The sequence below is a fragment of the Pteronotus mesoamericanus genome, unplaced genomic scaffold, assembly GCF_021234165.1.
Source record: "Pteronotus mesoamericanus isolate MK-2021 breed Mesoamerican mustached bat unplaced genomic scaffold, CSHL_Meso_final contig_702, whole genome shotgun sequence".
Classification (NCBI taxonomy): Eukaryota; Metazoa; Chordata; class Mammalia; order Chiroptera; family Mormoopidae; genus Pteronotus; species Pteronotus mesoamericanus.
The window spans coordinates 7,014,001-7,150,438 of record NW_026555239.1 but is presented as its reverse complement, the minus strand read 5'-3'; the positions used below and the strand labels follow the sequence as shown (position 1 = coordinate 7,150,438).

At 58.5% G+C, this 136,438-nt stretch overlaps 4 protein-coding genes, 1 long non-coding RNA gene and 1 pseudogene across 8 annotated transcripts; 4 read left to right on the top strand and 2 right to left on the bottom strand.

Annotated features, from left to right (window-relative positions):
• Positions 1-13,921: 13,921 nt before the first annotated feature.
• On the bottom strand, positions 13,922-21,346 carry CRELD2 (cysteine rich with EGF like domains 2). Its single transcript, XM_054582603.1, has 10 exons — positions 21,096-21,346; positions 20,829-20,911; positions 20,240-20,350; positions 19,813-19,904; positions 18,954-19,130; positions 17,743-17,838; positions 16,740-16,823; positions 15,803-15,898; positions 15,202-15,348; positions 13,922-14,133 (listed from the first exon to the last, which is right to left on the bottom strand). The coding sequence occupies exons 1-10, from the start codon at positions 21,228-21,230 to the stop codon at positions 14,084-14,086; spliced, it is 1,071 nt and encodes a 356-aa protein (XP_054438578.1). The 5' UTR covers positions 21,231-21,346; the 3' UTR covers positions 13,922-14,083.
• Positions 21,347-21,685: 339 nt separating this feature from the next.
• ALG12 (ALG12 alpha-1,6-mannosyltransferase) lies at positions 21,686-30,294 on the top strand. 3 transcript variants are annotated; one of them, XM_054582509.1, is made up of 10 exons: positions 21,686-21,758; positions 23,956-24,290; positions 24,363-24,495; positions 25,301-25,474; positions 26,127-26,321; positions 26,744-26,847; positions 27,466-27,689; positions 29,122-29,291; positions 29,377-29,452; positions 29,588-30,294. In XM_054582509.1, exons 2-10 carry the CDS (start codon positions 24,123-24,125, stop codon positions 29,817-29,819), a joined length of 1,476 nt encoding a protein of 491 aa, XP_054438484.1. In that variant the 5' UTR covers positions 21,686-21,758; positions 23,956-24,122; the 3' UTR covers positions 29,820-30,294. The 3 variants fall into 3 exon arrangements, with proteins under 3 accessions (XP_054438484.1, XP_054438487.1, XP_054438486.1); XM_054582511.1 differs by lacking the exon at positions 21,686-21,758 and adding an exon at positions 22,715-22,860; XM_054582512.1 differs by lacking the exon at positions 26,127-26,321.
• An 8,938-nt stretch (positions 30,295-39,232) lies between these two features.
• On the top strand, positions 39,233-40,365 carry LOC129077977 (uncharacterized). The gene is made up of 3 exons (XR_008529913.1): positions 39,233-39,305; positions 39,650-39,698; positions 40,210-40,365. It is a non-coding gene; the product is annotated as an uncharacterized LOC129077977 (long non-coding RNA).
• A 6,663-nt stretch (positions 40,366-47,028) lies between these two features.
• ZBED4 (zinc finger BED-type containing 4) lies at positions 47,029-61,621 on the bottom strand. 2 transcript variants are annotated; one of them, XM_054582507.1, is made up of 2 exons: positions 61,485-61,621; positions 47,029-51,917 (listed from the first exon to the last, which is right to left on the bottom strand). In XM_054582507.1, exon 2 carries the CDS (start codon positions 51,582-51,584, stop codon positions 48,057-48,059), a length of 3,528 nt encoding a protein of 1,175 aa, XP_054438482.1. In that variant the 5' UTR covers positions 51,585-51,917; positions 61,485-61,621; the 3' UTR covers positions 47,029-48,056. The 2 variants fall into 2 exon arrangements, with proteins under 2 accessions (XP_054438482.1, XP_054438483.1); XM_054582508.1 differs by lacking the exon at positions 61,485-61,621 and adding an exon at positions 61,062-61,086.
• A 9,701-nt stretch (positions 61,622-71,322) lies between these two features.
• On the top strand, positions 71,323-71,470 carry LOC129077979 (uncharacterized; annotated as a pseudogene).
• Positions 71,471-77,879: 6,409 nt separating this feature from the next.
• Positions 77,880-122,373, top strand: BRD1 (bromodomain containing 1). The gene is made up of 13 exons (XM_054582506.1): positions 77,880-78,168; positions 81,443-82,823; positions 94,838-94,994; positions 100,439-100,570; positions 100,973-101,101; positions 101,799-102,111; positions 103,592-103,852; positions 109,618-110,115; positions 118,924-119,059; positions 119,364-119,491; positions 120,486-120,595; positions 120,793-120,947; positions 121,760-122,373. Exons 2-13 carry the CDS (start codon positions 81,457-81,459, stop codon positions 121,941-121,943), a joined length of 3,570 nt encoding a protein of 1,189 aa, XP_054438481.1. The 5' UTR covers positions 77,880-78,168; positions 81,443-81,456; the 3' UTR covers positions 121,944-122,373.
• Positions 122,374-136,438: the final 14,065 nt, after the last annotated feature.

Genomic DNA, 136,438 nt, shown 5'->3' with positions numbered 1-136,438 from the left:
ACTGGTCGCTTATTTGCTCTTTCATGTCGTTCTAGGCAAAGAAACATTAAATGTTAAGACCACGGTCACGCACGTCACCGTGTGCCCCTACAGTGAGCAAGGCCAGTTTATTGTTTTTTTAACTGTATTTTATTGATGATGCTATTACAGTCGTCCTGAATTTCTCCCCTTTGCCCCTCCTCCACCCAGCAACCCCCCGCCATTGTTCCTGTCCACGGGTCATGCGTGTAAGTGCTCTGGCTGCTCCGCTTCCTCTCCTGCACTCCTGTCCTCACGGCGGTTCTGTGCCCACCTGTCTGTACTCACCCCCGTCCCCCGTCCTCCCCCGCCCCCTCCCGCTGGCAGCCGTCCAGACGCTCTCCGTATCCATGGCCCTGTCTGTCCTTGTTTGCTTAGTTTGTTTTATAGATTCATTGTTGATAGATACGCATTTATTGCCATTTTATTGCTCATAGTTTTGATCATCTTTTTCTTAGTAAGTCCCTTTAACATTTCATATAATAAGGGCTTGGACATGATTTAGTGTTTTCTTGTCTGGGAAGCTCTTTATCTGCCCTTTGCGTCTAAACGAGAGCTTTGCTGGACAGAGTCATCTAGGCTGTAGGTCCCTGCTTTTCATGACTGTGAATACTTCTTGCCCATCCCTTCTGACCAGCAAAGTATCTTTTGAGAAATCAGCTGATGGTCTTACGGGAACTCCCTGTAGTTAATGGCTTTTCTCTGGCTGCTTTTAAGATTCTCTATCTTTAACCTTTGGCATTTTCATGATGATGTGTCTCGGAGTGGCCTCTTCGCATCCCTCTTGTTTGGGACTCTCTGTGCTTCCTGGGCTTGCACACCTATTTCCTTCACCAAATTCGGGAAGTGTTCTTTCACTACTTTTTCAAACAGACTTACAAGTTCTTGCTCTTTCTCTTCTGGCAGATGCGAATGTTGGAACACTTGAAATTGTCCCAGAGGCTGTTTACACTATCCTCATTTTTTTGGATTCCCTTTTCTTCTTGTTCTGATTGGTTGTTTTTTGCTTCCTTATGTTCTAAATCATTGATTTGATTCTCCGCTTCATCCACTCTACTGCTGTTTCCCTGTAAATTGTTCTTTATGTCAATCAGTATGTTCTTCGTTTCTGACTGGATCTTTTTTATGCTGCTGAGGTCCTCACTGAGTTCCTTGAGCGTCCTTATAACGTGTTTTGAACTCCGCATCTGATAGATTGCTTATCTCCTTTTTGTTTAGTTCTTTTTCTGGAGTTTTGATCTGTTCTTTCGTTTGGGCCATATTTCTTTATCTCCTTGTTTTGGCGGCCTCCCTGTTTGTTTCTCTGTAGTAGGTAGAGCTGCTTTGACTCCGTGTCTTGGTAGTGTGGCCTAATGTAGTCGGGGTCCCGTGGGGTCCATGGCACAGCCTCCCCATCACCCAAGCTGCTACTCGAGGTGCACCCTCCGTGTGGGCTGAGCACACCCTCTTCTTGTAGGTGAGCCTTGGTTGCTGTTGGCAGGTCAATGGGGGGGATTTGCCCAGGCCAGTCAGCTGCAAGGACTGGCTGTGACCACTGACCACCAGCCTCTGCCCTCCGTGGAGGATCAGCTGTGCAGGGGCAGGGTGGGGGTGCTCCTGCGTGGTCTGTGCCTGCCCACTGGGTGCGCTGGCCCTGGGGCTTCCCCGGTGGTGCAGGCCACGGTCAGCCCCCGACCTGTGTTTTGCCCAGGCCACCCTGCCTGAGGTATAAAGCCATCTGAGACGGCTGCTGCTTGTGCTGGGCTGGAAGATTCCCAGGTGAGGCCAAGCTGGGAACCTGGGCTGCTGCTGCTGGGGCCGGGCCTGCGGCTCCCTGAGGCCGGCTGCTGCTCGTGTGGGAGGATTCAGGAGGCTGGGAAGCCTGAGCCAAGTCAGCCTGCCAGAGGGAAGAGTCACTGTCGACAGGCCGGGTGTCACTGTGAGCTGAATGGGACGGAGTCTCAGGGAACCGCCAGGGCAGGGCAAGCAGTGGGAGCCGGGTGAGGAGTCTCAGGTGTGGCGCCAGCTTGTTGACTCTGGCAGGGGAGGGTTAGAAAAGGGACGCTGGCCTAGGCCCGCCTTTTGTCTGGGAGGAAGTCCCCCAGCTCTTGCCTTGATACCAGACGCTTCAGTTCCTCCCTGTTGCCACGGGTGCCGTTCAAGCTGCTACCCTGGTGCTGGAGCTCAGAGGGCGTGAGTCTGAGTAGGTGAGTCCATGTGTGGGGCTCCTCAGTTCTTCCACCGCTGGTTTTTGCCACCAGACGTTATGGGGACTTACCTTCCTGGCACTGGAACCCTGGGCTGGGGGGCCTGGTGCGGGGCTGGGACTCCTCGCTCCCGAGACAGCCCTCCCAAATTTTTATTCACCACACGTGGATGTGGGCTCAGACTGTTCCGCGTCTGCACCCCTCCTACCAGACGGGATGGGTGTGGTTTCTTTAATTCCGTAGTTGTCAGACTTCCATTCAGCTCGATTCCTGACGGGTCTGAGTGATGGTGGTCCTATATTTTAATTGTAATTTCGATGTGGTCGTGGGAGGAGGCAGCCGTGTTCGCCTACGACGCCATCTTGACCGGAAGTCGCCCGCCTCGCACGGCCAGCTCGACGCAGACGCTGAAACCGCACAGCCGTGGCGTGTGGCTTGCGGGCTGTGCGTGTGGTGGTTGCCAGAACAGTGGAGCGCGCCGCCAGACGGACTCAGCTGTTTGTATTTCTCGTTGTGGTAGAAGGCATGTAACACAGAATTTGCCGTTTCTACATTTTTAAGGGCGCAGTCCAGCAGCGCTAACTCTACTCACATTATTGTGCCACCCTCACCACCCTCATCCCCGGAACTTTCCACCTTCCGCACTGAAACTCTGTCCCCACTACACACTCTCTCCACCCCTCCCCCAGGCCCGGGCCCCCCCCCCCCCCCCCGCCCCCCGCCTACCCTCTGTCTCTGTGAACGTGGCTGCTCCAGGGTCTGTCCTTCGATGTCCGGCTTCTGTCACCGAGCACAGTGTCCTCAAGGCTCACCTATGTGTGCCAGGCGTCAGGACTGCCTTACTCTCTAAGGCCGAACCGTATTCCATTGTGTGGACAGACCGTGTTTGCTTCACACACTCATCCGTCCGTGGACCCTCGGTCCGTGTCCACCGTGTGTGAGCACGGTGTGCAAACGCCCGTCCGAGTCCCTGCGTTCAGCCCTGGGACGCGTGCCCAGGAGAGGACGCCCGGGTCGGTGGCCTCTCCATGCCGAGCATCCGGGACCCCTGCACGGTTCTCCGCCGTGGCTGCGCCCTGTTAGGCCCGTCAGCCACGTGCAGGGAGCAGTTCCGCCGCATCCTCGCCAGCGCTTGGGGTCTTCCGTTTCGGGGTAGGAGCCATCCTGGTCCTGGCGGTTGTGAAGGTAGGGTCTCAGGGTGGCCTTGACTTGCGGCCCCCCGGGCTCTCCCTGCCTGGCACCCGATCCCTGGCCACCAGGGACCGGCCCTTCCCTCTCAGTCCCTCTGGTGGCAGCCTCTCCTGACTTGAGGCAGCTGGACGTGGTGGGAGAAACGCCTGCCCAGCTGCCCGTTCCTTCGGCTCCACCCTCCCTCCCCAAACCCCAGCTCCCGCTCCCCGTTCTCTGCCCTGTGGCAGCGGCCCCTCCCTGGTGCCCACACGCTCATCCGGACGCTCGAAGGCTCCTCCTCCCTCCTCACCAGTACCCCCCCCACCGTCCCACAGACGCGTTGGGGCCGACAGCGCTCCTCCCACCGCGCCCTCCCTCGTGCCCCGCGTGGCGTGGGAGATCCCTGCCGTAACAAATGACCCCAAATGGCCCACTTCCGTGGCTTCAAACCACCCAGGCGCAGCGTCCCCACCAGGCAGGGCTCGCGCCTCTGCTCCGAGCCGCCGGGTGGGCTTCTGTCTCACCCGCGGGGTCGGCCAGGGCTCTCGTGCAAGCTCACCAAGGGCGGGCGGGTCCGGGTGCTGGCCGGCGGGCAGCCTCGCCCCGCGGCCCCCGGCGCTGCCTGCAGCCGTGAGGAGGTGCGCGCAGGGCGCTGGGAGGCCGGCTCCCCGCACGGGGCCTCTGAGGGCTGGGGCCGGGCCGGGCTCACGGGGCAGCGGCCAGCGGTGGGGCGGGGCAGCCAGTTCCCCGGTGCTCGTTCGCGCGCCCACCCCTCCCTCCCACCCTCAGCCACCGTCGTTCCGCTGCGCCCCGGGAGCCCCCTGTGCCGGGCCACGGTCGGGCTACAGGGAGCGGGGGCCGTGGCCGGACGCACAGGGGGCTTTATCAGTTATTCACCGTGGAAAGGAGCGGGCGCCTCTCTCGAGTCTGTGAGCCCGCAGCGCTCCAGACGGCTGGACAGCTGGACGGATGGACAGACAGACACATAGATGTCTGGCTTGGGGCTCTGGCTGAGGTGTCCCTGAAGCCGTCACCCGATCCTGGCCCTTGGGTGCCATCTTCCTTGCTTGGACCCACGCAGCACCCAGCTGGCTGAGGTGGCCCCGCCAGGGAGACCTCAGCAGGCTGCGGCCCTAGGGCCTGCCGAGCGCCCCGTGCGCCTGGCTTCCTGTCTCCCCACCCCACCCCATCCCACCCCACCCCACCCCATCCCTGTCCCTGCCCCCCTTTCTAGGCCATCCAGGGCCCACCATGCACGCACCCCAAGGGACGGAGGTCACGAGGACCCCCGGGAGCCACAGAGAGCACCAGCAGGTCGGAGAAGCCCCGGGCAGGGCAGGGGCGGGAATGTCCCCGTGCCGCTGTGCGGACCCAGCTGCGCCCGGTGCCAGGCACCCCATGGCGCCTCTTCCCAGCTGCGCCGGGCGGGGTGGCCCATGCAGGCCAGCTCTGGGCCGGTGCCCGAGGCAGGGGCAGTGGGTGAGCCAAGGGGGCCTCCTCCGCCTGCCCGGCAGATGGGGTGGGGGAGGGGGAGGGAGGCGCAGCTGCGGCCACCGTGCGGTGGGCCCAGGGGACTGTGTGTGTGACTGCACACACGTGTATGTGGGACCGTGTGCGAGTGTGCGTGAGACACAGCTGCCCACACGTGCCCACACTGTGGCATGTATGCTGGTGAGCAGCGTGTGAGCCTCAGGCCCAGGGAGCAGCGACGTGCTGTCCGCTGACGCCCAGACCTACCGGGCCCTCAGGTGGGGAGGGGAGCACGAGTGGCCTCCCTGCGGAGCCCAGCGCCCCCTCCCCGTGGCCCCTTCCCTGCGTGGCCGGCACCGCCCTTCTCTGTGCTCCTTGGGCCTTGGGGTCGAGGCGGGACCCACGCACCAGCTTCCTGGCTGTGGTCAGCCCGCAGCGGGTGGCTCGTCTCTCGGTGGGTCCCCGAGGGGACGGGGCCCCCGGGAGACGTGTGCAGGGGGCCTGGCTGGGCCTGCTCGAAGCCCGGGGCCCAGCAGGTGCTTCCCGGTACCTGTCCCTGCGAGGCCAGGAGCCCGCGCAGGACAGAGTGGCCTCCATCCTGGGGCTGAGCGCCGAAAGCAGCTTTGCCCCAAAGCTGGCAGCCTGGGCCTCGTGGTCGGAGGGACAGACAGACAAGCGGGCAGACAGGCCGGCAGCTGGTGGCCGGCAGAAGCTGCTGAGAATCGGCGGAAGCTGGGGCGGGCGGCCCGGCGGGTCCTGGAAATCCTCGCTTCCTGTTTTCCCAACAAAGGGCCTCTGTCCCCCCGGGAAGGCCACTGGCCAGCAGCCGCGGACGCGCCTTTTCCGCCTTTTCCATAAACAGGGTTGTTTTCCTTTTTTGCCCCTGGCACAACAGCGGCGCTTGCGGAGCCCCCAGCCTGGCCCAGGGCGCCGTCTGCCGCCAGGTCCCGCAGGGCAGGCTCCCCCGGGGGAGGCCTCAGGGTAGCAGGGGACAGGAACTCTGCAGCCCGCCCGCGGGGGCCGCTGCGGCCACAGAGTCCGGTGGGCTGTGCTGGGCTTGTGCCCCCGCGGGGCCTGGCAGGGCCCCCGGCTCCCAGGGTCTGCCCGGCAGCACCGGAGCAGAGCCAGGGCCGAGTCCACATGGGTCGCTGGGGCCTCCCTGGGGGCGACCCCCCGGAGAGATACGCCGGGGCCGCTCCACAGAGAGCAGGTCTCCCTGGGCCAAAGCCACAGGAGGTGACCAAGTGCCTGCACCCGGGGAAGGGAGCCCGGGCCCAACTCAGCAGGGCCGAGAGGAAGGGCCAGCGTCCCTGCTGCAGGCCTCTCAGCCGTGTGGCCTGAGGAGCGACCAACGAGGGGACAGAAACAGCTGCCTGCTTCACAGCCCGGCTCCGGGAGCGCCCGCCCGCCCGCCCACCGGCCCGTGAGGGCCGCAGGCCCGGCTCAGCGGCAGGGGCCGGGCAGGAGCGCAGCCCTCCGTGCCTGGCCGCGGCGCTGAGTGGGCCGGTGCGCGGGCGTGTGTGGGCGGCCGTGTGCCCAGGCTGCAGGCGCCTGCGGGCCTGTGTGAGGGGCTGGGGCCTATTTATAGCGGCTCCGCTGACGGGAGGCGCTATTAATAGCGAGGGAGGAGAGTGAATGGACAATGCGCCCCTGGGTGGGGCACAGGGCCACTCTCTGCCCGAGACGCCCGGGGCTGGCACCCGGGCCCGCGCCCCGCAGCCGGACAGAGGCCACTGTTCTCTGGTCAGCAGCTGAGGGAGGGTCTGGGATTCACCTAGGGCAGCAGGCGGGGGGGGCGTCCCAAGCTGCTGTCCCCCCTATTCCCGTCCAGCCTTCACTGTAAGGCAAGGCCAGCAAGTGGGACCCAGGAAGGAGGGGGCGCCGAGATCAGCCTCCCGCCCTGGCTCTCGGGGGCAGCACAAGGCAGGTGGGGGCACGGGGACCTCGAGCCCTCACCCCCAACCCGGGCGCTCTTTGGGGAGCACCTCGTTTCCAGTCCGAGATCCGACGTGACCTTGACACAGGGTCCTGGCAGCCAGGACAGCCGGGCGCCCCAGCAGTGAATGGGTGCTCAGCGGGGCTTTTGGGCCACACCAGGGGCAGCTGTGGGGGGGCCGGGCCAGCCTCCCCAGGTCCAGGCTGCTGGGTCTGCCCTGCTGACCTGAGGCTTGGCCCGGCACCAGCGGGGGCCACCAGACAGGCCGCACCTCGAGGGCGTAGGGAACGCAGGAGACACCCCTCCAGGCCTCCACTCCCTCCTGCTCCCAGGTCCACAAGGATGGGTGCTTCCCTCCTCACCCCCTAGTCCGAGGTCCCCGAGGCGCCCTCCAGAAGGGGGCTGTGTCCAGAGACGCCCCCCAGCACGGCCGCCTCCCTGGGAAGGATAGGAAGCTGTGGGGGCTCAGGCCCTGCTGCAACCAGCCCAGCGCTGCTCCCCTCCCCCAATACCCAGACCCCGGAGGCCAGGCCTGAGGCCCTGGGGTGGGGGCAGGGTAAGAAGGGGAGTGAGCCTCGGCGCCTGGAGGGGTGCCCGGGGCTGGACTGGCAAGGGCGCGCCCCTGCCCAGGCGGTGAGACACTGGGACACGTTCATCCAAGCCCCAGAGAGCACGTGGGTGCCCCCCTCACAGGTCAGTTTGGAGTGCTGGGGTCCCACACCCCTTCAGCCAGCCAGTAAGAGGCCCCCCACGGCCAGACCTTGGGGGGACCACGTGGTGCGGATTTGGGGGGCGGCCTCCCATGCTCCCTAACTTCGAATTTGCATCTCATTCACCCCCTCCTTCCACCAGGCTCGGTGCCTTCGGGACACCCGCCCCCTGCCTCCCACTATAATGTCACTGTCACGAGGTGTGTGAGCATCCCGCCCGCGGCCACCTGTCGCCAAGTGCTTTCCAAAAAGGTCGTGGCCGAGCGCGCACGCGCCGCGCCTACGTCGGAAACCTCGGGTTTTACCATCAGCGTCATCACTTCCCCCTCGTCCCCCCGCCCCGCGTTACTACTGCTCCGGGAAAGTGGGGAACTTGGGGGAGGGGTTCCCGGTGCCCAGGCGCGCCGGCGCAGGGAGGGGAGCGCAGGCGGAGCAGGGGCACGGGCGGCCCAGACTCCCACCCAACCCCCACCACGGACGCGACCCTCAGGACCAGAGCTGCCCGCGCCCCTCCCCCCAGAGCGGGGACGGCCGGGCCTCTGCTTCCGGCGCCGCCCCCTTCCCGTCAAGGCAGCGCCCCGTTCCCGCCCGCCAGCCGAGCCCCTTCCCCGTGCAGCCCGGAACCTGCTCAGCGCAGGGGCGGGGAGGGGGGTTGGGGGGCGGGGAAGAGGGGTGGTGCCGACCTCCCTCGGCTGCGCGGGGCGGCCCCGGGAAAGGGTCCTGGGGGCGGAGTGTGCGGCCGGCCGAGAGGAGGGTGGCCCAGCGCGGGGGCTGGGGTAGGGGGACAGTGAGAAGGGGCGCCTCTGAGGGGCTCCGGGTCCCCCCCCCCACTCGGGGGGGACGGCGGCCGCGCGCCCGGGGCCGCTGGCGACCCTAGAAGGGCAGCGCGGAGGCGGCCGGCAGGCCTGGGGGCGCTGCCCGGACCCGAGGGGAGACCCTGGGCCTTTGGCGCAGAGTAAGGAGCGCGGTCAGATGTCCGCTCGGAGGCGCTGGGCGCAGAAGGACCCGGGCCTTGGCGCCGCCTGGTGGCTGCGGGCCGCGGGCGGCCAGGCTGCAGGGAGAGCGGCCGGTCCCAGCCTGGGGCCCCGCCTGGCGGCGTCGCCCAGGAACTTCCTCCGGCAGGAGCCCCCGGGACTGGGAGGTGGGGTCTCTGAGAAGGTGGACACCGCTCCTTCCACGGAGCCCAGCCAGGGCAGGCCGGGCCCCTGCCACTCACGGCTGTGGAGCCAGCCAGCCTGGCGTCTGGGGCGATGCCAGCCACAAGGAGGGCTTTGAGGGGCCCCCGGAGCAGGAGGGGGCAGGTGGCCTGAATGGCAGCCTGTCCCCCCGGAGGCGGGTCCCACTCAACCGCAGTTCACAGCCTCTGCCCTGTTACCGCCTGCAGGGCCACGGGCTCCTGTGCCACCCGCCCCATGGCGCCCTCCGCAGAGTCCCCGAGGGCTCCCCCAGGGCCGGAGTGAAAGCGGCCAGTGCAGCCGGGCCAGCCCCCGCTCAGCCTCTCACGGCCATCCTGTCCAGGGCTGGGCGGGAGCCCCACCCGCAGGCCGGCCCCCTTCCCGACCCCAGCCCCCAGGGCCAGCAAGGAGTAGACCGAGCGGAGGCGGGAACGGCCCTGGGGGGCTCAGGGAGGCGGGTGGGGGAGCCGGTGTGAGCTGAGGGCGGCCCGGGGGCCCACTCTGCGGGGCCTGGCAGTGGGGAGCGAGGGCCCAGGGAGGGGGTCACCCGCAGAGGGTGCTCCTGGGCCCAGGGGTGGGGGAGCCGGTAGGGTGGGGTGGGGCAGGGGAGGCGCAGGCTCTGGCTGAGGGCTGCTGGGGGGCAGGAGTTGGGGGGCAGGCGGCCTGGACGTGGGGCGTCCGGACAGTCTCCAGCTGCTGGGAGCCCCCTCCCGCTCCCCAGGGGGGCAGCTGAGGGCCCCCTGCCTGTCTGGGAGCCCACCAGACAGTGGGAGTCAGGCCCGGCCTGCCCGCCGGGCCGTTCAGTCGTCTCGGCTGTCCCTGTGGGGAGTGGGCGCGGCCGCACTGGCTGAGCAGGCCCCACGGCTGGGAGTCAGGGCGATGAGGTCCTGGGGGCTGCTTTTGTCCCCTGCTGCTCCAGGAGGGGGTGGCGAGTCGGGGCAGAGGCCGGAGAACTGTTAATCAGAGGGGCCAGCTCCCAAGAGGGGGGGCCCCCAGCCCAGTGGCTGCCGTGTCCTGGGAAGGGGCTTGCAGGGGTGGCCAGACCCTAACGCCGTGGCCTCAGGCCCACAGCGACCCAGCCCCCGTCGAAGACGGGAGGGCTCCCCCCTCAGGGCTCGCCCCACCCCCCCGGCCCCGGGTCAAGCGCGGACGTGTCCTGCAGGGACACGCTGGCCCAGGGCAGAAGGGGCTCCGTCCCCACAGGCACCTCGGGACCCAGCAGCACATCAGAACAGGTAAGGGGCCTGTCGGCAGGGGGGCCTTTGCTGAGGTCACAGCGTTAGGAGGCCCCTAGGCGCACAGAGGCGGGGACGAAGGCCGACTGTCACAACCACCGCGGCAGGTGCAGGTGCGGAGTGGGGACTGGAGGCCAGGCCCGGCCGGGCCGGCGAGGCGGCCCCGAGGACCAAGGCCGCACCACAAGGCCCCGCCTCAGGAGCGAGCTGGGAGTCGGCGGGGGCTCCGCGGCCCGGTGACGGGGACAGGCCGCCGCGGAGCTGAGGGGGGCGGGCCAGGTGGACACGGCTCTCAGGGGCCGCAAGGCCGGACCAGGGGACCCCGGGCGAAAGCTGTGAGGCCTGCACCCAGGTTCCAGGCCCAGGGCCCGCTGAGCCCGCACCGCCAGCCCAGTCCGCGCCGAGACCCTGAACCGCGTGCTGGGGGGCGCCAAGCGCTGGGGACTGCCGGGCCGGGGTCACCGGAGTTCCCCGGGGGCCTGCGGTGTCCTTGTGGCTCCCTGGGGCGTGGGGGGCGGGGCGGGGCTGCTCCCAGGGGCCAGGGAACGGGCGCTCTGGCTGGCCGGACCCCCGACCAGAGTCGCTTCCCCAGGCCTGAACCGGCCGTGGAGCCGACTCCCTCGCCGTGGGCCTCACATCCTCGGCCGCCCTCATGGGCGAGTCCTGGGAGCCTCTGCACCTGCCCCCAACCGAGAGGAAGTCCACCCTGGGGCAGTCCGTGACCAGGGACAGGCCTGGGGGTGGGAGGTGGCGGTCCAGGCCCGTCTGTTTGCTCCACCAGTCGGGCCGCTACAGGCAGGCAGCGGGTCCCGAGTCGGGGGGGACGCAGCAGCCCCCAGGTCGCAGCCGGACGCGGTGCCCTAGGCACCCCCCGACAGGGCGCCCCTTCTCCAGCCCCACGGGGAAGGCAGGCCACCAACCTTGGACAGCACCGTCTGCTCAGTCCCTCCCAGGCGCGCGCCCCCGCCCGCCGTCCCCCTCACTGCGCTGATGCATGGGGGCAGCCGTGTCCTGGGCCCTGGGGGTCAGGGGGCAGCGTCCCTGGCCTCTCCTCACGTGAGCCAGTAGCACCCGCTCACCCAGTCATGACACGTGTCCCCAGACACCGGCCGGTGTCCCCTGGGTCACCTGTTGAGAGTGCTGTATCCCACGTCAGGAGGACGCGTCAGGCCAAGGGTCCGCTTTACAGAAAAGTGCACAGCGGCCGGGGGCACGCACACTTCCAGGCGCCTCCCTCCTGGCCTGGCACACAATGGCCAGCGCAAGACCGGGCGGAGGCACCACCCCGGGTCCAGGCGCTGCCGGCGGGTGGAAGCAGCCCGGGCGCTCGACCTCCAGGCTCCGCAGCGTGGGGGCCTGGCCCCCCGACAACATGGCACAGAGCCCCAGCCTGGGCCCCAATACCTGGGGAGCGGAGTGGAGCCCAGTGGTGAGCAGAAGTGCCCCTCGAGCAAGGGGGGTCTTCGGCCTGATGCTGACGAGGGAGGGGGGCTCGCGGATGCTGCAAGGGTCGCGTCCTCTGCCTCGACCTCAAGTGAAGGGGGCCCGCGGAGGGCGTCCGGCCTCGCCGCCCCGTAGCCCCTCCCAGGCGCATGCCGGGGGGCAGAGGGGGAGGCACTGCGCCTGGCTGAGACTCTGTCACCCAAGGTTGTCAGGTCCGGGCTCCGAGGTGGCGGTCGCCCGGCTGTGCCCCACCCCTGGTGCCTGCCTGCCTGTCCCTTCCGCGGCCGTGGTCCCGGGGGTGGGACACCCGTGTCCAGCCTCCGCGCGCCCTGCTCTGGGGCCTGGGTCTTCCGGAACCGGGGGTCACCCTGTAGCACCCTGCCTTCCCCCGGCCTGAGACCCCGGCCCGGACGCACGGTTCAGGCCGAGGGGCCGCCCGTGTGGTCCAGCAGCGCTGCCTGCTGGCCGCACCCATCCCTCTGGCCCAGGCCTGGCCGGTGCCGCGGTCCCCACTGTGCTCCCCACTGCCAGCCACCTCCCACCCCGGCCCGGGGTGGAGAGGAGGTCACAGGCCAGCGGGGGCCTCTGCCGGAGGGGAGTGTCCCCCCGTGTGGCCGCCCTCACAGGTCGGACGGGACCCCAGGCCCGAGCCCCGCCTGGCCAGGTCCTGCTGGGGCCAGGCCCGCCCCGACCCTCACCGGAGGCGGCTGCGGTCCTTCAGCGGGAAGGCCCTTCCAGCCCAGATGGGAAAGTGGAGGCTGCAGTCTCCCCAGGGTGCGGCGCCCCTGCCGGGGCGAGACTGGAGCACGCGTGGGGGTGGCTTGGGGAGGGGTGAGGGCAGTGGGGGGCAGCTGAGCAGAGGCCCCGGTGGAGGGAGGGAGGGGCCACACTGGGACGTCCCCAGTGGGAGACATGGCGGAAGGGTCTGGCGTGGGGCCACCCTTAGGAGTGGCAGGAGCTGGTTCGGCCTGACGCCTGCGCTGCTCTGGTGCGGGGAGCAGTGACGGGGCCGGAGGGGCACAGCCAGGGGGGCCACCAGGCCTCGTCCCTCCGCGCGCCTCGCGGTGCCCGAGATGGTCTAGCGTGCGCTGCGGCTCAGCTGGAGGGCAGCGAGGTGCCTGGGGGGCCGGGATGCCAGTGGCTGGGCGCGGGGACGGCACCAGCTGCAGGGACACAGGCCTCTCTCCACTGCCCGGTGACCGCCCAGACACTCAGGACACCCTCGAACGGCACTCGGGGGCGCGCCTGTGCCCGCAGAGCCGGCGGCCCGGCCTTGCGCGGGGAGGCAGCGCCACCTGGTGGCCGCACGCCGGCCTGTGGTTTCCGCAGAACTGGGAGCCTGCAGGCTCTGCCCCTGGGCCGCAGGGCCGCAGGGCCGCAGGGCCGCGGGGGTGGGGGGCTTTACACCCTGGGCCTGGGGCTGGGCCTGGGCCTGAGTGCCGGGCTGAGCGGATCGCCGGGAGCCTGCCTTGGCCTGGACCGGCCCCAGGCCGCCACCTGCCGCCCCTCCTACCTGTCCTAGTGGCGGACACAGGTGTGGCCCTTCTTTCCCGTTCCTGGGAGTCCCCTGCACCAACCCTCCTTCCCGAGGGAACCCTGGCCAGGGGCCTCCCTTCCACCCACCGGGCAGCACCAGGCTCCGCCACACCCACCTGACACCCCGCGGCTGCCCCTGGGGCGCGGGCTTGCCCTCCCCAAACCTCCCCAACCCTCCCCTGGCTCTGCAAGGACCCGCGGCCCTGCACACCCACCGCTGACACTGCCCTGGCGGCAAGCCCGCCCCCCACCGCCCCCGCAGGCCCGCCGGCCTGCGCCATGGCGCCGCGTCCCAGGCCAGGCTGTGTGTCGGCCTGATGCCTGTCACGGTCCCCGGGGTGGGCTCCGGGGGCATCCCCGCCACACAGCGGCGGCCACGGCCTGCGCTGCAAGGCGTCCTCGCCATGCCAGCTGGACCCCACATCCCTCCAGGGCCCGGGGACGCTGCCCTGGGATGGGGAGCTCCTCCGCCCACCCCACCATGGACACAAAGCCGAGAGGCAAGACCGCTGGGTGTGGGGCGGCGGCCAGCACGTGCGGCGCAGGCCGGCCTCGCCTGGGGCGGCCCTGGGCACCCAGGGCCCGAGCGGAGGCCGTGGTCGGACGGCTGCATGGAGCCCTGGGGACACCGGGTCCTGTCTGCGGGTCTCCCCCTGGAGGCACCGCCTCTCACCCCCCCCCATCTGCCCTCGTCTCGAAACCCTCCCTCCCTGGCTGAAGAGCGGGCCCTGGGGTTCACGGCTGATGTTTTCCTGCAGCTCAACCCCCAAAGACGCCCGCCCGCCCACGGGCCCCCTGCTGTGTGGGTCCCTCCACAGCTCGCTCTGGGGGGGCCCCCTCGAGACAGCAGGGCTGCCCCGCCTCGCTGTGCCCCCCAGAGCTCGGCGGCCAGCCCTCTCCGCCCTGGCAGGGCAGGCTGAGCCGCGGGAGGCCGACGCCACCGCACAGCACCCCGCTGCCTGCCCGCGACAAAGCCGCGCCTCTTCGGGGCCTGCCTTCCCGCGTGAGTTTTATTATAAAGAATGGTATCAAAATATACAAATTTGTTGAAGAGAACCAAAAATGCAGCTTTTTAAAGGGTCGAATGAGCATCAGCCATGTTGAAGGCAGCTTCTCCTGCCACCCTGTAGGTGCGGGCCGGGCTTCCAGGTCGTCAGTCTAAATAACTTAAAGGGCAGGTCTGGCTCCCGACTCCCGATGCGCCTCACAAGTCTTCATGGGGGGGCAGCTGTGTGGGGCGGTCCTCTGTGGCTGCTGTCAGAGAACACGCACAGGACGCTCCGTGAACCACCAGCAGGGACGGCTCTGAGGGCGTGTCCACAAGGTCGCCACCCACAGCCCCAGGGGACCGGCCAGCCCCAGGGGACCGGCCAGCCCCCTGCGGACACAGCAGCCAAGGGCGGGGCTCGTCCAGGCAGGACCCATGGCCCGGAGGCCCCCCAGAGCCAGGGGTGGGCGGCAGCGGCTGGGAGCGGGGGAGGCGCCCCTGAGGCAGCCCGGACAGGACAGGACCCCGAGCAAAGGTGGGGGCCGAGCAGCCGGTGCCGACGGGGACGTGCAGGCCGGGAGCAGCCAGCGACGGGCGGGGCCGTCCTCTGCCGGTCGCCAGTTCCGCTGCGCGAGGGGCCCTGCGCCCCGGGCGCCCCGCCACATGCCTGCACGTGGATGCGCTTTCGGGTCCTGCTCGGGACGTGGGCAGCTTCTGGGGTCTGAGCCCCAGCTCACCCTCTCTGGGAAAGTCCTAGCCAGGTCTCTGTGACTCTTTCCACGTGCTGAGGACTTCTCAGGGAGAACCGTGTCCCCAAAAGACGCTGGCGTCCCACCCCCGAGAGGAAGGGACCAGCCGAGGACCAGCAGCCACCAGGAGCAGGGACAGCCAGGAGCAGGGACAGCCAGGAGCAGGGACAGCCAGGAGCAGGGACAGCCGGGAAGGACCCAGCCCTGCAGGCTTCAGAGGGAGCGCCAGGCCCCTGGGTCCTGGGTCCTGGGTCCTGGGTCCTGGGTCCTGGGTCCTGGGTCCTGGGTCCGGCACCGGCACCGGCACAGCGGCCTGCGTGCCCGGGAGGCTCTGCGGAGACGGCACTGTGTGCGCGATGCCGCCTGTGTGCGCGAGCCTTCCGCCCCTGCTCCGTCACCCCCCGCCGCGTGGGTCCTTCTGGGCAGGGTGGGGAGACTTTGACGCTTCAGTGACCTCACTTTGCATGTCCCTCCGCCCATCTGCGCAGGGAGCTCCTCCTGCGCCTTGTCCCCACAGAGGAGCCTCGCGCTGGTCTTCCAGGAACCTCGAGGTCACCGCCCAGACCAGCGCCCCACCCCACTCACCGTCCCCCGCTGGCTGTGCCGGCACACAGGCGTCCTCCGTCTCCTCGAAGCCTTCGGGACACACGCAGACGTAGCTCCCGGGCGTGTTGTAGCAGTTCTCGTTTTCCCGCACGCACGCCTTTTCTGGCAGTGAGCACTCGTCTATGTCTGAAACAGAACGTCCCCAGAGTGAGTCGCCGCATTCAGCGGACGCAGCACGGACAGCGAGGCCCCTCACACACAGGAGCAGAGCTTGGAAGCGCCAACGGGAGACAGGAACGGGGGAGGACTGAGCCCACACCTCAAAAATCGGGACTCTTGGGGAGAAAAGCAGACAGGAGGCAGCCCGGGTGGACGGGCAGGCAGGCGGGCCCGGGCCGCGACCCCGGCCGCGCCAGCCAAGCGGACAGGCACCGAGGGTGCAGGGCTGGCGGTCGGCGGCAGCAGTGTGTGCGCCCGGGGCAGCCGAGGCGGCCCTGCACCCGACCTCTGCTTCTGCGTCCTGTGAGACCCCCCAGGGATTGGAGAAGCGTGAGGAGCGGGGCCTGCAGGGAGGGCCTGGGCCTCGAGCCCCGCGGCCCCTTGGGAGGCCCCCCCGAGCCAGCCCAGACGGCGCCCTGACCTGCACACTGGCCGCTCTCCCTGCTGTGGCCGGGGATGCACTCTTTACACTGGCCTGGGCCCTTCCCCGTGCAGCCCACACAGGTGGCATCGCATTCTAGGAACAGGAGAAAGAACTGTGACAACAGCAGACCAGCCTCAGGCAGCAACGCGGGGTCAGACCACAGCACGAGGCCCTGGCGCCCAAGAGCCGGTGTCCCCTCGCCCGTCCCGAGGGCGCTGACGGAGCGCCTCCAGCTCCTGGTGAAGGACACGCCCCCAGGAGCCCAGGCACAGACAGGGGACAGCGGGGAGCTCCCCAGCACTGCCCGTCTCTGAACCTCCGGGGAACCTGCGGGGCTGCGTCCCTCCCAACCCCCACCCCGGAAGCTGCTGAGGTTGCTCAACTTGCCGGCTGGGGGGTCAGCAGCAACAGCGGACCGCGTCGTCACTGCCACATGCCGGGCGCCCCGCGCTGTCCCCGACCCGGGGGACAGGCAGCCCTTGCACTGGCACAGCCGTGCCGGGTGCCCTGTGGCCCTCAAACCCACACCCTTCGAACGTGAAAACTCCCTCCGCGAGGACCCACAGCCCGGAGCTGTGGGGAACCACATCCGACGCGCGGCGTCACGGACCGCTGAGGGCGCTGGGGCGTGGTGGCGCGCTCCGAAACCCTGAGCTCGACACAGAAAACGACGGCGACGCGTGGGCGGCCGCCACCGAGGCCCCGTGTGCAGCCCGTGGGGCCTGTGGGCAGGGGCGGGGAGCGCGCTCCGCACGCGCAGGCCCCGCCCCTTGGCATCGGTGGTCTTTCCTATCATCCTCTTTTCAACCTGTTCCGATGTTCCGACTCGGCCACAGCAAACATCTCTCGCTTGCACGGCTCCCTTAGAGAGTGTGCACAGCTGCGCTGAGACGCCACGCGTGGGGAAGAGGGGGCAGACGGCGCCACCCCGCACCTTCGCAGCTGAAGGAGCCGCCGACGTTCTCGCAGTACTGCTGTGGGCTGCAGGGCGGCGTCTCCGCCGCGCACTCGTCCACGTCTGCAACACAGGGCGCAGCTGTGAGCGGCCGGCCCCGCCCCGTCCGGACCACGCACCTGGTCACCTAATACACCCCACGGCCAGGGACGGAAGTGACCACTGTGTGCAGGACGAGCCTTCATGGTCATGTGGCCTCTTACGTGCAGGGGTGGGGACAAGGGACCCTTGGTGCCACGAGGCAGGGGTTGCTGGGAGCACCCTCCTGCCCCACGGCCTGCACACGTTGGGCCTGCGTCCTGTGGTGGTGGGGGGCGGGGGGCACGTGGTCCGGCTGGCCCAGGGCTCAGCAGCCCCAACGGGGGCCGTCACCGATGCCGCCGGCACTGTGTGCGCGGAGGGCGGCTGCCTCCCCCTGCCGCCCCTCCGGCCTTCCTGTCGGCCATGGCGTGGGGCTCTGAGATGCTGCAAGGCCACCAGGCTGGGCGGGCGGGGTGACGTGCCCGGGGTAGCGGCAGGTCAGGAGCACGGTGACCGCTGGGCTCACAAGGGCGGCTCCCCAGCCCGGGGACTCGGGGCATCTGAGACCAGCAAGACCCGCCTGTGCCACTGTGCTGAGTGCCCACCGGTCAGGCCGCGTGCCACCCCAGCCTCCGCCGGCCTCATCTGTCTCTCGCGAGGCCAGGGCCTGGGCCCTGACAGCATGGACAACGGGCCGAGGGGCCGCCCTCCCAGCCCCGCGGGGGCTGCAGCGGGCGGAAGGCGGCCATGGGGCTCCTTCCTCAAAGTGGCAGGTCCGCCTGCAGCCAGCCGCGGGCGAGCCACGCGTGTCCCGGGGCCGTGAAAACGTGACGCAGGGGACCAGGGTCACCTTCTCCGCGGGTCCCCCCCGGGGCTGAGGGTCCAAGGTAGCCCGCCCGGGAAGGATGGCGCAGAGCCCGTGGGGCAGTGGGGGGCGGGGGCGGGGGCGGGGGCGGCTCACCCACGCAGGCGCCGTCCTCCGCGGCCCAGCCCGCCGTGCACTCCGCGCAGTCCCTGTTGGTCGGGCCCGTGCACGTCTTGCAGGACTCGTCACAGGCTGGAAGGCAGAGCAGGACAGTCAACACGCCGCAGAGGGCGTTTCAGAAGTGAGGGGTTCGCGTCCAGCGGGGTGAAGGCAAAAACCGAAAACGAGCAAAAAACTCCCAGGAAAGCAAGGTTCCTTTAAGGACAGAAAACCGCGCTCCTCTGGTTCATAACAGCGCATGGGGCTTCGCCGCTCACACATGGCGTCTCTCCAGCAACAGGACCGGGAGGGGACATCCCACAGCCCGGCTGGGCTGGCCCCCGTGCACTGGCGTCCGGCCGGGGGGCATCGGAGAACGGTCGCCCACACCGACTGCGTGGGACAGCCGGGGCGGCTGCAGAGCACGTCAGAGGGCACCCACGGGAAAGTGCTGCCAAGGCCGCCACTCTGGCCGCCGCTGCGTCTTCATAACCCACCCGAGCGAGCCGGTCAGCGAGCCACCCTGAGCGCTCACTCGCCCTGGGCTGGTGCGTCAGCGGAAGGCAGCCCGGGCCACCCAACGGCCAGAGGCCGATCCAGCCCACAGGGCCTGCCTGTGCCAAATTCCACGGGGGGCAAGGTGAGGGGCTGACCCCCCTTACCCCACACAGGGGCAGCCACGCTGGCGTGCTCTCCAGAAGGGACCCAAGGCCAGGGGGTCACGCCTCGTGGCCTCTGGGTGTCCAGCTCTCACCTGTGCCGCCTGCCCACCCGTCTCGTTGGGGGGGGCGGGCCGGGCTCGGCACCGTCTCCACGCCCTCCGGCGCTCAGCCTGAGGGGCAGCGGGCTGCGCCGGCCCCCGCAGCCGCGTGGCTCCCAGGGACGCCCAGCAGGGCGCCCACGGCCGGCGGCCCGGTGGGAGGGCCGCAGGGGGGCGCATCAGAGCCGGGTCGCGAGTGTAAGGTGGGGAGGGGGGTCACAGAGCTGCCGTCCCCCGGGTCCTCTCCACAAGGCCGTCGGGAGAGCAGCGACACTCGTCTCCTCTGGGGGTTGTTGAGGGACAGGAAGTGGGGCCACCGCAGGGTGCTCGTCTCGTCCTTTCCCCTGGTCCTGAACGTCCAGCGTAGGAGATGCGCAGGCCCTGCCCTGACCGCGGCCGGGCCTCTGGGAGGGACCGCCCCCCCGCGGACAGGGCGCTGCCGTGTTACCTGTGCACACGCTGTGCGTCTCGTTCCTCAGCGAGCTGAAGTAGCCATCCACGCAGTCGGCGCACAGAGCCCCGCGGTACCCGGGGTGGCACTGGCAGGACCCGTCCCCTTGCCGGCTGCCGTCTCCGCTGCAGCGGCCGTTCCCGCTGCAGGGCCGCTCAGACCCGCCCTGGCACGCTGTGGGGGCCCAGCCGCCGTCAGTGCGGGCAGGGCGGGGAGGGGGCCGCGCGCGGGGCGAGGGCTCTGGCTCGGGGGTGGGGGGGCGCTCCTTCACTTGCTTGATGCGTGGCTGAAATAAGGCTTCGGGTCTCAGGCTAAAACCCAGACCCTAGGCCGCCCCTAAAGCTAGCACGGCTCTGAGGACACGGGGACCCAGGAGCCTGACGAGGGTGTCCGGGCGGCCTCCCCTGAAACCTGGGACGAGGGTGCTCACCCCCGGGGTGCGGGGAGCTGCACGGACAGCAAGACCGTCCCACCGCGGACACCTGTCCGTGCGACCGCAGGAAAGGCAGGCGGGGGTGGCTGTGGCCGGTAAGAGGGTCTCACCTCAAACACGGTGCTGCATGACCCAGCTGACCACAGGGGTGACTTTGGTGATGCCCCAAAGCAAGGTGTGGCTGAGCCCTGACTTACCCGCGGACACCCCTGGCCCTGGCCTCCCACACCCGGGCCTCTGATGGGAGCGGAGCTGTGTGGGGGCCGCAGGAGCCGCCGCCCCGCACTCCTGGGGACACCAGGGAAGTGGCTTGGGAAGGGTGCCCAGCTGGGCGCAGAGGCGGCGGCGCCCCGGCCCCCTCCCGTGCTTCTGCCCACTGGGAATCGGACGGGGGACACCAGGGTCTCCCCGAGAAACACCTACCAAGGCATTCTGGCCCGTAAGTTCCCGGAGAGCAGCAAACTTTCAGCGTTTTCACACAAAACCATTCAAATAAGTCAGGGTGCTCCTTCTTCCTAAGGGTTTAAAAAGCTTCGTTAACTCCCACAGGACTGATTTCTTCGAGGCAAAAACGCAGCTCCCTGCAACGGGGGCGCCAGGTGTCGCGACACCTGGGGAGGGACAGCCAGGTGCGAACACTCTTCAGGAACTTCCTCATTTTCAATGCACACTAAGGGCGTAAAGGAGGTAACAGGAGTGAGACGGAAAACAGGTGTGTGGACACTCTGTGCTGTGTTTGTAACTTTCCTGAGGCTGAAATTCTCTCAGAAGGACGCGTTCAAAACAAAGGGGTGGTTTTGGCACCCCCCCCCCCGCCCCTGGGAGGACGGGGTGGGGGGGCCGCACTCACAGACGCAGCCACCAGGCTTCCAGCAGCTCCTCGTGCTCCTCCACCAGGCGGTTGCACTCGAAGTCGCTGCTCCCACACAGGCCCTCCACGATCTCCAGGAGGCGGACCTCGCTGCAACACGGCCGCGGCCTGGGTCAGCGCGCCCCACAGCGGCGCCCGCCCCAGGCGCCCACCCACCAGGTGCCTGGCGGGAGCTACGGGCCACGTTAGTGAAAAAGGCCCGCGACAAACACAGCGACTGGGGCTGGGGATCGTGGGTGCCACGTGGAGACTAGAACTCGAGGGGACGTGGGGAGCCAGGGAGGCCTCTTGATCCTCAGGGTGACGGAGGGCGGGGTGGGTCCCCAGGGGAAACGCTGAAGCTCCAGACAGAGGGGGAGTGTGCGTGGGACCCGTCCCAGCGTACATCTTTGAGAGACCACCAAGTTCGTCGTGTGGCTGGAAAGCCAAAAGGCCAGTTCGGGGCCAGTGGGTCAGTCCCAGGCCAGAGAACAGGTGGCCGCCCTGAAGGGGCCCTCTGTGCCCGTCATGCACGAGGGTGACGATGCTCGCAGGAACACGCAAGGGCTCAGAGCAGGGGGGCACCCACCTGAATTCATACTTGGACAGCGACTTCTCCTCCCACGCCGTGTTCCCACCGCCGAAGTTCTTCTTGGCCGTGTCCACCATTCCCTGCGGGGAGAGCGTGGGCGGGAGGCTTCAGCGCGCCGGTCCGCGTTGGGGTGACCCCCGCCCATACGGGGGAACCCAGGTCCAGCGTGGGCCAACCCCAGCTCCGGGTCCTGCGTCCCGGGCTCCGCGTCCCGCGCTCCGGGGCCCGCGCCCGCCGGCTCTGGGTCCCGCGCTGCAGGCCCACCTGGTTGAACTTGTCCACCAGCTCCCGGCAGCTCTGGCAGGGCGTCGGCTTCTGGGCGGCCTCGCCGGGCAGCAGCAACAGCCCCAGCAGCAGCAGCAGCAGCAGCCCCAGAGCGGCCGGGGAAGTCGGGCACATGGCGGGCCGAGCGGGCAGCGCTGCGAGGACGCGGCCGCGCGGGCAACGGCCGAGGTCGGGCGGGAACGGCCGAGCGCTCCGGCCTCCGGCCGCCCACCGGCTCACCGGCGCCGGCAGTTCCCGGGGCTACTTGACGGCGCCGGGCGGGACCCCGCCCCCCGCCATCCCTCGCACCGCTATTGGTCGGGAGAGCCCTTCCCGTCCCCATGTGGGCCAATCAGGGCTCGCCACGAGAAGTGACCAATAGGAAGGTCCCGGGTCAGCATCCCGCTGGGAAGGGATGGGGAGGGGGGCGTGGAGGTCCGAGCCCACCCCTCGCTCCCGGCCGCCGAGAGCGCCCGCGACGGCCATTTTTACTCCGGGCAAGAAGGGCGCCCGCTGAGACGACGGCTAGGCTTTGGTGGCCATGTTAGGTTCGGGCAAGGGCTTCGCCTCCGTCCTCGGCTTCCGCTTCCCCTCTTCCGGCCGAGGGCAGCCGGGCCCGCCGGGACAGCCGCGCTGCGGGGAACGGCCTCTTAGTCGCGCGTGGTAAGCGTGCGCTGCCGCGACCGGGGCTCTCGGGATGGGCGGCGGGGACCCCGAGGTGAAGCGTACGCTGCGCTCCTCCGGCCTTTCTGTGCGTGCTCACGTGGGACGGCCGCCGGGCCTCCCCGCCTGGGGCCGGGCTCCTCACCCGGGCCCGGACCCCTCACCTGGGGCCGGAGGAGTGCCTTGCGGGGCCCTGGAAGCTGCGTTTCCCCAGGTGCCCCGGCGAAGGGTCCTGGAGCCGTGGTTTCGGCGAGGAGAACGGAGATGAGCCTTTCCGGGGTCCCCGTAGGACGTACTTGCCAGAAGGAAGAACTGCACATGACACACAGTTTTCGCCGGTGTTCGGCTGGCAGCCGGCCCGATTTTCGCCGGATCGTTTGTGTTTGCAGCCGAGGGGCTAACCCTTGGCACGTCGGGTTTGACCTGTTTCAGTAGAGGCCCCAGATTCCGCATCGAGGGGAGCAGAGACCCTGGGAGCTCATTCCTGGCCCCAGAGGCCGTGGTTCCCTAGAAGGGCCGGTGTCAGCACGTGGGTGCTTGACGAGCAGCGCGTACCAGTGCGGACTAGCGTCGCCCACCCTCCGGAGTCCGGGGGTGGGGTGGCCCTGGGTCCTCTGCTGCTGAGGTCCCGCGTCGTCCCACGGTCCTGGGAGCGTCTGCCTGAGGCCAGACGCTCCCCGTGCCTTGCGCAAGAGCTGCTTGGCCGTCGGCTTCTGCCCTCGGTCACGCTGTCCTGTGGGTGAGAAGGCCCTGGAGCTTGGCAGCGGCCGAGTTGTGCGCACAGGGGACCGTCCTCGGAGCCGTGGCGCAGGCGGGGTCTTCGGGGACCTGCCTGAGCCGTGGCGGGTTCCTGCCAAGCAGGCCTTGTGCAGCGGTTTCCCCAGCTCCCGGCTTTCTGTTTCCTTAAACTCTTTTTTTCCCCCCGTGAAACAGTAAGAGGAACAGAGTACCATGTGGGTGTTCTCTGCTTTTGGCTTCGTGGGGATTAAAGCATCAGCATACCCTCACCGGAAACGAGCTGCTGCGAGGGCAGCCACGCTTAAGCATTTTCACCAAATTCCTTCAGCTGGTGTGCTGAGCGCCGGGCTCTGCTGGTAGAGCCGTGAGTCCGCCTAGTGGCCCTGCCCACGGGACAGAAACCCACAGCGGGGTGGTCGAAGGCGCCTTCCATCCAGCACGTTTCTGCGCTTCCCTGGGGACCAGGGCCCGGTCTCCTCGCCGAGGTGGCCCCTGGCGGGGGTGGGGTGGGTGGGGGGAGAAACAAACCTGGCAAACCCCGCACTGCAGGAGCTTCTGTTTTAGAAAGACACAAAGGAGCAGCACCTATTCCCGTGGGTGTTTTTAAATTTGGAAGATGGAAGTCACTTGCAAGGGGCACTGCGTTGTCTGGGTGGCTTGGATTATGACAGCCTGCCCCCCTCGCCTCCCCCACCTCGCTTGACCAAAGCCAGGAGATTCCCGGTCCTTCTCACCTACAGGTTTTCCTCACTTGTTGAGTCCCCCCTTGCTGTGGAGGGGGAGGGCCAACTCCTTAAACCCCCCTCCAACCAAAAAGTAGCTTCAGCGGACGGCACCGCGGCTCACGCTCCTTTTTCTTCCCGCCCTTCTGGTTTTCATCAAGCACAACAGACCTGTTTAAAGAAAAGCCAGAAATACAAAGACGAAGTTGCCATCTTTCGTCCCCCATTTGACAGGTCTAGGTCTTCCAGACGGAAGCTGCCTGGACGCATAACGCCCCCCCAGCCCCCCGTCGCCCTGTTGGCCTCTGGGTGCTCCAGTGCAGGCACATCCATCCGAACCCCTCGAGGACACAGCCTCCTGTTCCCACGCACATACTCACTTTCGTGACCAGCTTGGTACCAGTGGGGGCTCCACGTGGCGCTCAGGCAGTTGAGAAGGCAGCAGGAGGGGCGTCCACAGCCCCGCCCAGTGTCGGGCGCAGGGGCCTCTCCGGTTGCCCTGCGCCCCTCTCTGCTCTCTCGCAGCCTCCGCCCAGACCCTTGACCGGGACCTCGGGGGCCAAGCTGGGTTTGGGCGCCCTGCCCTCAGGGGCCGGCCACGTGATGCAGAACTAAACTCAGGGTCTGTAACCGAAGTCTTTCTTGCCGGAGAAATACCCAGCTTAGTGTAACGCAGCCAGTTAAAATCAGGGCGTCACTCAAGCACGTTTCTGTAAAAACGTTTCGTGTATCTGTAGACTCACAGGAGTGGCGACAAGCGTTCCTGCTTATCCTCCACCCACGTCTCCCCGATGGTGCCTCAAGAGTGATTTCTGAACCTTGGGAGTTTCCGTCTTCGCTGTGAAACGCCCCCAGAGAGGCAGTGCTGACGGCTGACGGCACAGGGCGTGCGGAGGAGCCCGGCATGGCCAGGGGGAGGCCGCCGGGCTCTGGCAGGCAGCGCTGGCTGCTGGGGCTGCTGGCCGCCGTGGCCGCCGTCCACCTGGCCGCCTGCCCCTATACCAAGGTGGAGGAGAGCTTCAGCCTGCAGGCCGCGCACGACCTGCTCTACCACCGGCTGCAGGTTGAGCAGGTGAGTCCTGCGCCTACGGCCGTGGCCTCCCTGAGCCCCGGGGCCTCTGCTGACCTTGCCCTCCCCCTGCAGTACGACCACCTGGAGTTCCCGGGCGTGGTCCCCAGGACATTCCTCGGGCCACTGGCGATCGCAGTGCTGTCCAGCCCTGCGGTCTGCGTGCTCTCGCTGCTGGGATCGTCCAAATTCTATTCTCAACTGACAGGTAAGGATGGGGGCCTTTGCAGGGGGACAGAAGAACCATCGTGAGGTCTGGTGACCTCAGCCAGCCAGCTGGAGGCTCCCTCAGCGGTGTCTTGCCTGTAGATCTTGGCCGTCCTCGGTCACTCAGCGTGGCAGTTCGGAGCACTGGCAAAGCGGCCATCGGCCCTTTCCGGGGAGTGACCTGGGACGGGGAATCGCGCGCCTCCCGTGACTGTGAAATGAGCGTGTCGGCACCCTCCCACCCAGAGGTTGCCCGTGCAGATCCTTCTGGGTCTTCTTCCGGCCTCAGTTTAAAAACCTGGCTGCACAGAGCTCCGCGGCCTCACTTTCCGGCCCGTGGTCACTGCCTTTCCGCTTCAGCGCGATTTCATTGCATCCCAACCCAGGCGGCTCCCGCGTTTCCCCAGCAGATGCAGGCGTCCTCAGAGCGAGTCTGTCTGGCTTGATGGCGCGGTGACAGAGTCAGGCCCCAGCGGAGGGGCGGCGGCGCCCCTGGGAGGGCAGCGTAGGAGAGCAGGGCGGCCACGCAGGGCGGCTGGGCGGGCCGCGCGGGGGTCTCTGGTGCCAGTGCCGAGCTGGTCATTGAGGACCGACACTGCCCACCCTGGCCTGGGCCTCGCGGTCCCGGTGGAGCCCTGGGGCCGTGCACCGGGGTCCAGGCTGCTGCCCCTGCACCCAGACTGTTTCTAATACCAAAGACCACTCCCCTCTTAGGGTCACCTAGTCGCTCACTGACCGCTGCACGTCACAGTGTGTGAGACCTGCTTGACGTACTGGTCACACACAGGGTCACCGTCCTTGTTTAGTCAGAGCGGTCCTCGGACTCGGAGTGATTTCTGGACTCTGGGCTTTGCAAAAAGAAGTGCGGCGACAGTTTGGGGCCACGGCGGCCACGGTGTTCTGCTGGGTGACGGCCACACAGTTCCACCTGATGTTCTACTGCACGCGGACGCTCCCCAACGTGCTGGCCCTGCCTGTGGGTATGTAGCTGCCGGCACGTCCCCCGATGCGCCCGTGCTGTTGCTGGGCTCGGCACACCTGCCGGGTGGCGGGTGAGTGGGCGTCCGGGCACAGCTGCTCCCCACGGGGTGTCGTGGGGACGCCTGGTGACAAGACAGCCTACGACGGGCGGTGGCGGCCGCCCCCAGCTGGGTCGAGGTGCCCCTTAACCAGGCGCTCACGGGGGCACCTGGGAGGCCTCCTGGTGAGCGGGCCGCGGGCAGACGGGCAGCTCGTTCTAGGGGCGCCCCAGGCAGACAGGGGGCCCTCAGGGGGCCCAAGGGTGGCGTGGGTTCGGGGGTCTGTGCCGACCTGGCAGAGGAGTGGCCTGACCCTCACCGTGCCTGGGGCGGGGCCCTCTGCTGGACGTGGGGGGGTGCAGCGCCACAGCGAGCCGCGCGGAGCCAACGGGGCGCCCTCAGTGCGCAGGGCCGGAGTGGAGGTCGGCTGAGGGGGGCGCTGCGTGTGGGGCGCCGGGGGCTCCGACGGAGCAGCCCGTGGGGTCGGGGCCCGGGGCCGGGCGGGACATCCCCGGGCGGGCGGACCTGGTCCCGAGCAGGGTTCGCTGTCCCCCGGGGGCTCCGCGTGGCCCCCACAGGGGAGGCAGACACCCGCGTCTCGCCGTGTCCGCAGTGCTGCTGGCCCTCACGGCCTGGCTGCAGCAGAGGTGGGCCCGCTTCATCCGGCTCTCGGCGCTGGCCATCCTGGTCTTCAGGGCTGAGCTGAGCCTGCTCCTGGGCCTCGCGCTGCTGCTGCTGCTCTGCACCCGGCGGCTGTCCGTGGCCAAAGCCCTGCGCTGCGCCGTGCCCGCCGGCCTGCTCTGCCTCGGTGAGTCGGTGCGGGGGCCCCGACCGGAGGTGGTGCTTGGTCTCATTCACAGACACGAGGAGAAATTGGGAGGGTTTGGGGTTTTGGTCGTTAAACAAAATTACATAAACTGAGCAGCGTGAGAATGTCTTTAAGCGGCTGTCTTTGCCGTGCTGCCCGAGTGTCCCCACGAGGGGCCCCCCATCCTGTCCTCGGTCCGCAGCGCCCCTACTCTGGCTGCACCCAGGTCACGGGACCCCATGGGAAGATGCTCCTGGGACCTGAGGCCCCAACGCACCAGCTCCTGCCCATGAAGCGGTGGCACGCGGTGGCTGGGTGGACGAGGCCACTCTGTTGGGACGCAGACCTGTGACCGAGGACTCAGGGCTGCCTGAGTTTTCAGGTGTTGTATCCTTTCCTGAGTAACTTATTTCCTTTGTTAGGACTGACGGTGGCTGTAGACTCCTATTTTTGGCGTTACCTCGTGTGGCCAGAAGGAACTGTGCTTTGGTACAATGTCATCCAGAACAAAAGCTCCAACTGGGGAGTATCCTTTACCTGTCGCTGTGGGATGGCCCGCTGCGCAGAGGGCCGGCGGCTCTGGCCTCGGTCAGGCCGCTGCCACACCTGACGGGGGGACACGGGCAGGGCCTGACTGGGGCACTCGGGTGCGCGGCGGCCGCGGCAGTTGCTGGAGCGCCGAGACCGGCGCCGTCCACATGGGAGGCCCCAGCGGGCGCGGCCCCAGGGGTGTTGCCGTGGCAGCGCCTCGCCTGCCCTGTGGAAGACCCGCCTCGCTTGCGGAGACCCTGCTCCTCTCTAGCCCTACGACACCCCGCTTCCTAGTGTCTCCTTGGGGGACACTTGGGCACAGAGAACGCACAGCGCGCTGAGTCCCCAGGGAGCCCGTCGCCTCGGGACCGTTGTTTTGACAGAAAAAAGGACGGGCAGGTCAAAGCCCTGCGCAGCCCAGGTCGCCGTCTGCTAGACGCAGTGCTGGTGCTCAGGCTGGGTCCTGGCCTCTGTCCACGGGTGGGGGAGTGGTCACGGGCACCCTGCTCAGGGACACCTGTTAGGGCCGTGTCTCCCGTGTTGTGCCGGCCTGGGCCGGCCTGAGCGGACAGATGACTTGCTGACCCGTGGCCTTCTTAACCCTCCCACCCAGACCTCGCCCCTGCTGTGGTACTTCTACTCGGCCCTGCCCCGTGGCCTGGGCAGCAGCCTGCTCTTCGTGCCCCTGGGCCTCGTGGACAGAAGGGCCCTGGTGCTGCTCCTGCCGGCGCTGGGCTTCGTGGCCCTGTACTCGCTGCTCCCGCACAAGGAGCTGCGTTTCATCATCTACACCTTCCCCCTGCTCAACGCCGTGGCCGCCCGGGGCTGCGCCTACCTGTGAGTGCTGGCGCCGCATCACGGCCCCTCCGCGCACAGCTTTGCTGGTGCTCAGAGGGGACAATTCTCAGGAGACATGGGGCGGCCCTGGCTGTCTCCATGGCAACGGCCGCTGGGCCAAAGCCAGGTCAGGATGGGCCGCGCACCGACGGTGGCTCAGCTTGGTCCATCTGTGTCTTTGGTTAATCCGGATGTGTGCCTCTGGCTTCTCTACACATGGTCATGCGGGGTGTTCGGGGCTTGGTCACTTGGGGGCGGGACACTTACGGCGGCCAGGCGGGGAGGCTCCGAGGCTGGCCGGTTAGGTGAAGGGCTGCCCAGAGTGGCACGCTGGCTCATCCTTGGGGGCTCAGGGAGGAGGGCCTACGGGCACCAGCTGGGCGCAGTCAGGACTCGTGAGCACAGAGGACATCCCGTCTCTATGAAGCCCTGTGCTGGGAGGGTGCCGGGGCGCTGAACTCGCCGTCCCCAGCCACCGCCCGGTGTGCGGGGGAGTGGGTTGGTCGGGGACCTGAGAGGACAAGCTGTACGTCTGTGGCAGGAGGCAGCGGTGCACACAGGTCCCTCCCCTCCCACGGGGGCGAAGGCAGCGGAGGTGCTTCCTGAACATTGATTCCTGGTCCTTGGCGAAGGTTGGGGTGGTGGATGTGTGTCTCAAAGGGCAGAGACGGGACTTACCCTTTAGAGCTTTCTGCAGTCACTGCCTGTGAGTGGCCCAGGGGCCACCTTCCCGTCACCAGGTGTGGCTGGAACACACAGGGGTGCTGGCCGTGCGGGGCTTCGTCAGGCAGCCGCCCACGGGGCGGGGCTCTCCGGGGGAGGCCCAGCGCGACCAGCCGAGGGTGACAGCGTTTCTGCCGAGGCTCTGCAGCCCCCATTGCCCGAGGCCTAGTCGAGAAGAGCTCGGCAGCGCCTGACCCGAGTCTGGTCAAGGGTTCCCTGAGGTGAGAGGGACCAGCTCCCTCCGTAAAGGACCAGGCACTTGTCGTTAATTTACCCTGGAACTCGTGGCAAGTGCCGAACACTCACGAGTACAGGATTTGACGAGTTCTGAAGCTGATGAATACCAAGGTACCTTATTCTTATGTCTGTGGGCCTCACGATCTCTGTCGTGGCCTGTGTTCTTCCGTGTCTGGTCAGCTTCACTTACGAGCCTGGCAGCATTCGGGATTTGGCACGTGGGCTGTGCTCCAGTGTAACTCATAACTCAGAATGTGTCAAAACCTAATAGCAATTTTAAATTGTCATCTTGGGTGGAATTTAACAGAGAAAAATTTTTAGGTAATTTTATCCACTTTCTCTAGTAACTTATCTACTTGGTGATTAAGCTTGTGACTCAGTGAAGGCGACCAGCCAGTTTATGTTTCCAGTGACATGTCTTCCACCTGTTACTGTCACGCACTTTCCACCAAACACACGGCTCCTTTTCCAGGCTGAACAACCACCGGAAGTCTTGGCTGTATAAAGTGGGGTCCCTCCTCGTGATAGGGCACCTTGTGGTGAACGCTGCCTACTCGGCCACAGCCCTTTACGTGTCCCACTACAACTACCCTGGTGGCATGGCCATGCAGAGGTTGCATGAGCTGGTGCCCCCCCGGACAAGTAAGTGCTCGGTCTGGGGACCTGCCGCAGCCTGGGCCAGAGGTGCCCGGCTGCGGTGCAACTGAGCGCACACGGTTTTCTGCAGACGTCGTCCTGCACATCGATGTGGCTGCTGCGCAGACAGGCGTGTCTCGGTTTTTGGAGGTCAATGGCGCCTGGAGGTATGCTCCCTTCGGGATGTGACTGTAGGTGGCGGCCCTCCTCCCAGGGGCTGTGCACGGGCTCCCTGCAGGCGCCCTGGCGATGGCGCTGGTATGGGGCCATGGCACAAGTCCGTGCCTGCTCCTGTCTTGCAGATACGAGAAGAGGGAGGACGTGCAGCCCGGGTCACAGCGCATGCTGGCCTACACGCACCTGCTCATGGAGGCGGCCCCCGAGCACCTGGCCCTCTACAGGGACACTCACCGGGTGTTGGCCAGCGTCGCAGGCACCACTGGGGTCAGTCTGAACCTGACCCGACTGCCTCCCTTTAACGTCAACCTGCAGACAAAGCTGGTGCTCCTGGAGAGACTCCTGAGGCCTTCCTGAGGGGACCGAATGGTGTCCACCGGGCTCCACCAGCGCCCGGCACGAGACAGCACAGGGAAACAATCACAGGACTGTGACGTGCTTCCTACACAGGCCTGAGGGGGCAGGCCGAGCCCACCCACTGCCACACTTGAGCACAGGCCCCACATCGACACCACTCACTGCTAGTGAGAACGAGGTGCCTGGGCACAGTCGCAGGAACAGGAGACTGCCCTGGGGAGCTGCTTTGGGGCAGCACACCATGTTTGTTGCCGGTGGGCCTCAGAGCACCTAACAAGGCGCACCCTTTGGGGAGGTCATGGGAGTGTGTAGCTGTGAAGTTGGGACCTCTGCCCCTGTTGCACAGCGTCCCCCCAACCTGCATCCTGAGCTGCTGCCGGCTCCCCTTCATAGTCAGGGGGACGGGTTCCATTTCAGAGGCATTTTAGCACGTACACATGTTCAAATGGAATGGTAATTAAAATTTGTAAATCCTTACTAGCAGTCTTATATATTTCCAGAGAGTACCTTCACCCAGACTTTACTTTTGAATGATGATTTTGGCACTTTTATTCTTTACTGACTCTCATTTATTAAGTAGCCAAAGTGTGTCTGATGTCAGTAAAACAGGATGCCAGCGTACGCGTATGCATACACACCGCATGCACCCGTGTGCATAAGGACACGCTACTGTTGTCAGCATGTGAGAGAGAATTGCCTACTGCATGGTCTGGACCCCGGGCTGCCCCCATGTGTCCTGGGAAAGACACCTCACAGTATTTTCTCCACTGTGACTGACAGTCTGCAGACCCTTCAGATCAGGACCTCCTATAGCTGTCCCAAACTTGGCACCTGCTGACAATGCTCCCAGCAGTCTTTGCAGGGCCTCCGTGCCTGCCAGTTAGCACTGGGCACTGCATGTGTATGAACTCCTACCTGCCTCCATTTATATGTCATCAGTACTTGTTATTTATCTATGATCAATATGTATCAAGCAGTGGATAATTTCTCAGCATTCTAATTGTCATTGATTTCTGTCATGTGTGTGGATTGGTGGCTTGTCTTGATGGTCCGAGAGTCACCCCGTCTACTTACCTTGGTGTACAGATTGCGCAGGACTCACCCTGAGACACTGTCAGGCTGCTCTGTCCTGTCACTTAGTTTTTGGAGCACTTTCCTACTTGGCATGGGCGTCACACCCATGCTCCTCTTGGCCTGTGTCCCCGTCCTCCAGCCAGCTATTTTCTCAGGGCATTTTTTGGTGGGGAATGGTTATACAGATTTTGCACCAGGTCTGATGTAAAATGTGCTTGTCGCTGGTGGGGAGGTCCATTTCGAGGCACTTGCTGTGGACAGAGCCAGGCAGGGCAGGCTGCCGCACACACGCATGTGCACGTGTACAAGAAATCACAATGCTGGCTTCTGTTCACACCCCTGGTCCACACTGTCCCGACTCCCACAGTGGCATCCTCACCCCAGCAATAGCAACGCGTTTGTTCAGAAGGGTGACTAGTTCGGGAATTGCTTTGCTATAGTACTATGGAAGCAACCCATGAAACAGAGCTCAGCTGTTTGCATCCTTTACTGTGGTACCCGCGACTGGAGGTTCATGGTCAAATGCTGTCCTTGGATTAGGCCCCCCTTGCTTGTGGTTGTGCTTTTCATTTGACTTGTCTTTGGATTCATGCTTTCTGTTTGCTTTCAGTCTTAGGGTCAGATTTTTCCTTCTTTCCAGTCAGTTGAACGTAGACACGGTCTGCACAGGGATGTTGCTCCCTTCATTTCCTGTCACCGCACCGCAGTTTCTGGATTGTCCTTTTTGTGAAGATAAGCAAATACCTCTGTTAATTGCACCAGGGGCAGCATTCCGTAACTGTGCTCTTCTGGAGCACCTGCAATCACGCTTTCTGTCCCTGAAGAGCTCTTGTGATTGGGACACGTAGCCCTGTATTATGTACACAGCCATTTCTTCTGTCTTCTGTGTGCAGGCATTTAGGTGGTTGTTAGTATTTTCAAACTTCTAATGGTGCTACAACAACTAACCATATGCATTTGCACTTTCGTATAGTTCAAGGGGCATCTTTAAGGTAAGTTCCTAGAGGTGGGGTGCTGGGCGAGGGTCAGTGCATGTTAGCTTGGCTCAGTCGTGCCAAATCCTCTCCATGGGGGAGCCCGAGGCTGAATGAATCTGCTAAGCCTTGTCAACCTACCACTCTGCCAGGCGAGTGGTGGAGCCTCCCAACAGCCGTGCTCTTCCTTCCCCAAGGAGCGAAGTTGACGCCTTCTCACAGCACGAAGATCTCTCTTTCCTGTAAGTTGACTGGTCATGTCACGTCTGTTCTCCTTTGGATTTTTATAATTTTCCATTCACATTCTAAAAATACAATTAGTAGCGTATTCACCCATTATCAAAATATATGTTGCAATTTTTCCATTTGTCTTGGCACAAGTGTCCTTCACTTGACGTTTTCATGTTTATGTGTCTTCCTTTTCCTGCATCATAGTTGAGAGGCTTCCCAGGCAAGAGTTCAGCCTCGTCTTCTCTCTGTGCCTTTGTAATTTCTTCTCACATGTATACCTCACAGCAGTGTGGGTTCTTTTTCGTTCAGTGTAAATGTGGGTCTAATTTTATATCTGAAGTCACAAACTGAACTTCTACATCAAGTTTTGGCAATCACAAATAAAGCTGCTTTAAATACCCATGTGCAGGTTTTTGTGTGGATCAAAGTTTCCAGTTCTTCTGGGTAAATACCAAGGAGCATGATTGCTGATTGAATACTAAAGGGTGTATTTAGTTTTTTAAGAAACAATTTGTTTCAGAGTGGCTGCACCATGTTGCGTTCCCAGCAGTAGCCGAGGGTTCCCGCTGCTTTGTGTCTTCAGCAGCATCTGGTGGTGTCAAGTTTTGCTCATCTCTTCAGTCTGTTGTCTTGTGGTGTGCTGCACCAGGGGAAAGGAGCTGCTGCAAGAGGCCTTAGTGGCACGGTGGTGACGTGTGGGGAGGGGAATGTTCTGTGGTCCCAGGATTAGGCTGTCTTTAGTGAAATCTCTGCCTCTGCGCTGTGACCTCCACAGGACTTTCTAAATTTTCTTCCCCTCGGTTGGGACAGATGGCTGGAAGGGGCTGGAGCTGGGTATTTATTTCCCTTCCCTCATTGTTTTGCTCTGGTGTGGTAGTTTCTACCAAGGACAGTCCTTGTTAAGAATAGAGTGCTCTGGTGTCTTCGAATGGCTTCTTTCCCTTTTTCCTGCTGGAAACAATGGTATTTGTCTCTGATATTGACTGTGGGAACCTGCTCATGTTCCTGTAGAAAAATCTTGCCATAGGGTGGGGCGCCCTAAGACTGAGTCTCCCTGGTTTTTAACTGTCAGCCGTGTCCCCATTGGCTGGTGTGGCTCACTTGGTCCATCGTCCCGTAAGCCGAAAGGCTGTGGGTTTGATTCCGTTAGGGCACATACCTCGGTTGTAAGTTCTGTCCCCATTGGCGGCCCACGTGAAAGGCAACTGATTAATGTTTTTCTCACATTGATGTTTTCTCTCCCTAAAATCAATAAGCATGTCCTCAGGTGAGAATAAAAAAAAAAAAAAATCACTGTTCCCGTGTTCTGCCTGGAGCGAAGTAAAAATTCACAAAATACATGAATGCGGTTTCTACGTATATTGGACCCAGGAGAGGATGACTATTTTATCATCCTAAGAATAAAAAGGCAGTGTACTCCAACAGTAGGAAATTGCAAATAAAAAGTTTAATTTCAGAAACTGAGTTCACCATTTATAAATACACTAAAAACATAGTTGATGCAAAGTCAGATTAATAGGTACAGTATTTTGATGAAACGACTCTTCAACAGGGTCGTAGGCAATGAGCGACTTGTTTCACCTGGCATAATCCGTTGGTATGAAATAAGCACACGAACCCTTTTCTAGATGTTGAAGCAACAACTCTGAAGGCATGTTATTGTTCAAAGAACCTGACAACCGACCATTCATTCCGATGTCCTCGGGATTCTAAAACACCCGTGATGGCTGAGTCTTCCCTATTACAAAAAGATCTAAACACCTAAGGCTATTCTCACAATTGTAATATAACCACCTTCTTCCCTGTTAATCAGCCACCTCTTCTACAAAGAACTGTATGCGTGATTTCATCAGATGGGGGGATCACTACACAAATGTCAAAAGAGCTTCCGAGAGCAGAGACACTAAGTCAGAGGCGTGGAGGTCTAACCGCCAGGACTGCTGTAAACGTGCCGTGCGGTGCGCTGGCCGGACAAGAGGCAGCAAGGGGCTCATTATAAACGGTCAGGACGTCTCCGAGTTAAGTGACAATGTGAAACCTGAACGCAAAGAGTGTGGGGAAGGTCTCCTTAGCGACTACCACGTAACTGACATTCCATGATGCATGTAAGTTTAGCTGTCTCTCTAAATGCCACATCTCCGTTGTAGTGACCAGCGATCTTCTAACATATTCTCTACACTCCAAACATACATTACAGCTGCAGTTAAAAACTGCTCAGTTAGGATGGCTTCAGCTCCACCTCCACTTTACAGATTTTATTGGACACCCACATTTTTTTCTTGCAATAAAAGCATTTTTTATCTAAAATACAGTACCTGATTTGTAGTTTTTATATAATTGAATAGAAAACCTGCAGAATTAAACTATTTACATCTGTCATTCCAGTAAAACAAATTACACTCAGCTTTTATTTATTTTTATTTTGAGCATATGTTTATTAAAGCTGGGGACAGCGAGGCAAAGAAGGGCTTAGAATAGAAGATGCAACAGGAAAAATACAGGGCTGCTTTAGCTCTCCAGAAGTGTTAAAGAAATGAGCCTATGCAAGGTTGCTTTTGCTCCCTGGAAAATCAAAAAAAAAGGCCTTGGACACGTGTGCAGGCAATAAACCCAGGAAAGCTGCTGCCGCACATTGCTACCCTGGTTGCAAATCTCATAGGTCCCTTAAGTTTAGGAGATGCACACCTGAGAGGGAGTAAGAAAGGGAAGGCCAAGGCAGGAGCATACTCCTGGGAAGGGGTAGCAGACCAAACCCCAACTTTTAAAAACTACAGTTAAGGATTAAAACCTAATCATCATATTTTATAACAAGAAAAGCCATCATAGTGGCTTCTTAATACACTGTGGTACCTGGCCTGAAGGACTGAGTAAGGCACATGTAGACATTACAGTGAGTCTGGAAGGGAAACTCGGCAGGGACCTGAGAGTGCCTGGCCCGATGTCCTCCGAGGCCCCAACTGCACGGGGATGGGTTTCTTGGTTATTCTCCATGACTGACCATAACTATTCTGGCTGTGGCATCAGGTTGAAATCTTGGTAAAAATGACCCATATGTTCATTCATGCTCCTAAATGTACGGTATCTTCAGTGTTTTATAAGTCATTTTATCTTTCGGGATGTTTATGAATATGATTAATTTCAAACCTTACTGAAAAAATGGCACACGTAATTTATGAGCGTGTCATCCCTGGTTGCAGACCACTGCCTTCCTGGAGTCTTATAAAGTACTTTGTGGTGCTGACTGACCCTTTGTTGTTGTGGAAGCGGGGTCGCTGCCATTTTGATGGTGGTTCTGCATTACCTACAAAAGAATAAATCAGGTCAAGCACTTAATTGAATTGCTCTTTTCACACCTGACGTATCAGGGACATGCCAGCCTCAAAACACATTAAAAAAAATATCAGTAATGGTAAATTAAAAAAGAAAAACTTGTTCCTTGACTTTCTATAATCCACCTATACAATGAAAATACTCTAAATCTGCAAAATTAAGGAAAAGATTAAGACATAAATTTAAATTCAAATGGCCTGTTAATAAAGGATTGGGGCAACAGGAGCAAAGCCCGCGTCTACATAGGACATTTCGGTCTAGAGCTGATGCCCTCACCCAGCACGCCGTGCGCCAGAGGCACCAGGTGATACTATGAGGAGGGAAGCTGCACTCCCTGAAATCAGTTTCATCCCACTTTGCTGTAAGAACTGACAAGAAAGTAAGAACTAAGGCCTGGACAGGTGGCTCAGCGGCTTAGACCGTGGCCCAATGTATCACGAAGTTTGCAGATGTGACCCCAGGTCAGGGCACATACCTCGGTTGTGGTTTTGGTCGGGGTGCGTATGGGAGGCAACCGACGGATGTTTCTCTCTCACACGGATGTTACTCTCTCTGTCTCTCCCTTTTTCTCTCTGTATAATCAGGAAGTATATCCACAGAAGAGAATTTTTAAAAAATGATCCACTTTGGTCCCCTCTCAGGCAGCCATCACAAGTAAGGAGAGGACCTCAGCCTGAAGGGGCCAAAGCCGGGCCAAGAAAAAACAGCAAGTCCAAACACAGAGACGGCTCGCACTGACCACCGTCGCCGCTCTTCCTGTGTCCACAGCTCCATCCTCCCGGTCACTCTCGAAACCTATGCAGGACATTTCACATTTTCTGGTCACTCTCCAAATGCTATGCAGGACAGAGACCTGAACACACACACACACGCGCACACACACACACACACACACGGTGGTCCCTCCGTGTCCACAGGGCGTGGGTTCCAGGACCCACCTTGGATGACAAAATCGGCAGATGCGCAAGTCCCTCCTGTGAAGGGTGCAGCTCGGTTACCCGCGAGCAACGGGAGGTGAGGGCGCCCCCCCAGGCACCCATCACGTGCGACGCTCGATTCTCCCCAAACACACTGCTGACGGCCCTCTGTTGGCTCGACGCGCTCCCAGCGATACAAACAAGCCACGGACACTTACCGTCTCTGTGTATTTACACGTTCTGCTCTCACAACAGAGAAAAGAAAACGGTAAGAAAATCACGAGGAAGAGAAAGTACCTTTACGGTCCTTACTGGGAAACACACCAGGAACAGGCGGACCCTCACACTTCACAGCCCTGGTGTTCAAGGGTCTGTATTCGCCCACGGCCCGCACACGCGCCCCCTGTGAACTCCGAGTCACCGCTCGAGTCCTCAAAATACCTGGCACGTGGAAACAGTTGTCGCACCGTAGCGCTGAGAGAGGCATGACAAGGAAAAAAGCCTGCACCTGTTCGGCACAGACACAACACGCAGCATCGCGGGCCTCGGCACAAAGGACGCAGCAGCAGGAACACGGACGTGTCCCCAGTGGTTCCGACCGGCCTGCAGGTGTGGAACCCCCGGACACAGAGGCCCACATACCCCTTCAGGAAGCGAACGCCGCAGAGCAGCTGCTTGGCGCACACGGTGCGGCCAACAACCCTAGTCACTTCTTACAGGTCGCTCTCCGCGGTGTGGAGAATGTTCTCTGCACAGCCTGAGGAGCTTACGGACCCCCCCCCCGCCAGTGTTCCCATCCAGGAATTAACCGGCACCAGCGAGCGGGTTTCATCGCTGTCAGGTGGACTCTCCGCCTCAGCCTGCTTTTCACGCAGCAGAGGAACTGTGCGCTCTGACACTTTTTGAAGACTCACAGAAAACCTCGAGCGTGTCCCGCAGCTTTTCCTGCGAAAACGTCAATCATGACAAGCAGGTAACAGCTAAGCAGGACCGAGGGCAGGGGCCGCAGGGTCCCGGGGGAAGCCCTGGAGCCTGCGAGCCAACCCCTGCAGGCAGCTTCCTCTCCGAGGCAGCTGTTCAGTAACTGAAATGAACTCCTGATTGAAACCCGGCTTATTCATCGCAGTAAGTGAAAGGAAACCAGGTCCTTCCTAGTCTCCTAACTGTGTCACCATGTGCTGGAGAAAACATCAAAAAAAGGGTACCATTTCTATACACAAAGTCACAAGGATGCCGTTGCGTTATTAAGCAAACTGGCTTTTAAAAAAAAACAACTATGCACTTCGAAGTGAGGTTCAAAACAGATGAACTTCCCGCTCTTCACAAACACGATTGCCGGGGCCCCCACGCGACCGCCACTCTTCCCGGACGATCTCCGTCCCCCGGCCCCGCCACTCGGCCCGGCCGGACCCCGCAGAAACGACACTCGCCTCGCGCGCGCAGACCCTCGCGTGGTCGCCCTTCCCTGTGGGCCCCGCGGGAGCCCTTCTGGACGCATGAGCCCAACCCGTCGTCCCCGCGGCGGCGGGGGCACCGCACCAACTTTTACCACTTTAATCGTCCACAAAATCGTGCTGCCGGAAAACGCGCCTCGGGGGCGACCCTCCGCCCGCCCGGCTCTCCAGGGCCGCCGCTCGCCAGCTGTCAGCCGCGGCCGGGGTAGAAGACCGGACTGGCGCTGCAGACCAAGGGAGGCCAGGCCCGCCCGGCGTTCACCGCAGGCCCTGCCGGGCGTAGACATTAACGCGGCGGTGCGGCACCGCCAGGCCTTCGAACACGTCCACGACCATCCGCACAGTCCGGCCCCGACGCCGAGTCCGGGCACGAGCTCGAGGCTGAGGCGCAGCCGGTGCCACCGCCCCCTCACCGCGGGCGCCGGGCTCCGGGGACGGGGCTCCACCGGGTGCGGACCGCCGGCGGTGCAGGAGGACGCGCTTCCATTCATTGGCCGCCGGGGCTCTGCCCGTCCCCGCGGCCCCTCCCGCCGCGGATGCCGCCGCCGCCCGCCGCCCGCCAGCCCGCGACGCCGCCGGACGCTGCGCGCCTCTCAGGGCCCCGCGCGATGAGGGGCGGAGCCGGGAATGGCGCCGCAGTGCGCAGGCGCAGCGTCCGAGAGGCAGTGGGAGGTTCTGGTGCCACGGACGAGGTAGGAGCGGACGGGGTGGGGGCAGGGCAGACCACGCAAGCGCAGAAGCCGCACGCTGGCCTCGGCCCCGCCCCCGCCCCCGCCCCCGCCCCCGCCCCCGCCCCCGCCCCCGCCCCCGCCCCCGCCCCCGCGGAGGGCCGAAGCGACTGCTCAGGTGCACGGGAACGCTTAGGCCCGGCTGGGAAAGGCCGGCCACGCAAGCGCAGTTCCTGGGCTTCCACGCCGTCTCCGCGCCGAGACCGAGCACACTGCTGTGTCCAAGCTTCGGCGTCCCAGCGGGGGGGTCCCGGGGCCACGGCGGTTCAGCTGCGCGCTAGGCTTAGCCCGCAGGTGCGCGTGGGTGTGCCAGGCCCGGTCTGTTCGCGCGTTCCGGCCGCAGGCTCGGCCCCAAATCCGCCGGGCCTCGGAGCACCGGAGCCGCGGGGACAGGGAGCCCCCTGCGTGCGGCCTGCTGCCCCGCGTGTCCCGGGCCGCGGGAGGCAGCGCCCGGAGGCCGGCTTACTTGGCGACGGCACCGAGTAAAACTGAACCCTGCGTGGGCCGTGGAGGGAGCGCGCGCTGCCGTGGCCCCGGCAGGGCGGCCCTCGGGTGGGGCTGGCTGCGGCTTCCGAGCCGCCAGCCCCTCGCGGGGGAGGCCCAGCGGCAGCGGGTTCTGGCGTGCGACGTACAGGTTCCTGATGCAGACTTGTGTGCGTGCCCGCTAACTTCTGCTGGCTCGATTCGATCGAGCGGCCGGTCCTTGGGCACCTTGTTTAAGTGTCAACGTAACGATTAGGAAGTGGTGCACTCAGCAGTTGCTGGCCACTTTCGCCGGGTGAGTCCACGCGCCCGTCCTGCCCGGGGCCCTGCGTGGCTCTCAGGCCGCCCTCCCCCGGTCTCCACGACCCCCTGCTCCGTGGCAGAGCCCCTTGGCGCACCAGTTCAGGCTCCTTCCGTGCCTGCGCCAGGCACGCAGGCATTTAGGACCTTGTCCGCACCCTTAATTATTACTTGCTTCGATAAGCGTTTTGTTCTTTTTTGTTCTCCCCGAAGGCTCCCCCCTCGTGGGATGCTGCCGGGCCTAGGGCCGTGCTGGGTGTTTCTTGGGGAGCTCGGGGGGCAGCCAGGTGGAGTGCAGGGCAAACTGCCCGCCAGCAAAGATTGTTTTCTCATTTTTAGGTTTCGTGGGGGACGTCAAAACGATACTGTCTCGTGACCTGTGAAGACGGTATGAAGTTCAAGTGATCTGGGTGCCCGTTTCGCCACCAGCGCCTGGCCCGCAGAAACCGCACCGATGCCTACAGGCCGCGGCGGGAGCGGGCGGTGGGCAGGGAAGGCGGGTGGCCGGGCCGGCCTCCCAGGGGCCGCGGCTGCCGGGTGGGCGTTGCGCGCTGACACCAGGTGTTCTCAGCTTGAGGGTTTCATGTGGATGGGTCTTCTGTTTCCCACATCCCAGTGGGGAGGTTTCTCATGCCCGGGTCAGCTTCGTTTTGTATGTGAGCTCCTGTAGTTCCTTTTTCATGTGTAGACTTCTCATCTGTTTGGAGTTTTTTTTGTGGTTGTTCATTGTGAGGGGTGGGGCTATTTTTATCTTTTCCACATGGCTGTGTGCCTATTAAAAGTCCATCTTTGCCTCAGGGATTTCAAGTCACAAACTGAATTTGTGCATCAAGTTTTGGCCATTACAAATACAGGTGCATCATTTACTTACTTTTAAAATTTTCTTTATTTACTTTTAGAGTGAGGGGAACGGAATGAGAAAGAGAGGGAGCGCTTCAGTGACTGGTTGCTTTTCCCATGCCCCCAGCTGGGGACCTGGCCCGCAACCCAGGCCTGTGCCCTGACTGGGAATCGAACCAGCGACCCTCCAGTTTGCAGGCGGGCGCGCAATCCACTGAGCCACATATGCAAGGGCATAATAAAGCTACTTTAAATATCTATGTGCAGGTGTTTGTGTGCAGAGAAGTTCCCAGTTATTTCGGGTAAATATCAAGGAGCATGACTGCTGATGGAACCGTCAAGAGCGTGTTTAGTTCTGTAAGAAACTGACCGCTTGTCCTTCAGAGCGGCTGTGCCGTGTCGCATTCCCACCAGCCGCTGGGCGAGGGGTCCTGCTGCTCCACGTCCCCACCAGCATCGGGCGGGGTCAGGGTCTGCTCCCGCCTCTGCGATGCTTTTTGTCCTGTGGTATGCCGTCATTTTGTCTTGGTCGTGGGACATGCTGCACCAGATGGAAGGAGCTGCTGTGAGTCGTGCTTGGTGACACGGTGGTGGGGTGTGAGGAGGGGGCTCTTCTGTGGTCCTACGATTAGGCCCAGCCATTAGTGAAGTCTCTGTGCTGTGACCTTGACAGGACTTTCTGTTTTCATCTCCCCCTCGGCCGGGACAGGTGGCAGGACGGGGCTGGAGTTGAGTATTTCCCTCCCCCCATCAGTTTTGCTCTGGTGCAGTAGTTTCTACCAAGGGCAGTCCTTGTTAAGAACAGAGTGTTCTGAAGAAATAGGGAAAATTAAGGAGAAGAAAAAAAAACCCCAAAACCCAGAGAGCTCTGGTGTCTTTTGAATGGCTCCTTTTCCTTTCTCCTGGAAACACAAAGGCATTTGTCTCTGGTATTTACTATGGGAACCTGCTCATGCTTCTGGAGGAAAATCTCACCTTATGCTGGGTCTCCCTGGTGTTAACTTGCAGCCAGGTCGGCTCTGGGCCTCTATAAAGTCGTTGCTTACAGTTCAGGGAGCCCGAGGCACCTTCCTGTGGCAGTTTCTGCTTGTGAGTCTCTGCCCCAGGAAGCCATGATGTCTTGTGTTCACAGTTCTCGCACCCCTCTTGGCGGCAGGTGTTTGCCCTGCATCCTCCATTATCTTACGGATCCTGGAAGAGTTGCTGTTTTCAATTTTTTTTGTTTTTTACTTGTGAGGATGGAGTGGTATCTTGCAAGTTCCTTACACGAGGAACCCCAAACCAGAAGTCAATAATATTTCTTTTTAAATCAGGCAGAAAAGAAAAAGTGGAGTTACAAAGCACTGTTACAATGAGACTGGTTTTTATAATTGCCCCTGCATTTACATTTTTCTGAACCATTTATTTCTTCAAATGTCCTCATGTGACTGTCTCGTGTCCTTTCACTTTGTCCACTGCTCTCCTAAGCCTTTCTGGCAGGGCAGGCCTCGTGGTTGCGAACTCCCATAGTCTTTTGCTTATCTGTGAATGTCCTAATTTATTCTTTATCTTTGAAAGAAGTTTTACTAGATATTTTTGATTGACAGTTCTTTTTAGCACTTTGAAAATATTTGCCCACTGTCTCTTAGTTTCCAAGGTTTGTGATGAGAAATCTGCTGATCATCTTATTGTTAATTACTTGTGTGTGACAAGTCATTTTTCTTGATGTCTTCAAGAGTCTGTTGTTTGACAATTCAGTGATCCAGTGTGTCTCAATGTGGGTCTTTTTGAGTTCATTTTACTTGATGTTCATTGAGCTTAATGGATGTTTTTATTAGTGTATTTAATCAAATTTGGGAACTTTTCACTCAGTATACGTTCACATATTCTCTCTGCCTCTTTCTCTCTCCTTTCTCCTCCCGGGACTCCTACAATGTGTATGTTGGTTCACCTCTTGATGTCTCACAGGTCCCGTAGGCTCTGTTCACTTTCCTTTAATGTTTTGGTTTTTTTTTCTGTTTCTCAGGCCGAATACTTTCAGTTGTCTATCTTCAAGTTTCTGATTCTTGTTCAATCGGCTTTTGACTGCCTCTAGTGAATTTTCCATTTCATTTATTCTTTTCAGCTACAAATTTCTTTTCAGGTTTTCTGTTTTCCTTAATATTTTCCTTTTTTATTTACACACCTTTTTTTTTTTTTTTAACTTTCTATACCTCTTCCCTTAGTTCTTTAACTGTCTTTAAAACAGTTGTTTGAAGTCTTTGTCTAGTAGATCCACCATCAGATCTTTTTTCAGGAACAGTTGCTGTTGATTTTTTTTTCTCTGAATAGTGTGTACTCCCGTTTCCTTGTACGCTTTGGGATTACTTGTTGAAAATGCACATTTGAATGTAATAATATGAAACCTCTGAACACCAAATTCTTCCCCTTCTGTAGTTTGCTATTGTGTGTTAGTATTTTTTTATATTATCATTGTAGGCCACCTATGTGCTGAGGATCAGCTTTTGGCATAAACTTAACTTCTTAGGTCTTTTCTGTGCCTTTCCTTGGGCATACACATCACTTTCTATTTTTCCCCATACATGCAGTTTGTGTTGAATGTCTGCCTCCTGAAAGGCATAAAGGATTATGGTAGGGGTGTGTGTGTGTGGCGGGGGCGGGGGCAGTGCGGGGTAAGGGTGCTGACACTTTAAATCCCCTGAAAACCACTTCCATGGAAAGGGAGGGCCAGCAGCATGGCTGCTCACCTCCTTGTCTGCGCCTTTGTGATCAGAAACAGCAATTAGCATAGATCCCTGGCATCTGGATGGCATGGTCCTTTTTGCCCACTCTGGCAATGGCACAGTGTGTGTGAGCTGTTCCAAGAACACGTGCACAGCTGCCTGGCTGGGCGTGGGGATAAGTAGCTGCTACCCTGCTGAGAGCTCAGATTGGCCAAAATTAGCTGCATTCCCCTTCCAAGTCTCTGCTGGAAGCTGTTAGCCTTCAGTACTCCCCAGAGCTCCCGAATAGCTAGAGTGCAAGGATCCACTCAGCCTTTGCTTCCTGTAACGTCCTGCTTGCCTGTTGTGACTTTGTCTGAAAGCCTCAGTCTGCCTTTACTTTAAACCCTAACTGGTACCACTGTTTTAAACGGCCAGTACTCGCCTGATTCCCAATTCCTTACCTTTCCCAAAAATGTGTCTCCTCTGGTGTCATCACATGTCCATCTGGAATAGTTTTCCTTCTGTCTGGAAAACACCCTCCAGGAGGTATTTCAGAAAAGGTCCACTGGTGACAGATTGTTTTGTTTTGTTTTGTCTGAAACTTCATTTTACCCTCATTTTTGAGGTACCTGTGCCGGACATGTGAGTCTGGGTTGGCACTGCTGATGCCGTTCCAGTGTTGTAACTTCTGTTGTTCCTGTTTTCTTAAAAAAGCAAGCTGCCAGTTCAGTTGTTCCTCTAAAGTGTCTCTTCTCTGCTTTTCAGATTTCATGTTTTTGGTGTTCAGCACTTTACTGTGTTGTCCTTAGGTGTAGGGTTTTTTGTCATTTTAAATTTATCGAGTGGCATTTGTGGCTTTGTCCTCGGTCGGCTTGGGAAAGCCCTCAGACACCCGCTGTCTCCTTTAGGTGCTGCCTGTGCATGCTCTCCTCCTCCGGGATCCCTGAGACCTGTCACCTCCCACTGTCCCATGCCCCATCCTTTCTCTGTGCTTTAGTCAGAGGTTTTCTACTGACATGGCTTCCAACCCAGTAGTCTTCTAATCTAACTGTATAGTAGGTTCATTTATTGCCTTCTTACACTGAAATAGAAAAATGACAAATCAAGACTGTCTTTATAGATTTTTACTTTCCAGTGACATTCTCTACCATATCAATTTTGAATGTATTAATCAAAGTTAGCATCCGTGTCTGAAAACTGACATTTTAATCACCTGTTTCTTTTGTCTGTTCTTTCAGTCTTCAGTCATGTTTTTAGTGTTGGATAATACCTTCCTAGGAGTCAAACTGTATGTAAGTAAAGTTATAGTAGCTCTGGGTCTTTTTATGGAAACAATTTAATTTTCCTTTGGACAGAGAGATGGAGTTGGGCAGGCCATTGAGAGGTGCCTGAGGTCAAGAAGATGCAGCTGTTTGGGGCTTTGTAACAACTAGTCTATCCCTGGGAGCCTGGGGGGTCCTCTTGCTGGCAGGCACTGGAACGTGGTTGTCTCCCTGCACAAGGTACCCACTTAACTTCTCAGCTTCGTGCCTTGCACACGAGCGCCTCACAGGGACCAACATCTGTCCCGGGGCGGGGGCGCACACAGGACACAGCCTCTCCTGAGGCACCCTCTTCCCCAAGACCTCGGCCGCTGGAGCCCTGGTTGATGTCACTGCTGCCTGCTCTGCGCGCCACCCCGCACACCAGCAGACGCTCCCGGAGGAAGCGCGGGGAGCCGGCGCACTTCCCTTCGTGCGGGCGCTCCTTCACTCAGCCCGTGCTTCCTGAAATCCCTGTGTGCTCCCTCATGGCTTCAAAAAGTTCTTTTCAAAAATTATTTGCTTCTGGTCTGAACAGTTCTTGGTCTGATACCAGCTGCGGCCTCACAGCAGTGGAGAAAATTTTAAGTAAAGAACAGCGTTTTATTAACATACAACAGCATTCATTCACTAAAACAAGACAGTTCCGGAGGCTTACACAAAGGCCCTTTTATTATGAGCAACCAGAGAAATGAAGCCACCTGCCCCAGATGTCACCTGCAGCCAGGGAAATGAACAGTTTGGCACTTGCTCTGAACAAGCTGTGGCAGGATGGCCAAGAGCAGAGGTGTTTCTGGCTGCACCCAGGGCCCCTCCAGCAGGCAGACACTGGCGTGAGGGCTGGCAGTGAGCAGCACCAGGCAGCCGTCTGTGTCGGTTTCCTCTCCCCCTGACTGTCAACGGTGTAAGGACACAAGGTTCTGACTGTTTTCTCAGTGCTCACTGCCTGTTTCAATAACCAACACAAGCAAATGTACGAGGCGCACTGAAATGAGGGTGGCTGTCTACAATCTCCTTTCGTACAGGGCTGTGACATTGCGCCTCACCCACAACACAAGTCTGTGGCTGAACAGTAAAAACGCAACGGAAAAGTAGAGTAGTCCAGGGGCTAGTAACCTGTCTGTCCTGTGAAGGGCCCGACAGTAAACATCCAGAACAGGCCGCCAGCCAGACTGCGCCACCGGTGCGTGGCCGTGGCCGAGACTGTCCCCCTCAGCGGTCAGGCCTTCATCCACTCTAACCAGGTTCTGAGACAGCGGAAATGCGGGGACAACAGGACCCACTGCCGGGAACTCTGTGCTGACTTGCTGTAGGGGGAAAGCCATGAAGCTCAGGACCTCAACTTTGGAAACAGCCCCGAGAGGAGCAGGGCCGCGGTTGGCGTGGGCACAGCCGAGCAGGACTCGCTCCCTTGCACCCTGACCGCAGCGCCCTCCCACGCAGGTCAGAGATGCTGGGGGCCATGCCAGCCCTCACCTCCTCTGCAGCCCGCAGCTGACCGGACCGGGGCTGCCAACCATTCCAGGGGCCGATGCAAGTCCTGCTGTACCGGGGGCCGCACGCAGCCGGTGATGCGTGGGCGGAGGAGCCCTCCCACTAGCGCCAGCCCTGGCCTGGGCAGGAGACGGGGAAAGGGAGCCGCAGAGCGGGCTGGCTGAGGCCTGGGTCACACGGCTGTCTAGCCGCTCACTGTCCTCACGTGATGAAGTCTCCTCTATTGTCAAAACCGAAGTCAAACCCTTGAAGGGTGAACACAGAAGTAGGAAAGCACGTCAACGCTTGTCCCTGATAGGAGCTGGGTCACTGCCACATGTGTGGTTGCGCGCACACAGAGCCTTGTATGGCGCACAGAACCCTAAGGGACAAGGAGCCCCAGCTTGTGACTGGCAAGCAAACTGGAAGCAGAAGAGCAATTTAGAGACTTAAACCACTCAGAGTGTAAGCCCCAAACCAGGTGTATGGACCTTTCAAGGAATCGTCCCCCATGTCAAGTCCAGCTAAGTACTCAAGTAAGAGGCCAGAGACCCAGCAAGAAGGCCACCCACTGCCTTGCCCTACTGGGTCCTGTGAGGAGGGACTACTACTAGCTCCAGGTAGAAAGCCAAGGGACCCTCCCCTCAGGAAAGCGCTGAGCACAACACTCAAATCTCCACATCTGCTCTGGCCTCTTGGACTCACTTCTAGGACCTGGTTAGACCCAGCAGAGCAAAGACTGATGATGGCCTGAATCCCAAACTGGTGAGGTCTTTACATGTAGCACACATTTATATGAACTCTGAAGGAAGTCACAGGAAAGCCACATCAGCGTGGCTCATCAGTGTGTCCCCAGTCAGTGCTCCCTGAGCATCTAGAACAGAAGCCCAGGCAAGAGGCTACATGACCAAGGCAACTGCGAGGCTGCCCACAGCTTTTATTAGGTAACAAAAGTGGCAGGAGCACTCACTCTGTGAGTCAGCACCACTCTCGGAGATGCTGTTGTAAGAACCACATCATCACGTCTCTGATGTTCTGCCTGAGGTGAAGTAAAAATTCAGAGAATGCATGAATGCGGTTTCTATGTATATTGGACCCAGGAGAGGATGACTATTTTATCATCCTAAGAATAAAAAGGCAGTGTACTCCAACAGTAGGAAATTGCAAATAAAAAGTTTAATTTCAGAAACTGAGTTCACCATTTATAAATACACTAAAAACATAGTTGATGCAAAGTCAGATTAATAGGTACAGTATTTTGACGAAACGACTCTTCAACAGGGTCGTAGGCAATGAGCGACTTGTTTCACCTGGCATAATCCGTTGGTATGAAATAAGCACACGAACCCTTTTCTAGATGTTGAAGCAACAACTCTGAAGGCATGTTATTGTTCAAAGAATCTGACAACCGACCATTCATTCCGATGTCCTCGGGATTCTAAAATACCCGTGATGGCTGAGTCTTCCCTATTACAAAAAGATCTAAACACCTAAGGCTATTCTCACAATTGTAATATAACCACCTTCTTCCCGGTTACCTTCTTCCCTGTTAATCAGCCACCTCTTCTACAAAGAACTGTATGCGTGATTTCATCAGATGGGGGGATCACTACACAAATGTCAAAAGAGCTTCCGAGAGCAGAGACACTAAGTCAGAGGCGTGGAGGTCTAACCGCCAGGACTGCTGTAAACGTGCCGTGCGGTGCGCTGGCCGGACAAGAGGCAGCAAGGGGCTCATTATAAACGGTCAGGACGTCTCCGAGTTAAGTGACAATGTGAAACCTGAACGCAAAGAGTGTGGGGAAGGTCTCCTTAGCGACTACCACGTAACTGACATTCCATGATGCATGTAAGTTTAGCTGTCTCTCTAAATGCCACATCTCCGTTGTAGTGACCAGCGATCTTCTAACATATTCTCTACACTCCAAACATACATTACAGCTGCAGTTAAAAACTGCTCAGTTAGGATGGCTTCAGCTCCACCTCCACTTTACAGATTTTATTGGACACCCACATTTTTTTCTTGCAATAAAAGCATTTTTCACTAAAATACAGTACCTGATTTGTGGTTTTTACATAATTGAATAAAAAAAGTACAGAATAAAATTGTTTACATCTTCTACATCATTCTAGTAAAACAAATTGCTACCCCAGCTTTTAAAAAACTTTACAGTTACGGATTAAAACCTAATCATCATATTTCATAATTGACGAGACAGGCTATTTCTAGTGGCTTCTTAAGAAATACATCATGTACCTGGCCTGAAGGACTAGGAGTAAGGCACATGTAGACATTACAGTGAGTCTGGAAGGGAAACTCAGCAGGGACCTGAGAGTGCCTGGCCTGATGTCCTCCCCGGCCCCAACTGCAGCAAGCCACCAGGCCGCGACAAGCAGCTGGCGCCTAATGAGCAACATCACCTTTAGCCTGGTGGCTCCCTTGTGACTTCAATACTGAAAGTATATTAAGGGAAGGTTCACTTTTAAAAAGACAAGTTTTTCAAAGTGTTCCATCATGAGCCTGGACTGGCCGAAGCTACCGTTCTCGGTGGGTGTGCTGAACAGCCTTTCTGAAGGGACGATACTTGGGGGACAGCCCAAAAACCTGACGGCCAAGGCCGACAGGCCCGGCCAGGCTGACCGCTTTAGGTTCCAGTAGGCGAGCGGGTCACAGCTGTGTTCTAGCACCTCCTCCTCCAGGTACGCGAGCACCATGGCCTCAGGCACCTTCGTCTTTTCCCTCGGGTCTTTCTTTTTTATCTTGGCCATGAGTGACCACAGGCTCTCGTCCCCACTGGAGTCTCTGGATGGAGAGCCTGGATCGCACCCATTGGAGACTGGTGTGTCCTCTGAGGTAGAATTCAGCATTTCTAGTTCCCTGATTAAGTCCTGCTTATACTGCTCCGCCTCCTCCTCGGAGAACAGGGAGGCTTTGTAACGAGGGTCCAACAGTGTAGCGAAGATGTACCTGGGGTCATGGAGGGCGGCGGACAGTCGGCTCACCATGGCTTCCTTCAGAGACTTCAGCATGGTGTCGATGCCCATCGTCTCCTCAAACAGCATCTCGACTTTCCTGTTCAGGATGTGGGTCATGGGGATGACCTGGCTGAGGGTGGACATGTGGCTGCTCATCTCCCGACTCGCGGCATCGAAGGGCTTCAGCGCGTGGCACACAGACTGCATGACCTCCCACTGGTCGCAACTGATCAACTCTCTGAAGTTACACTCGACGGACATCTCGTTAATTGCCCTCTTCTGTTCAATGAGCCGTTCCAGCATGTGAAGCGACGTGTTCCATTTGGATGGGACGTCCTGAATGAGATGGTGTGGTGGCAATTCGTACTCCTTCTGCAGCTCTGCCAGCTTCTCCCTTGCTTTGTGCGATCGAAGCACCCGCTCACATACCTTCCGAGCGATGCTCAGTAAATTCTGGACCATTCTCTGGCTTTTAATGGCCTCGTTGACAATGAGATTCACCGTGTGACTGAAGCACTGCACGCTGGAGTGCTCCCCTTCATTCAGCGTCTTTCCTATGCTGGGATTGTCGGTCACCGTAATGCCAACCTGAAGACCAGTGGATGTCACCCAGGCCTCCCACCAACATTCCAGCTGCTTCTGAATGCTGTTGCCGCTGTAGTCGCAGTCAATCTGTGACACGTCTAACAGGGCCGAACAGTGGTGGTCCTCACAGTGCGGCCGGACCGATGACTCGAAGGTGACCCAGTGAGCAGTGAGTGTCAGGTACTCGCGGGTCTGGTTACTCATCCATATCCCAGATGTGAAGTGGACCACGCCACTCTCCGCCTCCTTAAGGTGTGACATAATGATCTGTTTCACATTATCGTACATTCCTGGGATAGCTGTCCTGGAGAAGTAGGAAGGGGAGGGCAAAGAGTACTGAGGTTTCAAGTATTCGAGCAGCCTGTTAAAGCCAACATTGTCTACAAAAGAATATGGCTGAAGGTCAAGTGCAATCATTTCAGCTATGAGACTTGTTATCTTTTTGGCAACTGGATGAGAATCATAAAACTTCTCATCGGTGTCATCAAAGGAGGAAGCTCCTGACAGTTCTGCACTCAGGGGCACACGGACGCCTGGAGGAGAGGGCAGCGCGGTCTTGGGGACATCGGTCGTCAGCACGCTGCCGTGGAACCTCTGTAAATGCCTCAGAAGACAACTGGTGCCCAGGTTAGTTGGCTTCTTCCCTCTGCTTATTGTCCGGCCACAGTGCAAGCACACGACTTTAGTGGGGTCTGCAGAGCAGACAGAAAAATGATTCCACAGCTTGGAGGTCTTCTTGCTGTGAACGGGAACTAGAACTGGATTGCTTTTGGGGACCGCTGTTGGCAAGCCAGTCAATCTGGAGGAGGATCTTTCGGTGGAAGCCACGGTGTCATATGAAGAATTTCCGAAACTGTCCCCCAGTAAGCCCTTTTGGTTGCCAACAACTTCCGGGTGGCGTCTGTAGAGATGTCTCATCAAACAGCTGGTGCCCACGTCGCCCTTCTTCCCCCGACTGATAACACAACCACAGTGCCTGCACACTGCCTTCAGGCTGTCCATGGGGGCCAGTGAAAAGTGATGCCAAACCTCCGACTTCAGTCTCTTCATCACCTTTTTATTCTGTTGGAAAACAGCACCAGACTCGAACATGGGAAGGCTGGACCCATCGCCCTTCTGCTTCTCAGGCGAGGACACCAAGGAGGCCTCACCAACATCATCAGAGGATGACAGCACAGATGAGTCTTCCATCAGCCCATCCCCGGGGTTCACCTGTGTTGCCATGTCTTCAGCCAGCCGGTCAGGGGAAGAGGATGTCAAGGGGGACTCCTTTACCAGCTTCCCTGGCGATGAGGACACAGATCTTGGTTCTCCGTCGGGAGGCGGGAGAGAGGGCAGCAGGGCGGGTGTTGCGGGGTATGGGGGCGGCATGCCCGCGCCTCCGCTCTTCTCCTGTAGCACAATGGCACGGTGTGCCCGCCACATGTGCCGGATGAGGCAGCTGGTGCCCAGGTCCTTCCCGTTCTTCCCTCTGCTGAACTCATTCATGCAGTGAATACAAACAGCCTTGGAGCTGTCCAGAGGTGACAAGTAGAAGTGCTTCCAGACCGCAGACCACCTTCGGGACCCAGATGTACTCTTCGGAAGTGGGAGGCTCTTCTCTGGCCCATTCTCTGCAGTATCCTCATACTGGGGCATGGGGAGGGATGGAGGTGGCGCCACGTGGGCTTCTTCCCTGCTGTATTTCTCAGAGATGGACAAGTCGGAGGAGACCTCTTCAGAAGACACAACGGACACAGGTTCCTCTGTCACTTGATCGGGAGACGGGATCTTGGAGGCTGTTTTCTGCACAAGTTTGACGGGTGACAGTATGGTGCCCATTTCTCCAACGTGTGCAGGCTGTGACGGGAGCAGCAGGGCAGGGGAAGAGAGGGTGGCCAGGGTGGACACACTGCCGTCTTCCTGGATGAGCACCGTGGGGTGCGCCCTCCTCACGTGCCGCATGAGACAGCTCGTGCTCAGGTCCTTCTCGTTCTTGCCGCGGCTGAACTCTTTCATGCAGTACACACACACCGCCTTCGTACTGTCCCGCGGAGAGATGAAGAAGTGTTTCCAGGCTGGAGACTTCTTCCTGGAGCTCATGTTGCGGGTGGATAGGAGGCTCTGCGTCACAGCCTCCATGGCGACGTCGTACAGGGTGCTGCTGTACTGGGAGAAGAGAGCCCCATAGTCATCCTCGTGGTCAGTGGGGAAACCCTTCCCCGGCGGCCTGCAGCTGTAGCTCGCTTCTCTGATCTCTGCCTGTTCATCGCCACTGTCGGCTGCTTTCCTGTCCTCTTGTTCAATTTTAAAATCCATTCTTTCTGAATTGTGATTCGGCATTTGATCATCTTCCTCCTCTTCTACTTTAATATTTATTTTATCCGAAACAAAATCACCACCCCCTTTGGGATGGGTTTCTTGGTTATTCTCCATGACTGACCATAACTATTCTGGCTGTGGCATCGTGCTGATACCTGTGTTTAGTAAAAAAAAATACGAACACTCATCCGTGTCCCCAAATGTATGGTATCTTCAGTGTTTTCTAAGTAATTGCATCTTTCAGGATGTTTATGAAAACGGCTAATCATAAACCTTACTGAAAAATGGAGGCTGTAACTCGTAAGTGCACCGTCTCAGGGCGCAGGCCATCGCTTTCCAAGAGCTCTGTGAAGCCCTTTGTGGTGCCGACATAAACTCACACCGCGCAGACGCTCTCGTTGTCCTGGAAGCGGGGTTGTTGCCATTTTGATGGTCCTTCTGCATTACCTACAAAAGATGAAATCAAGTCAAGCACTTAACTGAGTTACACTTTTCAAACCTGTAGTCCCAGGGATATATCAGCCTCAAGATGCATAAAATACAATTCTGTAATGGTAAATTAAATTTAAAAACTTGTTCCTTGACCTTTGTACACTCTAGTTATAGAAAGAACATACACTAACACTGCAAAGTAAGAAAGACATGAACGTAAACTTAAATGACCTTTTGATAATGCATTGGGAGAACAGGGAAAAAACCCTTCAGCAGTATATAGAGGTCAGTTTGGTCCAGAATGGACACCCTCACCTACCAAAGAGTGTCCTAGAGGCACCCCGCAGTGCTATGATCAGCAAAGCTGAAGTCCGTGAAACCAATTTCATTCTAGTTTGGTATAAAAACTGACACACAAACTAGGAATAAAAAGCCTGCAGCTACCCTCTGCAATAACCAATTCACACACTAAACACTGAACATAATAGAGTAAATGAGGTCCTTGCATCCAAAAATGGAGGAGAGTCCCGCCAGAGTCGAATGGCGTCAAACCTGCAGGGAACACCCATTCTCAAGAACTATGACCCCTAGCACAACGAGCACTAGGAACTAGGACACATGATCTTCAGAAGGCACTTGGGAGCAAACAAAACATGCAGGACAGGAACAGGCACGGGCAGCACCGCCACCGGGCTGACATGTAAAGCATGAGGAGGAGGAGAGGCAAGAGTACGGCAGTTACTGAAAAGGTACAAAAAAGCAACGAAAACCTGTTCTTGGAAATTTGGAAGCACAAGTACCAGGGAGAGCATGCTTACTGTAATGAAACTAGATTCCATATAACTTAGTCCAAATAACTTCCATATTTTTTTTTAAGAAAAAAAAATCTTCTTTTTTTAACACCAATAGGTGGTTCAATATAAATACAACCAGAACCGAAAGACCCAAAACTACACAGAAGCCAAAACCAGAATGCCAAGTGGTGGAGACAAAAAAACATTTGTGACCCTCTGGCTCAGCAGACTCCAAATAAAATCCAATGCAGAGGAGAAATAAAGAAAACAGGAAGGAAAAGCTCGTGCTCGCCTGTGGAAGGAGAGAATGGCGGTGGAAGGCCGCGGCGGGGAGGGCAGGCCTCGGGCCGGGAGCGGGGAGCTCTGCCCCGAGCTGCCCCAGGTGAATGGGGGTGCAGCCCGGCTGGGAGGCAGAGCCAGGATGAGGGAGGGCCACGCTCCCGGAGGCAGGTGGTGGCGGCCGGGGCAACTGGGCGAGGCTCTGACGCTGGCTCCAGGCTTAGTCCTAGTGGCTTCCCCACCCCCAGCAGGCGGCATGAAGCTGGCCCCAGACTGGCTTGGTGCTTCCAACAGCCATGCGGACACCACGCCCTTGCCTGCGCAGCCTAGATGGGGCCCCTGAAAGGCACCAGATGCCCAGGGGTGAACGGGTGGTGCCAGAAGCAGTGCCAGCCGGCAGGGCCTGTGCCTAAGACCGTCTGAGGAGCACCGGGCTGCCCGGCCGCGTTTACTGCAGGGCAGCCTGAGCCCTGCACAGGAAGCAGCAGCTACGCCCCGGCCGCTGCGGCCCAGCGGGCTGAGCCCGGCCTGTGAACCCAGGGCCGCCGGTTGGATCCCGTCAGGGTGCAGGCCTGCGCTGAGGGGCAGGCGAGACGCAACCACACATGGACGTTTCTCTTCCTCTCCTTCCCCTCTAAAAATAGAATAAATAAAATCTTAAAAAGAAAGAAAAAAAGAGTCTAGCTTGTCCGAAATATTGATAATGGCTGTTTATAGAAACATGACACAAATATGAGTGCACGTATGTTTGTTTATCAAATTGTATAATATGTCAATTATACTTAATATGAAACAATACAATGTTTTTTATGTATGTAGCTATGAGGCCTGTCCAGAAAGTATCCAGCCATGCGCTATGAAAAATCAAGGCATTTATTAAACATACAAGATACATTGTACATAGGACAATGACGCTTCAGTCCCTTTCAAAGAAGGCACATTGAGACCTCACACAATTCTCCCAATTGCCGTCAACTGCCCTGTTGTATTTTCCTGAATATCACCGATGGTCTTAAATCTCTTCCCTTTCACCTTGATTTTAGTTTGGGTTAAGCCAGAAGTCACAGGGCACCAAATCTGGGCTGTAGGAGGGCTGAGTCCCCTGGGTGATCTGATGTTTCACAAAAAAACTCTGCATGAGACGTGACGTATGAGCAGGCACATTGTTGAGATGAAGCTGCCAGTCACCGGTTGCCCAGAGCCGCGGCCTCCTGAATCACCCGAATATTTACATGGAGGAATGTTCAAGCTTACTGCAAAATGTGATGCTGATTCATTGCTCTACTTGCTCAGTCATTTTGAATGTGACAGCCACATAGTACATGTGCCCACTCAACGGCCTCTACCGACCCCACTGACTAGTACAGGCGTCACTGTGCACGCATGCGCGTTCCAGTCCCCTCTCCTTGGCTGTCAGGTTGTCCATGTTGCGCAAACTGTTCCCATTACATCAACAATGGACTTTTTCTGGTCAGCTGGTCTCTTTCGTCTCACCCCCCCCCCCCCGGCCGCCCCCAATTCCTGCTAATATTTGGTCTTTGACCCCGGTTCCTGACACGGAGCTCCTGAGTGACAGGAGGATCTCTTGTTCTAATGAGGCAACTCTGGGTGGCTACTAAATGGGGACTCAGTACTAGGAAGACCAAGCTGTGGTTAGGAGCTTGGACCCACAGCCCTGTGCCCTCCCGCCTCCTCTGGAGAGCGACAGGCTTGAAATTGAGTCAGTAAGCGATCATGCCTATGTGATGAAGCCTCCGTAAAAATCCGAAAAAATACAGGGTTTGGGGAACTTCTAGTTTGGTAAACACAATAAACAACAGAAAAGGGTTAAGGCCAAATCCCACAAAGAAATGAGAGAAAAAAATAATGAAGAACAGAAAAACCATCACCTCAAATGAAATAAAAACTACTAAAAGTTACTTCAAAAGAAGCTAATGATATTAAAAAGCAATACAAAAGAACAACATAAATCAGGATAGAAAACCACTAAAATGAGGTTCTGGGTCCTTGAAAAATACTAAAAATAAAGTAAAATATCACTTCAAGAATAAAAAACATAAGAATAAATAAATGCCACAGATGGTTGCTTAAGATAAACAGATGGGAGGGAGAAAGGGCGGAAGAGAAACATCGATGCAGGAGACAGACACTGACGGCTGAGGCCCTCCTTATACTCCCCGAGCCGGGACCGAACCCACAGCCCAGCCACGGGTCCTGACCAGGACTCGGACCGGCAACCTTTGGCTCTGGAGGATGAGGCTCAACCAAGTAAGCCACACTGGCTGGGGCAGAGAATTTTTTTAATGAAATAGAAATGACTGTATCGACTCAAGAGAAAATGACCAATTTAAAAGGCAGGTAAAGAAGATCCACATAGGTACAGTCAGAGCACCCCTCACCAAAAGGAAGGGCAGAGCAAGAGGCAGATACTGAAAACTTACAAACCTTTCCTGAAGGAAAAACTAGACAGAGTACACCATGTAGCTGAAAAAACCCATCCCTAATAATTAACACTGAGATATAGTGTAGTAAAATTACTGGACCTGAAGAAAAAGAAATGCCATGCAGGCAAAAAACAGTCATTTATCAAGGGAAAGAATATAAAATTGTCATGAGTTTGACAGCAATGTTTTATGCTGGAAGACAACTAAGTAACATATCTAAGATATTCAAGGAAAGATAATGTGAGCCAAGGATTTTTATATCCGGTCAATTTGCCTTTCAAGTGTAAGGGACACAGAAAAACTATTATCAGTGTGCAAAAATGAGGAAAAATTTGCATGCGTCCTTCCTAAGAAATCTACTGGAGAACTTCAACCAAGAAGTCTAGAGAAACTGACATCACGACTGGACGTGCGCACTGTCTACGTGGCTGAACCGAGGCCGAGCGGCGGCCCAAAGGCAGCGGGGGCCGAAGGCAGTCGGCAACGGCTACGCGCGCTGCCAAGTAGAGGATGGGAGCACATGGGGAGTCTGATGCCGAAAATATTTTACCTGGTTTCTGAAGTGACAATGGTGGTGGCTGTACTGCCACTTATTCTGAGACTGCGTTGTGCGCAGCGAGGGCTACGGCCAGGAGCAGTGGCCGTCTACGCTCATTTCCTACGTCCTTGAGAACCAGGGTTCTCGGGGTGGAAAGGCGACGGAGTCATGAGAGTCAAAAGGTCAGATAAACATCCTGTAGTCAGTGACCGGATAGAAACCCTAGCTCTGTTCACTGCAAACGCCTAGAAACAAAGGCCAACTCAGCACCAAGGAGCAAACCTCACATCAAGGTCATGGTTTTAAAACATCGCTGCCCATTAAAAAAGGCTCCTTGGAGGCATGGCTTCTTCCCGGTCGGGCAGGAAGGTCGCAGGTGAGCGCGGGCCACGTGGGACCGCCGGAGAGCAAGGGGCAGCTGGAAGGCTGCGAGAGTTTTATCGGAGGTCCGGGAGCCAGCTGTCCAGGGGGGTCAAGGGAAGGGCCCCCACTGTCCAAAAATGGACAATTTGAACATAAAAAGGCCTAAAACCACATTAAAACTCATCCTATACATTTAAATCTATAGTTCATAACATCAAAATAAAATCAGTCGGTCACCTTTGGAGGACGATAGAAAAATGATTATTTTGAAAACCGATAAAGAAAAAGGATTAAGCATTGATCTTCAGTTTCCTACATGCACATTAGCACTAGATAACCCAACAGCAGGTAAAGGCACGCTTTTCTTACTAGAAGTGCAGGAGGTGCTGAGCCAGAGCAGAGCTCCGCCGTCTCACGACTCCCCACGGATGAATGCACAGAGCGCAGGCTGACCTGGCTGCCAGCATCGGAAAGAGATGCCACACGTTTGTGCGTCCTGATGGAACAACGCCACGCCGCCATGAAGGAGACTCACCAGAGGTCAAACCTGAATCTGATCACGTCTCAGAGCCAACCACAACACACAGGGAACCGAGGACACGGGAACACACTGCGCCCACCGGAGGACCGTGATCCGCAAAATCTAGACCGAGAAACGTGGGTCCGACCACGGGGCCCGGTCCACAAGGAACGCCCCAGGGGAGTGGGAGGGATGGGAGGCTGAAGTGTCATATAAACAGGCAATACCTTACTATTTAGAAGTGCACAGTTCAGTCATGAAACTATGGGGAAAAGTCAGAGAGTGACTGCCCTTAAAGGGAGGTCGGTTCCACAGGGAGGTCGCTTTTGTCAGGGAGGAGGGAAGGAGACATGATTGGGACAGGACACATGGGAACATTTTATTTCTTGACCCAAGTGATGGTTACAAAAGTGTCCGCCTTATAATAATTCAAGCTATATACGGATTCTATGCAGTTTCTGTATCTGTGCTGTCCTTCAAAATAAAGAAGCTTTAATAAAAACCCTCATGAAACTACATTAAGGAGGGTCTTAGGATGCCAGGGACGAATGGACCCACACACAGACCAGAGAGTCCAGGACTGGCCCAGAACACAATCAGGCGCGCACCGGAGTTTTCACGCCTGAGACGCTGCACGGCAGTGAGCACGGCAGGGACTGATCCCAGGACAATCAGACCTATGGGAAAAATGACACCTGTTGACCCCTAGCTCATGCTATTCCCCACATCAACTCTAGGTCAATGGTCCACTAAAAGCAAAACAATAAAGAATAGAGGAAAACATTCTTATAACCTTGACTTAATCCAAAAGAGAGCTAATCATTGAGGGAAGACGGATAAATCAGACCACATTAAATTAAAAAACTTGCCTTGCCCTGGCTGGTGTGGCTCAGTGGATTGAGTGCCAGCCTGTGAAACAAAGGGTCGCCAGTTCGATTCCCGCTCAGGGCACATACCTGGATTGCGGGCCAGGTCCTCAGTAGGGGGCATGCAAGAGGCAACCACCCATTGATGTTTCTTTCCCTCTCCTTCTCCCTCCATTCTTCTCTCTCTCTAAAAAAAACCCCAAAAAACAAAAAAAACTTGCCCTGACTGGTATGGCTCAGTTAATTGAGCCCTGTGATCTTTGTCCTGTGAACCAAAAGGTTGAGGGCTTGATTCCCAGTCAAGGTACGTGCTTAAGTTGCTGGTTCCCACCTGGTCGGGGCACATAGAACAGGCAACCAACTGACGTTTCTCTCTTACATCCATGTTTGCCTCCCTCTCTTTCTACCTCCCTTCCTCTCTCTATAAAATCAATAGGCGTTCTGATGTGAGGATTGGAAAAAAAAAAAAAAAAAAAAAAAAAAAAGGGTGGGGGTGAGGGCCCTGGCCAGGGGGCTCCGTGGGCTGGAGCATTCTGAACACCAAAAGGCCGTGGGGCCAGTTCCTGGTCAGAGCAACGACCTGGGTTGCGGGTTTGATCCCCAGGCGGGGCACCATTGGGAGGCAACTGATCAAGGTTTCTCTCTTACATCGATGCTTCTCTCTCTCTCTCTCTCTCTCTCAAATCAATAAAACCATATCCTAAGGTGAGAAAAAAAAGTGGGGCAAAGGAGAAAGGGATGTGGAAGGCTGGGGACCTGGAAATCAGGAAGGAGGCCAGGAATGAGTACACACTAGGGGCTCTCTGGGACTTTTTACGCTAAAGCACAACATAGAAACAATGGATTCGGATGGCTCACACCCTCCAGGCCTGAGGTTCAAGCAGTGCCTTCGAAATCCAAGAGCAATTAGAGGACAGACAGTGGCCGCCTCTGAACCCATGCGTTTTGCGCAGAGAGGTTCAGAAGGAAGCTGAAAGCAGGCCAGAGGGCGCGGCAGGCCTCCGCCTAACGGGGCGCTCCTCGCCCCGCGGGGGCCGTGGTTACTCATTCGCTTTGGTCCCCCCCAGGCAGTCATCACAAGGAGGAGGAAGTCAGACTGAAGGGGGAAGCTGGGCCAAGCACAAACACAGAGACGGCTCACACTGACCACGGTCGCTGCTCTTCATGTGTCCACAGCTCCATCTTCCTGCCTGGCCGCCCTCCAAAGCTGCGCAGGACAGGGACCTGAACACAGAAACACATACGGTCCTCCCTCCGTGTCCACAGGGCGTGGGTTCCAGGACCCACCTTGGATGACAAAATCGGCAGATGCGCAAGTCCCTCCTGTGAAGGGTGCAGCTCGGTTACCCGCGAGCAACGGGAGGTGAGGGCGCCCCCCCAGGCACCCATCACGTGCGACGCTCGATTCTCCCCAAACACACTGCTGACGGCCCTCTGTTGGCTCGACGCGCTACCAGCGATACAAACAAGCCACGGACACTTACCGTCTCTGTGTATTTACACGTTCTGCTCTCACAACAGAGAAAAGAAAACGGTAAGAAAATCACGAGGAAGAGAAAGTACCTTTACGGTCCTTACTGGGAAACACACCAGGAACAGGCGGACCCTCACACTTCACAGCCCTGGTGTTCAAGGGTCTGTATTCGCCCACGGCCCGCACACGCGCCCCCTGTGAACTCCGAGTCACCGCTCGAGTCCTCAAAATACCTGGCACGTGGAAACAGTTGTCGCACCGTAGCGCTGAGAGAGGCATGACAAGGAAAAAAGTCTGCACCTGTTCGGCACAGACACAACACGCAGCATCGCGGGCCTCGGCACAAAGGACGCAGCAGCAGGAACACGGACGTGTCCCCAGTGGTTCCGACCGGCCTGCAGGTATGGAACCCCCGGACACAGAGGCCCACATACCCCTTCAGGAAGCGAACGCCGCAGAGCAGCTGCTTGGCGCACACGGTGCGGCCAACAACCCTAGTCACTTCTTACAGGTCGCTCTCCGCGGTGTGGAGAATGTTCTCTGCGCAGCCTGAGGAGCTTACGGACCGCCCCCTCCAGTGTTCCCATCCAGGAATTAACCGGCACCAGCGAGCGGGTTTCATCGCTGTCAGGTGGACTCTCGGCCTCAGCCTGCTTTTCACGCAGCAGAGGAACTGTGCGCTCTGACACTTTTTGAAGACTCACAGAAAACCTCGAGCGTGTCCCGCAGCTTTTCCTGCGAAAACGTCAATCATGACAAGCAGGTAACAGCTAAGCAGGACCGAGGGCAGGGGCCGCAGGGTCCCGGGGGAAGCCCTGGAGCCTGCGAGCCAACGCCTGCAGGCAGCTTCCTCTCCGAGGCAGCTGTTCAGTAACTGAAATGAACTCCTGATTGAAACCCGGCTTATTCATCGCAGTAAGTGAAAGGAAACTAGGTCCTTCCTAGTCTCCTAACTGTGTCACCATGTGCTGGAGAAAACATCAAAAAAAGGGTACCATTTCTATACACAAAGTCACAAGGATGCCCTTGCTTTCTTAAGCAAACTGGCCTCAGTAAAGTCTGAAGTAGATCTTAAAAAACTATGCACTTTGAAGTGAGGTTCAGAACAGATTAGCTTCCCGCTGTTAACAAACGCAAGAACGCGGACAGAAGCTTCTTCTGAAGGCTCAACCTGGCGGGCACTTGTTTCCAGAGGTGCACGTGTCCACTGAAAGTCTCCCGAAGTGCGAAGTTTGCGCAGAGGGGCAGTGGACGCTGGCAATTCTCTTAAGCCATGGAGGCGGTGTGGGTCACAAAGGAGAAAAGAAGTACACAGATGACTAAGTTTATTGGGGCCTAGAAAAACAACTGCCATTGAAAAAACATTCGAAATTACGCGTAGCGATTTCATTCAAGTTCTTACCAATTAAATTTGAATGGTCATTTCCAGAAACACATACAATAACTGGAAAACATCAAAAGCAAGTACTAATACTGAACTCGTCTCATCCGCTTCCTAAGACATTTAAACAAGGCCCTTGGTTACCCTTCCTGGAAATGCCAGTGAAAATGAAATGTATGTACCGACAAGCCCTTAGAAAACATAATGCGTAAGGCGATTCGCTGCGGTGGCAGAAGACGAGCTGCCTCAAGAAAGACAGGAATAAGCACCTGTCTCCGGAGCCGCCGCAGCCGCCTGCCCAGGGGCCCCCACCCGACCGCCACTCTTCCCGGACGATCTCCGTTCCCCGGCCCCGCCCGGCCGGACCCTGCAAAAACGACACTCGCCTCGCGCGCGCAGACCCTCGCGTGGTCACCCTTCCCCACAGGAGCCCTTCCGTTCGCACGAGCCACCCCCGCCGTCCCCGCGGCGGCGGCGGAGGGGACCGCACCAACTTTTACCACTTTAGGTGTTTCGTCCGCAAAATCCTGCTGCCCGGAAAACGCGCCTCGGGGGCGACCATCCCGCCGGGCGGCTCTCCAGGGCCGCCGCTCGCCAGCTGTCAGCCTGGGCCGGGGCTGGGGCCAGGGGCAGGCCCGGCGCTGGAGGCATCGCGGCCCAGTGGGCGGCCCGGGCGGGGTTCAGGCCACGGGAGGCCGCGTCCGCCCGGCGGCCAATGCCAGCCCGCGGCCGGCGCAGACAGTATTGAGGCGGCGCGGTCCGGCCCGGCCCAGCCTCCGACCCCGGCTCGGTTGCCGACCCCGGCTCCGACCCCCGGTTCGGCCTCCGACCCCGCCACGACCTCGCGCACAGCCCGGCCCCGACGGCCGGGTCCTGGCGCGAGCTCGTGGCTGAAGCAGAGCCGGCTCCGGCCGCGCACTCACCGCGGGCGCCGGGCTCGGGCGGCGCGGCTCCCGCCCGGTACAGATTACGGACCGCGCAGGCGGACGCGCTTCTTCCATTCATTAGCCGCCGCGGCTTTGTCTGCCCCCGCGGCCCCTCCCGCCGCCTCCGACGCCCGCCACCCGCCAGCCCGCGACGCCGCCGGACGCTGCGCCCCTCCCAGGGCCCCGCGCGGCGCGAGGCGGGGCCGTGGGCGGAGCCGGGGTGCGCAGGCGCAATGACGAAGAGCCGGTCCGCCTCGCCGCGTCCCGCCTAGCTCCGCCCAGCTCCAGGAACCTGCGCGAGAGGCTCTCGGTGCGGCGGTGAAGCCGACGCGAGGACAGACTGCGCAGACGCAGACGGCGCCGCCCGCCCCGCCCCCGCGGTGGGCCGAACCTACTGCTCAGGTGCAGATTCACACTTAGGCCCGCCCCGTCCGGTAGGACAGACCACGCAGGCGCAGTGCTCAGAGATTCGTGTCCGCTTCCTTGTCGCAGCGGAATAACTACTCAGGTGCCGATTCTTGCGCTAGCCCCGCCCCGGCTCAACGGACCGCAGTGTTGTGTCCAAGCTTCGGCGTCCCAGCAGGAGGGTCCGGGGCCACGGCGGCTCAGCTGCGCGCTAGGCTTAGCCCGCAGGTGCGCGTGGGTGTGCCAGGCCCGGTCTGTTCGCAGGCCCGGCCCCAAATCCGCCGGAGCTCGGAGCACCGGAGCCGCGGGGACAGGGAGCCGCCTGCGTGCGGCCTGCTGCCCCGCGTGTCCCGGGCCGCGGGAGGCAGCGCCCGGAGGCCGGCTTACTTGGCGACGGCACCGAGTAAAACTGAACCCTGCGTGGGCCGTGGAGGGAGCGCGCGCTGCCGTGGCCCCGGCAGGGCGGCCCTCGGGTGGGGCTGGCTGCGGCTTCCGAGCCGCCAGCCCCTCGCGGGGGAGGCCCAGCGGCAGCGGGTTCTGGCGTGCGACGTACAGGTTCCTGATGCAGACTTGTGTGCGTGCCCGCTAACTTCTGCTGGCTCGATTCGGTCGAGCGGCCGGTCCTTGGGCACCTTGTTTAAGTGTCAACGTAACGATTAGGAAGTGGTGCACTCAGCAGTTGCTGGCCACTTTCGCCGGGTGAGTCCACGCGCCCGTCCTGCCCGGGGCCCTGCGTGGCTCTCAGGCCGCCCTCCCCCGGTCTCCACGACCCCCTGCTCCGTGGCAGAGCCCCTTGGCGCACCAGTTCGGGCTCCTTCCGTGCCTGCGCCAGGCACGCAGGCATTTAGGACCTTGTCCGCACCCTTGATTATTACTTGCTTCGATAAGCGTTTTGTTCTTTTTTGTTCTCCCCGAAGGCTCCCCCCTCGTGGGATGCTGCCGGGCGTAGGGCCGTGCTGGGTGTTTCTTGGGGAGCTCGGGGGGCAGCCAGGTGGAGTGCAGGGCAAACTGCCCGCCAGCAAAGATTGTTTTCTCATTTTTAGGTTTCGTGGGGGACGTCAAAACGATACTGTCTCGTGACCTGTGAAGACGGTATGAAGTTCAAGTGATCTGGGTGCCCGTTTCGCCACCAGCGCCTGGCCCGCAGAAACCGCACCGATGCCTACAGGCCGCGGCGGGAGCGGGCGGTGGGCAGGGAAGGCGGGTGGCCGGGCCGGCCTCCCAGGGGCCGCGGCTGCCGGGTGGAGTTAGGCGCTGACACCAGGTGAACCCGAACACGCCCCACTCTGGAATCCTCCCATCCGTGTACCAGTCCCCACCCTGATGTCTTCATCACGGCCCTCCCCAGGACCTCTCAAGGCTCCTGTGGGGGGTGAGGCCTGGAGTGGAGGCTTCAGTTTCCCCAGGACTAGCAAAGAGGAAGTGCCCTTCTGCTTCCTGTTTGAACAGTTTTCACTGTCACTTTGTGCTGTGAGAGGCAGAACTGCAGGCTCCCATTGTAGTTGTGCAGGTGTCCTGCTCTTCTTCTCTGGCGGCACCTGCCTGGAGTGGCCCTCTTTCGGGGGACACAGCTATGAGAGCCTTAACCAGGGTGGGGCTGGGCAGGGGAAGCCTCCCAGCAGCCTCGGGTGGACCCCACGGTGGCGTTGCACTTAACTTCCTCTGGAAGGTTTGCTACCCGGGCAAAGATCACTTTGAGAACAGATGTCTATCTTGCCCAGGTTTCAGATACACGCCGGTAGATTACAAAAAACGGTTGTCTGGGCGATCGTGGCTGCACAGTGCGGTTTTGCTGGTGCCTGGTGCTGCGCAGCACCAGCGGGCAGGCAGTTCTGGGGAAGGTGCCAGCTCTCTGTCCCAGGCAGTTCTCCGAGACGCGAGGCTGCTCTTGCACCTGTGCAGACCCTTCTAGTTATTTCCTCAGAATTCCTAGCAGTGCGATTTTTTAATTGAAAACTTTTTGGATGTAATCAACAGATTCACATGCAATTCCAAGGAACAGCAGAGAAGGCACTCATGTGTGCTCATTTCCCCAGCGGTAACTAACGTTTTATAAAACGGCAGGTCACAAACAGGACGTCGGCGCTGATGCACTCCACCCATCGTGTTCCGGTTTCCGGGTTTTACTTGAATTCCTGTGTGTGTGTGAAATTCTGTCCAATTTCGTTACCCAAGTTGGTTCCATCCACAGTCAAGATACCAAGGAGCCCCAACAGTGATGGCTCACGTGGCCCTTTTTTAACCATGCCTATCTCCTAGATTGTCCCCTGCCAGTAACTAATCCCGAGCAACCACTAATCTGTCCTGCATCCCTAAAATGTCATTTGAGTGCTCCGTAGGTGGAGTCGTGTAGTAGGTAAGCGTCGGGAGTAGCTGTTTGGCCCAGTGTAGCTCCCTGGGGATCCTTCCGAGGTGTTACATGCATCAACAGTGTGGGCCTTGTACTGGGCATAGTGTGGGTGAGCCTCTTTGGCTAACCACTCACCTACTGAAGAACATGTGGGCTGCTTCCAACTTTGGTTTATTACTAATAAAGACACTATGAACGTTTGCGTTTAGACTGTGGTGTGAAGAGCTGTGTTTATTTCTCTGGGACAAGTAAGTATCCAGAGCGCAACTACTGGGTCATGGAGTACTTGAGTGTTTAGGTTTCGAAGAAACTGCCAAGCTGGTTTTCAGAGCAGCTGCGCCACTTCCCATCTGCACTCACCGCGTGTGAGTGACCAGGTTTCTCCACGTTTCCACCAGCAGTTGTGGTCACAATATTTTATTTTTGTTACTATGATTGGTGTGGTAGCTTATTGTGCTTTTAGTTTGCGTTTCCCTAGTGGCTGATGATGTCAAACCTGTTTGCATACAACTGATGAGACAAGGCCCACCCACATTATGGAGAGCAATTTGTTCTACTCAAAGTCCACTGATTTTGTTGTAAATTGCACCCCAAAACACCCTCACAGACATGTCCAGAATAATGTTTGACCACATATCCGGGCACTGTGACCCAGCCAAGTTGACATGTAAAATGAACCATCACACCCTTCTTAACTACCTTTTTGATTTCTGTAGGGTCTGGAGTGATACCTCCTGTTTTGTTCTTTTTTTAAAAAGTATATTTTATTGATTATGCTATTACAGTTGTCCCAATTTGCCCCCCTGTGCCCCCCTTCGCCTGGTACTCCCTCTCCTCCAGCAGTCCTCTCAGTTCATGTCCATGGGTCATGCATGTAAATTCTTTGGCTTCTCCATTTCCTGTACTGTTCTTAACCTCCCCCTGTATTGTACCTACCAACTATGCTTCTTAATCCCAGCACCTTTTTCCCCATCCTCCCCTTCCCCCTCCCCGCTGATAACCCTCCAAATGATCTCCAGATCTATGACTCCATTCCTGTTCTGGTGGTTTGCTTAGTTTGTTTTTTTAGATTCAGTTGATAGTTGTGAATTTGTTGCCATTTTAATGTTCACAGTTTTGATATTTTTCTTAAATAAGTCCCTTTAACATTTCATGTAATAATGGCTTGGTGATGATGAACTCCTTTAGCTTTATCTTGTCTGGGAAATGCTTTATCTGCCCTTCCGGTTTAAGTAATACGCTTTGCTGGTAGAGTCATCTAGGTTGTAGGTCCTTGCTTTTCATCACTTCAAATACTTGCCAGCCCCTTCTTGCCTGCAAAATTTCTTTTGAGAAATCAGCTGACAGTCTTATGGGAACTCCTTTGTAGGTAACTGTGTGCTTTTCTCTTGCTGTTTTTAATATTCTCTATCTTTAACCTTTGGCCTTTTAATGTGTCTTGGTGTGGTCCTCTTTGGGTCCAACTTGCTTGGGACTCTGTGCTTCCTGGACACAATCGTATGTCTATTTCCTTGGCCAAATTAGGGAAGTTTTTCAATTTTTTTCACATAAGTTTTCCATTTCTTGCTCTTCCTCTTCTCCTTCGGGCATCCCCATGATTCAGATGTTGGGACGTTTGGAGATGTCCCAGAGGGTCCTTGTACTATCGTCTTGTTTTTAAAATTCTTCTTTCGTCTTGCTGTTCTGGGAGAATGCTTGCTTCTTCCTTATGTTCCAAGTCATTGATTTGAATCTTGGCATCATCCTCTCCATTGTTGGTTCCCTGTAGATTTTTCTTTATTTGACTTAATGTAACCTCCATTTCTTCCTGGGCCTTTTTTATGTTGTTGCAATACTTAGTGAGTTCTTTGAGCATCCTGATAACCAGTGTTTTGAACTCTGCATCTCTTAGGTTGGCTATCTCCGTTTCTTTCCGTTCTTTTTCAGGGATTTTGTTCTGTTCTTTCATTTGGGCCATATTTCTTTGTCGTTGCAATTTGGCAGCCTCCCTGTGTTTGTTTCCGTGTATCAGGTAAAGCTGCTTTGCCTCCCTTTCCTAGTCGCGCGGCCTAGTGTAGTAAAGGTACCTGTAAACTGTGGGGCGGAGCCTCGGGTAGTGGCCAGGGTGGGGCCACCCCCTTCACAGCTTTGTGGCTTGGTGTGTGGGGAGGGCTTGGAGAAACCTCTGCCTGGCCTCTGAAGGTCTGCCTGGCACTCACCCTCTCCCCGGTCACTTTACCTCCTCCCCGTGGGAGACTCGCGCCCTTCCAGCTGTTGCCCTGATGCTGAATCCCAGAGTGGGTGGGTTTGCAGACATTCTAAGTTTGCGTGGGCCCTTTAAATGGAGTCTCCTGAAAATCTGGTAATTTCTTCCACTGCCCCAACCCCCACTGGTTTTTACAGCCAAATGCTATGGGGGTTTATCTTCCCGGCAGTGGACCCCTGGGCTGCACAGTCTGGCCTGCGGCTGACATTGCTTGCTCCCAAGGTGTCCCTCCTGATTTTTACCCGCCATAGGGGACGGTGGGATTGTCTCTTCTGTTGCTGCGGGCTGTCCAGGCCATGCTGTGTCTCTGTGGCTCTCCACCCATCTCTGCAACTCTGCCTCTCCTACAGGCCTGGATGAATGTGGCTTCTTTAAATCCTTGGTGGTTGGACTACTGGAGAGCTCAGTTTTCTGACTGTTTTAGGTGTTACTTGTTTTGAGAACTAGTTGTAGTTCTTTCTGTAGTTGTACAAGGAGGCAAAGTGTGTCTACCTACACCTCCATCTTGACCAGAATTCCTCATTCTTTATATTAGTTACCTGCCCTCTTTTTTTTTTCTTGTCAGTCTTGCCAGAGGTTTGTCAATTTTGTTGTCTTTTCCAAGAACCAGCTCTTTGATTCACTGATTTTTCTCTTGTTTATATTATTTGCTTTCTTCTGCTTGCTTTGGGCTTATTTTGGTCTTTTTTTTCCCCTAAGTTCTTAAGGTTGGAGTTTAGTTTGATCCTATTATGATCAGAAAACATACCCTGTATGATTTAAACTCTTAAATTTTTTGATATTTGTTTTTTGAGCCAGGATATGGTCTATCTTGATTAATGTTCCATGAGTGCTTGAAAAGGATGTATATTCTGCTGTTGTTATGTGTTTTATGAGTGTTGTTTAGATCTTGTTGGATGATGGTATTGAGATCTTCTGTGTCTTCATTGACTTTCTGTCTAGCAGTTCTATCAGTTGCTAAAGAGGGAAGTCCCCAACTATAATTTTAGATTTGCTTATATCTCTTTTCAGCTCTGTAATTTTTTTGCTTTATGTGTTTAAAACTGTTGTTTGATGCATACACATTTAGGGTCACTTTGTCTTTCAGAAGGATTGGTCCTTTTATCATTATGTAATGTTCCTCTTTGTTCCCAGTAATTTTATTTGTTCTGAGTCTACCTGATTTTAATATATAATTAACATTATAATATATAATATATACTATAGCCACTATGAACTCTGGCCACTCCTACATTTTTACTAATGTTTGCATTTATTATATTTTTGTTATTCTTTTATTTTCAACCTACTTATATCATTATGTATGAAGTGAGTTTCCTGTAGGCAGCATGTAGTTGGGTTTTGTTTTTTCTTAATTCACTCTGGCAGTCTGTGTGTTTTAATGCATCTTTAGCCATTTACATTAAGTTTTTCGATATATTTGGGTTTAAGTCTGCCATTTTATTATTTGTTTTCTGTTTATTCCTTCTCTTTCTTCTTCATTTCTTTCTGTTTTGGCATTCCTGTGGGGTACTCGAACATGGTTTATAATTCCATTTTGATTTTTTTATACTGCTTTTGAGTGTAACACTTTGTATAGTTCTCTCAGTGGTTTTCTGGGTATTGCAGTATACATACATAAGTTATCAAAGTCTACAGATACAATTTTAGCACTTTGAAACTGTGTAGAACACTTACTTTCACTTAGCTCCCTTTACCATCTGCATTTAAAAAATATATCTAAAATATTTTGTATTTATATATTTTAGTGCCATATCAGATAGTTACAAGTTTTTTTAAAATCATCACCTGACAATATACTTGCTGATTTTAGAAAGAGGAAGGTGGTTGGCGGGGGGAGAGAGAGAGAGAGAGACATCAGTATGAGAGAAATATCAATTGATTGCCCCCTGGATGCGCTCCAGCTGGGGATCAGGCCCCCAACCTAGATATGTGCCTTAACCAGGGATCAGACCTGCAACCTTTTGGTGTATAGGATGACGTTCCAACCAACCGAGCCACTCAGCCAGAGCAGATGGTTTCAAGTTTTGCTTCAATAATCCAACATAATTTAGAAACTCATGATAAAAAGTATAATCTGTTAGAGTTACTCTGTTTTACACATTCCAGTGTTTTTCTTTCCTTTCTAGAACTCCAAGCTTTCTTCTATGATTTATTTTTCATTTGGGGAACTTCCTTGAGTTATTATTTATGGATAATTCTGCTAGTGACTAATTATTTTAGTTTTCTTTGAGAATGTTTTTATTTCCCCCCTCATTGTTAAAGCATATTTTCACTACATATAGAATTCATGGTTGATGGTTTTTTCCTTTTCGTACTTGAAAAATGTGCTACTTCCTTCTGGCCTCTGTGGTTTCTGACAAAAAATGCACCGTTATTCCAGTTTTTCTTCCCTTATAGGCAATGTGTTGCTTCTCTGTGTCCATGTTCAAGACTTTTTTCTTTGTCATTAGTTTTCAGAAGTTTAATTATCATGTGCATGTCTTAGATTTCTTTCGGTTTATTTTGTTTGGGATTTGCTTAGTCTCTTGAATGTATAGGTTTATGTCTTTTGCCAGATTTGGAAAGTTCCTGCCATTAGTTCTTCAAATATTTTTTTCAGCCTCATATCCTTTTCCTCTCCTTCTGGGATCCAAGGATACAAACGTGAATTTTCTTTTTCATAGTCCCATAGTCCCCTGAAGCTTTGTTATGTTATGTTTTTCAATTTATTTTCTCTCTGTTGCTCTGATTGAAAATCCGTTGTTCTATCTTCTAGTTCATGGAACCTTTCTGCTGTCATATCAAGTGTGCTGTGGAGTCTATTGAGCAAGTTTTTCTTTTTTAATCATCACCTGAGGGCATATTTTCATTGATTTTCAGAAAAAGAGGCAGGGTGAGAGAAAGGGAGAGAAACATCAGTGTGAAAAAGAAACGTCAATTGTTTGCCTCCCATATGCACCCAGACCAGGGATCATAGGCACCATAATAGGGATAGAACCTGCAACCTGGGTATGTGCCATGATGGGGAAGGGAACCCAAAACCTTTTGGTTATGGGACAATGGTCCAACCAACCGAGCCAAACCAGGTAGGGCTGAGCAAGTTTCTTTTATTTTGGTGTATTACATTTTTCAGTTCTATAATTTACATTTGTTTTATTTTAATAACTTGCTTGTTTGCTAAGATTTTCTATATTTCACTTTGTTTCAAGATAATTTGTAGTTGCTTGTTAAAGCATTTTTGTGATGGCTGCTTCACAATCCCTGTCAGATAATTCCAACATCTGATTCATCTCAGTGTTGATATCTGTTGATTGTTTTTTCCTATTCAGGTTAGGAATTTCCTGGTTCTTGGTATGACAGTAATTTAAAAAATTATAATCTACATAGTTTGGGTAGTGTATTAGGAGATCTGAATCTAATTTAAACCTTCCATTTTAGCAGGCAGTCATCCTGGCCTACTTTTGTGGGTTGTGGCTGCAATGATAATTTAGTTTTCAGGGCCTTTGCATTTCTCTTTTGGTCTGCTTTGTTCATCTGTTACCACTGGAGCTTCCACTCAATTCTGCTGCTGCTGTCTGTTGGGACAGAGGTGATTGTCCAGGCTGCCCAGTACTGGTTGGTGGCCTCGGAGAAAGGGTGGGCCCACGGGATGGAGAATACTTCCTGAGACGTGGTGCCAGCAAGGTTCTTATTCAACCTTTGCCCTTCCTCTGTGGGAGGGTAGTTAGGCTCCCACAGCTGCTGGTTTGAGGGTGGGCGGGGAGACACTGGGCCCGGGCTGCCTTGTCCTGCTGGTGGGGAATGGAAGACTCCAGGCTGCTGCTGTGTTTTTCCTCAGTCCCAGGTCTGGCCAGCCTACCTTCCTATTCCCACCATTCAGAGGCCTATAGTTGTCTGCTGTATTGTTTTTAAATTTGTATTTATTGGGCCGGCCAAAAAGTTTTAGTTTTTCCTGTAAAATAAAAGATACGTTTTTCCTTTTCACTAATAACTTTATTGATTTGGATATTTTGGGTATGTTGGCCATTTCCTGTGTAGTATAACATTGATTGTTCTCAAGTAATGTCTCTATTTGATCGCTATCAACATCAACCGGTCTGCCTGATGTGAGCATCCTCCAGCGAGCAACCTCCAGCACCGAAACTTCACAGACCACTTTTGACACATTCAGTCAGTCACAGTAATTTCTCTATGCACTGTACACATCTTTTTTTGTGTGTTTCAGTTGCGTTTTTACTTTTCTTGAAATAACAAAGCATAATATGTCCAAATTGTTGCATATTTTTCCATCTTCAGTATTAAAATGGCTGCCCCCAAATTCACCAATCTCGATAAGTTTTTTAAAAATGCACACTGATATGACAGCTGTCACAATATAATCCAACAAAATTGTTTTGAATGAAGTTAAAGAGAACTAAGTGCTCCTAGAGCCATCTTATGGAAAAAACCAAATGAACTTTTTGGCCACCCCAATAGTTGGAGGAGCAGGGAGAGATGTGTTCATATCATCTACTCCTGAACTAGAAGTCTCTGATATTATTTTAAAATTTTATTATGTAATAATTGAATGTATTTTAAAAACAACTTTATTGATATATAATTCATATACCATATAACTCATCCACTTAAAATGTGCAACTGAATTGCTTTTAGTGGATACACAGAGTTGTGAAACTCTTGCCAGTCGACTTTAGAACATTTTCACCATCCCCGAAGAAACCCTGTACCAATTAGCAGTCACTTCCCATTTCCCCCTCACCTGAGGCCCTGGCAACCACAAATTTGCTTTCTGTCTCTACAGATTTGCCTACTATGGACATTTCATATCAATGAAATCATACAATACGTGGCCCATTGCTTCTCGGCCTTTTGGCTAAGATCAAGTGTAGTACAATATGTGGCCTTTTGGGTTCTTTCACTTTGCATAATATTTTCAAGATTCACCCATGTTGTAGCACATTTCAGTACTTCATTTCCTTTTACTGTTGAATAATACTCCATTTATGGATCACATTTTACCTGTCTATTCATCAGTTTATGGACATTTGGTTGGTTTTCACTTTTTGGTTACTATGAATAATACTGCTATGGATCTTTACATAAGTTTCTGTGTGGACAGGTGTTTTTTCATTTCTCTTAGGTATGTATATGTCTCTGAATAGAATTGCTGGGTTTTATGGTAACCCTTTTTAGCATTTTGAGGAAGTGCCCATCTGTTTTCCAAAGCAGCTGTCCCATTTTACATTCCTGCTAACAGTGCAAGAGATCTCCGATTTCTCCATATCCTTACCAGCACTTGATAGTATCTGACTTTTTGATTTTAGCCTTCCTAGTGGTATGAAGTGGTATCTCATTGCAGTTTTGACTTGCATTTCTCCGATGGCTAATGATGCTGAGCATCTTTTCATGTGCTTATTGGCCATTTTATATTTTCTTTGGAGAAATATTTACTTAAGTCCTTTACTCATTTTTTAAAGCTGCTTGCTTATTTTGGTTGCTGAGTTGAGGACTTTGGCTTTTATTCTGAGAGGGATGAACCACTGCAAGGTTCTAAGCACAGGAGTGGCAGTATCACTTGGGCTGCTATGTATAGAAAAAAATCTAGAGGCGCCTGGTGAAGGGGGAGCCCACAGGATTTGCTGTTGGGTCAGATGTGAGCAGTAAGGCACTGCCTTTCACTCAGGAGGCATGGAGTCACTGTTTACTGGGAAGGTGTAACTGCCATAACAAATAACCACCAACCGGGTGGTTTAAAAAAATAGAAAATTTTTTGTCTTACAGTCCTGAACGCTGGAGGTTTGAGATCTGGGTGTCTGCAGGGCTGCATTCCCTCTGAAATCTGTATGAGAGGGTATTCCTGCCTCCTCCAGCTCCTGGTGACTGGTGGTCCTTGGCTTGTAGCTGCATCCTCCCAATCTGTGCCTGTATTGTCACATGTGCTTCTCCCTGTGTGTCTGTGCCCAAATTCTCTTCTTATAAGGACAGCAGTCACTGGATTAGGGTTCACCCTAATGACTTCATCTTAGTTTGGTCATCTATAAAGATCCTATTTCCAAACACGGTCACATTCACAGGTTCCAGGAGTTAGAATATCATATATCTTTTGGGGAGACACAATTGAACCCATAACAGAGGGGGAAGATAAGAAGTTTGGAGACAAAGGCCAGCTGCTCAGTATCAGGCATGTTAAGTTTGAGAGGCCTATTAAACACCCCAGAGGAGATGCTGAGGAGGCAGTAGATATAGGAGCTGTCAAAGCATCATTTTTCAAAAAGTTAAAAATATGACTCTACAACTTTAAGGATGTGTCAAAGATTTATTTAAATCATTCATGCAGAAGTCAGCATGATGGTAAGGCTGCCTCAAAAGATTGGAGAGAGGGGGAAGTATTTGTAGTGGATGAGAAAAAGCTTACTTGAGTAGACTTGCTGATTTAGATTAAAAACAGATCAATGTTCTACAGGGCCATAAAACCACAACCTCTTCTAACTGTAAACTTTTCTGTAGATAAATAATTTCCATCATTTACTACTGGGCAAAATTCACTTACATTTGCTTTCAGACAAGAATCATTTTACCTAATCATCGTTTTCTACAAGTCTGCCCTCCCCAAGTTGTAAAAAACCCACAATCAATAGTAAGTAACAAGTTAAAAAGCATGCCCCAGAGAATCAGAAAATTCCCTTGGCAGGTCTTCTAGACAACACTCTGCCTCCCACCCAAAGGACCCACTGCCATCCTGTCTTTTCAGAAATTTTGGAAATTTTTTATTAGCCTCTCCCCCTTCATGATGATAATCACAGAGGTTAGTCTTGAGCACTGAAAGCTGGTCTTGTTGTGTTTGGACCTGATTGATCCACACATGCTGTAATTAACACATATGAGTCTCCTGGTTGGGCCTGCACATCTAAGCCATGTGGTGTTACCCAACAGCAGAGGCCGGAAATTCAACTTCTGTCTGGAGATGTCATCATAAGGAATGTAGGATTGGGTGTCTGTCATGCCTGAGATTTTAATTTCTCCTATTTGTCCTTTTATTCCTAGGTTACAAAACCTAACCAAACCAATCTCCCTCAGGTTTGCCTGCAGTACTTAGGAACTTGGGTACATCTTTATTTTCTCGAGAACTGTAGTGTCTGCCACAGCTCTTTTCCTACTACACGTTAGGCTGAGAGATCAGTGTGTGTCTGAGGCCTGTATGGGTTTTGGTTCAACACAGATGCCACAACCCTTGTTCCAAAGCTGGGTGGGCTATGCGGAATCATGTGAAATGTATTATCAAATATGACATGAACATAAGGCATTGGTTGCACAATTGATTTGTCTAATTATATCCTGGTAAAAAGGAGGACTGGTTTTTATTGAAACTATTCAAATAACTAGATTTATATTAAAAGTGAAGACTCAGTAAAAACTTTTCCTGAATTCTGTACTGAGAAAATACCATTTAAATAATGTTTCACTTGTTTGTGAAAGCACAGTCTACTAAATTAAAGGTTAGAAATAGATCAAGAATAAAATGGATTTTATCTTACTTCTGCCAGAAAATAGAACATTAAAAAATAACATAAAAATTTAGCTTCACACCTCACTTTGTTATCCATGGACATTAAAGTTTTTTGGTTTGTTTGTTTTTTTTACTAGTAATTTTGCTAATAACAGTGCTGCTTCGAACATCGACAGGTATCTCCAGATGAACAAGGCATGGAATCTAGGCATGGAATTAACCTAGGAATATACATCTGTTTAACCCTACAGCTGGGAAGGGCGTGCATATTGTGGCAGCTTGCCTTTTCCCACAGAGGCCACAACAACTTGTCCCACACTTCATGCTTCTCTGAATATGTGACTGCCCTGGCCAGGTGGCTCAGTTGGTTGGAGCATCATCCCATACACCAAGAGTTGCAGGTTCGATCTCTGGTTGTGGCGTGTGCAGGAGGAAATGGATCGATGTTTCTCTCTCAAATCAATAAACGTATCATCGGATGAGGATTAAAGAAATGACATTTCTCTCCACAGGAAGTAGGGGTCAGTGTTCCCCGCCCCCCCATACGTTGAATCTGGACAGGTTTGTGCAAAAATTATGCTATGTGACTTGTAAGGTGACAATATAAAAGTGATACAAATCTGGAAACCCAGTGTGCCACTTCACAAAAAAATAAAAGTGACATAGGTCCCACTTAGTTCTCTTGGGATTCTTGCTCTTAGAACCTGACCACCTGTGGCTGCTGAATCCTGCTGAGATAGCAGATCCATGAGCAAAAGGAATGATTGTTGTTTTGAGCTATGAAGCTTTGGGGGCGTTTGCTATGCGGTGATAACAGATACACATGTCCAACTTCACTGGGTAATGCTCTTCTATTTACCAAGATAATTGCACTACCTAACATTCCAGCCAGTAGGGTTCAGTTGATCTACCTTCTTGCCATCATTGGGTATTGCCAGACTTTAACATTCGTGCTCATTTGCTGTGGTTTCAGTTTGCATTTCTAAATCAAGGAGCCTGATTATTGAGTTTTACCCATCATTCTATGGGCTTGTCTTTTTCTAATGGATTTGCAAGGGTTCTTTATATATTCTGGATATTAATCATTTGCAAGGTACACTTGTTGCAAATACTGTCTAGCTTTTAGTCTTTTGTTCTTCATTCTCTTTATGAGAAGCAGGTCTTTTGAGAAGCAGAAGTATGATACATGCTTTCCATTCTTTTATTTTCAATCTCTGTGACATTTTAAGGTGTATTTCTTGTAAACACTGTTTAATGATATTTAGATTCCAGTTGGAGTCTCCATCTTTTAGTAGATGATGTTAATTCAACCATTACTCATTTAAATTTATTCCTGTCATCTCATATTGTGTTCCTTATATACCATGCATTTACCTTTTCCTCTCTTTCCTTTTTGTTGGCACTGTCAATTTTTCTTTATTTCAGTTTTCCCCAGCTGTCTTTAAGTTTGTAAATCCTATTTCCATTCTTCTAGTGGTAACAGATATTTTAACATTTTAAACCTTTCTCTGTTGATTCTAAAATCCTCTGACAATTCAAGAACTTTAGTAAGCTTTTATTTCCTGCTCCCCTTTCCTCTTGTCATAGCCATGTTCAGTTCATCTGGGATTTTCTCTCGAAATGTTATTTGATTTTCTTTTAACAGCCCAAACTGGCTCCTTTGCTGGCATTCATGGCTTACTCTTGGATTGTTTTCATTTTACTAGGGTGTATCTTTCAGTAGTTTTTTTAGAGACTTTGTGTGAGGCAAACTTGAGTGTTTACAGGCTGTGAAATACCCTTATTTTGCTGTTTTACTTGAATGTTAGTTTCACTGGGTATGGAATTCTAGGCTCAGTTCTTTTAGTATTTAGTCAGTTTCTGTTTTGCCAAGGAAGCATCTAGGCTTCTCCCTTCTCTCAAAACAAGGGACAATCAGGTGCAGTCTGATGAAAGGTCTTTCTTCTCTGAAGTTTTTTGAGCTCGGTTTTTTATCCTTGGAATTCCAGAATGGGTCTTTCTTAACTCCTTTGGCAAACCTTGATCCTTTGAGAAGCCATTCTCCTCTTCTCTCTCCTGTTCTGTGGAGAAGGGTTTTGTTGTCTTCCATCTTCTCTTTCATGAGACTCTCACTTCTGCTGTGTTGTGAGACCATCCACCTTGTTGGTTTCCATCTGGCTTGCCCAAAGTAGAGAAGGGTGCAGGCCCTGCTCGATTGCCCTCCATTACTGGCTGCCTTGGCGTTTTTGCACGCAGATGAGCGGACATCTTTAAAGCAGAGAACTAGCAGCTCCTGGGTCTGGTGCAGATGTGCTGGGCCTGCCCCACGTTGACCCAAAGATTTGTCTGGAGGTGGGACCTTGCTCATGTCTGACCACTGGGTGCCTGGTGTTAGCTGCAGTCCTAAGCCACCTTTCAAGCCTTCACTTCTCAACTTTTGCACTGGGTGCAGTGGGACACAGTGCTGGTCAGCAAAAGGCCTGTGGGGCTCCATCCCCCACTTAGGACACATGGGTGGGCAGAGTCAGCCCACTCCCAATCAGGCATTTGGTGGAGGACCCTAAGCAGTGGACCCTGCACTGCCTGCCCTTGTAGGGGAAGATCTGATCAGCTCAAAAGGACCCAGTGTCTGCCTTGGCAGGGGGAGCGCGGTCCGTTCTCTTCCGGAGCAGCCTTCCCTGATGCAGTAGGCAGGGGGCCACCTGTTGTTTCCTTTCCCCCGGCTGGATGTGGGCTGCCCACACAAACAGTCCTGCACTAACAAATCCTTCAAGGAAGCCAAGGAGCCGTCTAGGTTTCTCCCTCTTCTCGAAACATGTTGGGACAAAATGTCCAGATGAAAACTGCCACAAAACCATGTAATTTTAGAGTTTAAACAAAGGTCAGGCACCTGAGTTCCCCCAAATGCTCACCTTTGAGACCCCTCCTAGCCCCACCCCATCGGGAGCCCCCTTGGGGCTCCCCAGCGCTCCGCCTGCTTTTCTCATCCTTCCCAGCAGCCCTGCCCTCCCGGCAGACCCTCCCCCCTCTGGTGTCCACAGCCCCTCTCCTCCTTCCACCGTGGGCCGTTCCCTTCCTCCCAGCCCAGCGCTCCCTAGGTGCCCCCATCCGCTGTCTCCCCGCTTTTGATCCAGCCCTCAGACCCACTTCTTAGGCCTCCACCCCGCTGAGATCCCCTCAGGCAACTCCGCCCAGCTGCCCCTTTCCCCTGCCAGGTGCCCCTCGGGCCCCCAGCCCCCTCAGCCCCCAGTCCCACCGCCTCACCCCCCCCAGCCCCCTCAGCCCCCAGTCCCACCGCCTCACCCCCCCCCGGCCCCCTCAGCCCCCAGTCCCACCGCCTCACCCCCCCCGGCCCCCTCAGCCCCCAGTCACACCGCTTCACCCCCCCAGCCTCCAGCCCCCTCAGCCTCCAGTCCCACCGCCTCACCCCCTCAGCCCCCAGCCCCCTCAGCCTCCAGTCCCCTCAGGCCTCCAACAGTCTCATCCCCCAGTCAAGCCACCTTATACCCCCAGCCCCCTCAGCCCCCAGTCCCACTGCCTCATCCCCCCAGTCCCACCGCCTCATCCCCCCAGCCCCCAGCCCCTCAGCCCCCAGTCCCACCGCCTCATCCCCTCATCCCCCAGCCCCCTCAGCCCCCAGTCCCACCGCCTCAGCCCCTCAGCCCCCAGCCCCACAGCCTCAGCCCCTCAGCCCCCAGCCCCCTCAGGCCGCCAGCCGCCTCATCCCTCTCAGCCCCCAGTCATGACGTCTCGTACGCCTCGGCCTCGGCCCCGGCCCCGGCCCCGGCCTCGGCCTCGACCCCGGCGTCCTGCAGTCCTCGGGCCCCGCCCCCTGGAGCCCCTCCCCCGAGCTTGCGTCACGGCGGCGGGCGGGGCACGTCTCGCACGCAGCCGCCGGGCGGAGCGCTCGCCGCATTGTTTCCTTCGCTCGAGAGCGAGCGAGCGAGCCGGTTCGGGCGTCTGAGCAACCCCGAGCCCGCGCCGCGCCCCGCTCCCCGCACCCCGCCGCCGGCCGGGCCCCGCCGGGCCTCCCCGGCTCCGTCGCCGTCGCGCCGCTGCCCGCCGACAGGAGCCCGCCGACAGGAGCCCGCGCCCAGAGCGGCGGCGCCGGGCCTGCGCGGCCGTTGGCGGAGGAGCCGCGGGCGCCATTAGCGCCGCCTCGGCCGCGCCGGCCCCCGCGCCGCCCGCCCGCCGGGCTCCCGCGGCCCCGAAGGTGAGTGGGCGGGGGCGGGCGGTGGTCGCCGCCGCAGCCGCCGCCTCGTAGGCCGCCTGCCGCCGGGTGCCGGGCCGCCGCCATGTTGGAGGCCGCGGCGGTGGCGGCGGCGGCGGCAGCGGCGGCGCATTGTCCGCGGGCGGCGGGCGGGCGCGGAGGGAGGCCGGGGCGGCCAGCCTGGGGCGGTAGGCCGGGCCGCGGCGAGGCCCAGCTGCTCGGGCGGTCCGGCCTGTGGGAGTCTGGGCTGTGGGCGCCAGGCCGGGAACCGGGGTGTCGAGGAAGCTGGGAGACCAGTCTGTGGGGCGGGCGCCGGGTGGTCTGGAGCGGCGGGAGCCGGGGGGTGTGGGAGAGGCCGGGCGGCGGGGCGCGAGGCCGGGCGGCGGGCGCCGGCCTCGTTCCGGGCCCGCCCGCCCTGCGGCCTCGTTCCGGGCCCGCCCGCCCTGCCGGCCTCGGGCTCGGGCAGCGCAGGGGCGGCCTCAGCGGGGCGGGACCCGCGCGAGAGCCGGCTGTACCCGGCCGGGAGCCCTCGTCGCGCCCGCGGGTCGCGTTATGTAACAGACACACTCGTACGTTCTGCCGGTCAGGAGCCTGTCCGTAGGCCCGACTTAAAGGCTTCCTACGAGACCGGGGAGTCGGTGGACGCAAGGTCAGGCGTTCGGCCGCGCAGGGAGGCGTCCCTCCCGCTTCCGGGCGGCGCTGGCAGTAAACACCGTGAAATGGACTTGTGCCCCGGCTCTCCTGGGCCCTTCTTTGAAGAAGGAACTTTATTGAGGCACAGTTTGCAGAAAGTGCAGCTGCTGTGAGCTCACAGTAAGTCCCGACCGACGGCTAACGCCCAGGAAACCACCACCCCATCGAGAACGGTCCCGTCATTCCACGGACTTCATCCCTGCGTGGTCGTCGCGTAAAGCAGCGCTGTAGACTTAGGGGGCTGTCTGCTCGCCTGGCCTAGCACCTGCTCTGCCAGGGACTGGCTTGAGCGCTTGGGGTTCACTCGGTCTGCACACAACCCGGGAGGCGTGTGCTACTCGTGTTCACACTTCATAGCACAGGGAGCGGCGGCTCGGAGAGTTTGACGGCCTTGTCCAACGCCAGGTAGCAAACGGACTGATCGGATACTGTCAGCTGGTCGTTAGTGTGGAGTGTTGCTCTCCTGGGGCCCACGTGGCTTTTCCGGGTGTGTGTAGCAGTATCGCTTGTGAGAGGCTTGCTGATTGTCCTTGCGATCCCTTCCCCGTGGAGAGGCTGGTCCCTCTGCAGAAGTAGGGAGGGTGGACGCAGCCAGCAGGGCTGCTTACAGAGCCTGTGGGTGTGGAAATGGTGGGGCAAGTGGGGTTACTGTGCCAGGCAGTATAAATGCCTTCCTTCCCAGTCACAATTACAGTTTCAAATTAGGGAGCTGCTGTGACAGTAAGCATTCGATGAGATTCTTGTACAAAGTGGTCAGATACAGCTTCAGCGCCCAGTGGGACTGTGGGTTTTGAGGACTGGTTTTAGTTAGAGCTACTTGGTACTTTGCTGTAGAGGAGAAAATTATATGTTTGCTTTTAATCTGGTGAGTAACCAACTGTTGTTTCTGCCCCACCTCAGTAATGACATGTGAACCTGTCCCTGGGCGCATTAGGGTCCCCTCTGCAGGCTGTGGCATTGACACCTGGTGGACACGCCCAGCTCCCTTCAGAGAGGATTACAGGTTCGGGGCCAGCTGGGTGGTGGCTTCGTTGACCGTTTGTTCCCCAGAAATCGAGGGCTGGGTTCCTGGGTTCACATGGAGTCCCCGGAGTGCAGGAGAGGTGGGGTTTTGCTGACCATGGGGTATGCCATACTTCACAAGGAATTCCTGTCAAAAGTGTGGATTTCCATTCATCAAAAGATTAAAAACCACACTCCAAAGTGCCTGCCTTAAAAAGTTCATTTTGGGGCTGCTGAGATTCCCTTTTGAGACTTACGAATTGAATCCTCTTCTTTGGACACGTTTCCGAAGACCAGCTAGGTATGGCTTCAGGCTTCCGTGGGTGCTTGAGAACTGGGCTTCCTACCGTGGTTGGCCACGTGCAGCAGTGGGCCTTGGGCTCCAACTTGGAAGGTCTGTACGCCAGTCTCTTTAATGCCATTTTGTTTTCTGTCAGTTAAATGATTGGCAGGATATAGTCTTAGAGGTCCAAGAGAGGTCTTTGTTGTCAGTTCCTAGAGTAATAGACGCCCTGTTTGGTGGGCAGTGGTCTTGAGTCGGAGTTTCACATGAAAATAGACTCAGTCAGTGATCGACAATGGAGGCTGAAAAGACCAGATCATAAACCTCTTGCCAAGATCTCAGGTACCTACCTGAGCCATTGCCGGCAGGCCCATAGTGGAGGCTCTGCAGGCAGTACGGGGTGGTTGGGGATGGCCCACACTGTGCAGTGAGAGCAGAGAGGCCATCTCTGACACGTGGTGTGTGTTGTGGTCTGCTTGAGAAGGAGCTGGGCTCTCCCTGGCGCTGTGGTCAAGCCAACAGATGAGAAGTGCCCCTGAGGGCCAGGGGCTGGCTGACGGGCCCGTGGTGGTCGCTGCTGAGGCACCGCAGAAGTTGGGTTGGGGCTTCCTGGGCGTGAAGAATGTCTGCCTAGATCAGTACGGGGCTCCTCTCTCGGTTCTTGGTTTGGTTGGTCGCCCTGTGCCTCAACACGGGCGTAGAGGTTATGTTCTTTGAGAAGGACAGCCTGTGGTCAGACCTCTGAGGCCTCTGGTTCCCAGCATGGGTGCTGCCAGGACTGGTACATTGGGGCTCCAGGGTCATTCCTGGGCAGCAGCGGGGGAGGAGAAGAGTGAGTCCTGGGGAGCGTTGGGCAGCAGCGGGGAAGCCAGAGCACCCTTCTCTCATGGTCAAAACCCCCATTCCTGCTGGAGTCTAACCAACCCTGTGCATGGGCTTCCTGGGGCGCGGAGCAGGGACACACACACTGGAGTAATGTTGCAGTCATCTCAGTGACCTGTTGGCTTTGCCTGCGAAGGTGCCTGGCAAGCAGTGGGGATCACAGGGTACTAGAGGGACTTGTCGCTACACATATACCTCTCAAGGTCCACTCCTTGCCATCTGGTTCTGGAAGTCCCTGGTGAAGTGTGGCCTGGTGGGGCTGGGCGTTTGAAATAGGATCATGAGTCTTGGGATGAGTGATTTTGGAAACCTCAGAATCACCTGGGAGTTTTGCTTTAGCGTGAATGGTTTAGCTACCTCTGCCCTAATGTGCTTGGCGGTTTTCTCGAGTTAATTTCACCTCTGCTTCTGTTTCAGGGAGTCAGTACCAAATGAGGAGGAAAGGACGATGTCATCGAGGCGCTACAGCGAGGCACCCTTCCTCCCCATGCAGTACTAAGCACTCCCCGACGCGAGAAACCCTGACCTACGCACAAGCTCAGAGGATGGTGGAGATAGAGATTGAGGGGCGCCTGCACAGGATCAGTATTTTTGATCCCCTGGAAATCATATTAGAAGATGACCTCACTGCTCAAGAAATGAGTGAGTGCAACAGCAATAAAGAAAATAGTGAGAGGCCACCTGTGTGCTTAAGAACTAAGCGTCACAAAAACAACAGAGTCAAAAAGAAGAATGAAGCCCTTCCCAGCACCCATGGTTCGCCAGCCTTGGCCAGCGCTCTTCCAGAGCCCAAGGTGCGGATTGTGGAGTACAGCCCCCCGTCTGCTCCCAGGAGGCCCCCCATGTACTACAAGTTTGTTGAGAAGTCAGCCGAGGAGCTGGACAACGAGGTAGAGTATGACATGGATGAGGAGGACTACGCCTGGCTAGAGATCGTCAACGAGAAGCGGAAGGGCGACTGCGTGGCAGCCGTGTCGCAGAGCGTGTTCGAGTTTCTGATGGACCGCTTTGAGAAGGAATCCTACTGCGAGAACCAGAAGCAGGGGGAGCAGCAGTCCCTGATCGACGAGGACGCCGTGTGCTGCATCTGCATGGACGGTGAGTGCCAGAACAGCAACGTCATCCTCTTCTGCGACATGTGCAACCTGGCTGTGCACCAGGAGTGCTACGGGGTGCCCTACATCCCCGAGGGCCAGTGGCTCTGTCGACACTGCCTGCAGTCCCGGGCCCGGCCTGCTGACTGTGTGCTGTGCCCCAACAAGGGAGGTGCCTTCAAAAAGACGGATGATGACCGCTGGGGCCACGTGGTGTGCGCCCTGTGGATCCCAGAGGTCGGCTTTGCCAACACGGTGTTCATCGAGCCCATCGACGGCGTGAGGAACATCCCTCCTGCCCGGTGGAAGCTGACGTGCTACCTCTGCAAGCAGAAGGGCGTGGGCGCCTGCATCCAGTGCCACAAGGCCAACTGCTACACAGCCTTCCATGTGACGTGCGCCCAAAAGGCCGGCCTCTACATGAAAATGGAGCCTGTGAAAGAACTGACGGGGGGCGCCACGACCTTCTCTGTCAGAAAGACCGCTTACTGTGACATACACACACCCCCGGGCTGTATCCGGAGGCCTCTGAACATTTATGGGGATGTCGAAATGAAAAACGGTGTGTGTCGAAAAGACAGCTCAGTCAAAACGGTCAGGTCCTCATCCAAGGTCAGGAAAAAAGCAAAGAAGGCGAAGAAAACGCTGAGTGAGCCCTGTGCAGCCCTGCCGCCTGTATGCGCGCCGTATATCCCCCCCCAGAGGTAAGCATGCGCAGCTGTGGGTGACAGGATGCGCTCAGAATGGGAGCTCCAGGGAGGGTCCTCACATGGCTGTGTTAGAGCCTCCTCGTGCCTTCTGTATATGAAGCTTCCTAATGGTCCCCTAAAATGTGGCCTCATTCGTTCACCACTTTGTGGGGGCGTGGATGTTGCGAAAGACTTCAGTCTATAAGACGTGGAAGGAGGTATGGTTTCCTTAATGTCCGTTCTTGCCCACGGGATGAGCCAGGCGCTGTCAGGGTGACTGTGGCTACACTGACCACGGTAACTGGGGTCTGGGGCCCTGTGGTGCCCAGGTGTGGTTGCCCTCTTTGACACGATAAAATGTTGCTGCTTACCTTGCTCCCCCACCAACATTTGGGAGCCTGGTAGGGTTTTTAAAGTCATTTGTTGGAAAGTGGAGCAGCGGGGCCGAGAGAGCAGACAGTGGGCTGGAGATGAGAGCCAGGCCTACGGGAGCCATGGGGAGGGCGAGCCGGACCGGACCGTGCGGCGGTCTTCCTGGTTCTCTGGCCCTCTGGACCGTTACCTTTGTGACGCGAACGCTGCCTCATCAGTGTGGGGCTCTCTGACCTATAGTGGCCTGCGGGGCTGGGGGCTGGGGCCGGGCCCCGTGGCGCTCCTGCCCAGGTGTCAGGGCCGGCCCTCATCCAGTGGCGTCCGCTCCAGTGCCTGGGCTTGTTCCCTCCTCCCTGCCCACTCCTCTTGTTAAGGGCTTGGCTCTGTGTCCCCGCCCCCCCCATCTTTCAGAATGCTCTTGTTCAGTATATGAGGTAAGTCACTGGGTGAATTTCACACCAGAGCCAGTGCCCCGTCAGTCTGGGGACAGCAGACATCCCCACTCCCAACACTTCCTTGAACTTTGAGGAAGTGACACACTTTATTTGTGGGAGGGCATGGGGTTTTAAAGCTTTTAGTTAAGGAGGTAAAGCATTGAGCTGATGAAGTCAAGATGCAAATGAATGTCTGTTCAGGAGAAAGAAAAGTTGATGAGAGTTGTTGTTACCTCGATTATCTTGTTACTTGAAAGTCACGTAAATAAAGTTGTATTTATCTTACAGATCAAGTGGATACAAAGACTGCCAGGATTTTATTGTTATTAAAAAGTAAAGATTATTTTCAACATATTGAATATTAGGTTTCGTATTGTTTTCTTGTATATCTGTGTTGTCAAATAGTTGGTGCCTTCCAACACTATTAAAAGATACAGTTTGGTTTTAATGTGTCATGATTTTAACTAGGTTGTAAAAGTGTACTGGGATCTGCCACTTAGAATACTGGTTTTTGTCAGAATACTGATTTTGTCCTTTGAGGAACAAGCACTTAATTTGTATTAAGAATGAGAAGCATGGCTCCTCCGATCCCCCCGAAATAAAATCTATACTTTTTATAGAGTCAGTCAATTCAGGCAAAGTGGAAAAAAAAGTGCTCATAATCCTTCTCATCCAGAGAAAATTCACTGTCAAAACCAAGGTGTCCTTTGCAAATCAGTCAGCCTGACTTAAGAGACAGTTTCACTTGTATTTCTACCTGAGTCAGAAGTATAGGATTTGTATCAAGAGCTTCTGTGTAAAAGCCCTACAAATTTTAGCTTTACTGGAGTTGAAGTAAACGAAACAGAAAAGACGATCTAATGAACTGAAAAACCCGAAGTCTGAAGTGCCGCTTCCCCTGTGCCCAGCCGGTGGGAGCACCTGCTCTGGGAGGGCTGTGGTGGGGCTGTGGGCCTTGCGCGGGAGGAAGCGTTTGCAGTGGACAGATGCGTGTGCTTGGGGATCTGAGATGCCCAGGTCTGAGTGAGGACAAACTCATGCTTTGGACCTAAATACTTCAAAGCAGGTGATGTAGCCCAACTATGTTCTAATGGTGTGCGTGCCCGTCCGTGCCCCTTGTCCCCCCACCCCCAGTGTAGGAATGAACGGGTAAGAGATAAAGGGTGTTCTTGGACAAGTGTTTGTAGCTGCAGGCTTTCTGTCTGGGTTGCCAGGATTCTCCGGGAAACCCTGACAATTTTGGGGTCACCTTACCACCTTGGAAGCTCTGCCAGCTGCCCTTTGCCCAGCAGTAACTGGTGTTGGGTCACCCCTTGGGTTGTCAGGGCAGGTGCTAGGGACCCGAGGCATTAACCTTGGGGGTGTGCAGGACCCCCAGCGGAGTGTGGATTGGGGTGAAACCGGCCCTGCTGTGCGTGGGGGAAGCTGGGTGCCCCCTGCCAGCCTCTGGTGCAGGACTGTGTAGAGCAGCAGCTGCGGTCGCATTCTGAGCGAGCGCTGGAGTAGGTCCTGGAAGAGAGACCCGGCCCGTTCTGCAGTCGCTTTGGCGATCTCAGGAGAGAAGGGGTCTCCTCCCTGCAGGGAAGCGAGTTGGCCGTGAGGAGCAGGGCAGGGGGAGGACTGGCAGGGACTGAAAACTGCGTTTTTGATTTGAGTGGTTTAAATATTTTTCGAGTAAAAAGGATGACTGAGACCAACTGACTGAAGTTTTATAGTCTGTTTGTTTTTTCATTGTTTTGTTTTTTTTAGATGTTACTTATTTTTAGACAGGGGAGGGAGAGAGAAAGGGAGAGAACCGTTGGGGTGTGAGACGTGTGAGAGAGCTATTGGCTGGTTGCCTCTTACCTCTCGCACGCCCCGAATGGGGGCCTGGCCCGCAACCCAGGCCGGCGCCCTGACCAGGAACCGAACTGGGGGCCTTTCGGTTTGCAGGCCGGCGCTCAGTCCATGGAACCGTACCGGCCAGGGCCGTAGTCGATTCTTCACGAGAGGATGAGGAGAACGTGTTTAGTTTTTTAAAATATTTAGTGTTTTTAAGTCACAAAGATTACTTTTTACTTTTCTAAGTGAGAGACTCAGGAATCATGACGTGGGCATTGTGAGGCTTCACCTACGCACTGGAGAGCGTGGTTGGGGGTGGTGGGGGGCTGTGCCAAGAGGCGAGCCCTGCCACTGCGTTCGCCAGGGGCGGCGCGAGTCTGGGGTCATTTGTTTGGCTTCACTGGTGCTTGGGCCTGCGAGGGTCCTGGCCTTCAGTGTGGCCAGAAGCACCCAGGTTTTCTAAGTTTGTCCTGAGCAGCTGTCCCAGCATCTTGAGTTGTGCCCGTCTGTGTCTGTCTTCCTCTCTTACCTACTTGCATTAAAATAAAAATTGTTTCCCAACACAGAAACAACTTATTTAAAGATGAGGAAGATATGAAAAGTCAGGTCTAAAGAAGAGAGTATTTCTTTTCCTCCCTTTTTTTGCCTTTTTGAAAAAAAAGAAACCACCACATCTCGGGGAATGCTGTTAACTGCTTTTTCTGTTCAGAGCGTAGCCTTTTCCTCATGTAGCTGCTACTTGGATTGGATGTTTCTCTGGTTCCACACCCATTTGATGCTGCTTCATGGGGAGGAGACAGGTCAGAAGAAGGACTTACCAAGTTAGAGCCTCCTGGTTCCTTTGGTATAATTGACGCGTTCCCCCAAAGTTCCTTCAAAGCAGCAGGTCTTCTAATCTCTCTCTTTGGGGGCAGCTCTTTACCTGTGAAGGAGAATGGATTTGGGAACCGAGAGGCTGATGTGCTCCGTGGTCTGGACGCCGACTGAGTCCTCTCGGCCACTTGGGCCATTTACGTGGACATAATTAAATTAGTGCAGGTGCTAGGAAAGAAGTCGTTGCCGGAGGTGACTGAGCGGGTGGAGCGTCTGGTCACCAGCTTTGTTTCCTCCAGGGCGCTGCTCGTGGGTGCTCCTGCTGTGTTACCTTTAGTAAAAGTTCCGACGTGGACTGGGGATACGAGAGACATGCGGGCTCAGCCTGTCCAGGCGGAAGCCCTTCTCTGGGCGCCCCGTAGCAGCCGGGCCGTGTGTGCTGCTGTGGCTGCCCTCGGCGGGTGGGGCAGTCACGGGGCCCTGGCCGCCGAGGGAGGCCGCTTGCCCCAGGGTCCCCAGGCGCAGGTCCTGTGTAGTGGCTACTCTGGAAAGAAGCCCCGAAAACCAAGCTGAGACGTGAAACATGCCGGTTGTGGGGCGCGTATCTTGCGGACATGCAGCGTTGGCATTTCCGTTAACTGCCAGCCGCCGTCTCCTGGTCACGGAGGAGAGTGCGCGGTGCCCGAGCTTTTGCGCAGGCAAGAAGCCGTGTGTGAGGGTGTGTCCCAGCTGCTGTCTTAAATGGCCCGCTTCTCCCCTCCGGTGACTCATTGCTTTCCTTGGTTTTATTTTGTATTTAAAAAATTTTTTAGTTTATGTATTGAATTTTAGAGAAGGAAAGGGAAAGAGAAAAAAGTGTTGATTTGTTGTTCCACTTATTTATGTATTTATTGGTTGGTTCTTGAAACGTGCCCTGCCTGGGGATTGGACCCACAGCCTTGACATGTTGGGGTGTTCTGATCAACTGAGCTACGCAGCCGGGGCTGCTTTTCTTGATTTTAACTAGGGGGAGACTGGGTGCCTCATGGGGAATCTGTCCTGGTTCAGCCCAAAAGGGTGTCTTCCAGTGAGGCGCGGGGTATGGGACATCTGGTGAGCAGATTTGTTTTCATCCAAGAGGCAAAGCGAATGAAAATAAAACAGTGCTCGGAAAGGAGCCTGGGTGCCCAAAGGCCGCGCGTCGCACTCAGCGTTGTGTCAGTGTGAGCTTGCGATGCGTCCGGCCCTTGGAGAGGCTCCCGTGTTTGCTGAGCTCCGGTCAGTGTTGTGGGCGCAGTGCTGTCGGTCGTCGGCCATGCAGACACCTCGGCCCCCGTCGCCCTCAGGCCCGTCGTCCTGGGGGTTCTGCCTGGTGGCTCCTCTGCTGGGACTGCCCCGGTGCTGCCCGCGCTCAGCACGTCCGCTGTGCTCCCTCCCCTGCCGGCTGGGTGCCCTCCCCAAGTGTCCCCTGCATGCAGAGCAGGCTCTTGGTGTACGGGAAGAACTCCAGCATCGCGGATTTTTGCCATTTCTGTTTATGTGCATTGTTATTCACTTATTTTGACGAAGATGGTGTGACTACTTATTTTAAGTCTCCCTTAATGCTGGCAGTGCCTAATTGCCACACAGTCTCCCCACAGCTCCAGCCTCGGTGCTGCCTGGGCTCACGCGTGGGAGACGGCGTTTCGAACGGGCACTTTTGAGTCAGTGTCCAGCAGTGGTCAACGGTGGGACTGCCCCCGGGGGCGCACACGGAGACTGGAATGGGGCGGAGGTCTCATCTTTGTTTCAACTTTCACTTGGAAAATCTTCAAGTTTATAAAGTATTGCAAAAATAAGAACTGAAATTCTCTTTATCCACAGTCACCTCTTGCTAACGTTGTGTCTCACATACCCTGCACATGTAGCAAGTGCACATGAGCACAGCCCCCGAGGGTGACTCCATACGCCGACTTGGTGGGCGGGTCTCTTGAGACAAGCCAACCGCTAGGTGGGCACGGTGAGGGTTTCTGTGTCATCAGTTTGCAGTGCAGCAGGAGGGACCAAGGTGCCCCTGTGCCTCCAGTCAGGACCTGTTCTGTTCAACTCCCTTTGTCCTGGACATTTCCGCAGCTGCTCAGTGCCTTCTGAGACGTCCCATTTTTCAGCGAAGACAGCCTTCTTTTGGGTTTGTCTGGTGTCTTGCTTGGTTGCTGATGGAGGTGTGCTCAGGTGCCATGGAGGTGTCAGGTATTCTCCCACTCTGGACGCGGTGATGCCCCTGCTTCTTGGTGACTAAGGTATCCCCAGCGCTGCAGATGATTCCTGCTGTCCTTTCTTCTGTCATTTGATCCAAGGTCTGGGTGACCCGCCCCCGCTCTTCCTCAGCACCCACGTCATGTCTGTTCTTGCCTGGGTCATCTCCCTGTGAGGGCGGGAACGAAGCCCTCTCTCCAGTTTCCCTTCTCCCGATAATGTGGGTTGGGGGGCCCTGGTTTTCAGAGAGGCCCACCCCAGCAGGACCGGGGCGGGGGGCTCATGGGTGTGCTGTGCCAAGTCAGGGCCACTCCTGGGAGGTGGGCATCTGGTGGCGTTTCTAATAACGTTGGACAGAGGCTGTTCCTGACCTCAAGAATCTCAGCTCCTGGTTAGTGAGCCATGGGGAGGTGCCCGCTGTAAGCAGTCACCTCCCTGCAACTGGGTGACGGTGAGGCCTGGCTGAGGGTATGGATATAGGCCCCCCGGGGATCCTGGGGCCCTGCCCGGAACCCTGAGGAGGGTATGGGTAGCCTGGACCGGAGCTGAGCTTGGCAGGGAGGTGACCCAGGATCCAGGGTGCTGCAGGACCACTTCCAGAGGCAGATGCCAGGCTTTTTAGGTGTAGCAGGTGTGTCCAACCTTTTGGTGTCTCTGCGTCGCACTGGAAGAAGAAGAGTTGTCCTGATGTACACATTAAATACATTGCAACATGTAATTACAAAAATCTCAGTGTTTTAAGTAAATTTACGGTTTCCTGTCGGGCCACATTCACAGCCGTCCTGGGCTGCAGGGGGGACACCCCTGGCAGAGGGTTGGATCTCACTGCTGCCACCCTGACCTTCCTTCGAGCTCTGAGCTGTTGGTGCCCATTACAAAGATTGAGACAGTTCAGAGTATTAAAACGAGGGGGCACGTTCTAAAACCCCTCCTCCTCACAGGCGACGGATGGGGAGGTCATGAGTGTCTTCGCGTGTACCTTCGGTACATTCCAGGGCTGTGTAGAGAGCGCTTTTTCCACGTGTTAGGTGGAAATACTTTTTTTAATGATGTTTTTCCTTTTTCATGATCTTTAGATAAAAAGCTTAAAAGCAAGTTAGGTTAACGTTCATGTATCAAGTGTCAACATTTTTAAAAAAGACGCAATATTAAGCGAACACTCCAAGACCCTTCCGGGACACGCCATTCCCAGTAGCTCACCCCTCTCTGCAGCAGCCACTCATTGTAAGTTGGGGTGGGTTGCTCTGGGCCCCCTTTTCCTACTGCTTTGCACTGCTGCACACGTGGCCTGGTAGGGTCTGTGCATCGACCTTAGACGCGGTGCTGTCACATCGCACCCGTCGCTCGGTGGTGGTGGTGGCTCTCCGGGGCGGCATTTTTGTGTGTCCCTTTTCGCTGGCCTGGGCGGGGGGCGGCACTCTGCCTCGGGTGGGTCAGGTTGTGTTCACGGCATCTGTCTTCCCCTGGGCTTATCTTCTCATTTTTAATGTCCTTAAAAAAAAAATCTCTTTCAGCTTGAAAGTCTGTATACTGTAGGGAGAGCCCACCTGTCCTGTGACCCAGCTTCAAAAGTCGCCACTCCTGTCTGTCTGGTGTCCCTCGCCTGTTCCTGCCTTGTCATCATTTGAGCAGCTCCCAGTCACCCTGTCCCCTAGGAACATGTCAGTGTCGGGAGCAGAAGCGTCCCTTAGCAGCCGTGATCCTGCGATCTTACCACGTCTCCACGCACCACAGTTTGTTGATCTCGGTGTCTCCGTTGCAGTGTGTGCGCGTGTCCATCCCTGGGTCTGCTGGGAGTCCGCCCCCCTCCCCTGAGGTGCTCCCGCTGCTCTGCCCTGCATTTTTTTCCAGGAGCCCGTGGTCCCGCAGCTGAAGGCTGGGCGCGATGTGCGCCCCCACCCCCCAGGGGCTCGCAGTGCTCGCAGCCCGGACTGTGCCCGACCCAGGCCTCATCCGTGCAGCTTTGTGTCTGGGGCCCCCGCTGTTTATGTCCCCTCAGGGGGGTGGGCCCCACCCAAAGGCGAGCGCGGCCCTCCTGGCCGCCCACTGGGGCCTCTTGAATGTCTTCACGAACGGTCGCGCTTCCCTCTGTTAAAATCCCAGGAAAAATTTGGTACGGTAAATACTGTGTTTTTTAAGGTTGACTTTCCTGTCCTTTGAATAGATCCACTTTTCTTTTTGAAAGACTGGTGCGTGTGCTGTGGGTTCTCGTAGCTTGTCTTTGTCGGGCTCAGCCCAGGCTGCCCCAGTGGGTGAGGGTGGAAGCCCTTGCCTTGGGTCTTGTGCTTTGCAGCGCGTTGCCTTTTATTGTTACATGTTTGTTTTATTGTATGGCCCGTGTTGTCATATTTTGTGTAAATCATCCTTTCTTTCTGTGAGTGCCTCAAGTTTTCTTCTAAGCGCTTTTGAACGGCCCTCCTCGTCCCTCCCGCCCTCCTCTGGCCTCAGCAGTGACCGGTGCCCCCCAGGCCCCTGCTTTGTGGGCCTCCCTGCAGTGCGGCAGCACCCAGGCTTCAGCGGTGCTGGGTCCTTGTGAGTCGGGGTCCCTCACATTCGAGGCTGCTGTCGCGTGGGGGTGAGTGTCCCTTTCCTGGGTGGAGGACCTCGCTCGTCATTTACTGAGTGGTGCCTCTTTCCCTGGAGCCCCATCGCCGGCCGCTGCCGCTTCCCCTGAGCGGCGGTCCACTCCCCCCACCCCCCGTGGGCCAGCTCTTGAGACCAGTGGTGGTTCTTACTCACCTGTGGTTCCTTCATGTAAGTTTTGGATTCATCCTGTCAGGCTTCTTGATAGGCTCGCTTGGGAATTTGGAAATTCCATGGAATCTACAGACCAATTTGGAGGTGATTTGTAACCTCCAGTGTTTCTTCTTTGTCTGACACTGAACATGGTTGAACATCTCCACTATCCGGACCTTTGCTGCCATTCAGTGACATCCTGTAAACTCTCCCTTTGTGAAGCGGCTGCCACCTGGCGCCAGCGCCGCCGGCTCGCCTCTGCAGGAACACCCTCCTGCAGCTTCCATGGAGCGGGGACGGTGTGCGGGAGTGAGGCTCGTCCAGGTCTTGGGACGGAGCCTCTCCCGGCCCCTCCCTGTGCTGCAGGTCACCGTGAGCCCTGGCTTTCCCGCATTTTTTGAGATGGTCACATTCTGCCCTCTTATCTGTTGATCTGTGGGCTCTGTTTCTAGCACTTCTAATCTTGGCCTTCCTAGGACAGACCCCCCTCAGGACAGCTGTGCACTGTGTTTTCGTACTTGAATGGATTTGGTTGGTGCGTCTTGTCTCACTCAGGTTTGCATTCATGTTTGCAGTTGCGTTTGCCCTTGAACCTCCCTGCCCTGGTTTGGTGAACGTGCCTCCTGTGTGCATCTTCTTCTGGTCGGTGGTGCCAGGTTGAGCTTATCTGTATAACAGTAAACTTCTGAAAAATCATCTCTTTTCCTTTTCTTTGGGAAGAGAGGAAATCTGGTATTTTTCACACCAGATAGTGGAAGGGCATAGTTTCTGGACTGTGGAAAGTAGGCACGTGTTAAAAGACGCGTCACTTCTGGCGGCAAGTCCAGGGGCGTTGGGCAGCTTGCCGGGTGCCCTCCCGCAAGGCCGACTGTGGCCCAGCTGCTGTCTCTACGCTAATCCTGTCACTCTGTCTGAACTTTGAGTGTTGAGGTTTCTCCCAGGCCAGGTTATAACTGTAGGCACTCAAGCAAAGCGAACGGACGACGTGAAGATTGCTAACCATAAGTGGCCTTTGTAGGGGCAGCTCTTCACGAGACAGGCTTAGAAAGGCGAGTGAGGCTTCTCTGTCCAGCGTACTTCCTGTGCTAATGAGGCAGGGTCTCCCTCGGTTCTTTCTGTTCCTGGTTTTTGCTGCTGGTGACGTGAGTGCTCGAAGCCCTGTTGCCATACGTAGGGAGGTTTTATAAAAGCAGTTTTGTTGTTGCAGTGTACTCAGTTTTTAAAATTTCCTTCCAAGCTACACACCAAAATCACAGATCGGTGTTTCATCAGCTGAGCTGCAGTTTATCCAGAAGCCAGGGGTGGGTGGCCCTGGCCTGAGTCAGCCCCTGCCTCCTCCTGAGGGGTCTCTGAGGGCTTTTTGCTGCCTCTTAGTGTGCGTCTGTCGTTTGTGCTCCTGTGCCTTGTTTACGAGGTGTGTTCAGAAAGGCTTGAGAAAGCCAGACTTCTGATCCTATTCGTATGCCCTTGGCCAGATACTGTATTTGTAAAAAAGTTTAAAGTAGAATACCGGTCAGAAAGTGGAGTAGAACCGACTCATAGCTGAGTGAACTGCTGTGGGGCAGACACGCTTGTAGCCACCGCTGACCTGAGAAGACAGGCCCTGGCCGGCCCCAGCCCCGGGTGGCCCTTTCCCACGGCCCCCGGCAGTGTGGGACTGCACGCCCCTTCTGAACACCCGTGTTTGCTGTGCCTTCAAAATCCCGAGTCCTTGAAGGCTCTCTTCCTCTGAAGGTCCTTCTTGGCCTCTTTCCCTTTGGAGTTTATGGAGGGGGCCGGGTCCCCATCCTGTCTCGGTCCCCGTCCCTCGGTTTCGCACGTTCCTCTGCCCACCACTTTGTGCGGTGGCAGGGTTGGGGACTGTGCGTGCAGGTGGGCGTGGTGGGCGTTCAGTGTTGACTCGGCCGCTCTCTGATGCAGCTCCGGGTCCGGGAGGCCTGTGGCGGGTGTCTGGGCTGTGCCGCCTCGGTGCTCAGCCCCTGCCTGCTCTGTTGTGACTCTGCTGCTCGTGACGAGGACTCAGGGTTCAGCAAGTACTTCGGAGCAGCTTTAACTCTGTTTTTAGGAAAGCCGTGTTGCTCCGGCCGGTGGACTCTGGAGGAGATGGCGGCTTGCCTCATGGCACAGGTCTTTATTTATAAGCATGTTGCCAGACAGCATTTCTTTGGACCTTGAAATTGTTTAAAAAATACTTTTACCTACGTGGCTTCGTGGGGCCATGGGAACAACTGCGTGTGCACACGTTAGATGCCTGACTGTGCGCGCAGAGGTCCACGGGTCTCAGTGAAGAAGGGTGAAGACAGGCCCAGCCCAGACACCGCCTGTGCCGGGCCCAGGACCTAGCCCAGCCACGGTCCTGCGCGTGGGGGCTGCAGACGGCCTGTATCCCCAGGCCTCCGGTGGGGATGCGGCGTGTGGCCCCGTGTCCTTCCATGTGCAGACCTGCGGCCCCTCGGTCAAGGGCGAGTTCTGGGCCTACGTCTGCCTGTGGAGGCTCTTGACTTGGCAGGACCACGTCTGCAGGGTCCCCGAGGTCAGGTCCCTCCACAGGACTCGAGCAGGGTCCGGCCGCGGAGGTGGCGCCGGGTCGCTGCATGGCCACAGGTCCAGGGGGCCAGCCAGGTGTGGTGCGCCCTCCAGAGCGTGGCCTGGAGGGCACCGCGGCTCGGACAGTCCCAGAAACGCACCAGAGCCATCGTTGGTAAGGGCAGGACCTTCATGGCCAGGACGTGGTCGAGCTGGGGGTGCTCGCACAGTGCGTTCTTCGGTGGTTCTGTAAAACTTTTCACTTGGGTTCTTTAGAAAGTTTAGTCTTCCATTCACTGACGATCGGTCCCGACGTTTTGTGGTGCACGACGAGGAGGGCCGCCGTGCTGCGCCTTGGCTTTCTGTTCCGTGTTTGGTTCACGTTGAACCTCGGCTGTCTTCCAGTGTCCGTGCCAGGTACATTGATCAGTTGCTTTGTTGGAGCAGGAGGGTGGTAACTGGGGAAAGAGGAGCTTTGTAAAGGTGACCTGAGCGGTCGTTAAACGACACCCCCCGCTTCACAAAGCCTTTGTGTTTTATAGTCCCCAAAAGGCTGGGGCCTCTGGAGACTAGGAGACGGCCAGTGCCATTGCAGGGGGCAGCAGCCCCTGTATTTCTTTCCCTGCCCTGGTTGCTGCCTCTGCCTCTCGTTGTCCCGTCTCTTCTCTGAAGTGACCGAGTGGGATCAGTATCCCGCACTCGCCCACCCGTCAGGAGAGCCAGCCGTTCTGGAGGGGCCCATTCCCGCTGGGCTGCCGCTGGCAGGGCCTCCCCAGCTGCTGGGCGCAGCCTGCGTGGAGGGGACAGCCTGCACCGCGGGGGAGGCGTTAGGGACGTTCAGAGCTTCGTATTCAGCGTGTTTTCTTCTCAGGTGTTTAAACAGAGACAGGAGTGAATTGAAAGTGGGTGAAACCTGTGGGTAGTAGGAGATGGTGGGCTTTGCTTCAGCAGAGCCAGGGACAGCGAGGGGTGGCGTTTATGTGCCACGGACGAGGGAGACACGTGTGCACACGTGTGATTTATTAAAAGGAACACTGTCATTTTCAGTTTCCATGATGAAGACATGTTAATGTACTGCTTTAAAGCTAAACTCTGAGTTTTTCCATGTTTTAGATTAAATAGGATTGCGAATCAGGTGGCCATTCAGCGGAAGAAGCAGTTTGTTGAGAGAGCCCACAGCTACTGGCTACTCAAAAGGCTGTCGAGGAATGGCGCTCCCCTGCTGAGGCGACTTCAGTCCAGCCTGCAGTCCCAGAGGAGCACGCAGCAGGTACGTGCCCTCGCATACCCCTCGACGTCTCTCGTCTTCCTGACACTGAGCAGATGTAGCTGCCCCAGGAGCCAGCGCCTGCTTCAGGCCCGCGTGCTGCCAGCCTCTCGGGCGCCAGGCCTCTTGCCTGCGGGGCCCGGTCTGGTCTGGCCCTAGAAGCGGGCGAGGGCCTGTACGCACCGCGGGCGGCTGGGCTCCGGGCTGTGCAGGTGACTCGCATCTGCCCGTGTTCCCCGATGTTCCTGCACGTGGCTTCTGCTCCCTTCCCCGCTCTGCACAGGCTGGGGGTGTCCGGGGAAGGGGAGCTTGTGGCTGTGCTGACCGGTGGGCCCGGCCCTGGGGGCGGAGCTGCCGCAGGCGCGGCCCGGGACCCGCGGCCTGGCCAGGCGCTCCCGTTCGGGGGATGCTGTGCAAGGAGTGATGTATTCTGGGGGCGTTCTCTGCGGGCTGGTTCAGTGTCGACTGCAGTGGGGCGGGCGGGAGGCAAGAGCCGAGATGAGCGAAAGGCTCTTCTCGGGGGTTTTTTGCTTTTTAAAAGGACAGAGTCGGTGCCTGCTCCGGCAGTCCACGCGCTGAAATCGGAACAGCACAGAGATTAGCACAGCCCCTGTGCAAGGCTGACGCGCAGGTTTGTGAAGCGTCTGTGAGGGAAAAGACGACAGACAGAGGAACCCAAACGAGTTCTTATGTTTTAGTCCTTAATTTGGGTGTATAGAGCCAACCGGTTATAAAGCGGTTCTGAAAATAAGGATTTAGAAAGTCAGAAACTGGGCCTGTAAGAAATGGAAAACAACCCGCATTGCCCCGCGCTCCTGGCTGGTGGTGTCTGCTCACTCGGCGCGGCTGCCTCCCTGGGCGGAGAGGCTGGGAGGGCTCAGGAGAGAGCGGAGTCTGGTCAGAGCTCCCGCGGGGCCCCTCTCTGCCCCCCGGGGCGCCCTCTGCGGCCCTGCTGCTGGGTCCCCTGCGGCTGCCGCACCGCCGTTGTCCGGGCGGCTCGCCTGCTGGTTTTCTGGGCAGCCAGGCAAGGCCGAGGGACGCTGTGAGACGTGGCGGGACGTGATGCCCTCGGAGGGGGGCCGGGGCAGGGACAAGGCCCTGGGCCCTGCCGGTGGCTGGTGTGGGGGTTCCTGACGGGGGGGTGTCTCGGGCTGTTGGCAGCCACTCGCGTTGCTCCCTCTGCTTGGTCCTGGGGTCGGGCACCCCGCCCGGGCGGGGTGCTCTGGTATTCAGGTTGGTCCCACCGAGCGGTAACCTTTGTCCTTGCACAGTGTCACCGCCCTGCCCAGGGCCTGCCCCAGGAGAGAGGCCAGGATGGATGTTTTTGGTTTTTGCGGAAAGCAGCACTCGTTCATCCTGTTACATCTTGAGAGGTCGCTTTTCCTCCCTGTACTGTCCCTTCTTAGTCACAGCGAGTCCCAGGCTGCGCATGCCCCTCGCCGCCTCGCTGCCCCTGCCTGGGTGTTGAGGTCAGTCTTAGCGGTTCCCTCATCTTGACTTCTTCTAATTCTGTGGCGACAGAACAGATGATTTAAGGTTTTTAAATTTGGGTTTTAATTTTTTTTGTAATACTTTTTGAAAGCCAAAGATAAACTGCTAAGATTGTGGGTCTCCAGCAGATGGGCCGTGCCTTGCGCCTGCTCTGTCTCCAGGCCCGAGGGCCGCGCTGCCGGGAGCCTGCCGCCTGCTGAGTGTGTGAGGGTGAGGCCGGCCCCGCTTGGGGTGCAGGGCTGGGGCCTGCAGCGCCAAAGCCACCTGGCCCCAGGCGGTGCTGAGGAACGGAGAGTGCTGCGGGGCCCGGCCTGGCAGGGCGGGGCTGTGTCGGGGTCGCAGGGGTTGCCGGCCTGGACGCTGGGCTCAGGGACTGCACGCTGAGGGCGGCTCCCTTGGCCCAGGGTCTTGGCTGCCTTGTACACACACGCAGACGGGGCCGAACTCCCGCGTGTCCTGTCGCGCTGCCGGCCTGCGAGGGACAGTGGCCCGCTCCGTCTGGCCCCTCGGGATGTGTTCCCTGTTTCCCACGCTGCCTGCTGGGGGCCCTGGCAACTGAGCACGTGCGCATGGCCTCTGGAGCCCACCCTCGACCCTCGTGTGGAGCTCGGGATCGGACCCTTGTCGGTGCCGCCTGCTGAGCCGACGTGCTGTGTGTCCGTCCTTCTGCGTTGGCAGGGGAGCACAGGCGCCCGTCAGGGCTGTGCCAGGACCGGCGCCCAGGGGACTCCCGGGCCGGGGCTGGCGTGTCATCGGGACGTGCTGACTGACCGGTGGAGCAGGAGGCTGGGCTCAGAGCCTGCAAGGCGTCCAGTGTAAGGGGAGGGGCTCCGGGTCCCCGCGGGCGGGTGGTGCAACGAAGCGAGGCCCCGTAGGGAGCTGGGCGCTGCAGAGAAATGGGGGGAGGAGAAGACGCAGATGCAGGGTCCTCATCTGTCGTGCAGCCGCGGGTGAACCCCGTGGTCTGCACACGAGGGCCTGCTGGGCAGCGTCAGGCCTGGGCAGGGGCGGGAAGTGCACAGCACATGTGCGGTCTGTCTTGGGGACTTGCTGGACCAGGTTTGGGCAGAGGGAGTGGGAGGAGGGGGCTGGGGAGGGAGGGTGGCTGGGGCTAGTGCGGGGGCTGTGGGAGCCCAAGGCTCTGTCTCCGGAGGCGTTGACGGACACACTGGTGTGAAGGCAGGCGCCTTAGGTTTTGTCTCCTGCCACACAAGGTAAATTTGTCAGCTCAGGAAGATGGGAATGGAAACGTGGCCCTCTTGCAGAAGGATGGACGAAGAGGCCTAGTTGTGAGCCCGCGCCCCTCGCTGGCCCAAGGCCGGGCCTGGCAGGGCGGCGTTGTCGCGACTGGAGTGCCCAGCCAGCCTGTGTCGCCGCTGCTCGGATTCGGGTCCACCCTGCGTGGGAAGGACGGGGGCGGGGGGGCAGCCGCTGGGAGGGCTGCATCTGAACTACTTCATCCCGTGGGGGCTGGCTTTTGGGGGGGGGGGATCAGCTTGGTGTGATTCTAATGTTTTCTGAAACTTTAAAAACATTGGTATTAAGAGTTTAATTTGACTCATTTGTCCATGTTCCGGGGTGGCCACGCCGAGCCAGGCCCTGGAAGAAGTCAGGTGCAGCCTTTTCCTCCTGTGCCTGGCCTTCTGGAGGGTGGACGGACGGACGGACAGACAGGCAGGCAGACAGACAGGAAGGACTCGCTGGCCTGAGGGCCGATGCGGTGCCTGGGCTGCGGGGCCCCTGTGCTGGGAGCCGTGGTGCTGCAGGACGGCTCCTCCTGCGGTCCATTCGGAGCCCGCCGAGGCCTGGCCTGGCCGTTGCCCTCCCGGAGGTTCAGGCCTCAGGGTCAGCAGCAGGAGCCAGTCCTCTGGGGACCCTCTGGAGGGGCTTGGGCCCCGCAGCACTGTGGGCCCCTCGCCGTGCAGTGGCCTGGGGCCGGCGGCGGGGGCGTTGTGCTGGGCATGCACCTCGCTGAGCTGGCCTGCCCTGTCCACCCTCACGGGGGTTGGGAGCTGACCGAGCTGGTCCTCACGGCGGGCCTCTGGCCGTCTCCCAGCACCGGGCGCCCTTCTCGTTCGCCGAGTGGGAATTTCAGACCTGGTCTTCTAAAATTCTCTTTTAAAGAGCTTTTTGGTATGCAGAGTTACTGTTTCTGTGCCACTACTAGAGTCTCCCACAAGTGGTTTTACATGGGAAATAAAGACAACTCAAGATCAGGGTCAGAAAGCTTGGGCCTTTTGGGCAAGAGGGGCCGCCACGTGCGTCTGGGTCTTCCTTCGGCGCGGCCGCCGGCACGCGGGCACCTGGGCCCCACCTGCATCCCGGTGCTCCGTGTTTTAGGGTGTCTCTTGCAAACAAATGGATGAACAAGACGGCTTTCAGATGGTCTTGGGCAATTTGGTTTTCTCAATCTACCTCTCTGTGTGCTTATCGGCCTTGTTTATACGGCTGATGTTACTGTGAACTCCTGTTTGATGCCTGAGAGGTGTTTTTTAATTTATTGATTTTTCTTTTAACGAGAGAGAAACATCAATTTCTTCGCTTATTCACACTGGTTGATTCTTGTTTGTGTCCTGACCCGGGGGTAGAACCTGCAGCCTTGGCATCTTGGGACAGCACTCTAACCAGCTGAGCCACCCAGCCAGGGTGGCGCCTGAGAGTTCTAAAGAACGTTTGGTGAGCCTGGTGCTTTGGTTGGTGGGTTGCTGACGCTGCCTTTTCTGGTGCCCTGCACCCTGGTTCCAGGGCTGGAGCGCCCATGCCTGGTCTCACTCCCTCTGGTGCCTCTGTGTGTCCCGGGCTGCAGTGCTCTGTAGAAAGCAGGGTCCACCCTCCAGGCGGAGCTCTGCCCTTCCCCGCAGGTGGTCGGACTGGGGGGTAAGGCGGCCGGCCCTCAAGGGCAGGGGCCTCAGGCACGGGGGGCGCCTGTGTCAGCTCGGATGGGAGGGGACAGGGCAGAGCCATCCAGAGGGGGAACGAGGGTCTGACGAGTGTGTGTTTTCAGAGCTGAGGACGAAGGCCTGGCCGAGGCCGTAGGTTGTGCCCGTTCCAGGAGAGGGAAGGAAAGCCCTCTGAGGCGGGGCCTTGCCCTTGTCCGGGGAGACAGGCGCATGTGGTCAGAATAGGATCGGGGCGTCCAGGGCTGCTGTGATCAGAGCCCCCAACAGGGACAGACGGAGGATCTTAGTGGAGCGCGGTTTTGGGAAGAGGGGCGGGGTCGTTGCAACAGTGTGCTTTGCTCTGTCTGTCGGGTCCGACCGGGGCGCTGTGCTGAGGCAGAGGGCACGCCTTCAGCAGACTGGCCCGCGGGCTGGGCCCAGCGCCGGGCGCTCGGGCTTCGTGGGGCTGTGCCGGCGCCAGGCCGCCGAAGGCGGCGCGGGGCTGGGGCTGGGGCTGGGGGTGGGCAGCCGCTGTGAGAGGGGGCGGCAGCGGCAGTGTGAGGGGCGCGGGGACTGCGGAGCTGGCGAGGGCCCGTGTGGAGCTGCACCGGCTCCCCGCCGCCTCTGGGTGTCCTCGGCGTCGCAGGGCCGCGTTTCGAGTGTTGAGATGCAGAGCGGAGACGCACCAGTGCTGTGTCCAGAGCACGGACCCCACCCCGGCATGGGCGCGGCCCGCGGCCGGGCCGGGCGTTCGTGTCGTTTGGTTGTCCCCGGGTTGCTGCCTTATTCTCGGGTCCACGAGGTGGGAGCCCCGGCCGCCTTCTGAGGTCCAGGCGTGGGGCTGCTCTCGTCACAGGCCCTTCGGCTTGCCAGGTCTTCAGAAGCCCCTGCCTTCTGCCGGGAGGGGCTGTGGTGTGCTCTGTGGGGGGGAGCCCACACCCCGCCCAGCCCCTCCTCTCTCTGCTGCCCTGTGTGCTGGCCTGGGCCCCCGGGAAGGGAGGGGCTCCTGCTGCCGCCTGGGGGCTCATCCGAGGGCACCTGAGGCCGACTGCTGAGCCTTTCCGCTCATTTTCTCAGAGAGAAAACGACGAGGAGATCCAGGCTGCGAAGGAGAAGCTGAAGTACTGGCAGCGGCTGCGGCATGACCTGGAGCGTGCGCGTCTGCTGATCGAGCTCCTGCGCAAGCGGGAGAAGCTCAAGCGGGAACAGGTGAGGCCCCGGCCGGCCTGTGGGCCTCGCAGGCTGTGGCTTCTGGGCCTGCGGTCCTCGGGCCCGGCCCCTCGGAGCCGTCCTGGTGCCCTGGGTTGCAGAGTGCTGGGCAGAAGGGGGATGCGGCCCTCGTGAAGGAGGCGGGGGCGAGGCAGGGTCAGCGTGGGGTTCAGTGTGGGGTTCGGGGTGGCACGGGGCCAGGGAAGGTGGGAGCCGGGCTAGCACCCGGTGGGTGTTTGGGGGCTCCCTGTGTGACACACCTGGACCTAGTCTGCAGGCAGTGGCAGTGTCTGCTGACTGCGGGCCGTGTGACGGTGCTGAGCACCTGCACGGCAGGAAGCGGGAGTGCGCAGAGACAGGGCCAGCTTGCGAGCATGTGCGCTGAGCGCTGTTGTCTCTCAGGTGAAGGCGGAGCAGATGGCGCTGGAGCTGCGGCTGACCCCGCTCACAGTGCTGCTGCGCTCCGTCCTGGACCAGCTGCAGGACAAGGACCCGGCTCGCATATTCGCCCAGCCGGTGAGCCTGAAGGAGGTGGGTGTGCACAGAGCGCCGCATTCGCCCTGCTCCCTGGGTGCATTCGCCCTGCTCCCTGGGTGCGTGCGGACCGCGGAGGGCGCCTGCTTGCTGCGCTGCGAAGTTCTTGTTTTTATTTCTCCTATTTCTTTATTTTACCTTATTTTATTTAAAAATGTTTTTTATTTACTTTGGTGGGGGGAAGGGAGGGAGAGAGGGAGAGAAACATCGACGGGCTGCTTCTCATGTGCCCCCTGACTGGGGGCCTGGCCCACAACCCAGGCACGTGCCCTGGCTGGGAATCAAATTGGCGACCTTTCATATCACGGGCTGGCTCTCAGTCCACGGAGCCACACCACCCAGGCTCACCTATTTCTTCCCTTATAAAAGTGGCAGTTTTCATGGTAAAATACTGGAAAGGAGGTAGGTGAAAGTTCAGCAGGTGGCGGGCGTCTGCCCGCCCGGGTGCGGCAGCCACTCTGGCTTTAACGAAGGGAGTCTGGCTGGAGTCTGCAGGGCTCACAGGGACGTGGGGTTTAAGTGTGGTGCGTCTCAGAGCTGCCACGCGTCAGTGTGCGAGTCACACATGCCGTGCGTGCGTGTCAGCGTTGCGCATGCGCGAAGGAGACCCCGTACGTGGTGGGCGCAGCGGCCCTCCAGGGCGACGGGGAGCCGCGGTCCGTCTGTGAGTGCTTGGTGCTCCCCCTGCCATCAGGTGCCGGACTACTTGGACCACATTAAACAGCCCATGGACTTCGCCACGATGAGGAAGCGGCTGGAAGCCCAGGGGTACAGAAGCCTCCTGGAGTTTGAGGAGGACTTCGCCCTCATCGTGGACAACTGCATGAGGTACAACGCCAAGGACACGGTGTTCTACAGAGCCGCGGTGCGGCTGCGTGACCAGGGCGGCGTCGTGCTGAGGCAGGCCCGGCGCCAGGTGGACAGCATTGGCTTCGAGGAGGCCTCAGGGATGCACCTGCCAGAGCGGCCGGCGGCGGCCCCTCGGCGGCCTTTCTCCTGGGAGGACGGTAAGCGCCGGGCTGGGTCCAGGGGGGCACAGGGGCGCAGCCCCCCGTGGGCTCCGCGCCGGCTCCTTGGCCCGCCGGGCCTGGGAGGCGAAGCCCGTGGGGTTTGCGTTCTGCAGCAGCCTCACGGGGGAAAGGGAAAGACGGCCGGGCTTGGTTCAGCGACGCGCCTGTAAGCCAGTGCACCCCAAGTGTCGTGAACTTGATGTGCGCTCAGCACGACCGTCGTTGGGGATGTCTTCCTTTGATTTTATTCTCTTTGCCGCCTGGTGTGCATTGCACACCTGCAGTCTCTCCATTCATACCGGCTGCGTGGCAGGCGCCCGCTTGAGGGCACGTGGCGGCGCTCCGTGTGGGGCAGCTCCGGTCCCCCTGCCACAGCCGGCGGGGGGGGGGCAGTGCGGTGGGGGCGCCTGCGCCCGGCTGGGCTGCAGTGGCTCCCGAGGGTGCCGTTTGCTGTGTTGGAACAGAGACAAGCGCACCCCCCACTCCCCCCGCCCCTGGTTTGCGCACCCTGACCTTGGCTGCCCTCCCTGTACAGCCCCAGCTGCTGCCAGGCTCCGTGGGCGGGTGGGGGGGGCGGGGCCTCTCGGCTTGGGCCTTTCAGAGCACGGCCGCAGCTCTCCGGGGCGTTGCCTGAGTAGATCCCCTCACCGAGGTCTTCCCGGGGGCAAAGTGAGGGGTAGGTCCTAAACGACCTTTCCCTTGGTGTTAGGTGGGGTTGTAGGTCAGCTGGTGCCCCTGTGTCTCCTGCTCCCCTCCCGTTAACTCTGTGGCCTGAGCGCCCCCTGCCGCGCTGAGGCCCGTGTGGCGCGAGCAGAGCGCTGTCCCTGCTCCGCTCAAACAATTGGCAGGATAAACCGAGGCGTTTTTCTTTGGGCTCCAGGTGACGTGGCTTTTGTTCACGGGCATGTGCCTGAGGGTGCAGTGTCTGTGAGGCCCCGTTGTAGTGAGGGCAGGTTGCAGCCGGCCCCGGCTGCTGTAGGCCCCGAGCCTCTTCCCTGTGCTGGAGGCTTGCGTCTCGGGGACAGGCGCTGCCCTTGGGGCTTGGGGAGGGGCACGTGCTGGCCCGCCCAGCTGTGCTGGTGCCCGCCTTCCCGCAGGCCCTCCTCCGCCCGCCTCTGTCTCAGGGAGCTCTGAGGAGCAGTTCTTCCCCAGCAGCCTCACTGACTTAATGGTGGTCTGTGCTTAAACAGATGTGGCTGTTTTGCCGAGATTGAAACTGGTAGGGGTTTTTGCAGTGCTTGTGCCTGAATCACCTGCGAATTTTGCAGTGCACATGTTATCAAGCCCTGTAGAGACCTGGGTCTGGAGGCTTGGACTCGGGGGTCAGGTGGGGGGCTTAGAGCGTGGAGGGGGCTGTCATGTGGCTCAGCAAGGGGCCTCGCGGGGGGCGACGGAGGGGCGGTGGGAACGGGAAGGCGTTCTCATCTGCGGCAGCGCGGCATTCGAAGACTGACGGGCGTGTGTTGTTTGACTTCAGTGGACAGGTTGCTGAACCCGGCCAACAGGGCCCACATGACCCTGGAGGAGCAGCTGCGGGAGCTGCTGGACAAACTGGACCTCACGTGCTCCATGAAGTCCAGCGGGTCGAGGAGCAAGCGGGCCAAGTTGCTAAAAAAGGAGATCGCGCTCACTCGAAACAAGCTCAGCCAGCAGCACAGCCAGCCCCCGCCCCCGGAGTCAGGTACTGGAGGCTTTGAAGAGGAAGGCGCTCCGCTGGAGCAGGAGGCGGGGGAGGAAGGTAAGCGCGGCGCTGCCTCGGTGCCGGCCTTCCCCCGGCCGGGGCCCCTGACTGTGACCCCGTCCCACCGGGCCTTCCGCGCCCTGACCGGCATGCCGTTGGCGCTGTTTGGCACTTAAATAGTGCAAAGTTTAAGGCACAGGGGGAGATTTTCTTTCCCCACTGGGTCCTGAAAACTATTTAAAGAGAATGGATTGGCTCTGGCACAGCCATCTGGAAGGGTCGAAGAGGGGAGGCGGCTCTGCGTGGGGAGCGATGGCCTTGGCGGGTCCTTTGTGCATGGGGGGAGGGCCGTTGAGTGCGTGTGAGGTCGCCAAAGGCAGCCTCGCAAGGCTGCGTGTGGGGCCCTCCCTTCGTGCTCCTCTGGCGTCTGCAAGGGGGGGAGGCCGCGGGGCCTGCGCTGCCCTGTCGGTCCCGAGACAGCCCCCCTCGGCCGCACTCGCACGCTGCACCTGCAGAGTGTTGAAAGCGGCGACTCTGCGCGGATCACGGTGGGAGTGTGTCTGGAGCAGAGCAGGGTGGCGGGCGCGTGCTGAGGACAGGAAGCCCACGGCGGGGCGAGCAGGCCTCCTCCCTCCACCGGGAGGACTGGGGGCGCCCGCTGCCTGTGGGAGACTCGGCTCTGGGAGGTGAACTTCGGTGGGAGCCTCAGTGGTTTGAGCAGGTGGAACTTGCTGGAAAACACTTCCTTTTTTTTTTTTTTTTTTGCCTTTTTTTCTAATTTTAGAGTCAGCACGGTTCAGTTACACATAATCCTGGGTTGGCCAAAAAGTCCACATGGTTTTTCTCGGTAAAATGAAGACGCATTTTTCCCTTTCGCCGACAGTTGTACTGGCCGGGGTGTTGGAGCGTGCAGGCTGTCTCCTGCGTGGCAGAGTGCGGACCGCTCTCGGTCAGTGCCTCGACTCGGGCGCTGTCAGCCTCCGCTGGTCCACCCGGCCGCGGAGTGTCCTCCATGTGAAATCTCCCGCACAGAACTTCGCAAACCACGTTCGATCAGTCACAGCACTTTTTCTGTACATTGCACCCGTCTTTGTTGGCGTTTCAGTTGTGTTTTAAAGCTTGCTTGAAACAACGAAGCGCAGTATGCCGAAAATGTTCCGTATTTCCTTCCGATTTTAGTATTACGTCGGCTACACAAAAATCCACCTATTTCGATGAGTTTTAACGCACGCTGATAGGGCAGCTGCCACAATACAGTGTAACAGACTGTTGGAGATGAAATTCAGGACAGTTACGCACGCCTGCAGCCGTCTTACGGGAAAAAAACGAGTGAGCTTTTTGGACAACCCAGTAAAAAGTGGGGTGAGACTCCCTAGCACCACCAGGAGCAGTTGGGTGTATAATCCTTGAGTTTTTTAAAAAAACAACATGCATACGAACTGTTCTGCAGTTTGCTTCTGAAAACCCCTTTGCCTGTGCGGTGGCCTGCGGGGCCCGCGCCCCAAGTTTCAGGCCCTGATGGATGAGTTCCTCTGAGTTCCACACAGTTCCTGTGGGTAACGGCTCCCGTGTTCTGGAGAGTGAGAACCAGAGCGCTTGAGTTTCTCTCTTAGGATGACCCCCCGGTGCACACAGCTAGGAAGGCCACGCAGCCTCCTCTTCCTCCTGCGCCTGGCGTCTGTTCTGCGGTCTGTCGACTTAGGTCGCCGTAGCGGGAGGGGCAGGCTCCAGCGCGTCTCCTCCGGGCGACAGAAATTGTAGTCAGTCCTGGGGCGGAGAAGCAGCCTCAGATTTCAGTGCCGTCCCTGCCAGGATGGTTCGGCTCAGATGTGCACTTGCTCACAGGGACCTCTGGCAGCCAGACGTATCTGGGGTCCCAGGCTGCCCCCCCTTTTGTGCCTAGTGGGTCCTTGGAGTCCAGGGTGGGCCTCCGTGGTCAGTTCTGCGGCACCCTGGGGGCCGAGCGCTCCGAGATGTCGCAGGACCTGCTGGGGGTCCGTGCAGGGTGCCCATCGTCCCCAGGGCCAGTCCGTCCTCGCTGCCCAGGCTTTCGCTCGGCCAGGGAGCACGGCTTCCCTTTTGGGAAAGCTGCACTCCGTGTGCCACTTGGCCTGGAACGAGGGCGGGCGGGAACGAGGCGGGGGCCGGGGGCCGGGGGCTCGTCGTCCTTGGAACCGCTGACGGAGCCCTTCGCCTTCCCCAGCGGCCTAGGCCTTCTCCCCGTGCGGTGGCGTGTGACCCGCCTCTTTTGTCAGGGGCGTCCTCCCTGGCATCGGGCCCCTGCCTGAGGAGTGATGGGCAGCTTCACCTGCCAGGCGGAGCCCCCCATTGGGGCCTGGTTCCATGAAAGGCCACCTTTGCTCCCCTGGGGCGCTGGGATCATTTTAAAGGGCGCACGCACTGAAATCTGAGACGCACCGCCTGGACGTGCCTGTGGTGTGCGCCCTTGTCACGGGGGGCCATGCCCACTGAAAGGGCCTTTTACTTTCAGCTGATGGGAAGGGGGAACGGGTAGGAGAAAGCAGCCAGGAAGTCCAGTCGAGGGGGCCGGGGGACCCATCCTAAAGCAGGGAGCAGAGCGGGCTTATGTTAATTCCATACGTGCTGGTGAAGATAGCCACAGCTAGATGTTTGTTACTATAGAAACGTGCACTTTGGAGACTGCCGGTGGCACAGAAGCCAAGAACCTTCTTAAACAGGCACACGTGACGACAGCATCACACTTAAGATAGTGGACTTGTTAAATAGGAAAAGCTGCCGTGGTTGTAGTACAGCATTCGTGTGGGTTCCTGTGAAGCTCAGGAAAGTAATGGGTGGGTGCTGGGCCCGTTGAGCCTCCCTCGTCTGAAGGCAGGGAGGTCTCCTGGGCTTGGGGGTCCCTCTCACTGAGCCCCTTGGAGGCGAGGAGCCAGCAGCAGGCCGGTCCCGTCACACGTGCCTGGCGGTTGGGGCCCGTGCTCCCGCGGCTGCGTGGCTGCCTCAGGGCCGAGTCTGTGTCGTGATCTGGTTTGGGGTGGTTTTCCGAGGAGGCTGTGGAGCCGGGTGGGCTTAGAGCCAGAGGTGGCTGGTGACAGCACGCTTGTCCCGTGGGGAGCCCTGTGTGCAGCCAGCAGCTTGTAGAGGCCTGACTGCGTGGCTGCCTCAGGGAGTTGGGTTCCAGTGGCTGCTCGGGTGCCAGTCAGCGAAGGCAGGTGGCTTTGGGGGACCGGCAGGCTGCGGGCGGCCAGGGCGAGGGTGTTGTCGCTGAGACCCACGAGGGGCCTCTTGCTCTCACCTCAGTCTTTGGGGTCGGAGGCCATGCTTTGAGCCCTGCTTTGCTGTTTCAGGACTGAGCGGCCCCCGTGACTGACTGGGGCCTCCGGGGGCCTGCTTGTTCAGTGCAGCCCGTGCTGCGCCGAGCCCTGCCTTGTGGGGGCTGCCGGTGTGGGGGTGGGGGCCTGCGTGGTTGGGCCTGAGAGCTCCTGTGTTGGGGGGAGAGGCGCGGTGTGGGTGAGCAGGCGTGTGAAGCGGTGTCCAGCTGTGGCCGCATGCGCGGGAGCCCCCGGAACGGCTGCTGGGTCCCGAGAGCAGGGGCTTTAGACCAGGCGCCGCAGGGCGAGGCCTTGTGGCCGTCTCGTGGACGTGGTATGTTCCAGGGAGTGGAATTTCTGATACTGATTTTTACGTCTTACAAATTCAAGTTGCAGAGAGTTCACTCTGGAAGCTCATCAAGCTGTAACTTCTCACACAGTTAAATTACATGTTTTTTGCACGCAGCAAACTTTCTTACTTGTATGTGAACGTCCAGTGAGGTTTCCACTCATGGTCCCGGCGGGGCGCCTGCTCTGTTGGCGGCCGTGGGGTGTGCTGGGCCTGTGGGCCCGCACGGGTTGCGCCGGTTCCCTGGAGCAGCCTCTGCCTGGCCGCAGCCCTCCGCTGGCGCCCCAGCCCCTGGGAATCTGTGCGGGAGCGGCCCTGCGGGCGGGCGCCCAGTGACCGCAGAACTGGGTGGCTGAGCAAATGCGGGCCGCCTTGCGGCTGCAAGGAGGGGCCAAAAGGCCCCCCTGAGGAGGTCCCTTCGTGTCCGGTGCGGGGCTCTTGTGAGAGCGGGCGGGGCCGTGGCCATGTGTTGGGGCCGCCTGTGCACGGCCGAGGGCATGGGTCATGGGCCCAGGCCAGCCTTTGAGTAGCAGGTGGGCTGGAGGGGGCCGGGGAGGGGCCTGGCTGTGTGAGGGGAGAACCGAGCCAGAGGAGCCCCACGGAGGGGCAGCGGGGGCTTTGCAGGCCCCCCGGGCCGGGACTGAGGCGCCCCTTGCTGGGGCTGCAAGGGGCGCCCTCTGGAGGAGCGGTCAGAACGAGTGCGTGGCGTGGGGGCCCGAGGGGCAGGCCGGAGGGAGGGAAAGAGCCGGAGTGGACTGGGCAGCTGCGGGCGAAGGGGGAGCCCGGCCTCAGCCGAGCGGCCGCCGTGTGGTGCGTCAGGGCCGGGGAATGGGGCGGCCGTGGACGCTCCGGCGGGAATGCCACGTGCCCCTCACGTCCGCCTGCAGCTCGGCCTTCCCGGTGCTTCGTGAACACTGTTTCCTCACGTTTGTTAGTGAGTTTAAACAGCAGCGGGAAGAGTCCTGTCCTCAGCCAGCACGTCAGTTGGTGTGGCTCTTGATTCGGCGACGCCTCGTCGGGTCCACTGGTGTCCGGGTCAAATGGGCGAGGGTGCCCCCGGCAGCCTGTGCGTGGGAGGAGCGGTGTCTCCTGTGACTGCGCTCGGCGGGGCGGCCCTCGGCCCTCTCCGGGTCACCACTCAGGCGGGCGCCCGAACAGGCTTGGCGTGGCGTTGGGAGGCGGGAGGCCCGACCCTGACCCCGGGGCCCACGCGCACCGACAGCTTGTGCAGCTTTTCATTTTCACTGTGCACTTGGGGTGCAGGTTGTTAACTTGACATCTTTCGAGTGGTTTCGGGGAGTTGGCCGGTTCAGTACAACAAAAACTGCCTAGACAGCAAGCACCACGTGGGCCGTGGGAGCGGCCGCCCTTGTCTGCGGACCGTGTGCCCCGCGGCCAGAGGCAGCCTCGCTCGGACAGAAACCGAGCGCCTGTGCCGCTGGGCAGTGGCCTTGTGTGGCCAGCTGGCCTGTCCCCGTGAGGCTTCCCCTCCAGGCCGGCGCCAGGCAGAGTGGCCCTGTTTTCAGGCGTCTCTTTTTTATGTTGGAAATTTTTTAAAGCCCTTTAAAAAGAGGTTAAAGTGGTCTTCCAAAGATTGCATTTATTTTTAAAGCTAGATGAAAAACAAGAACTTAAGTTGTAGCACTTCAGAACGTGGTGTAGAAAGTAGCGTGTTCTGAGAACTGAGCTGGCAGTTTCTCCTACTTTCCTTAAAAATCATTCCCAGCCACTCAGCGCTGCCTGTTTTTGGCACCGACTTAGGAAACCCTGGTCAGGGCGGGGCGCAAGTGTCGCTGCTGTGCGCTCCGCTCTGGCCCAGGCCAGGACAGTGTGGGGGCGCCCGTAGACCTTTAGGCACGGGAGCTGGTTTTCCTCCTCAAGGTAAGTGAACTGTTGGTTGCAGCAATTGTCATGCCCTCGAATGATGTGGTTAATGTTGGCGAATGTGAGGGCCTCTTTCCCAGGCGACTCCCCAGAGCTGGGCGCCGGGGCCCCTCAGCCCGCGGGGTTAGGGAGGCCTTGCGCCGAAACCCGACGGCCTCCCCGCCCGCAGACAGTTGTGTGTGATGCTTTGTTTCCTTAATTGAATTAGTGTTTTGGTGGAGTTCACATTTATAGTAAGTTTTATGATAGATTTTATAATTACCAGTTTTCAAAAATCACTTTATTTATAATTTTTTCAGGAGATAAATCTCCCCCTAAACTTGAACCATCAGATGCATTACCTCTTCCTTCAAACTCGGAGACTAATTCAGAACCACCAACCCTCAAACCAGTAGAACTCAACCCAGAGCAGAGTAAACTATTCAAAAGAGTCACATTTGATAATGAATCACATAGCACTTGCACTCAGAGCGCACTGGTAATCGGACACCCTGCAGAGCCCACCCTCGCCTGTAGTGGCGATGCGCCGGCGGCGGCGGCCTCCGCGGTGGCGGAGCCAGCAAGCGATGTAAACAGACGCACTTCTGTTCTCTTCTGCAAATCGAAAAGTGTAAGCCCCCCAAAGTCTGCCAAGAACACTGAAACCCAGCCAACTTCTCCTCAGCTAGGGACCAAAACCTTTTTGTCTGTAGTCCTTCCGAGGTTGGAGACTCTTCTGCAGCCAAGAAAAAGGTCGCGGAGCACCTGCGGCGACTCCGAGGTGGAGGAGGGGTCCCCGGGAAAGCGCCTGGACACAGGTAAATGCCGCTGCGCCCTCGCCGCGCCTTCTCTTATCTGGGGTCTGCGGGCGCAGTTGTCGGGAGCGCCACCCGGCGGTGGCGTTTCAGTTTACTGTCCAAAGTTTTCTTAATTTCCAGATGAGAAGCCAGACGGTACTTTTTATTTTGAAAAGCCCTCACTGGCAGGTCGGAGGGGTGCCATCTTGGGGTGGCTGCTGCCACGGTGACCTGGCTTAGGGGGTCCCGCTTGTTCCCCCCCAAGCCTGTGCGCCGGCGGGCTCCTCTGGAGCTGCTCAGTTTGCATGCAGTGTGCGTGCAGGTACCCCGGTGGCGTGGGACAGACGGGACCTGGCTTGCGGAGCCCCCCCGGAGGGGCGTGAGCCGGGTGCGCCGAGTGGCTCCAGCCTGTGCGCGTGCGCCGGGCGTCCTCTTCTGAGGAGGGCGCGGGCCCCGGGCCGAACGCTGCCCTTGCCCAGGTGGTGCGAGAACTTGTTGACGCGTTGTTGCTCTTTTGTGGTGCGTTAATACATTAATTATTATTTCCTGCTAAAATAATGCTCGAAAATGTTTGTCATCTACTAGTAAGCTTTTATATCTTAAATGAGCTCAGTTAAGTGGCCAAGAAGTTCCCACACTTGCCTCTGGCCAACAGGCTTCCCTGGGATTCCAGGGCCGAGCTGGAAGGAGGTGCCTGAGCTGCTCCGCCCCTGGACAAGCCCAGGAGCGTGCGGATGTGGGCGGGCCTGCCGTCCTCTGCTGGGCTCTGGGGGGCTTTGTCTCTGGGGGTGCTGGTTCTGCTCGGACACCTCCTCCTCGAGGCGTGTTTGGGCATGTTTGTCCCATGGGTTCTTGTCCTGGACCAGAGCCTGGTCTGTGTTTCTTATTGGTCCATCTGTTCCGTCTGGACAGGAAGTGCACTTTCTTGGGGCTGCCCTGCTGTCGGGGCGCCTTCTCAGTTCAGCGGTGGGGACGAGGGGCGGGGCGGCAGCGAGCAGGTCTGTGTCCTGCCACCCGCCAGGGCAGGGGCTGGCGGAGGGCGCCCGGCCCGCACCTGTCCCTCCAGTGGCTGGGGTGTCCACGCGGGCGTGTGGCCTGTGCTGCAGCTCACAGCTCGCTTCTCGTTGCCAGCGTGACTCCTTGTAAAGTTGATTTTAACACGTGGGAAACTTCTGCACGTGTGATTGATTTTATAGACATTGTCTGTCTACTCGTGTGCCCTTTTATTCTGACACCAAGTTGGAGCTCTTCAATACTTTGTTAAAACCCTTGAGTTTCTGAGTGACGCAGAGCTCCTTGTGCGTTTCCCAGGATGTAATAAAGGGACGTGGAGATCACTGCAGGGCTGGGCACTTCTCTCTGCTGGGTGGTGGCCTTAGGAAGTGGAGCGTAACTCCCTCCACGTGCCTGGGACGTCCTCGTGGTCAGTGTTGCGGGGGAGGCTCTGTGTGGTGTCCGTCCGCTCGGCCGCAGCTCGGACGCCAGGACCTGGCTGACCGCTCCCGGGTCTGGGCCGGCCCCGGCACCGGGGCTCAGGCAGCCCGTGGGGAAGCAGGCACCCAGCCCGCCGGGTTCTGCTTGGACTCCAACTGCTGGTGTGGTTCCACCCGCCTAGCAGTCCCGGCTCACAGAGGGCTCTCGACGTCCCTTCTAGGAAGTAATGTGCCCCCGCCTCCTGCTTTTCTGCCTCCGAGTGGCGGGCTTCGCACGTGGCGATGGAGGGCCTTGGAGGAGTGTCTGCGTCTCGTGATCCTGACTGAAACGCAGGTCTTTGCTTTCTTGTTCCAGAGTGGCAGTAGAGTCAGTGGACACACGATGAGGCCGCACGCTCCCGTGTGGCCCGGGAGCCTTAGTGGCGCGTGGGCGGCGTGCCGTCCGACGCTGCCCGCCCTTTTCTGGCCCCGTCCCCCTCGGGCTGCGGCTCCGCGCACCTGGATGTCTTGCTCCGAGCTGCAGCCTTCGCAGACTTGAAACGCTCTGGGCTTTCGATCGTCCCACACATTGATCCGCGCGCTCTCCTGCCTTGCGGGCAGCTCTCTGGTGTCCACCGCGTGCTGCAGGATTTCCAAGTTAGAGTAAAAACCGATGCGCTGGTTCGGAGACGCCGGCCCCGTGGGCTCCCTCAGAAGCGCCCCCGGGAAGGCACGTGCTGCTGCTCAGCCTCCAGGTCGTCGCACCGGGCTGCCTCTGGTGTCACGTCCGCAGAGCTGCGCTGCCTCCTAGCTGCTTCCACCTGTGGCCGCTAACATTTTCAAAGAAGAACCGCCCGGCCAGGACTTCTGTGCTCCTTGTCTCTTCTCTTGCGATTCTTGCCATGTGGTTCTCGCAGTGCACATGGTGGGTTGTGTGAGGGACAGAGGACGAAGGGGACTCGTCTCGTGTCCTCTGCTGTTCAAGGCAGAGGCTGCTCTGTTGATGTCTTCAGTCAGACTAAATGGCTTTTACGCTGTTTTCCAGGTTCTCATTTTAACTACTAACATGCTGGGTAGTTCACTCTTCGGATCTTTATTTCTTTCTCTTACTCGCCCTGGATTGGGATTCTGCTGAGTGGTCGTTTTGGAACCCCGAGGCGGCTCACATAATCCTTTGGGTGACGCTAGAAGCATCAGCCCAGCCGCCCTCCAAACCAGACCGGCCCGTGGAGACCTGTCCCCTCCGTGAGTCCGAGCCAGGCGCCCCGGGCGGAACTGCCCGGCACCACCGCGGCCGGCCGGGACGCCCTGCGGCCCTCCCTGCGCACAGGCGTGAGCTTCAGGGTCCGTCGAGCGGCTCAGAGCGTCCCGCGTGTCCCCAGAGGACTCACTGGACAGGTTCTCATGGAGCCCTCAGCCGGCGCAGGACTGGGCCTGGCCTGCCCGCGTGCCCCCCACGACAGCCAGGGGGCCCTCGCCGCCCCCCCTCGCCGCCGTCCCGCTTCAGTTCTCTCTCCTGCTCTTTCCTGAGGGGGCGCCCACACCAAGGGGCCCGTCTCTCCGGCCATCACCCCAAGTGCCGCTGCAGGGGGGACTGCGGTCTGGCCTTGGGGACGTGAGGGGTCTGTCCCCTGTGCGCTTCTGCTGCCTCTGCGTCTCTGTGAAGCTGGTCTGGGCACGAGCAGGGGGGGTTGGAGTCTTACCTGCTCTGTTTGGTGTTTTTATTGAAATACTGAAACATACATACGAAATGCAATTTCCTTGCCAATAGTAGACGTGCAGATGTGTGAGCAAGGCAGCGGGCTTGCCCCACGGCTCCCGGAGGCCGCGTGCAGTTCCTTCCCCGCGGGCCTCTGACGCCGGTCCCACCTCCGACTCCACGTCGGCGTGTTTGGGGGCGTCGCGTGGCGGCCTGGGTGGAGCGCATATGCACACCCCACGTGGCCCGAGGCGGGCGGCAGGGCCTCTTACTGGCTGCCACCCGGGGGCCCTGAGGAGCAGTGAGGGTGTGGGGGTACGGGCCTCAGCTGTCGCGTCGGGGAGGCCTTGCGCCGCCGGGACTTATGGGCGGTGCGGGTCACGCAGAGCAGAGGCTGAGCCTCGGCGAGTTCTCTCTGAAGGGCCGCCGCCTCTGGCGCGTGGCTGTGCCGCAGGAGGCCTGGGTGTGGGGGCGGAAGAGCCCAGTCAGGGCGCCCTGGCTCGGGCAGGCCTGTGGGGGCAGAGGCGGCCCTGCGGTTGCTTTTGTCTCCTAAGGAGTCCTGCGACCCTCGGCGGGCGGGGCGTGGGCCGTGGCGAGTGCCCTGGGGGCGTGGCCTGCTCCCGCGGGCCCGTCTGCTGAGCTTAGAGCGCCTTGACCTGACGGGAAGAATCGCGAATGTCCCTCCTGCTGAGGTGGTTGCTGAGAGTATGCCCTGCTGGTCACGTGGCTGGCGGGGCTCAGGGCCGAGGGACGCCCGCTGCACTGGGTGCCCCCCCTGCCCCCGCAGACCTCCAGGGCCTGCCCGACGGAGCGTCAGTTCACGTCCTTGCAGGGGCTCTGAGCCGCGGCCCCTGGGAAGGGCTTGCACAGGGAGCCCCGCCGAGGGAGCCTGACAGTGACCGGTGCGCAGCGGCGTTCCACAGGCGACGCGTGGAGGGCCGTGGGCTGCTTGGCGCCCTGGTGTGTGTGCTCTGTTCTCAGGAAGATGGCAACGGGGTGTGCTCACTCTCACTGCTTAGGCTGAGGCCTCCGCACATCTCAGTCTGAAACCCTTGGTGTCACCCAGCAGCCTGGCTTTAGGTGGTTGTCCCCAAGCACGTCTGCTAGTGGACGTCACAAGTGCGGACTCACTCTGTGTTTTGGTGCCAGGTCTCCTCTGCCCTGGCCCCTCTCCTCTCCTCTGCGTGGGTGCCGCACTCGGCCCGCCCTGGCTTTCCCCGGCAGCCCCGCTCGAGCCTTTCCCACATGCTCCCGCACCGGTCACTGGTGGCGAGTCCCGCCTGTCACTTTTTGGAGCGGTCTTCTGGTCCGGGCCCAGTTGGCTGCTGCCTGGCCTGGAGAGGCGTGGGACCGGGGGGGGGGGGGGGGCGTGCGCGCGGAGAGACAGGGCGGAGGTTCCCCGGGCAGTAGGGGCGGGGCGAGACCACCAGCTGAGTTTGACACCACACAGAGCCGCTTTGTGGCCTGTCCTTGGCGCCTGGACGGCTGTTCCAGGTGTGTCTGCACTAGGGTCAGGCCTGGCCGCCTCAGGTCCCCGGAGTGGCGGGCGGTGGCCTTGTCGCCTTGCCGGTGCGGCGCCTGGTCGTGCCCGGTGTGATGGGGCCCCGCTCTCAGACCTGGGCCTCGTGTTCCAGGCTCTCTGTCCACCAGCGCTGGCGGGCTGTCTCTGGCCTGCTGACTGAGGAGTGGAGTTCTCTGCCCTTGGGTGTCCCAGTGCCCCTGGACAGCGCCCTCTGCACCCTCCCCTCCCCTGGGGGAGGGGCGGGGGTCGAGCCTGCTCTTTCCTGTTCCGGGACGAGAGGCTGCCAGCTGTGCCTCCCGTGCCGGCTCAGCTGCTGTTTTCTATGTGGTTTGGCAGCTGCTCACAAATGTCAGGTTCCAGAATGAGCTCCACATCTGCTGGTGCGTTACTGCCTGTGAATGTGTGTGAGTTTCAAGATTGAAAGTAGTAAGTTTCTTTTAAAGCCAGTGGTGTTAAGTGCAGCAGAAGTGGAATGAGGTGTCTTATGAATTTACATAAGGAAGCGCGTAGCCTCGGTCTGTTCAGCGAGCAGCAAACCTCACTCACTTCTGCCCTTTTGCGTCTTCGCTGCCACCACGGTTTAGTCATCCCCCTGATTTAACGCCTCTGTCGTAGCCCTTGCGAAAACGCCGAGAAGCAGGCAGGCAGGCTGTGGGGAGACTGGGTTTGGGTCCAGGCTCCACAGTGGAGCAGAGATCGCAGCAAAGTGAGTCCCATGAGTATGTTTGTGTTCCAGTGCATGTAAAACCTATGCTGAGTGTATCAAGTGTGTTTAATAGTGTTATGTCTAAGAACAAACAGTGTATGTACCCTAATTAAAAATGCTTTATTGCTAAAGAAAAAAAGAAATGCCAGCCATCATCTGAGCGAACTGGCATCTTTTGGCTGGTGACCGTGCCTTGGTGTGGTTGGTCGCTGCTGCTCAGGGTGGTTGCTGAAGGGGGGCGTGGCCATGGCCGTGTCTTCAAGTGAGACGTCAGTGACCTTCATGTCAGGCGACTCATTGACGAACAGCTTCTCTGCAGCATGCATTTTAGCCACAGAGCTTCTTGTTGGTCCTCGAGCCCTGCCGCTGCTGGTCACCTGTGTTTGCGTAATGTTCTAAACCTTCCTTGTCAGTTCGCCCTTCTCACCAGGAGTAGATTCCGTCTCGAGAAACCACTTTCTGCTCATCTGTTCAGCCCTGTCGTGAGATCGTAGCAGGTCAGCCCCATCTTCAGGTTCGGTCGGGTTGGCCAAGAAGTGTGTTTCTTTTTTTGTGAGATGACTCTAGGAATGCTTAGTTGTCCTTAACTTCATTTGAAATGATTTTGTTACGTTCTATTGTGACAGGTGTCACATCAGCATGTATTGAAAAACAAAATTGTTGCGTTTTTGTGTAGCCATTGCAATATTGAAGTTGAAGGGAAACATGCAACGTTTTTGGTATATTATGCTTTATTGTTCAAGAAAGGTAAAAATGCAACTGAAATGCAAACAGAGATGTGTGCAGTGTACAGAGAAGGTGGCTGTGACTGATCGAATGTGTCAAGAGTGGTTTGTGAAGTTTCGTGCTGGAGATTTCTTGCTGGACGATGCTCTACGGTCGAGGAGACCAGCTGAAGTTGATAGTGATCAAATCAAGACATTAATTGAGAACAGTCACCGTTCTACCATGCAGGAAATAGCCAACATACTCCAAATATCCTAATCAATACATTTATTGGTGAAAATGAAAAATGTGTCTTTCATTTTATGGAAAAAACTACGGACTTTTTGGCCAACCCAGTTCTCCTACTTGATATCACCACATCCTGTTACTTCCTCCACTGCCGTCGTGAACCCCTCAAAGTCAGCCAAGAGGGTTGGAATCACCTTCTCCCAGACTCCAGCCGCTGGCATTTTGACGGCTTCCCGTGAATCACTGATGTTCTTCATGGCATCCAGGATGGTTATTTTGCCCCCATCCATCAGAGGAATCACTACGGCAGCTACGGTTTCCAAAACGTACGTCTTAAATAACAACACCTGAAAGTCAGGATTAGCCCTCTATCCGAGAGCTGCAGGAAGGCAAGAAAACGACATCCTGCCCGTCCCCATCGGAGAGCTCTGGGGGGACCAGGCGCAGTCGGCGAGCGCAGGGCTTGGGGCCCGCGCAGCGGGCGTCCGCCCCTCAGCGGCCCATCCTGTGCGCCGGCGTCTGTCACCCCGGCGTGCTGGCCGCTCGTCAAGGGCGCAGGGCCCGGGGACTTTCGGGCGGTCGGTGTGCACTGGCTCAGCCCGAAGTCCCGGCTGCACGAGCCCCCCCCCAGGAGAGCCCGCCGGTCCCTGGCGCCGAGAAGCCAGCAGGGACTTCGCCGCTCCAGCTTCGAAAGCCCTGGATGGCGACTTCCTCCCACGTGACGCTGTTCCATCCACACCGGGAGGCTGTTCGTGGGTGTGTCGAGGAGCGGCCGCCTTCCTCGGTCGTCTCAGGACCTGGACAACGGGCTGCAGCTCCCAGCTCAGCGTCTGCCGCCTCCCCTGGCGCTTGCACGTCGCAGGGACCGCTTCTCTCCTTGCGCCTCCGCAGCCGGCCCCCCGCCGGCTCCAGGCGCCTCTCCGGCAACCCCCTCGCCTCCCAGCCTTCCCAGGATGGAGGCGAGGCAGGGCCTGGCTCGGGATGAGGCTCCGGCTCCAGGGAATGTTGCGTCTGGTTTGCTCTTCTCTCCAGAGCACCAGGGCGCTCTCCCCGCGAGCGGTGAGGCCGTTTCGCTTTCTTACCACCCGTGTGTGCGCTGGAGCAGCGCTTCTGATTTCCTTCAGAACTTGTCCTTGGCTTTCACAGCGTGGCTCACTGTTCAGGGCAAGAGGCCCACCTCGGCTTCCGACCTGCCTGCCTCACCAAGCCGGCCGCGCCTGGCTGTTGGTTTAAAGGGAGAAACGCGCGACCTTCCTTTCACTTGAGCACGAGAGGCCGACGTAGGGCTATAACTGGCCTGATTTCAGGACCGTCGTGTCTCGGAATCGGGAGGCCCGAGGCGAGGGGCAGAGGCGGGGTCGGTGGGGCGGTGAGAACACCTGATGTTCATCCGTGAAGCCCGCCGTCTTCTGTGGGCGCAGTTTGTGGAGCGCCGAAAGCAGGTACCGTAGTAACGTCAACCGAGGTCACGATCGCAGACCCCGGTGACCGTGTGACAACGGTGACGAGGGTGGAGGTACCGTGAGACTCATGCTGGGCACAGGCTGCTGGGACGGCGGTGCCGCTGGGTCTGCTCGACGCGGGGCTGCGCGGGCCTTGGGTTTGTGGCCGCCCAGGGCGCGGCGGAGTGAGGTTGCTTGTGTGGAACAGGAGAGAAGCCCCTGTAATCCAGCCAGCTGCTTCATGTTTTAGGAAAATGGTTTTTTAGTTTTTTAAGCATGAAGAATGGGATTCTTTTTTGGAAAAAAAAAAATAAGCACAGTCCTTTAGGCGTCGCATGGCTGGGTGGCTGGGCGCCTGGCATCGGACACCGCTGTGCACGCGAGGACCTTGCCCCCGGTGTCCTCCGGGCCTGAGGTTGGCGGCAGGGGCTTGGCCACTGTGCCGGGTCTGTTCCCTGATGCGAGGCGGGCTCTCAGGAGGGCGGTCGGGGGTTCGGTTTTGAGACTGGCCTTGACCAGAGCCCGGGCTCGGGGGGACGGAGGCGGCGACTGCTGGGATGCCGGCCCGGCCCGGCCCTCCGTGCGGTGGGCCCTGGGGTCGGTGTCAAAGTGTTTCAAAGTGTTTTTGAAGCTCTCGATAATCTTTTCCTTTTGAAAGAAGAATTTTATTAAGCTTTGACTTCCTGTTCCCACTTGAAGCTCCCCTGTGTGATGCCACTCTTGGCGGTCTCGCTCCTCAGTGAGGAGCCTGGTCCCGACGCGGCTGGTCCCCAGCGCGCAGCCGGGTGGGCAGCGTGCAGTGCCGTCCACCTGGGAATGAATGAATAACGCCCTTCCTTGGCCTTTGTGGAGATTACTTAACACTTGAGGTTTTTAAGAAGCACCTTTGGGAGACTGGTGTTTTCTGAACTGCTTTGGTGTGAACTTTATGATGATTTGTTACTTTATTTCACTGCACAAGTGCCGTGTCTCCTGTGCTGTGAGCGCTGCGCTTGGTGCTGGGGGTTGGGGTGACCAGACCAAGCTGCTGCCGGGCCGCGTGCTCGAAGCCACCGGCTCTGGCGGTGGAGCTCAGGCATTGGTGTCTGTTGCAGGTCTCACCAACGGCTTCGGGGGCGTGAGGAGCGAGCAGGAGCTGGGCGGCGGCACCGGGAGGAAAGCCGCGCCGCGGCGCCGCTGCGCCTCCGAGTCCAGCATCTCCTCCAGCAGCAGCCCGCTGTGCGGCGCCAGGTGGGCACAGCTCTCGTGCCTGCGGGGGCAGCGCGCGTGTGGCACGTGAGCTTGTTTTGTGTGACTCAACTAGACGTGGGAACCACAGCTACGTGAAAACACAATATTTAAACCTATAGTTACTTTGTACTTTGCCTTTTTCTCAAAGTCTTGCCTTTGTTGAAATGGTGGCGGGCGCCGCCCAGGCCCCTGCCTCTAGGGGCCCCGCACTCCCTGGCTGTGTGGGCGCGGACGGCTCTGCGGGGACGGTGGGCGGGGCAGCAGGCGGGGCAGCTCTGACGTGGCTCTGCTTTTTCTCCGCCAGTTTCAGTGCCCCAAAGTGCGGCCGCGGCAAGCCGGCGCTGGTGCGCAGACACACGCTGGAGGACCGCAGTGAGCTGATCTCCTGCATCGAGAACGGGAACTACGCCAAGGCCGCCCGGATCGCAGCCGGTGAGCCCGCGCCCAGACCCCATCTGGTGTCCTCCGGCCAGGACTCCCAGGAGGCGGCATGTCAGGATGCGGGGGCCCACGTGAACGCCGTGTCTGCCTTCCGCCTCAGGGGGGACTTGGTGCACCCCGGCCTCCCTCCGGGAAAGGGTGGGCTGCAGTGCACAGGTGGGGGGCGTGGGGCGCTGAGCCGCAGGCAGGCAGGCTTGCCGAGCGAGTCCACGCTGCCGCCCCTGGGCGCCACATGGTGTCTGGTCCTGAGGCGCTGTGGGGGCTGCCTGATGCTTGTTTGGGCCCACGTGTGATTTGCAGCCAGCCGTGAGGCTGCGGGGGGCGAGGTCCCCGGCTTTCAGCCCTGAGAGGCGGCCCGGGAGGGGGGTGGCAGAGGGAGGGTGTGGGGGCTGAGCATGTGGGCGAAGGCCAGTCTGGCACAGCCAGGAGGGGCCTGAGCAGCGTGTCTGAGCAGCATGGACCTGGGCCACACCCTGGGCCTCACAGAAAGTGGGCTGGGGATGAGATGGGACCTTGGTTGCCAGGGTGCGGGTGTGGGCGTGGGCTGCAGGGAAGCTCTGCAAGTCCAGCAAGGCCCCTGCCAGTTGAGTGTGAGGAGGGACAAGGAGCAGGTGAGGGAACCAGCGCTGCAGTTTTGCATTTGGAGTGTTGGTTGCAGAGATGCACTGGGGGCCTTTCTGTGGAGGCCGGCAGGAGGGCGGAGGTGGGGGCTCGGGAGGGAGAGGAGACATGGGGAGTCTGGAGGTCAGGGGCCCTTGCGTGGGGGCGGGGCGTGCAGAAGCCGAGGTGAGGCTGCAGGTGAGCGCAGCAGAGGGCGCAGGGACCTCCGACGCCCTCAGGCCCAGGGCGGGGCGTTGTGACCCTGCTGCTCGGGGTGGGGGCGCTGCCTGGGGGCGACTCTCGCCCTCCTGGGGCAGCCTCACGTGCCCTGGACGCTCTGCTGTCCTCCAGGCAGCTCACTCCTCTCTGTCCCTTCTCTCCCCAGAAGTGGGTCAGAGCAGCATGTGGATTTCAACGGACGCCGCAGCCTCTGCGCTCGAGCCCCTGAAAGTGGTGTGGGCCAAGTGCAGCGGCTACCCCTCGTACCCCGCCCTGGTGAGTCCTGCGGGGGCGAGGCGAGGGGCCCCCGGGTCCAGAGCCGGGTGTCCTGCGAGCTCCTGCCGAGAGACCGGCGTGCGGGGCGTCGGGGCTGGGAGAGCTTCTCCAAAACCCACCTCCAGCCGGGGTCCGGGGCTTCCTGCTGGGGGCAGCGCCGGCACTCGGGTGTGACCGCACGTGTCCGCTCTCGGTAGATCATCGACCCTAAGATGCCGCGGGTGCCTGGCCACCACAACGGGGTCACCATCCCGGCCCCGCCGCTGGACGTGCTGAAGATCGGCGAGCACATGCAGACCAAAGCCGACGAGAAGCTGTTCCTCGTCCTCTTCTTCGACAACAAGCGAAGCTGGTGAGTGCTGTGTGCAGGCGGCTGGCAGGTGGCGCACTTGTGCCCCGACACCTGGGCACCAGGGAGGCGGGCGAGCAGCCAGGCTTCCCTGGGGGTGGGAACAAGTGCTGAGCTCTGGCCAGGCCTCCGCCCCAGCAGCTCTGTTTCTCTTGCTTGGGTGCTGCGGACCGGGGGGCCCGGTTCTCCATTCCTGACCTGGATGGTCCACCAAGTGCTCATTGGCCTCAGGAGGGCCCCGGCGCCCCTCGGGTTGCAGGGTGCGAGCTGGCGTCTGCGCCCAGAGGCAGCCGTGCCCCTCAGGGCTGGCGGCTCCGGGGCAGCCCAGCAGAGGCCTCTAACCCTCTGGCCGCCGTCCGTGTGCTGCGGCTGCTTCAGGGCGCTGCGCGCGGGGCAAGGTCTGCCAGCCCCGGGCAGGCCTGCAGGCAGGCTCCTGCTGCCATTGGCACGCGGGGCTGGATTGGGTTCGTGTGTCAGGCTGTGGCCTTCGGTAGCCGTGCAGGAAAGGCGTGGAATGCTGACGGGGCCTCCGGACAGAGCGGCCCCGTGGGAGTCGTGGAGGGGAGCCGGGGACCCCTTGGTTTTGTTTCCCTGAGCCACCGCCCCGCAGAGGTGTGGCGGGAGGATGGGGCCGGGCGCCGGCCCCGCAGCTCCAGGCTGGCCAGGGCGGGCAGCCCAGTGGCCACTTCTCTGCCCCGGGCCCCACAGTGCCTGATGTCCCCAGAGGGGCCCGGGCTGTTGGGTGGGGACGGGAAGCACAAAGCAGCGGCGGCGCGGGCAGCATTCACTGTTGCCATCTCTTTTCTTTTAAAAAGGCAATGGCTCCCAAAGTCTAAAATGGTCCCCCTTGGGATCGATGAGACGATAGACAAGTTAAAAATGATGGAGGGGAGGAACTCCAGCATCCGGAAGGCCGTGCGCATCGCCTTCGACCGAGCCATGAACCACCTGAGCCGCGTGCACGGGGAGCCCGCCAGCGACCTCAGCGACATCGACTGAGGGGCCGCCTCCGCCTTGTCCATGTGTCGATAAGCTGTACATGTTTGTATATTGTTCAAAACCTAACTTATTCTGATTTTTAGGTGTAGTTCTTTCTTTTTCCCCGGGGAGGGGGGAGGTTTCATTTCCAGGTTTTCTATGACGTCGTCCCGGTCGTGGAGCTCAGAACGCGGGCGTGTCCCCTGCGCGCCTCTGTGCTCCTGACAGGCCACCGCCGGCGGGGGGCGCACTCGCATCCCTTTCTTCGATCCATAGCTTTTTTTTTAAAGACTTTTGAATGTTTAATAATTTTGTAAATCATACTCTTTACACAGAGTACCAGTTATTTAATAAAATGGGATGTAAATTTACAATGACAAATGTGTATTTTAAGAAAGAAAATGACATTATTTTGAATGGTACTTTGTGGAAAGGGGGAGAATGAACTTCTGCCGTGCACATCACCTGCAAATCACCAAAAACGCTCCGCCCCCCTGGGCGGGCGGGCGGGCGGGCGGGCGTCCTTCCTGCGGGTCCTGCGGGTCCTGCGGGGCCCCCGTCCCTGGCCACCGCCGCCTCCCGCCCGCCTCCTGCCGCCCACGGGGCGCCCCCAGCGGGTTATTTATTGTAGAAAGTGTATTCATTTGCTTTATAATGAAAAATAAATTTGCAAAATATATTGATAAGCATTTTTATACAGGCACATACACATTCGACTTGCTTTGGAGCAGGACGTGTGGTTGTTGTATAAATGACTGGCTGTGTTCTTCGGTTTTGTAACTTGTACTCTTGTTTACACTGAGGGCCTTTCTGTGACTTGCTTTGATTTAGAACACTTTGGTAGCAATAGAAACTTTGGATACATTTTGTATGGTACCTGTGATGTACATAGAATTAGTACTTTATTTTTATTTTTAAGAGGTAAAGCATTATGTTAGGGGAAAAGGTGGGGTGGGTTTCCAAAACTGCATTTTTTTATATTAAAAAATAAAGTCAAGATTCGGACGGTGTGGCCATTTCATTCCTCGTCCCAGAGTGCTGACCGGCAGGCAGCCTGGGGCCAGCCAGGCCCCGGGTCCCTCAGCTGCCCCCGCCAGCTCATCGAGGCACGTGGCACGCCTTCATCCTAACGTCGTCATGGGGTGGCATTATTTATTACTTTAGCTAATCATATTTTTATTTTAAACTGGTAGTTTGAGATTTTTTTAATGTTCTTTTTCTTTTCAGTCTCCGTTGTTTGTAACATCTCCACAGAAACTTGAAAATAAATGTCTTCCTTTGCTAGTCTTGTCCTGTGTCTGACAGACGCCTTCTCTCTGCTGTGGTCCCTCTCAAAGGCCTGCCGGTGGGCGAGCCGCGGCTGTGCTCGGAGCCAGGGGCTGTGGCAGGTGCGCCCCCTCCACAGGGAGGTGGTGACGCCTGGAGCGCTCTGGTGGCATCAGCCGGGGCCAAACCTGGCCTCCGGGGGCGCTAGGCCCGGCACGAGCCGCGGCGGCGGCAGGGGCTGCGGGGCTTGTCTGGGGGGACGGGGCGCCATGTGGGCCCTGCTGTGGGTGGCGCTCCCTCTGTTCTTCGCGCGCGCGCGTGGGGTGTCTCCTTTCCGACCCTCGGAGCGGCTGGTCTGAGGCGTTCTGTGGGTGCTGTGGGTTTCCTTCCCTTGCAGGGTGGTTGAAGGCGCTGACACGGGGCTTGGGGGCCGTGGCTGGGCGGGGCCGTCCTGGGAGGCTGCGGGGAGCCTGGGCGCTGTCTGGGTGGGGCGCCCTGGGAGGCCGCCCGACGTGGCTCCGGGGGCCTGGGGCTGCCCCCCGGGGCCGCAGGAGAGGAGCCGCGTCCCGTTACAACCCTGAGGCTCGCTTTAAAGATCCGTCACTGCAGTGACGACAGCTCAGCGGGGCGTGTGGCCGCCCTCCTCGACAGCCGCCGAGCTGCGGGGCGCCGCGGGGGTGCGGCCTCGTGGCTGCCTCTGCTGGTCACACGCGAGCCTTGTGTTCGAAGATAAAAGCTCCGCTCTTCTGGCGAGGGCGTTGCTTGGCCTTAGAAAGCATTGTGCACCGAGATACTGAAAATGGAAGGGTTCTTCAGCGCCCTGCGACTCCCCGTGGCCCGAGACACACGCCGCGGTGTGCCAAGGTCGAGGCGCTGGCCAGGGGCCTCTTCTGTGGATTTGGGGGAAAACGCAGAGCCCGGAGGTCCGCCTCCCCCCCCCCCCCCCCGCCCCGGGGAGCCCCGCAGGTGGGGTTGTGCGGAGCGCGCCTGGCCGCCCGTGAGGGCCAGTGCCGGTCTCCCGTTTCCAGGGGCTGGGCCCGGCCCCCCTGCGCTCTGCCCGGACCGGGTCCTGGACCCCATCTCCCCACGGCTTTCTCGGGGACCCCCATCCAGAGCCTCAGTGTCAGCCCCGCAGGGGGACCCCCTCCTCAGAGCCGCCAGACCCCACTGGCCACCCAGGGAGGTGTCGCCGCAGGGGGCACGAGAGGGCTGGGGCCACGGGAGCCGCGTGTGCGGCTGTGTCCAGGGTGTGTGCCCGGTTGCACCTGTGTTGCTCAAGTTTGTATAACGCACTGAGTTTTCAGTCCAGTGACATGGTGAGGATGTGTATGAGCAAGTGACCGTGAGCGTGGTGGCAGTGGGTGACGCTGCAGGCCTGGGGTGGGGCCGCAGCCCTGGTCCCCCCAGGGCAGACCCTCCGAGCCCCAGCGGGTGCCGCAGGAGGCGGCCGTGCGCCTGAGCTGTCTGCGCACCGGACCCTACGGGGGTCCTACATCCGCGGAGCGTCCTAGAAGAACGGCAAGTGTGTTAATTTATGCAGAGCAGATGCTCCGACTTGGCTGCTGCCCTAAGCGAGTCACTCTGGGGGTGTCTCGGACGCCTGTCTGCTGGCCTCTGGCCCTCGTCGGCCTGCGGCCTGCGAAGGTGTGACGAGCTGGGTGCGGCTTCCGCCTCCTGGCGCGTCGTTGGGGCACTGGGGAGGCCGGGCAGGCCTTTGGGGCTCGGTGCAGCGGGTCGGGGGCGCCTCTGGCTTCCCCACCTGGCTTCCAGCCGGCCCTGGGCACCCCTCGTCTGCGTGTGGGGGACCTGTGGCCGGTCTCCGGCCCCAGGCATGCTCAGCTGCAGCCAGTCTGCTGAGGGGGGTGGCGCCGGGCGGGGCCGCGGGGGTTTCGGTGTCCAGGCCCGGGCTGCGGGCAGGGTAGGCCCAGCGCTGGCAGGCTGGCCCCTTGCTACCTGGCCGGGCCCCGAGGGCTCCTGCGGGGGGTGGGAGCCGGTTCCGTGGGTGCGCGTCCCCCCAGAGCCCGGCCCCCTGCATTGCGTCATGCCCGCCAACGCCCTCCGTGAAGGTGCTGTCGAAGCTGTTAGCGGTGCTGTTCCCATTTTCCAGGGAATCGGGGGCTTGGAGAGCGACGTCTCCGGCTCGGGCTGCAAGGGACAGCTGGAGCCAGTCGGCCGCAGGTAAGGGACGCCGCGTCCCGACTGCTGTGTGTGAAAGGCTGGGCGCCATCCCGCTCGGGGGCCGCCCAGAGCCTCGCCCCGGGACGAGTGTGGCTCCCCTGTGAGGCCTGAGCCCCAGACTCCCCGCCGGGAGGCTTCTCGGTCGATCCTGGGGTCAGACCGAGTCCAGGGGTGAGGAGGCGCGAGGTTTCCCTCCGTCAGTGCTGAAGTGACGAAAGTCCCTTCTCATCCTGGTGGCTCCCTGGTCCCGCTGGGTCTTCTCTGCCGGCTGCCACGCGCCTGCTGGGACTGCAGGCGCACCTGTCCCTGTGGACGTGTGCTCCCCGGCTTTGTTGGGACCTGCAGGGCAGGTGGGGTCCTCCGGGTGATGTCCTCGCACCGAGACCGCTGAGCGGCCTGAGGCCGTCTCCCCCGCCCCCGGCCCCGCCCCAGCTGGCAGGAGGGTCCGCCCAGCCAGCCCCTGTGGCCCCCCAGCCGCCGACCGCTGGGAGGGGGCCGTGTGCAGCCGTGGGCGTTAGGAGCATCTGTCCTTGTTGCCCCAGGCCCTCTGCCCTGCCCTGGGGGGCCGGCTGACGCTGTCTCCCTGTCCCAGCGAGGGCCCTCCTGGTGGGTCCCGGTCGCCCTCCCCGCTCCTGGTCCCTGGCAGAGCTGCCTGGGCTGCGCTCCTTCCCCTCCCGAGCTGTGTCCCGGGTCTGAGTGCCCGCAGGTCTGCCTGGGGCCTCCTCATCCCTCTGGCCTTTGCCCTTCAGCCCCCACCTCCGCTCCTCCTCGGGTCTTCTGGGTCCCTCAGCCCCTCCCTCGGCCCCATCTGTTCCCTTGTCCGCTCCTTCACGTGTCCGCCTGGTTTCACAGGTCGCCCCGGGGCCTGCCGTGCGCCATGCTCCGTGGCAGGACAAGGGATGGGGGGATGAGAGAGAAGCTGCCGCCCGGCCCAGGCAGGAGCTGGGAACACCCAAGACCAGTAGTGGCGTCATAAGTGGGTCAGCGGGCTGCCTGGAGGAGGGGGCGTGGTGTGCCCAGGATGGGGAACTCCTCGGTGGATGCCCGGTCTGAGGACAGGAAGTGGGACAGCCCGGGGGGGCTGGGCCGCAGGGGCCCCTGAGAGCGGGGTTGGCTCCGCTCTGCCTCCGACGGGGAATCTGACCCGGGGGACCGGCGTGAGGGGGCAGGCCACCCCTCCTGGCCTGGTGGGGCTGAGTGGGCGCGGAAGGGGAGGCCGTGGGGGCTGGTCAGACACAGATGCTGCCTCGGGGGCCCGGCCGGGACTTGGGCTCTACTGCCGAGTGCTGGGGACACCGGGCTCTGCCCTGGGTGCCGCCCCGTGTACAGACCCGCGCGCCGTCCCCATTTCCTGCCTGCCTGTCCCTCTGGGAGCAACAAGCAGGCCACGCCCCGAGGGTCTCAGAAGGCGGCGTGGAGGCCGAGGCCGCGCTGGTTGCAGGTAGGGGACACAGAGCTCACGGCCTGGTTGAGAGGCTCAGGCCAGTTCTCCAACCCGCCGGACGGCCCATGACTCAGTCACCCCGACTTGCTCTGTAGCCCGCAGCTCATTGGGGACTCCCTTCTTGCACAGCAGACAACGCGGCGCCGGCCAGCACGGCCGGAGGCCAGACTGACCGGTCGGCCCCTGGGAGCCGCCGGCCCCACGCCGCCCTGACATGTCCCGAGGCGCGGAGGTGGCGTCCTGGAGGATGGAGACGGGCCCGGCCTCACTCCCCGCGGCCCGCACTGGTTCTGCTAAAAGCCCCCTTTCTGCCTCTCCCGGGGCCGACTCCGCCTGGGCTCCGCCGGGCTGTGGCGCGGCTCCAAGCGAAGGCACTTGGACCAGACGGCCCGGCTCCTCCCGCCTCTGTCTCGCGCGCCTCCAACACGGGGCCCCCTTGGCGGCCGCGACTCGCCCTGGGCCTGCCGGTCCCTCTCCCGCCTCCGCCTGCTCGCCCCGATTGGAGGAGAGCAGCAGTTCTCCGAGAAGGGTGCTCTGCTGGCTGCGCTGAACCCAAGCCCAGGGCCGGACAGGGCCACGGGGTGCAGGCAAAGTCCCTTCCACCGACACGGAACAGGCCACGCGTGTCCACAGCCCAGCGGGCGAGCCCCCGTCCTATGCCCCTGGGAACGTGAAGCTGAGACCCACGAGTCCACCAGCCCCTCAGGCCGGCTCCCCCCTGCCCCAGGATGGAGAGGCCGCGCCCCCACGCGGAGGCGCTGCACTTGCTCCGAGAGCTGGCCCTCGAGGGGGCAGCCAGGGCCTGTGTGCTGCCGGCCAGGCCCGCCGCGCGACTCGGAGACCCAGGGGACTGGTGGGTGGGGTGGGTGGGGTGGGGGACCCCCCCGCCCTCCTGCCCTCGGGGAGGCCTGTGCACACAGCGGCCCAGGCCCCGAGTGAGCAGGGCCGCGTGCCCCCTCCCCGCTGCGTGGCCAGGCCCCTGGGATCCCCTGCCCGCGCCCCGGCTCCTGGCTGTTTGAGAAACTGGCCTGTGAGTGATGAGCTTCCGTTGGGTTACTCCTGACAGATTCCTGCAAGTTAATTGAAAATAAAATGCATGATCTTTTTCTTGATGGGAAAAGACATATTTGGCTGGAACTAATCAGCGTCGGGGCCGGAGAAACTTTGAGACCGTGGAAGGAAAATAAAAGTTTGAAGGCATTTGGAAAATATGGTAATTTTCCCCAAACAACGTGTGTTCTGGTGCATTAATCCCTCGGCTCGGAGGGTTTGCCGGGCTCTGCTGATGTTCAGCGCCGTTACCCAGACTCAACACAGTTCTCTATTTCATTGTCATTACTGCTTAATTAAACCACATTATGGATGGTGCTTGCTGTCAACGCTTCCCCAGGAAGTGGCTCTGGAGCCGGGGGCTGGGGCCGGGCGCCGGCCGGGCCGAGGGCCACGCACCGCGGCCTTCTGGGACCCTGTCCCCACCCTCTCTGCCCCACCTGCTCCCCCGAGGGCTCAGGAGCGAGCCTCACGGGCAGCGGCTCTCTGTCTGTGGGTGCCGCGCGGCCATGGCGCGCCCCGTGGCGTCGGCCACACTGTCCCCTGGCCTCGGCGGCAAAGCTCCCCAAGGCCGCAGCAGGAGCTGCTGTTGGTCCTTCGCTGTGGAGCGAACCCACACAGGCAGTGACGCAGGCCGCGCCCCGCAGTGTCTGGCGCTGTCCGTGGGCAGGGCCCCCTCTGCCCGGGGCGCACGTGGCTGCAGTCAAGGTGGCAGCCGGGTGGCGGCCCCAGGGGGCGCTGGCGGGTGGGGGTGGCTCCCACGCTTACGCAGGCTGCTGGCGCCGCTCGGGACCTTGGGTTGTGGGGCTGTGGCTTCGGCTTTCCCCCAGGCCAACGTGGCTGCATGGCCGCCTCCAGGACTTGGCGAGATGGGCTCGCGGTGTCCCGTGAAGCCGTGTGCAGCCCCGCCTCTTCCCCTGTTCTCTTGGTTACAAGCCAGTCAGAGTTCCCACCTGCGCTTGCGGGGCGGGGCCACGAAACGGCGTGCACGCTGGGATGTGGCTTGTGGGACCACCCCAGCGTGTCTGCCACACACGTGTCTTACCGCCCGGGGGTCGGAGCCCGCAGCCCCGGCTCCAGGGGCACCCTGCGCAGGGGACGGCCCAGGCATCGCTTGCGGGGCTTGCTGACATGCCCTGCCCGGCCGCCCTGCCCGCCTGTCTTGGGGCCTCGGCTCTCCCTGCAGCCTCCCCCTGGAATGCCCTCCCCTCCTCCTCTGGCAGAGGCCAGTGTGTGTGTCTCACAAGAGTGTCGAGGACGTGCGGTGAACCTGGCAGCCTGCTGGGAGAAGTGGGCAGATCCCAGTTGCAGCTGGAGGCTGCAGCGCCTTCTGTTAGTAACGACAGGCCCAGCAGGAGACACCGCCGAAGACAGAGCTGAACTCAGCAGCGCCCTCCACCAGCCGGGCGGGGGGCCTCTACGGACAGCTCTGCCCGCAAGGGCGGCCCGCGCGTCCTCCCGAAGCGCACGCCAGGCAGCGCGCGGCCGGGGCTGTAATCCCTCCTTAACGAATTTCTAACAGTAGAATCGTACGAAGAGAAAGGCAGCCGGAACATCCCCAAACACTTGGAGAGTAAGTGGCACAGGGGTCAGCGAAAAGTCTCAAAAGAAATTAAAAAATATTTTGAACTCAGAGAACATGGAAAGACAAGTTAGCAAAGCTGGTGGGATGCAGCAAAAGCCGTGTTTACAGGGAATCGCGAGAAGAATGCGCATGTTGGAAAAGAAAGATTAGGATCAATTGTCAGGCTCTCAGGAAACTCGAAAAAGAAGAGCAAATTAAATTCACAGCAAGCAGAAGAAAAATAACAAAAAACAGAAGTTTATGAAACTGGAAAGAGGAAAACAGTAGAGAAAATCAATAAAAGTGAAAGCTATCGATCTTGGAATAGGTCGATGAAATTGACGAACCTCTGGCCAGGCTAATACGAAGAGAGAGGGAGAGCGCAAAGAAGTGACATCAGAGACGCGGGCCATCGCTGCCGGTCTCGCGACAGTAGCCGGGTGACAAAGGGCCATTACAAACTCTGTGCCGCAAATTTGAAAATATAAACAAATGGGCCAATTTCTCCAGTGATACAACCTACCAAAATCACGCACGGAGAAATAAACCACCTGAATAGGCCTGTATCAATAATCAATAGCCTTCCAAAACAGAGAGACCAGGCCCAGTGACTTGGCTGATGCCCCTACCAAACCCTGAAGGCGCAGTCGTGCCAGTTCTGCCCGGTCCATTCCGGAACACACAACGGAGGGAACCACAGTCTCCTGGTACCGAGACAAAGACATGAACGGTGGAGACGATCTCAGACCAACGTTTCTCACGGGCGCGGAGGCCGAAACCCTCGGCAGGATGCGAGCGACTCAAACCCGGCAGCGCACGCACAGGGAGGCGGCGCTGGGGCGCGCCAGGCGGGGTTTGTCCTGACCGGCAAGGCCGGCTCAACCCCCGACGCCCAGTCAGTGAAACCCGTCACCCCCCACGGCCGGCAGAGAAAGGTCACGCGTGATGATGGCGCGCCCCGTGTGTGACGCAGACGGGGACCAGTTCTGCGTGAGGCGTCCCTTTGTCACGGGGAAGCACTCCCGTGCGTGGAGCGCTGTGATTTTTCGTCCACGCATGAGCTGGGGTTGTCCCCGGTTTTTGCCTCGTCCGCGTACAGACCGCTGGAGGGGGGCCTGTCTCCTCGCTCCTCTCGGCCCAGGACCTAGGGCAACGCGTGTGTTCACCTTCGTGACAGAGGCCAGTCTGTCCCCACCAGCAATACCAGAGGCCCCTAGCAGCTTCGTCCCCTTGTAATCACTTGACGTTTTCTACTTTGTGAAAAAAAATAATGGCCCCAAACTTCCCCAGTTCCACGGAAAGGAGAAACGGGCACATCTAACGACTTCTGTGGTTTCCAGGTGCGCGAAGAAAATTCCACGAGAAAACCGCGGCAGCGCGGAGGCGGCCTGAGGCTGTCCCCCCGAGCCCAGGCCCAGCGCGGGGTCTGAGTGGCCAGCAGCACGGCCCCTCTCGGGGCAGCCACGTGGCCCGGGTGACCCCTTGGCTGCGGCGCCCAGCTGTGCAGATGGCCAGCGTCCCTCAGGGCCACCAGGCTGGTGTCCAGACCCATCGCGCCCCACCCGCCGGTCTCACCGAGTGCCCGCTGTCCGCCCCCCGGGACCCAGGAGGCCACGGCTTCCCCGTTCCCGCCTCCGACTGGCCCTCTGCTGAGCCACACTCGGCTCCACGCCTCCGGGCGCCGGGGCCGGCCTGCAGACGCGGGCCTGTGCCAGGCCGCCTGTCCCCGGGGTGGCCTCTCCGGGCTCCGAGGCTGCCACTTCCTCTCGGGGCGGGGCCTCGGTTCTCGCTCTGGGGGAAACCCACCCAGGCAAGCGCTGGCGTGAGCAGAGGGTGGCTCGTGCCTGTCCCGCCTGCTGCCGCCAGCAGCTCTGCCCCTTGGCAGGAGGATGTCGGCGCGGCCCTCGGGGGCGCAGCTGTTTGGGTGGTTTCCTGCGGGAGCCCCAATCCTCCACCCTGGCCATAGCGACGCCCTCCGGTCAGGGCCGAGGCCGGGACGTGCGGGGTCTGCCTTCAGGAAGGCTGATGAGGCTCAGCTCTCGGCTCTTCCCGGATCTGCACTTAGTGTTTGGACCTGAATCTCTGAGGACATGGTGAAATCTGCTTCTCTTCAAGTTCATTCCTCTCATCCCTGACCGGTCACCAGGCACAGCCTTGGCAGGTGGCCCTGGACGCGTCCCTCGGAGGACACGGGACACCCTCCGTGTGGCCTGCCACCTGCATGTTCTCAGGCGAACGCTCTGAAGGGATTTTAAAACACGCGTCTCACTCAATTATAAATTAAACCCCAATTAGTGGTTCGCTTCCCACTTTGTAACAAGTAGCGATTTTAATTTCTCAATTACTGCCAGCAATCACAGGTCAGTAATCATGAGCCAGGATGTCTGTGAAAACTTAAATTGCCGCCTTCAATATACTATTATTTTCCAATTGCCCGTCTGACGGATGGCAGGGTCGGTGGGGGCCGAGGGGGCTCAGGACCTGCGCTCCCTGCTCGGCAGGGGCTTGTGCGGGGCAGGGCTCCTCAGGCCCCGCGGCGGCGCCGGGGGCCCTGGCTCGGGCCGCGTGGGTGTTTGTGCCCGGCTGGCGGGGGAGGCGGCAGGGACTCGCCCCTCCCTCTCTGGCCTCCACTCCTTGGGGACTCAAAAGCCCCTGTGCCGGACGGCCCAGGGTGGGCAGGGACGGCCGCCCTCCCTGGCCCCGCCAGTCGCACGCTGCCGGCCTGCTGGCCGCCCCGGTGGCCTGTGGGCGGCGCCCTGTGGTCTGAGGCTCGGGCCCAGCCTCCGGCCGCCGCCGTCCCAGGTGTGCTTTGCCAGAACACACCACGGCATCGCTCTGGGTCTGCGTAAGGAGGGTTTTCTTCCTTGTGAAGCCTACGTGGCAATTGTCATTTATAAAAACAAATTTTGTTTAAAAGCAAGAAAAGACATCAAAAGGTATGCGGGATCTGGAATTTATGTGAAGTCGCTAATTTAAAAATAAATGGGAGAAGAAAGTCGGCGTTAATCCCTCCGGGAAGACGGAGTTTCCGAGCGGGCGGCCTGACCGGCCTGACCCTGCGGGGCCTCCTACCCCCTCTCCGCCCTCCCCTGGGGCCCCGAGCTTGGCCTGACCTGATGTCACCTGAGCAGGGACCGCCAGGTCTGCTCCCTTACAGGTTCCTCAGGGGCAACAGCCTCCTCTGGGCCCCGGGGAGGGGAGGGACACCCCGGCCCCTGTCCTGTGCTCGGGCCTCCCCGGCCCCCGGGGCGTCCAGAGAAGGTGTGGCGGTTCGGGGTCCCGTTCCCCTTTGTCGGCGGTCTCCCAGGCAGCCAGGCCGGGACCCCTCCCCAGGCTCCCAGCGCCCCTCCTCGCGCACCCCGTCCCTGCGCCCGGGGGTCCTATTCCCAGGGGGACAATGGAGAAGGCCAAGGGTGGGGGGCTGCCGGCTGGGCCCCAGGCCCCTCAGGAGAGCGAGTCGGGCGGTGGGCCTTTCCCGCAGCGTCCAGGGAGCTGGCCTGGCGGGCGCCTGCCCCCCCTGCCCTGTCCTCTCTCCCGGCTGCTGCGTCCTCCCCAAACAGCCACCAGAGGGCAGGCGTGCTCTTTGCTGGCCACGGTCCGGCCGCGGTCCCGCCGCGGTGCCCAGCCTCAGACCACAAGACTGATTTCTGTGAATCCAAAGTTTGAGTGAAAAGCATACAATATTTAACAGGAAAAGTTTAAATAGTAACTTTGGGCAGAGGGGAGGCATGTCCTTGGACTTTGAAATGGTGCCGATGATGAGTTAACCGTTTGGCAAAGCGCAGCATGGCAGGGACCTGGGGCTGCGGGCAGGTGGGGCTGGGGGCCCCTCTCTCTGCCCCACGGGCTCCGTGGGGTCTTCGCCCCAGGGCTGGGGGTATTCTGTGTGTGATTTCTGACCCGGGGCCCCCAGGGTGGGAGGGCACGCTGTGGACTCAGAGGCGCCCCACCCCTGCTGGGCCGGGGCCGGTCGGTGCAGACAGGAGCCGCCTGCGGCGGCAGGGAGCCCAGGGCGCTTGGCGGACCCTGGTCGGGGGGGGCGGGTCCAGCCCCTCTCCTGCAGGGAGCCTGTCTGGGGGTGCGGCCCTGGAGAGCGGAGGGCGGAGTCCCCCACGCTGCGTGTCTGCGAAGGTGCTGACGCGGAGGCTGCGTCCTGGGCCCGGCTCGGTGGAGCTGACCGGCCGGAGCGCCTGCTGGGACCCTCCTCGTCCTGCAGCGCCCTGCGCCCCCGCCCCCAGGAGGCCCCCGACCCACAGCCGCCGCAGGACGCCCCTCCGGGGAGGGGGTCGCAGTTCAGGGCTGGGTCACATCCGTCCTCCCTCAGGCTGCGGCCCCAAGGGCAGGGCCTCGCTCGCTCGTGGCCTCCCCCACCGTGTCCCAGGCAGGCCCTCGGGCACAGGACGCCTGCAGCGAGGGCGCGGGGGGGGGGCCGCGGGGGGGCGGGGCACAGACCGGGCTTCGGCGAGGGGCTCCTGGCCGCGTGGGGGCAGCCAGCCCGCACCCTGGAGGCTGCCAGTGCCCCGCGCCGCTCATCCCGGCCCCCGAGTGCCGGGCAGGGCCCTGTGTGTGCGGCGCACCCCCTGGGGTGGGTTCTGAGGGGGTCCCTCCCGAGGGGGGCCGGGTGCGGTGGCTGAGGGAACAGGCACTCAGACCCTGCGGTCCTTCCCCATCAGAACGGAGCCGCGAGGAAGAGAACGGAGGTTCCTCACGAGGAAGAGCAGGACTCACGTGCTGCTTGCTGTCCGCCTTCTTTAAAAGCCCATCTGCAGCCTTGGTCGGTCCTCCGTGCTGGGCGTGGAGCCGGCCAGGCTGGGACCGTGGCCCCCGTGGCGACCTCTCTGTGCTCCTGGGTGAGGACGGTGGTTCCTGTGTCACCTTGTCATAAAAAGCCAAAGTGTCCTGCAGCGAGGCCACTGGGCGGGAGGCTGGAGGGCGCGGTGGGGCCGGCCCGCGAGGGGCGGGGGCGGGGCGGACCCAGGCACGCTCCGCGGGCCCCATGTCCTTTGTGACAGCCTCGGGTCACCAGAGGGGCGTCCCGCCGACTCATAGCGGGGAAAAGAGTAGTGTTTCAACTAACCATGCCGGGACACCTGTATAACCACAGGGAGAATAATAAATTGAGATCCTTGCCTCACACCAAATACAAAAAACAAGTCAAACAGATAAGGACCCAGATGTAAGAGCTAAAATAACAAAACTCTTAGAAGGAAACACGGCGTCAACCTCCATGACCTTGGACTAGACAGCGGTTTCCTAATTATGCTGCTAAAGCACAAGCAACGAGGGAAACAGGTTATTTAGACTTTATTAAAATTAAAAAACTTTGTGCATGAGAGGACACTACAAGAAAATGGAAAGAAAACCCAGAGAATGGGAGAGAATATTTGCAAATGGTGTGTCTGGCAGTGATTTGTGTCTAGACTACACAAGAATTACATAGGTAATAGTACAACTCAATAATACAACGATAACTTAGTTAAAAAGTAAGCAAGAGCCCTGGCTGGTGTGGCTCTGCTAGCTGGGGCATCGTCCTGTGACCGGAAGGCTGCGGGTTCGGTTCCCAGCCAGGGCACGTGCGCGGGTTGCCGTTTTGATCCCTGGTCCAGGCATGCACGGGAGGCGACCGGTCGAAGCTTCCCCCTCACATCGATGGCTCTCTCTCTCCTCTTCTCTCTCTCCCTCCCTCCCTCTGTAAAAACAATGAAAAACTGTCCTTGGGTAAGACAAAAAAAAAGCAAGACATTTCTCTGAAGAAGATATGAAGGGGCCAATAAGCACAAGAAAAGATGCTCGATACCCTTAGCCATTGGGGAAATGCAATCAGAGCCACGGGAGACGCCACTTCCTACCCACTGCGACGGTTACAGCCTAAAGGGCAGACAGTAACAAGTGTCGACGAGAATGTGGACGCGTTAGAGCTCTCGTCCCTGCTTCTCCGCATGCCAAACGGTGCTGCCGCTTTGGAAAACTGAAGCAGCGCCTCAAATAGTGACCCGTCGAGTTCCCAAATATCCCAGGAATTTCACTCCCAGCTATTCACGCAAGAGAACAAACTTACATCCCTGCAGAAACCTGGCCGTTACTGCTCACAGCAGCGCAGTCTGTAACGGTCCACGTGGAAGCGACTCCAACATCCATCAAAGGGCGGACAAGCCAAGCGTGACGTGTTTCTACGACAGGTCACTCTTCAGCCACAGAAAGCACGGGCCCTGACAGTCGCTGCGACGGGGACAAACCTCGCCTCCACGAGCTCAGGGAGGGGAAGGACCCCACAGCGGGCGATCCCGCCTGCGCGAAGCGGCGGCCCCGGCCCCTGAGCAGACAGGAAGCCGACCGGCTGTTTCGAGGGCGGGGGCCACGGGGCGTCGGGGTGCTTGCTAAGGCGATCGAGGCTTCTTTTTCTTTCCGGGAAGATGCAAATGCCCTGGGGTTGGCTCTGGGGATCCTGCCCAGCCCTGTGAACCCACTGGAAGGCACTGAACGAGCACGTCCCTGGTGAGTTGTGTGACTTGTGAGTTGTATCCTGATAAAAGTGTTAAATTACATGACAGCTTAAAACTGGTACCTATGACAAAATCTGGTTCATCCAACCACTCCCCTGGGAGGCAGGGCCGAAAGGGTGCGCACCAGGGGTTACCTGGCGTCTGCACCAGAGAGGTGAGAGGCGGCCCCGTGGTCCTGGGGCGCCCCGCCGGCTGGCCAGGCCACCACTTGCATGGGGTTGCGTTTCCCGTTGCGGCCACATTTGTCCTGCGTTTGCAAACAAGTCAGTGTCTTATTACTCTTGTTTTTTTTTAAAGTTAAAATTCTCTGCTAATTACTACCTGCAATTTTAAAGACAGAAGGGCGGCGGCGGGGAGTGGCGGTGCGTCCCCGACGCGTGCGCATGGGTGTGGTCACCGGTCCGGAGCCGGTGGCGGGGCTGCGCCTGCGCGTGAGCGGCGCCTTCCCCCGACCCGCCTCGCTCTCGGCAGGGGCGCCGGCCGCCCCGGGGCTCAAGACGAAGACGGACCC

Excerpts from the sequence above, each read along its gene's own strand:
- CRELD2 (XM_054582603.1), bottom strand. The coding sequence starts at position 21,230 with ATGTGCCCGACTTCCCCGGCCGCTCTGGGGCTGCTGCTGCTGCTGCTG. Across the intron at positions 16,824-17,742 it reads GGAGGACGGCGCCTGCGTGG|ACGTGGACGAGTGCGCGGCG; the intron begins GTGAGCCGCCCC and ends CCTGTGTTGCAG. Across the intron at positions 14,134-15,201 it reads GGCACAGCCAGCGGGGGACG|CAGCCACAGAGGACCGCCCC; the intron begins GTGAGTGGGGTG and ends GTTCTCTGACAG.
- ALG12 (XM_054582509.1), top strand. The coding sequence starts at position 24,123 with ATGGCCAGGGGGAGGCCGCCGGGCTCTGGCAGGCAGCGCTGGCTGCTG. Across the intron at positions 25,475-26,126 it reads CGTGCTGGCCCTGCCTGTGG|TGCTGCTGGCCCTCACGGCC; the intron begins GTATGTAGCTGC and ends CCGTGTCCGCAG. Across the intron at positions 26,322-26,743 it reads CGCCGGCCTGCTCTGCCTCG|GACTGACGGTGGCTGTAGAC; the intron begins GTGAGTCGGTGC and ends TTCCTTTGTTAG.
- ZBED4 (XM_054582507.1), bottom strand. The coding sequence starts at position 51,584 with ATGGAGAATAACCAAGAAACCCATCCCAAAGGGGGTGGTGATTTTGTT.
- BRD1 (XM_054582506.1), top strand. The coding sequence starts at position 81,457 with ATGAGGAGGAAAGGACGATGTCATCGAGGCGCTACAGCGAGGCACCCT. Across the intron at positions 100,571-100,972 it reads AGAAGCTCAAGCGGGAACAG|GTGAAGGCGGAGCAGATGGC; the intron begins GTGAGGCCCCGG and ends GTTGTCTCTCAG. Across the intron at positions 103,853-109,617 it reads GCAGGAGGCGGGGGAGGAAG|GAGATAAATCTCCCCCTAAA; the intron begins GTAAGCGCGGCG and ends TAATTTTTTCAG.